Below are 118,861 nucleotides of genomic sequence, written 5' to 3'. Positions count from 1 at the left end.
CATTTTTCTGAGTTCTATGCCTCAGCCATCGTGTCTAGTTGACATGCGCTATTTGTGTGTGTATTTTTGGTTCACTACCATATGTAGAACAGGTGTCCATACGACTGGCTATAAAAGCCCATGGTACAGAAAGGGGGGGCTCTCTTGCTGTGCCCACCCCACAAGACACAGAATCTTCATGCTGAGAAGCAGATGACATGTAGGCCTGGACACATGCTGGACAAAGACATGATTTACCAGCCAGGATCCAAGGAAAGATGGGTGAATCTCAACAATTAAGCTAATTATGGACAAATGGACAATTACTTTATAACTAATTATTGTATGTACCTGCTGCAATCTGATTCTTTTTAATGGACAATCCAAGAATAAATAGATACATTTTTTTATAAGAATATCGTGATATTGATACTTTGAGAAGTCCTCAGTAGAAAAAAATAATACAGGAAGAGTATTTTTTTACAATGGTGAGCCAGCCAGTATTGTTTTTTTATTTTTTAAATTAAGTAAGTGAATTTCTTCCGTGAACAAGGGGGGAGTCCTGACGAGCTGAACAGCTGTTGTTCACGTGTCAGTAAATTCACTAGTTTGTCACGAGAAGCAGAAAGGACCTACAGACTGAGGAAAGACAGGAAGCAGAGGTACTAACAAGGAACAGAATCACACAGGAAAAGAATCAGACGAACTGAAGACAGGACGTGCTGATAAAGAGAAGCCAAGGAATCTTAAGGTAAGCAAAATATGGATATAATTTCTTCTTTTGCTAAACAAAGTAATATTAATTTCAAAGTTAATGTAGGAGATGACATAGAAGTTTTGTGGCTCAGTTTATACAAAGAATGTGAATTGCAGAATTTACAGTTAACTTCTAAATTGGTAAATAGAGACAAACAGAAATTGAGAAATATTCTACATTTGGTAGATTTTTTTTATAGTCTTGTGTTAGAGATTTCTAAGCAGGAAAATAGTGTAGAAGTGTCAGACGGTGATACTGATTCTGACTGTAATGTGGAAAATGAACAAGAAGTAAGACACGTGTCTGTAACTGAAGGTGACCTTGGGTCTGACCAAGAGACGGACATACAGAAACCTGACATGGGAGGAGACATGACTGACATACGAGAAACCGACATACTAGGTGATGTGGGAGGAGACGTGAGTGACGTAGGAGGAACGGACGTACAAGAGCCACTAAAAATATCAGAGAATTCTGGAATTACCCAGGCTCAACTCCAAATTAAAATGAGGAAAAATTTGCTGAAATTATACAAAATCATGCCAAAATATGATGTCAAAATCCATGCCTGTAGAAATTCAGAGACATTTGAGAGCTTCTCTGATAAGTTTGATTTATCCAATGAGGAGAGGAATCAATTATTTAAAATATGGATTCCTGTGACATTTTCCAGACGTTTACATTTAATGCCCTGTGAAAATGACTCTCCTAATGGATGGGAAAATGATTCGGACAGATTAAGATATTTGATTTATTGTGTCACAAAGGATTTTCCCAACATAGAAGATCTGCAGAAACTAAGGATTGGTAGGAAGGAATGTACATATACATTCATGTCCATATTTGAACGGTTGTACAAAACTCTCATCAAAAATGGAAAAGTACAACATATGATAACAACTTTTGTACAAAAATTCAAATTCCTAAATTCAGTTTCCCAAGTTATGGCATCACAAAAAAATTCATTATTTGAATGTGCGCAGATGCTGGATTTTGTTAGAAAACATGAGAATTGTGAAAAGAAAATAAATCAAGCTAAATTTATAAAACCAGGAAAGGTAAAATCTTACCAAAAGCCAATATCAAACTCTCCTAGACTGAGTCATCCCCATAGTGAACTCTATCAAATACGCAGAAGATTTCATATATGTTATAAGCCATATCAGCCAGTGCAAAGATCCATCTCTCCACAGAATGAGTTAATTCTCAGTCAGAACTGTGATTCTCTAAAAAGGAAAATGGCTGAAACTGATGGACAGAGACAGGTGAGACGACGAACTCACAGTGATGTCATGGAATGTGGACAGAAGAACAGGCAGTTCTCTGAGGTTTTGAAGGATAGAAAAATGTCTTTCCCAAATAGGGCGTTCCTGGAGATATTTGAGAGAGACAGAAGATTTGGTTTAGGGAGTGGCTAAGGAAAAACTGTAATTATAATGTTGTATCAAAATGTAATACAATGTCTCAATATTTATTGATAATCTTATACAGTAAAATTGTAGTTACATAGTTTCTAATAGTTCATATATATATATATATATATATATACACTTGTCTAAGTAGAGATTGCGTATAATTGTATTTATATATACGTTTATAAAATATATATATATATATATATATATTAATTAATAAATTAGAACTTCATATATATAATTTTAAGTAGCAATATTTTGAATTACATTAGAACCAACCAATATATGTATAAGATATTTAAATAATTCTGTTTCTGTATGAATTTGATATTTAATTTTATTTTCTTATATTTCCTTAGAGTTTTCATTCCAAAGCAGGATTTGATCAAAGAACTCTAAAATGGATTTGTTTCTTTATTCACACAGGAAGTGAAAAAATTGCATGATTTTATGTGTATAACATTTTAAAATAATAACAATATATCTAGTTGAACTATAATATATATGTAATACTTATTAATTCTTTTGTGTTGCTAATATTTTCTGTGCATGAAGTGTTCGTGCAAATTAAAGTAGCTTTACAGCATGACGTGTGACAGCTGCGGCCTTTGAACTTTGAGCTAATAGTATAGAATCCCATTCATTCTATTTTCAACTGATGTAACTTAAGACCGGGCAGCCAGTGAAAAAAGAATCTAAGACAAGAGTTTTTTCAAGTGTCTGAAATTCCAGTGACTTACTCTCATATTATATAATATGTACTTGGGGAATATTCAAAGAAATAGAATCATAGAATCATAGAATGGTAGAGTTGGAAGGGACCTCCTGGGTCATCTGGTCCAACCACCTGCTCAAAGCAGGATTCACTAGATCATCTCAGACAGATGTCTGTCCAGCCTCTGTTTGAAGACGTCCATTGAAGGGGAACTCACCACCTCTCGTGGCAGCCTGTTCCACTCATTAATCACCCTAACTGTCAAAAAGTTTTTTCTAATAACTAATCTGTGTCTCCTCCCATTTAGTTTCATCCCATTGCTTCTAGTCTTTCCTTGTGCAAATGAGAATAAAGATGATCCTTCTACAATGTGACAGCCCTTGACATATTTGTAGACAGCTATTAAGTCTCCTCTCAGTCTTCTTTTTTGCAAGCTAAACATTCCCAAATCCTGCAACCGTTCCTCATAGGACATGGTTTGCAGACCAGTCACCATTCTGGTCGCTCTTCTCTGAACTTGCTCCAGTTTGTCTTTGTCTTTTTTAAAATGTGGTGCCCAAAACTGTACACAGTATTCCAGATGAGGTCTGACCAAAGATGTCACGCTGTCTCTGTATACTGGAGGTAGGGGGCCTAAGCTGACCCTAAGCTGGGGCCCTGACTAATCCCTCAACCTTGAGGTACTGTTAAAGGTACAGAGGTCCAGGCCGCCAGTGTAACCCCTACCTCCTGAGGATCCCTGCACCTAAGTAATCTAGTCCTGAGAAGGACCCCGATCACAACAAAAGGGGACAAGTAATAATATGCCCACACACAGTACTTAGACGAACGAGACCGTACAAGGGAAAAACCAAAACCACCTTGCATACAAAAACTACACAACTACAACAGAGGGAACACCAACGGGAAAGGAGATAAATGATAAAGCGAGGAAGGGAAAAAACACTCCAAATACACTTATCTCTGAAACTCCAAATACCACGATCCGCTCTGTTAGTCTGCATGAAATGCTTTCACCGACACTTCCCAAACAGACCAGCAGGCATTTGAAGGAGTCTCACTACAGCAGCATTGATTGCAGCTGGGCGAGGCTGGACCTCGTCTAGCACAGAGAGAGAGAGAATTTACTCCCTCACTGCCGAAAAACACAAAGCACCAAAAAGTCAGCTGCGAGAAGTCAGGCTGTGTAATCGTGACGATCTTCGTGGCGACACACCCGTGACAGTACCCCCCCTTCTACGAGGGGCCTCCGGACCCTCAGGGCCAGGTTTATCCGGGTGAGTCGTGTGGAAGGCCCGAACTAATCGGTCTACGTTAATATCCGACGCAGGAACCCACATCCTCTCCTCAGGACCATACCCTTTCCAATGAACCAGGTACTGAAGGGACCGGCGATTAAAGCGTGAATCGATGACCCTCGATACCTGGAACTCCAAGTTACCATTGACCACCACTGGAGGGGGAGGTAAAGGTGACGGTACCACCGGCGCCACATACCTCTTAAGCAACGATCTGTGGAACACGTTGTGAATTTTAAACGTAGGGGGGAGGTCAAGACGGAATGCCACCGGATTAATAATAGAACTGATTCTGTACGGCCCGATGAACCTGGGACCCAGTTTCCAGGAGGGAACCTTAAGTTTTATATTCCTGGTAGACAACCATACCCGATCGTTCACACTTAGGTCCGGACCAGACACTCTCCTCCTATCAGCCATACGTTTGTATCGGTTCCCCATAGTATTCAGATTCTTCAGCACCCCTCTCCATACTGAAGCGAGTGATGAGGAAAATCGTTCCTCCTCAGGAACCCCCGAAGAGCCCCCCCTACTGAAAGTACAAAACTGGGGGTGAAAACCATATGCCCCAAAAAACGGGGACTTACCAGTGGACTCGCTCCGCCTATTATTAAGAGCAAACTCTGCCAGAGGTAAGAAAGAAGCCCAGTCCTCCTGGTTCTCTGACACAAAACACTGGAGATATGTCTCCAAGCTCTGGTTCATACGTTCCGTCTGACCATTGGTCTGGGGATGAAAAGCCGATGAGAATGACAAATGCATCCCCCGCCGTGCACAAAACGCCTTCCAGAACTTGGACACAAACTGAGACCCCCGATCAGACACCACCTCGGAGGGTACCCCGTGAAGCCTCACAATCTCCCCAATGAACACCTGCGCAAGAGTTTTAGCATTAGGGAGAGCCGGAAGAGCGATAAAATGTGCCATCTTGCTGAACCTGTCCACTACGAGTATGACCGTTTTACCCGAAGACGGAGGGAGGTCCGTAATAAAGTCCATAGACAGATGAGTCCAAGGACGCTGCGGGATCTTCAAAGGTAAGAGGGCCCCAGACAGACGGGTATGTGAGGTCTTAGAGCGCGCACAAACCCCACAGGACGCGACAAAAGTTACCACCTCCTTATGTAAGTTAGGCCACCAAAACCGACGCGAGAGGAGATCCACAGTTGCTTTACTCCCCCGGTGTCCTGCAAAAACTGAGTTATGGTGTGCCTCGATCACCTTTTGTCGCAACTGATCTGGAACAAACAGTCTCCCCGGAGGTCCAACAGGGGCGTCCCCCTGAGCCTCCAATACCTCCTCCTCCAGCTCAGAGCATACTGCCGAAACCACCACCCCCTCCTGAAGGATAGGAATCGGGTCGTCCGTATTCCCGGCCCCAGGGAAACTACGAGATAAGGCATCCGCCTTTACATTTTTTGACCCAGGACGATATGAAACGACAAAATTAAACCTGGTAAAAAACAATGACCACCTAGCTTGTCTGGGATTCAGACGTTTCGCGGACTCCAGATATAGCATGTTCTTGTGATCGGTGATGACGGTGACTGGATGGACTGCCCCCTCCAAAAAATGGCGCCACTCCTCAAAAGCTAACTTAATGGCCAAGAGTTCCCTATTGCCGACATCGTAATTCCTCTCAGCGGACGACAATTTTTTAGAGAAAAAGGCGCACGGATGCCACTTACCAGGGGACGAACCCTGTGACAATACTGCTCCCACCCCTACCTCGGAGGCGTCTACCTCTACAATGAATGGCTGTGACGCATCAGGTTGAATGAGTATGGGTGCCGAGGCAAAACATTTTTTCAAGGAGGAGAATGCTTGACAAGCCTTGTCAGACCACCTAGAAAAATCCGTCCCCTTTTTAGTCATGTCTGTGAGAGGCTTAACCATGGACGAGAAATTACGAATGAACTTCCGGTAATAATTAGCAAACCCCAGGAAACGTTGTAGTGCCTTAAGATTCTCTGGCCGATCCCACTCAAGAACTGCCCGCACTTTCCCAGGGTCCATACGAAAACCGGACGCTGAAACCAGGAAGCCTAAAAACTGGAGTTCCTGTACGGCAAACACACACTTTTCCCATTTGGCATACAGTTTATTATCCCGCAAGATCTGTAACACCTGCCTAACGTGCTCCTGATGAGACACCAGATCCGGCGAGTAAATTAAGATATCATCCAGATATATGACAACAAACTGTCCCACCAGGCGGCGAAAAATGTCATTAACAAAGTGTTGGAACACCGCCGGGGCATTAGTCAGACCGAATGGCATGACAAGGTTCTCATAATGCCCCTCCGGAGTGTTAACGCCGTCTTCCACTCATCCCCCTCCTTCATCCTAATCAGATTGTACGCCCCCCTGAGATCCAACTTAGAGAACCATTTGGCGCCCACGATCTGATTAAAGAGATCGGGAATAAGTGGGAGCGGATACGGATCTCGGACCGTAATCCGATTAAGTTCACGGAAATCCAGGCAAGGGCGTAGGCCTCCATCTTTCTTCTTAACAAAGAAGAACCCAGCAGCCACCGGTGAAGATGAAGGTCTAATATGCCCCTTAGCCAGACTTTCTGAAATATAATCCTTCATGGCCTGCCTCTCAGGACCAGAAAGGTTATACAACCTAGCTTTAGGTAACTTGGCCTCAGGGAGCAGTTTTACAGAACAGTCATACTCGCGATGAGGAGGTAGTTCCTGACACCCTTTCTCCGAGAATACATCCTCAAAGTCCGCCAGAAATGGAGGTAAGACCCAAGGAGTAACCGCACCGATGACCGTGTTCATGCAGTTTTTATTACAGAATTTACTCCATTGGCTTATCTCTCTGGTTTGCCAATTAATAACCGGGTTATGCTTAGTTAACCAAGGAAGGCCCAACACTATAGGAGTGGGAAGACCCTCCAACATGTAGCAAGACAACAGTTCTTTATGTATCGCCCCCACTTGAAGTTTTACGTCATGCACAGCTTGCAAAAAACTTCCCTGACCGAGAGGCCTGGCATCGATCGAGAATATGGGGATGGGTTTAGCCAACTCACTCAATCGCATACCTTGAACTCGGGCAAACCGAGCATCAACCAGATTAGCCCCGGCCCCACTATCCAGAAGAACAGATATCCTCTCAGTTCTCGTACCCACCACCACCTCCGCCGGTACGAGAAACTGAGACGAACCTAGGGACGAAATACCTACTCCCAGATTGCCGTCCACCACACAACCTGGGATCAACAGTTTTCCGACGACTCTTCACTCTGCAAGGGACGGGATGGACACCCCCCAATAAAATGTCCCTTTCTCCCGCAGAAGAAACACCTTCCTGTCTTATTGCGCACCACCGGTCCACTCCCCCGAAATGATGTCCCTCCTAATTGCATAGGCTCCTCTGGACTGACCAGGGGAACCACCATATGAGGGGACCTTGTAGGAGGTGGAGTCATCACAGGGGGTAGAGTTATCCCGCACCTCTCCCGAAGCCGTCTGTCAACGCGAATAGCAAGGGCCATAGCGGCTTCCAGTGACGCGGGAGAGTCATACTGTGCCAACACATCCTGTAATTTGTCGGATAAACCTTGACAAAACTGGCTCCTAAGAGCCGGGTCATTCCACTGGGTGTCCGTGGCCCACCTACGGAACTCCGAACAGAATTCCTCCGCCGGACGATCTCCCTGCTGGATCCTACGTAACTTAGACTCAGCAAGGGAGATCCGATCTGGGTCATCATATACGAGTCCCAGAGCAGCGAAAAACCTATCCACTGACTGGAGAGCCGGGGAGCCCGGGGGAAGAGAGAACGCCCAAGATTGTGGGTCCCCTTGTAGGAGCGAGATGACAATTCCCACCCTTTGTTCTTCACTCCCCGATGACCGAGGCCGCAGCCGAAAGTACAACTTGCATGCCTCCCGGAAAACAAAAAACTTGTCCCGCCCCCCAGTGAACCTGTCAGGGAGAGCTACTTTAGGTTCTGGTCCGGCTTGCTCCTGAGGATACAAAACCTTGGACCTAACGTCCGCCAGCTCCATGGACAAACTCTGCAACTGCCGAGCTAGACGGGCTACTGGATCCATGGTAGCTGGAGAAAAACTAAGTGGTCGGTGAAAATGTCACGCTGTCTCTGTATACTGGAGGTAGGGGGCCTAAGCTGACCCTAAGCTGGGGCCCTGACTAATCCCTCAACCTGGAGGTACTGTTAAAGGTACAGAGGTCCAGGCCGCCAGCGTAACCCCTACCTCCTGAGGATCCCTGCACCTAAGTAATCTAGTCCTGAGAAGGACCCCGATCACAACAAAAGGGGACAAGTAATAATATGCCCACACACAGTACTTAGACGAACGAGACCGTACAAGGGAAAAACCAAAACCACCTTGCATACAAAAACTACACAACTACAACAGAGGGAACACCAACAGGAAAGGAGATAAATGATAAAACGAGGAAGGGAAAAAACACTCCAAATATACTTATCTCTGAAACTCCAAATACCACGATCCGCTCTGTTAGTCTGCATGAAATGCTTTCACCGACACTTCCCAAACAGACCAGCAGGCATTTGAAGGAGTCTCACTACAGCAGCATTGATTGCAGCTGGGCGAGGCTGGACCTCGTCTAGCACAGAGAGAGAGAGAATTAACTCCCTCACTGCCGAAAAACACAAAGCACCAAAAAGTCAGCTGCGAGAAGTCAGGCTGTGTAATCGTGACGATCTTCGTGGCGACACACCCGTGACAAAAGAGGAGTAAAGACCGATAATGACTTCACGTGATCTAGACTGTATGCTTCTGTTAATACATCCCAGAATTGTATTTGCCTTTTTCGCTGGTGCATCACACTGTTGACTCATGTTCAGTCTATGATCTATTAGTATACCTAAGTCTTTTTCACATGTACTGTTGCTTAGCTCTATTCCTCCCATTCTGTATATGCTTTTTTCATTTTTATTGCCCAGATGTAGTACTTTGCATTTTTCCCTGTTAAAAACCATTCTGTTGGTTGCTGCCCACTGCTCCAGTTTATTTAGGTCTTTTTGAATCCTCTCTCTCTCTTCTCTAGTATTAGCTATCCCTCCTAGCTTTGTGTCATCAGCAAATTTAATCAGTTTACCCTCAATTCCTTCATCTAAATCATTGATAAAGATGTTGAACAATACAGGTCCCAGGACGGAGCCCTGTGGTACCCCACTTGAGACATTCATCCAGCTGGATGTGAAGCCATTTACAACCACCCTTTGAGTCCGATCACTAAGCCAGTTATGAATCCACCTTATAGTTGCCGGGTCCATTGCATACTTGGTCATTTTTTAAATAAGGATGGTGTGAGATACTTTGTCAAATGCTTTGCTGAAGTCAAGATATACTATATCTACAGCATTTCCCTGATCCACCCAGTCAGTGATTCTGTCATAGAAGGAAATTAAGTTAGTCTGACATGACTTGTTAGTTACAAACCCATGCTGACTCTAGTTAATCACTTCATTCTTATCCATGTACTTACATACATGTTGTTTAATAATTTGTTCAAAGATCTTTCCTGGTATAGAAGTCAGACTCACCGGCCTATAGTTCCCTGGGTCCACCTTCTTCCCCTTTTTGAAGATAGGAACAACATTTGCTCTTCTCCAGTCTTCTGGGACTTCTCCTGTTCTCCAAGAATTTTCAAAGATTATGGAGAGTGGTTCTAAAATTTCTTCTACGATCTCCTTCAGTACTCTGGGGTGTAATTCATCTGGACCTGGAGACCTGAACTGATTTATGTTAGCTAAATATTCCCTCACAATCTTTCTGTTTACAGATAACTTGGATTCCTCTATTCCTTTAAAAGGACAGTGGAGATCAGTTGATGTTACATTTTCTTTCTGAGAGAAAACAGATGCAAAATAAGAATTAAAACGTTCGGCCTTCTCAACATCCTCTCTTACCATTTCTCCATTTTCATCCTGTAAAAATCCTATAGCATCTTTGACTTTTCTTTTACTTTTGACATACCCCCAAAATCCTTTTTTATTGCTTTTGACATCTCTTGCAAGCCTTAATTCATTGTCAGCTTTAGCTAACCTGATACGTGCCCTGCAGGATCTGCAGACTGCATTATAATCTTCTTTAGATATGCCTCCCTCTTTCCATTTAATAAACATTTCTTTCTTTCTTTTTAGCATGTGTTTAAGTTCTGTGTTCATCCATCCTGGTTTCCTTAAATGCTTCCCATTCTTCCTACTTTTCGGGATTGTTAACGATTGTGCTTTGAGAATCTAATTTTTTAAAATTTCCCATCCTTCCTGGACATTTTTGTCCTTAAGGACATCCAGCCATTGGATCCCTCCTATTCTCTTTCTGAGTCTCTTAAAATCTGCCTTTCTAAAATCTAACCTTGAAGTTTGAGTCTTCACATGTCTTCCTCCTCTAGTTATCCAAAATTCTATAATAGCATGATCGCTGCCTCCTACGGTCCCAGCCACCTTTACCTCCTCAACCATTTCCTCCCTGTTTATAAGGATTAGATCCAAAGTAGCAGATCCCCTTGTTTTCTCCCCTACCTTTTGGAAGATAAAGTTGTCAGCAAGAGAGGATAAGAATTTGCTTGACCTGTTAGTTTTACTTGAGAGAGATTCCCAACAAATGTCTGGATAGTTGAAATCTCCCATGACCACTACGTCATATTTTTGGAGAACTTGGCCATTTGATACATAAAGAGTTCATCCATATCTTCAGCTTGCCCAGGTGGCCTGTAGTAAATGCCTACAATGGTGTCCTTTCCGTTGTTCTCTCCTTGTATTCTTACCCAAACAGTTTCCACAGAACTCCCAGTCTCTGAAGCTTCAATCTCTGTGCAGATATATGCTTTTCTAACATACAATGCAACACCTCCTCCTCGTTTATCAAGTCTGTTTCTTGCAAATAAGTTGTATCCTTTTAGCCTTTTATTCCAATCATGTGTATCGTCCCACCAAGTTTCAGTGATTCCAATGACATCATATTCCTTTTCCTGCGTTAGTAGTTCCAATTCTCCTTGTTTGTTGCCCATGCTTTGTGCATTTGTATAAAAACATTTTAGTTTGTGATTGGTTTCTCTTCCTCCCATATTTTTATTATTTAAATTGTTTTGTCTTTGTTCTTCCTTTCCACTTCCAGTAGCAGAGATCTCAATAGTATTTGTCAGCTGTATGGCTTTTTCTGGCCTTTTGCTTCCCTTCCCACATTGTTCTAGTTTAAAGCTCTTCTGATGAGTGTAGCAAGGCGACTTCCAAATACATGTTTTCCAGTCTTCGTAAGGTGCACCCCATCTCTAGCAAGTAGTCCATCGTATAGGTAATTCATTCCGTGATCCAGAAATCTAAATCCTTGTTGACGGCACTATCGACGTAGCCAGTTGTTCACCTGTAGAATCTTATTCCACCTCATTGTTCCATGGCCATCCACTGGGAGGATGGATGAGAAGACCACCTGCGCTCCCAATTCTTTCACTTTCTTGCCTAAGACTTCAAAGTCACTGCAGATGGTTTCGAGGTCCTTTCTTGCGGTGTCATTTGTCCCCACATGTATTAGCAGGAATGGGTAGTGATCTGTAGGTCTGAAGAGTCTTGATATCCTGTCAGACACATCTTTAATTTTTGCTCCTGGAAGACAGCACATTTCTCTTGAGGTTATGTCTGGTCTGCAGATAGCGGCCTCTGTTCCTCTTAACAGGGAATCCCCCATGACCACCACTCTCCGTTTTTTCTTCACAACATTCTTCTTTTTCCATCCAGGAGGATTCTGAGGGCTTACAAGGTTATTCATTGCTGGCAAATTCTTATTTTGCTGTATTTCTTCATGGTTCTCCTGCGTGAGAGCCTGGTACTGGTTCCTGAGCAGTATGGGTGCTGACTGCCTCTCGATCCTCCTGCTTCTGTGGGTCACATGCTTCCATTCCTCTGTTTCGTCAGGTGCAGTTCGAATTTCTTCTCTTTCTGAATCATGAAGAGATAATTCTGCTCTGTCTAAGAACTCTTCACCTTCCTTAATGATTTTCAAGGTAGTTAACCTCTCTTCTAGATTTCGCAACTTTTCCTCCAACAGGGACACAAGCTTGCATTTCTGGCATGTGAAGTTTGGCTTTTCCACTGGCAAGTCTGTGAATATGTAGCAGGATATGCAGCTCACCAAATGTCTCCTGGACTCTTCCATGTTCTTATTGTTAATGTTCTGAAAACAGTGAAAAAAGCTGCAAAAAAAAAGCTTCAAAATGCGGTTTACCGATGTCCTCTTTTCAGCTCCAACAGCCAAAATCCAGTGTTCTTTGAGCTCGCGAAGACTCTTCACTTACCCCAAAATGCAGAGAGAATATGCAAATTATCTCCTCTGGACTCCTCCCCTGGTTTACCGATGTCCTCTTTTCAGCTCCAACAGCCAAAATCCAGTGTTCTTTGAGCTCGCGGAGACTCTTCACTTACCCCAAAATGCAGTGGGAATATGCAAATTATCTCCTCAGGACTCCTCCCCTGGTTTACCGATGTCCTCTTTTCAGCTCCAACAGCCAAACTCCAGTGTTCTTTGAGCTCGCGGAGACTCTTCACTTACCCCAAAATGCAGTGGGAATATGCAAATTATCTCCTCAGGACTCCTCCCCTGGTCTACCGATGTCCTCTTTTCAGCTCCAACAGCCAAAATCCAGTGTTCTTTGAGCTCGCGGAGACTCTTCACTTACCCCAAAATGCAGTGGGAATATGCAAATTATCTCCTCAGGACTCCTCCCCTGGTTTACCGATGTCCTCTTTTCAGCTCCAACAGCCAAAATCCAGTGTTCTTTGAGCTCGCGTAGACTCTTCACTTACCCTAAAATGCAGTGGGAATATGCAAATTATCTCCTCAGGACTCCTCCCCTGGTTTACCGATGTCCTCTTTTCAGCTCCAACAGCCAAAATCCAATGTTCTTTGAGCTCGCGGAGACTCTTCACTTACCCCAAAATGCAGTGGGAATATGCAAATTATCTCCTCAGGACTCCTCCCCTGGTTTACCGATGTCATCTTTTAAGCTCCAACAGCCAAAATCCAGTGTTCTTTGAACTCGCGGAGACTCTTCACTTACCCCAAAATGCAGTGGGAATATGCAAATTATCTCTTCAGGACTCCTCCCCTGGTTTACCGATGTCCTCTTTTCAGCTCCAACAGCCAAAATCCAGTGTTCTTTGAGCTCGCGGAGACTCTTCACTTACCCCAAAATGCAGTGGGAACATGCAAATTATCTCCTCAGGACTCCTCCCCTGGTTTACCGATGTCCTCTTCTCAGCTCCAACAGCCAAAATCCAGTGTTCTTTGAGCTCGCAGAGACTCTTCACTTACCCCAAAATGCAGTGGGAATATGCAAATTATCTCCTCAGGACTCTTCCACTGGTTTACCGATGTCCTCTTTTCAGCTCCAACAGCCAAAACCCAGTGTTCTTTGAGCTCGCGGAGACTCTTCACTTACCCCAAAATGCAGTGGGAATATGCAAATTATCTCCTCAGGACTCCTCCCCTGGTTTACCGATGTCCTCTTTTCAGCTCCAACAGCCAAAATCCAGTGTTCTTTGAGCTCGCGGAGACTCTTTACTTACCCCAAAATACAGTGGGAATATGCAAATTATCTCCTCAGGACTCCTCCCCTGGTTTACCGATGTCCTCTTTTCAGCTCCAACAGCCAAAATCCAGTATATAAATATAAAGATATTCAATTGATATGGCAATGCGCATTAATAAATTGGGATACAACAATTTTGGGTTAAATATATATATATATATATATATATATAAAACTTCATATGTGGAATGTTTGAGTTGAACAGATTTGTGAATGTCAGAGTGAAGGTGACAGATGAGTAAATCAGCAGCTGCTAAGTGTGATTGATGTGACAGAGGCCTCGTATGTTTGTATGTTTGAAAAAAAAAAAATGTTTCTTTATGTGAAGGTACAAAAATATATTTAATTCTGAGGAAATTATAATACATAATTAGGTATTACTGTATCTACATATATATATTTCTATATTTCTTTAATAATTATTATTTCTTGATTTAACTAATAGTGGATAAGGGCAACCACACATCAAAATGGTTTACAAAGCAAATTTATATTTAGAATAATTTTCCACATGATAATATTCTTGAATAACTATAATATTATTTTTAATGGTTACCTAAATAGGTACACACCTCTCTTTAGTCAAATCTATGCTACTCATCGATATGAAATTTATGCACAATATTTCTAGAAGAATAATTATTTTTAATTTGGTTCTGATATATACATAAATTTTATAAAATAATATTTTTGGTATTAAGGGGGAAAATGTGTTTTTGATCCTGATTACATAATCACTTTTGATCAATACTTATTTTCCACACATTTTAATAAAGAAGAAATAATAATAAGGTACTATGGTATAATTAAGAAGGGTATTACATGCAAAGTTGCATAATTTAATATTTTTTGGTGGTACAAGGTTATGACAAATATGAAATCATCCAGATAATGGAGATATAAGGGTATTTTTTATGGAGAATATAATTACTCTGCATTTGTCATTAAAATTTAAAGGCCTTATTTTTATTTTTATTCTTATTTTTACTCTTAATTTTATTTTTCATTTTTAAAATTTTATTCTTACTTTATACTTCTTATTTTTCTATTTTTTCATTTTTTAATTCTCATTTGATTTTATTTGAGTTCAATATCTCAATTGAGAAAACACATTAATATTTAATAAAGTAATGTCTAATACAAGAGTATTGCTTCATTAAATATATATTGCTAAGGAAAAAAATGTTTACATTTTCTGAGTAAACACAACAATTCATTCATTCATTTATTCATTCATTCATTCATACATTCATATATTTATTCATTTTGGTTCAGGAGTATACATTCTTTGATATTATTGGTTTAATAAAGATATAAAAACTTGTTTTTTCAAAATACACTGACACCTATGGGTTGGAAAAGGTAATTACACCTATGACATAAAAATGTTCTATCATATGGAGAACTTGATTGATAATGAATTATTATCTATTATTGTTTATTATTCCAAACATAATTTATTTTAATATTTTGATAATAATTAGATGGATATTACTGATTGCTATGGTGCGCTGTGATATTATAGGTTAGGAAAAACTGCCAGATTTGGTATCAGATTAGGGAATGAAGACTTCAATCAAGACATCGCAATTATGAATTCTATCTTAATAAAGACTTTTAATTTTTATAAATCAAAGAGATTCTCAAAAGTTACAAGAAGAAGCAACTGATATCCGGACGTCTCAGAAGGTAACAGGTGTGAATGCTGAGTGTTATAATAGACTGTGTCCATTACATACAATACAATTCACACCACTGATCACCAGGACGGAAGAGGACGATGATCCTATATGTACTGTGTTGTGTTTAAGTTTCATCACGTTCCAGTGGTTTCTTATCACCTGCAACGCTTCAATGAAAGCTGGTGAACAGGTAATACCTGGCATATGTGTCCTGTATATAAAGGACTGAGTACTGGTTATGGTGCTATATAAAGCAGGAAAGTGTCAAGTTAACCCTTGCTTTACTGACCAAAGACGTCACATCTGTTCCAAAAGTGACACGAGACCAATGCGGACACACGGAAGATTCCAAACACGATCCAACGTAAGTCCAGGTGACACTGCACAGATATTAAAGCTAAATTTCATCCATGGACTTTGTTTTCTTATCAACTGACACACATGATCTTTCTAATAAAGAGTACAGTTTATGGACTGAACAATAATGAACACAATTATGGACTGTACAATATCTACATGCTGTAATTTATTTCAAAGGAGTTTTCATCTAAAGACTGTGTTATAAAAGAACCAAGAAGAAGACGAGACGACGACCCGATGACATCAGATGTTGACGATTGAACCCGCGATTGCTTCAATTTAGATATAGGGAAGTATAATTATACATATTAAATGAATATTAGTCACGGCTTACCATAACATGAATTCACATCATTATATAACAATAATCCGATATTGATACTATTATTACTATTATTATTATTATGGAAATTTAATGATATTGCCAAGGAAGAAGGAAAGAAAAAATGATTGATGAATGTATCTTCTTTTGAGATTTTTCAGTTAAAGTCCTTTTATTCTCAAAAAAGGGGGAAATGTTAAATGGTTAATTATGGAAATTCATTTGGAATGTTAATCGATAATCATTTTTCTGAGTTCTATGCCTCAGCCATCGTGTCTAGTTGACATGCGCTATTTGTGTGTGTATTTTTGGTTCACTACCATATGTAGAACAGGTGTCCATACGACTGGCTATAAAAGCCCATGGTACAGAAAGGGGGGGCTCTCTTGCTCTGCCCACCCCACAAGACACAGAATCTTCATGCTGAGAAGCAGATGACATGTAGGCCTGGACACATGCTGGACAAAGACATGATTTTCCAGCCAGGATCCAAGGAAAGATGGGTGAATCTCAACAATTAAGCTAATTATGGACAAATGGACAATTACTTTATAACTAATTATTGTATGTACCTGCTGCAATCTGATTCTTTTTAATGGACAATCCAAGAATAAATAGATACATTTTTTTATAAGAATATCGTGATATTGATACTTTGAGAAGTCCTCAGTAGAAAAAAATAATACAGGAAGAGTATTATTTTACAGTCTCCCATCCAAGTACTAACCAGGCCCAACCCTGCTTAGCTTCCAAGATCAGATGAGATCAGGCATGTTCAGGGTGATGTGGCCGTAGGCAAAGACAAGCCTCTCACTTGCTGCTTTTCTATTTTGACGTCTGGCTGCAGGCTGCCTTTTCCAGTGCTCAGCAAGACCAGGTCCTTTTGTGCTTTCCCTTCTCTTCAATTTTTTTGCTGGCTTCCTTAAAAGGTCTTGTAGACAGAACGCCCCACTCAGAGCTACTGAGCTCACTGATCGGCTGCAGCGCTGTCGACGGAACGTCGGCTTCACGGCCAATGCCACAGGCCGGGAGCAGAGGCGAGACTCACCGGTAGACCCGGGTAGGGTGAGTAGAGCGCGGTTAGTTGCTTTCTAATAGGCTGCAGCTGGGGATTAACTTTTAATGAAAGGGAACAATCCCTTTGACTGTCTGCAGCGCGCCACACCTAGGAAGCGCACTCTCACACATAAGCCAGCATGCACACGTGCTCGCCCGTGACAACACCCCCTATCTGCCCCTACAACCTCTCCGTCACCATGCGTCAGACTCTCCTGTCTGTTTTATGATTTCAGGGCCCTAGCAGGAATCACCACCCCCCCTCCCCAATTCCTTCCGCACCTTCCTTGCCTTCCTTGCACTGAGGTTAGCTCTTTGTCAGCCGTCTGGCTTGGTTACACAAGCTTCTTTGCAGAGAAACATGTTACTTCTGCTAGCCCTCGCTAGGCGGCCGGCATCCAAAACCTTCCCTGGGCACCTGCTGAAAGCCTGGACCCTTCACGGCCCCGGGTGCTTTTAACGCCATCATTTCCACACGGCGAGCTGCGGAGTCAATAAGCACTCCTAGCCGTGGCAAGGAGCTCGGTGTCAGGCGTGCGTGAAGGCGGCGGGGTAGCGTACTTAGCTTCCAACTGGCTCAGAGGCCTTGGGGCTTCCATCATCTAAGTTACTTAAGGTCGGTGTCCGGCAAGGCGCCGTTCCATGCAAGCCGAGCTGGGCAGTAGGGCAAACGTCATCAAAATGGTCTACAGCACCCGGTGTTCCCAGGAGGTATCCCATCCAAGTACTGTTCGAGCCCAGCCCTGCTTTGCTTCTGAGATCAGACGAGATCAGGCGCATCCAAGGTGGTATGGCCAGTAGACGCTGCTCGATCCATCGCCCGGCCAGCCTTTCTCAGGATCGCTTTGTTATGATCTGCTACAGAGACTAAGGAAAGAAAGGAGATCTATCCCTACAATAGAACTAAGCTAGATCCCTACGATGTAACGGGGAACCTGATCCTGCGATCAGACCCGCTAAAGTCCTCGGCTAGTCTGAATGCAGACCTATAGATGTGAGGGAGGGATCCCTACAAGATCTAGGGACTGGGAAAAGTTGGACACCTCCTAGCAGAAATAGTAGCAGTCAAAGACAAATACACAACAAAAAGGCATAGGGGTCAGAAGACCTAGCAAAATTAACAGAGAACGGCAACAGAGCAACAAGCTAGCTCAACAGTAGTAAATACAAATGAAGTCCAGCAAAGCCAGGTGGGCGGAGCCGGATTAAATAGGCAAAATGGTCATGTGACCAGCAAACTAAAAAAAAACTAACAGGAGAGTTGTAACAGTACCCCCTCTTCTAAGAGGATCCTCCGGATCCCCTAGGCCCAGGCTTACTAGGAAACCTCCTGTGAAACGCTCGGACAAGTCTGGGGGCAGAAACATAATCCGCTCTCACCCATGAGTTATCCTCAGGTCCGAAACCCTTCCAAGCGACGAGATACTGCAAACTCCCTCTATACCGTCTAGAATTTAGGATGCGGGAAATTTCATATTCCCCGTCCTCCACCACCGGAGGAACAGTGGCAGAAGCGTCACCATCCGACACATCAGCTTTTTTCAACAGAGAAACATGAAACACCGGATTAATCCTCCAGGACGTAGGAACCTCCAGCCTAACAGCAGATTGGTTAACTATCTGAAGTACCTTAAAGGGCCCTACGAACTTGGGACCCAATTTTTTAGAAGGAATCCTCAATCACAGATTCTTAGAGGACAACCAAACCATGTCACCAACCGCAAACAAAATCTCTTGCCGTTTCCTATCAAAGTACCTCTTAGATTTTTTGTTAGCCTCCTGAAGATTACCACGCACATCCGTCCAAACTCTCTCCAAATCACCGGAAAAACTCTCCTCCTCAGGCACAGCCGAAACCAATTTGGAAAATGACCCAAAAGACGGATGTCTCCCAGAACAACAAAAAAAAGGCGAACACCCAGCAGAAGAGAATGTATGGTTGCTAAGAGCAAATTCAGCAAGTGGCAGAAACTCAGACCACCCCTCTTGATTGTCTGCCACAAAACAACGCAAGAACTGCTCAACATCCTGGTTCTTCCTTTCTGTCTGGCCATTAGACTCAGGATGATATCCGGATGAAAACGACAAATGAACTCCCAACCTGTCACAAAAGGCACGCCAAAAACGAGCCACGAACTGAGGTCCCCTATCAGAAATAATGTCAGTAGGAATACCATGTAGTCTGACAATCTCCTTGACAAAGGCCTTAGCGAGTGTCTTATCGCAAGGCAGTTTGATGAAGGGAACCAAGTGACACATCTTGTTAAAACGGTCCACGACCACCCAGATGACCGTGAAACCTTCAGAGGGAGGAAGGTCAGTAATAAAGTCCATAGCCAGATGTGTCCAAGGTGCACTAGGAACCTCCAGAGGGCAAAGCAACCCCACAGCAGGAGCATGCGAAGACTTGGATCTTGCACACACAGTACATTGGCGCACCCACTTAATGACTTCCTTCTGCCATCCAGGCCACCAAAAACTGCGACCCACAAGTCTCTTGGTCTCAGAAATTCCTGGATGACCTGCCAACCGAGACTCATGACACTCAACAAACAAATCTCTCCTAAAGGTCCTAGGCACAAACAACCTCCCATGGGGAGTGTTAGATGGGGCATTCTCCTGTGCTTTAAGAATCTCATCCTCCAAAACGGAGTCCAAAGCAGCAATCACAACACCTTCTTGTAAAATGGTCTCCTCTTCCTCCTCAACACCGACCATGGGAGAAAAGCTGCGAGACAAAGCATCCGCTTTAACATTCTTGGTACCCGGGATGTAAGTAACGGAAAAATTAAACCGCGATAAAAAAAGTGCCCACCTAGCCTGACGGGCATTCAAGCGCTTGGCAGCATCAAGATAGATCAGATTTTTATGATCAGTGAAAACCTGAATGGGAAATTCAGCACCTTCCAAGAGATGACGCCAGTGTTCAAATGCGAGTTTAATCGCCAGCAATTCCCGATTATCAATATCGTAATTAAGTTCAGTCTCGGAAAATTTTTTTGAAAAAAAGGCACAGGGATGTACTCCATCCTTGTTTTCCTGAGACAACACCGCACCAACCCCCACCGAAGAAGCATCAACCTCAACCAAAAACGGCTTAGTCACATCAGGCTGCATAAGGATGGGAGCAGAGGTGAACCTCTCCTTTAGAAACACAAAAGCTTCAATGGCCTCAGAAGTCCACTGAACCGCATTAGCACCTTTCCTGGTGAGATCGGTCAGCGGTTTGACAATAATAGAAATTTTTTTTATGAATTTTCTGTAATAATTGGCGAAACCCAAAAACCTCTGTATCGATTTCAAACCAATAGGCCTAGGCCATTCCTGCACAGCTTGAACTTTAACCGGGTCCACCTCAAAACCTTCACTGGAGATAATGTAGCCCAAAAAACTAATTCTCTGTACAGCGAACTCACATTTCTCCAGCTTAGCAAAAAGCGAATTGTCCATTAATAACTGTAATACCTCACGTACGCTCCGCCAATGAGACTCCAGATCCGGCGAATAAATCAAAATGTCATCCAAATACACAACCACATTTTTGCCGATTAAAGGTCTAAGGATATCATTAATAAGATGCTGAAAAAATGCTGGAGCATTGGTGAGACCAAAAGGCATAACCAGATTCTCAAAATGACCCATAGGAGTGTTAAAAGCAGTCTTCCATTCATCACCCTCCTTCATGCGCAACAAATTGTATGCCCCCCGGAGATCAATTTTAGAGAACCACTTGGCCCCCACTAACTGGTTAAATAAATCAGGAATCAATGGCAGTGGGTAAGGATTGCGTACAGTAATTTTATTAATCTCACGAAAGTCCAGACAAGGACGTAAACCGCCATCTTTTTTTTTTACAAAAAAAAATCCAACAGCCACAGGAGACTTGGAAGGCCTAATGTGACCGGCGGCCAAGCTTGTCTGTATGTATTCTTCCAAAGCCTTTCTTTCAGGAATAGTAAGATTAAATAAACGACTCTTAGGAAGAGTCGCGCCAGGGACAAATTCAATGGTACAATCATAGTCTCTATGGGGAGGCTAAACCTGCGACTCCTCCTCAGAAAAACCTCTCCAAAAATCCTGAATAGGTACAGGCAATTCCCCTCTATCTACAGCAGCAATGCGCCCGTTACAACACTTGTCATAACACTTAGGGCTCCAGGACTTAATTTCATTGGTAGACCAATCCAGTACAGGATTGGGCAATTTTAACCAGGGTAACCCCAATATTACTGGAGAAGGCAAATTATCCAATACCACCAAATCCAAATTCTCTTGATGAATACCATTAATAGTGAGGGGAAATTCACAGACCTTGTGAGTAACACTCTTCAAGGGAGAGCCATCGACAGAAACCACAGCAATAGGGGATGACAAAGTTTTAGGTTCTAATCTAAGTTTTTCCAAGAATCCCCCATCAATCACATTCAGAGTAGATCCACAATCCACAAATACCCGAAATTCAATTAATTCATCCTGAGCAGCAGTAGTGGCAGATAGGAATACTCCCTTAGAATTTAAACAGGCAATACGAGCATGACTGACCATTTTTTTTTCTTTCTTCTTACGAAGCACACAGCTCTTAATAAAATGACCAGAATTTCCGCAATAGAAACACAAGCCTTAAGAAAGTCGGCGGTCTTTTTCCTGAGAGCTGGGTGCCATCGCCCCAATTTCCATCGGCCCTCCATTGTCAGCACAGAACCTCTCAGGACTCGAAGCTGACATAGCAGAGGATTTGCTCTCATTAACCCTTTCACGCAGTCTCCTGTCCACCCGCATAGCTAATTGTATTGCCTCCTGCAAGTTTCCATGTGTGGGATAAGCAATCAGTAAATCCTTTACCCTTTCACATAGCCCTGCAAGAACAGAGGCTTTTCAAAGCAGAATCGTTCCACCCCACCTGGGCAGACCACCGACGGAAGTGAGAACAATATTTTTCCACATTACCTGATCCCTGCCTCAAACGTCTTAATTCAGACTCAGCAGATGAGACACGATCAGGATCATCGTACAACAAACCCAAAGCAGAAAAAAAACTATCCACTGATCGAAAGCACGGATCAATAGGTTGGAGAGAGAAGGCCCATCCCTGAAGATCTTTGCGCAAAAGTGACATTATGATCCCTATGCGCTGTGATTCATCACCAGAGGATCCGGGTCTCAAACGAAAATATAATAGACAAGCATTTTTAAAAGAAAAAAAATCTTGTTGTTTGCCAAAAAATAGATCAGGCAGACGTACCTTAGGTTCCACAAAATGCGCTCCAGAACAGCTACTCACGTGTTGTTGGAGCTTGCTCATCTCCAGAGAGAGTCCCTGCAAGCGTTGAGCCAAATCTTGCACCGAGACCATGATGGAAAACTGGAGGTCTTTCCTTAGAGAAAATTTTTTTTTTTTTTTTTTTATGGCTGGAATTACTGTTATGTTCTGCTACAGAGAATAAGGAAAGAAAGGAGATCTATCCCTACAATAGAACTAAACTAGATCCCTACGATGTAACGGGGAACCTGATCCTGCGATCAGACCCGCTAAAGTCCTCGGCTAGTCTGAACGCAGACCTATAGATGTGAGGGAGGGATCCCTACAAGATCTAGGGACTGGGAAAAGTTGGACACCTCCTAGCAGAAATAGTAGCAGTCAAAGACAAACACACAACAAAAAGGCATAGGGGTCAGAAGACCTAGCAAAACTAACAGAGAACGGCAACAGAGCAACAAGCTAGCTCAACAGTAGTAAATACAAATGAAGTCCAGCAAGCCAGGAGGGCGGAGCCGGATTAAATAGGCAAAATGGTCATGTGACCAGCAAACTAAAAAAAACCTAACAGGAGAGTTGTAACACGCTTGGTTGCGAGCAATCTGGCCGTGACGGGGCGGGCTCCGAAGGGTCCATGCAAAGGCTGTGCCGTCCCTACAGGTGTGGTTTGTTTAGCAGTGATTCACCCGCCGCATCAGGTGTCTTCAAAAATGTCTCGGCGCAGGGTCTCCTGCAGGCTAAACCCTTCATTGCGGTAATGTGACAGAAAGAGCAAGCTGGACCCGTAACTTGGGGGCGGAGCAAGACGTCCAGGGGTGAATGAAGGAAGAGGGTGAGATGGTTGCCAGTGACTTTGAGCTGCTCTTCAGGGGGGAGGGTCGTGTTGCCTGCAAAGGTCTTCTGCTTGGGGTTACCGGTGGTTGCCTCCAGCCACCCGGGAGACACTGGTCCTGGTGAAAAGGAGCCTAGTATTAAAAGTAAATAAGCAACAATGCTGGAGGCCCACGATGATCAGAAGGATGCTGGTATTTTGCAGAGATGAAATAGCGCAAGAGAGAAAGCAAATGAAAAAAAGAAAAGAGAATGAATGTGTGCACTTGTGAAAGGGAATGGAAAAAAGGCATAGAAGAGAGTACCCGCTGCTGGTGGAAGGAAAGAAAAAGCAAAAGCCTACAGCACCAGGTATTCCCAGGTGGTCTCCCATCCAAGTACTAACCAGGCCTGACACTGCTTAGCTTCTGAGATCAGACGAGATTGGGCGTGTTCAGGGTGGTGTGGCCGTAAGCACAGACCAGCCTCTCACTTGCTGCTTTTCTACTTTGAAGGCTGGCTGCCGGATGCCCTTTCCAGCGTTCAGCAAGACCAGGTCCTTTTGTGCTTTCCCTTCTCTTCAATTTTTTTGCTGGCTTCCTTAAAAGGTCTTGAAGACAGAAGGCCCCACTCAGAGCCGCTGAGCTCAATGATTGGCTGCAGCGCTGTCGACGGAACGTCAGCTTCACGGCCAATGCCACAGGCCGGGAGCAGAGGCGAGACTCACCGGTAGACCCGGGTAGGGTGAGTAGAGCGTGGTTAGTTGCTTTCTAATAGCCTGCAGCCGGGGATTAACTTTTAATGAAAGGGAACAATCCCTTTGACTGTCTGCAGCGCGCCACACCTAGGAAGCGCACTCTCACACACAAGCCAGCATGCACACGTGCTCGCACGTGACAACACCCCCTATCTGCCCCTACAACCTCTCCGTCACCATGCGTCAGACTCTCCTGCCTGTTTTATGATTTTAGGGCCCTAGCAGGAATCACCCGTCCCCCTCCCCAATTCCTTCCGCACCTTCCTTGCCTTCCTTGCACTGAGGTTAGCTCTTTGGCAGCCGTCTGGCTTGGTTACACAAGCTTCTTTGCAGAGATACATGTTACTTCTGCTGGCCCTCGCTAGGCGGCCGGCATCCAAAACCTTCCCTGGGCACCTGCTGAAAGCCTGGCCCCTTCACGGCCCCGGGTGCTTTTAACGCCATCATTTCCACACGGCGAGCTGCGGAGTCAATAAGCACTCCTAGCCGTGACAAGGAGCTCGGTGTCAGGCCTGCGTGAAAGGCGGCGGGTTAGCGTACTTAGCTGCCAACTGGCTCAGAGGCCTTGGGGCTTCCATCATCTAAGTTACTTAAGGTCGGTGTCCGGCAAGACGCCGTTCCATGCTAGCCGAGCTGGGCAGTAGGGCAAAACGTTATCAAAATGGTCTACAGCACCCGGTGTTCCCAGGAGGTCTCCCATCCAAGTACTGTCTGAGCCCAGCCCTGCTTTGCTTCCGAGATCAGACGAGATCGGGCATATCCAAACTGGTATGGCCAGTATAAGTTGCTTGATCCATCGCCCGGCCAGCCTTTCTCAGGATCGCTTGATGGCGAGCAATCTGGCCGTGACGGTGCGGGCTCTGAAGGGTCCATGCAAAGTCTGTGCCGTCCCTACAGGTGTGGTCTATTTAGCTGTGATTCACCCGCCGCATCAGGTGTCTTCAAAAATGGCTCGGCGCAGGGTCTCCTGCAGGCTAAACCCTTCATCGCGGTAATGTGACAGAAAGAGCAAGCTGGACCCGTAACTTGGGGGCGGAGCGAGACGTCCAGGGGTGAATGAAGGAAGAGGGTGAGATGGTTGTCAGTGACTTTGAGCTGCTCTTCAGGGGGTAGGTTCGTGTTGCCTGCAAAGGTCTTCTGCTTGGGGTTACCGGTGGTTGCCTCCAGCCACCCGGGAGACGCTGGTCCTGGTGAAAAGGAGCCTAGTATTAAAAGTAAATAAGCAACAATGCTGGAGGCCCACGGTGATCAGAAGGATGCTGGTATTTTGCAGAGATGAAATAGCGCAAGAGAGAAAGCAAATGAAAAAAAGAAAAGAGAATGAATGTGTGCACTTGTGAAAGGGAATGGAAAAAAGGCATAGAAGAGAGTGCCCCCTGCTGGTGGAAGGAAGGAAAAAGCAAAAGCCTACAGCACCTGGCATTCCCAGGCGGTCTCTGTTAAATGGTTAATTATGGAAATTCATTTGGAATGTTAATCGATAATCATTTTTCTTAGTTCTATGCCTCAGCCATCGTGTCTAGTTGACATGCGCTATTTGTGTGTGTATTTTTGGTTCACTACCATATGTAGAACAGGTGTCCATACGACTGGCTATAAAAGCCCATGGTACAGAAAGGGGGGGCTCTCTTGCTCTGCCCACCCCACAAGACACAGAATCTTCATGCTGAGAAGCAGATGACATGTAGGCCTGGACACATGCTGGACAAAGACATGATTTACCAGCCAGGATCCAAGGAAAGATGGGTGAATCTCAACAATTAAGCTAATTATTGACAAATGGACAATTACTTTATATCTAATTATTGTATGTACCTTTTGCAATCTGATTCTTTTTAATGGACAATCCAAGAATAAATAGATACATTTTTTTATAAGAATATCGTGATATTGATACTTTGAGAAGTCCTCAGTAGAAAAAAATACTACAGGAAGAGTATTATTTTACAATGGTGAGCCAGCCAGTCCTGTTTTTTTGTTTTTTAAATTAAGTAAGTGAATTTCTTCCGTTAACAAGGGGGGAGTCCTGACGAGCTGAACAGCTGTTGTTCACGTGTCAGTAAATTCACTAGTTTGTCACGAGAAGCAGAAAGGACCTACAGACTGAGGAAAGACAGGAAGCAGAGGTACTAACAAGGAACAGAATCACACAGGAAAAGAATCAGACGAACTGAAGACAGGACGTGCTGATAAAGAGAAGCCAAGGAATCTTAAGGTAAGCAAAACATGGATATAATTTCTTGTTTTGCTAAACAAAGTAATATTAATTTCAAAGTTAATGTAGGACATGACATAGAAGTTTTGTGGCTCAGTTTATACAAAGAATGTGAATTGCAAAATTTACAGTTAACTTCTAAATTGGTAAAAAGAGACAAACAGAAATTGAGAAATATTCTACATTTGGTAGATTTTTTTCATAGTCTTGTGTTAGAGATTTCTAAGCAGGAAAATAGTGTAGAAGTGTCAGACGGTGATACTGATTCTGACTGTAATGTGGAAAATGAACAAGAAGTAAGACACGTGTCTGTAACTGAAGGTGACCTTGGGTCTGACCAAGAGATGGACATACAGAAACCTGACATGGGAGGAGACATGACTGACATACGAGAAACCGATATACTAGGTGATGTGGGAGGAGACGTGAGTGACGTAGGAGGAAAGGACGTACAAGAGCCACTAAAAATATCAGAGAATTCTGGAATAGAGATGAGCGTTGTTCTACTCGAACTGTTCGCCAATCTCAAATTCGAGCTGTTTTGGGCGGTGTTCGAGCCGTTCGGCGAACACGAACAATTTGAGAAAAATTCGGCTGTTCGAGGTTATGTTCGATAACTGTTCGTGCACCAAAATCATAACTGGATTTTTTCTCAGTAATGATGAAAATTAATGTTAATACGCAGTTTGAGTGTACATCGGGGTGGGGGGAGGGGCAGGGGATGGATCTCTGCAGGAACAATGAAGATCTCCATTTTTTTTTCTCTTTCCCGCATTTACAGTGGGGAGGTGCAATCTGTCAGCCTATCAGCAGCGCACACACGGAGCGAAGTGCTTTTTTTCACACAAGCAAGGGCATGTGTCATTGGCAGTGTATGTCACATGTCCTTGCCCTATAAGACCAAGCCATTTTCCCCGTCGCCACCATTTTCTCACTGCTGCAGCTGCGTGTTAGACGGCACCGCTCTTGCTGTGTGCGCTATACCTTGTTAATTTCAAGCCAATTTTCGCACAAATATACAGATAGCTTGGGAGTAGGGAATAGTTGTGATTGCAGTCCTTTTAAGGACTAGGTTACAGCATTTCCTACGACTTTTATCAGGGAGGTCTGTGCTCTTAAATAGATCGGTTGTGGGAGTAAAGACTAATTGTAATTGCAGTCCTTTTCAGGACTAGGTTACATGAGTTCCTATCAGTTTTTGCCAGGCAGGTCTGTGCCAGTGCTGTGCAAGTTTTTTTCACATCATTTGGCTGAATCTAGCAAAGCTAATCCTTTTTGGCCTATTGCAGAGTGTGTTAGTCAGTGGAGTAGCCTATCTGTGTTGCAAGATATACCACCTGTGTATAGAATACCAATTTTTTTACTGCACCTAGTGAAGTAAAATCTTTTGGGCATAGCATCATTCTATTAGTCCATCTATACTGACCTCCATCAGGTTGCAAATTAAAACTAATTTTTATCTGCATCTACAGTACCTCTGAAAAAAATATTTGGGCTTCTAGCAGTGTGTGGGACTTGTTCTATTAGTCCATCTATACTGACCTCCATCAGGTTGCAAACTGAATATATTTTTTTCTGCATCTACCTCTGAAAAAATATTGGACTTCTAGCTGTGTGTGGGTCTTGTTCTATTAATCCATCCATACTGACCTCCATCAGGTTGCAAACTGAATATAATTTTTTTCTGCATCTAGCTCTGAAAAAATATTTGGCCTTCTAGTAGTGTGTCGGACTTTCTCTATTAGTCCATCTATACTGACCTCCATCAGGTTGCAAATTAAAACTAATTTTTATCTGCATCTACAGTACCTCTGAAAAAATATTTGGGCTTCTGGCAGTGTGTGGGACTTGTTCTATTAGTCCATCTATACTGACCTCCATCAGGTTGCAAACTGAATATATTTTTTTCTGCATCTACCTCTGAAAAAATATTGGAATTCTAGCTGTGTGTGGGTCTTGTTCTATTAATCCATCTATACTGACCTCCATCAGGTTGCAAACTGAATATATTTTTTTCTGCATCTACCTCTGAAAAAATATTTGGCCTTCTAGTAGTGTGTCGGACTTTCTCTATTAGTCCATCTATACTGACCTCCATCAGGTTGCAAATTAAAACTAATTTTTATCTGCATCTACAGTACCTCTGAAAAAATATTTGGGCTTCTAGCAGTGTGTGGGACTTGTTCTATTAGTCCATCTATACTGACCTCCATCAGGTTGCAAACTGAATATATTTTTTTCTGCATCTACCTCTGAAAAAATATTGGGCTTCTAGCTGTGTGTGGGTCTTGTTCTATTAATCGATATATACTGACCTCCATCAGGTTGCAAACTGAATATATTTTTTTCTGCATCTACCTCTGAAAAAATATTTGGCCTTCTAGTAGTGTGTCGGACTTTCTCTATTAGTCCATCTATACTGACCTCCATCAGGTTGCAAATTAAAACTAATTTTTATCTGCATCTACAGTACCTCTGAAAAAATATTTGGGCTTCTAGCAGTGTGTGGGACTTGCTCTATTAGTCCATCTATACTGACCTCCATCAGGTTGCAAACTGAATATATTTTTTTCTGCATCTACCTCTGAAAAAATATTGGGCTTCTAGCTGTGTGTGGGTCTTGTTCTATTAATCCATCTATACTGACCTCCATCAGGTTGCAAACTGAATAAATTTTTTTCTGCATCTACCTCTGAAAAAATATTTGGCCTTCTAGTAGTGTGTCGGACTTTCTCTATTAGTCCATCTATACTGACCTCCATCAGGTTGCAAATTAAAACTAATTTTTATCTGCATCTACAGTACCTCTGAAAAAATATTTGGGCTTCTAGCAGTGTGTGGGACTTGTTCTATTAGTCCATCTATACTGACCTCCATCAGGTTGCAAACTGAATATAGTTTTTTCTGCATCTACCTCTGAAAAAATATTGGGCTTCTAGCTGTGTGTGGGTCTTGTTCTATTAATCCATCTATACTGACCTCCATCAGGTTGCAAACTGAATATATTTTTTTCTGCATCTACCTCTGAAAAAATATTTGGCCTTCTAGTAGTGTGTCGGACTTTCTCTATTAGTCCATCTATACTGACCTCCATCAGGTTGCAAACTGAATATAATTTTTTTCTGCATCTAGCTCTGAAAAAATATTGGGCTTCTAGCTGTGTGTGGGTCTTGTTCTATTAATCCATCTATACTGACCTCCATCAGGTTGCAAATTCAAAATAATTTTTTTCTGCATCTAACCCAGCCAATAGTTTTGGCCTAATACCACAGTTTGGCCACTCAGCTCTGCTCGGTTACCATCCATTGTTTTTTTGTGCAAACAACTCCAGAGTTGTGAATTAGTTAACCACCAAAATGAGTGGAAAAAGGCCTGCTGCTGGTGGAAAGGGGAATAGGCGTGTTGGGAAGGGGAAAAAAGGTTGTGTCCGTGGGGTAGGTGTTAAAGCATCAGTAACATCTGCAGAAGAAAGACCATCTTCCAGCCAAACTAAAATGTCTACTTCTTTTAGCGGACAATGTGATAAGATCCCTTTCTTATGGCCACGCCAATCGCTACAAATTCCAGATGAGGCACAAAAACAGCAGGTGCTTCAACGGATATCAAGTGCTCCTTTAAGTGGGCTCTCCTCCACATCAACTTCAACATCACAAATACTCCAGTCCTCAAAGGTGTCACCCAAATCGCACTTGCTTCCTCACAGCTCCCAAATCTCCAGCTGCCCGTCTGAGTATGAGGTAGAACAGATGGTTGAGTCTGCAGAGCTGTTTACTCATACTATAGCCTGGGAATCAGAGGTCGACTCCAGCGCTTCTGTGAATCCAGACGAGGAAATGATCTGCACTGATGCCCAGAATCTTTATGAGTCGGATCCAGGACCAGACGCAGAAGGTTCTGACCATAATGTAGACCCTCATTCCCAAACTGTAACTCCTGTTGGTGGAGACAATGAGGAAGACGATGATAAGACTCAAATACCTGATTGGAGCGACAACTTTAGTTTTTTGTCAGGGCAGGAACAGGTTGGCTCTGAGGACGACGAGTGTGATAACGCACAGGGTGATGATGATGAGGTCGGAGATCCCACTTACTGTCAACCCACAGTCAGCCAAGAGATGAGGTCAGCAGAGGAGGTGGAGGAAGATGCTAGTGACGACGAGGTCAGGTTGCGCCTTCCTGGACAGAGACGTAGTACTGGAAGCACGTCAACAACTGCATCCTCAAACACAACTCTGCCTCTCACCACAAGTCGTGGTGGCTCTTCAGGTCGCATGGGTGCTAAGCCTTGCATAGCCTGGGCATTTTTTCAGATCGATAAAGATGACCCAACTCGTGTTATCTGTAACATTTGTCAGCAAAAGCTAAGTAGAGGCCAAAAAATACATAGTTTGAGTACTTCATGCATGAACCGGCACATGGACATGAAGCATAAGTTGCAGTGGGAAGCTCAGTGTGCTAAAATGCGGCCTAGCCGGCCGGGCCAACCACCGTCTGCCATATCTTGTGCATCCGCGGCCTCTTCATCCTCTGTGACTGGGGGGACAGCAGTCACACCTGTTTTGGGGCGCAGACCTGCCACCTCTTTACCCGCAACAGCCAGCGTGATTGGCAGGTCATCATTTTCTTTGGAGGTGGTAACACCAGCTGGTGTTGAGCGCTGTCCGACATCGATAGCACCACCTTTGGATGAAGGCAACCTAACATGTCCGCCTGCATCTTCCTCACAGACCGGCAGTTTGCCGGGGACACCCTTATCAACCCCGTCTAAGCACAATAGCCAGCCCTCGGTCCCTCAGATGTGGACAAGTAAAAGACCATTTCCTCCTAGCCATGAGAAAGCTAAGAGGTTGAATTTCACCATCTGCAAGCTCTTGGCTACAGAAATGCTGCCTTTCCGCCTGGTGGACACAGAGGATTTTCGAGACCTTATGTCCGTCGCAGTGCCCCAGTACCAGATGCCCAGTCGGCACTACTTCTCAAAGAAAGGTGTGCCTGCGCTCCACCAGCATGTCGCACACAACATCACCGCTTCTTTGAGAAACTCTGTGTGTGACAGGGTGCATTTCACCACAGACACTTGGACGAGTAGGCATGGACAGGGGCGTTACATGTCACTGACTGGGCACTGGGTAACTATGGTGACAGCAGGACAAGGGGCTGCTGTCCAAGTCTTGCCGTCCCCACGAGTTGTGCGTCAATCCTCTTTATGTCAAAGTTCCTCCACTGCTTCTGCCTCCTCAACTTCCTCTCGGTCTTCCACCTGCACCCAAAGCCTGTCTGGTCATGCCACAAGCTTTCTAACTGCGCAGAAGGGATCCTGCACACCTCCTTACTATGCTGGCAGTAGGGCTCAACGTCATCAGGCGGTTTTTACATTGAAATGTCTGGGAAATGTGAGTCACACAGCTGAGGAGTTGTGGTCAGCTCTGGAGAGCCAATTTCATGAATGGTTGTCTCCACTGGACCTGAAACCAGGGAAGGCCGTGTGCGACAATGCTGCAAACCTGGGTGCGGCCCTTCGCCGGGGCAATGTCACACACGTGCCTTGTATGGCTCACGTGTTGAACCTGGTTGTCCAGCAATTTTTAGCCCACTATCCCAGACTAGATGGCCTTCTGCAGAGGGCACGGTCGCTGTGTGCTCACTTCCGCCGTTCGCATCCCGCAGCTCAGCGACTTACATCTCTACAGAAGTCGTTGGGCCTGCCACTTCACCGGCTAAAATGCGATGTGCCTACCCGGTGGAATTCAACTCTGCACATGTTGCAGCGACTGTGGCAGCACCGACAAGCCCTGGTGCAATACGTTCTGACGTATAGCCTGGGCCAACGAGATTCAGAGGTGGGGCAAATCAAGCTGGAGGAGTGGTCTCAGATCAGGGACCTATGCACCCTTCTGCACAGTTTTGAAATGGCGACGAAGATGTTTAGTGCTGACGATGCCATTATCAGCATGACTATTCCGGTGATTTACATGCTGGAGCACATGTTAAACAGAATTCGGAGTCAGGTGGTGGCACAAGAGGAGGTGGAGGAAGTAGAAGAGGAGGAGTTGTATGCGGAAGGGCTAACATCTGCAAGGTCCAGAAGGTCGGCAGCACCAAGGCGGCAGGCATGTGAGGGTGGGGGAGATGGTTTTACCAGGGCGCATGGTAGCAGCCAAACTAGTGAGGAAGGTGCAGGAGCCCAGGAAGAAGTGGAGGACGAACTGATGCAAGACTCATCAGATGAGGGAGACCTTGATCACATTTCTGTTGTGCGAGGTTGGGGGGAGAGGACAGAGGAAGGAAGCATGATTGTTACCTCGCCACCAACACAACAGGGACTTGGTGCTCCTGGATGCGCAACACACATGAGTGCCTTCTTGCTGCACTACCTGCAACATGACCCTCGAATTGTGAGAATTAGAAATAATCCTGACTACTGGGTTGTCACACTGTTAGATCCCCGGTACAAAAGTAAATTTGCAGAAATTATTCCTGCCATAGAAAGGGATGCACGCATGCAGGAGTATCAGCAGAGACTGTTGCAGAATCTTACATGTGCTTTTCCACAAAATACCAGTGGTGCACGTAGTGAATCTCACAGTTCCAACTTGCCAACCGTGGGACCGTCAAGTGTTCAGCACTCAAACCGTAACAGAACCACAGTATCTGCTGGTAACATCAAATTTGCAGAATCATTTCACCACTTTTTTAGCCCATCCTTTGCAAGGCCACAGGAGACAAGAAGTCTGACACATAGTCAACGCCTAGAGACGATGGTACAGGAGTATCTCCAAGTAAACATTGAAGCCACGACTGTGTCACTGGACCCTTGCTCTTTTTGGGCTTCCAATCTGGATAAATGGCCGGAGCTAGCCACTTACGCCTTGGAGATCTTGTCATGCCCCGCAGCCAGCGTTCTGTCTGAACGTGTGTTCAGCGCTGCTGGTGGTGTGCTGACAGATAAGCGCACGCGGCTCTCCACTGATAATGTAGACACCCTACCAAACGTTTTAAGCTTTCAAATTACTAATCATGTTTATCTGTATCTTGACTGGAAAATAATTTGGGCTTTGTAGCAGTGTGCAGCACTGATCCTATTAGGCCATGTATAATAAGCTCCACCAGATTTAAAATTAAAAATAATTTTTAGCTGCATCTAGCCCGGAAAATAATTTTGGGGCTCCGAGATGCGCAAGACACATAAGTGCCTTCTTGCTGCACTACCTGCAGCATGACCCTCATATTGTCAGAATTCGAAGTAATCATGACTACTGGGTTGCCACACTCTTAGATCCCCCAAACTTTTCGATCAACCTTTTCATTTTAATAAAGACCAAAAAAATGGTCATTTTTGAAATTATAAGCATTAGCAGGTTGTTAGAAACTGAAATCAAACAGTTTTCAACTCAAAACTTTATTCTAGGTGATGTTACATTTTCACATAGGACCCCTTGTTCGAAAGGAGCTTCTGAACTCTCTCGTCCATTGAATTTGTCAGGTTTTGGATGGTTTCTGCTTCAATTGTTTTGCATGAGGACAGAATACCCTCCCAGAGCTGTTGCTTAGATGTGAACTGCCTCCCGCCATCATAGACACTCCTTTTAATGATGCTCCAAAGGTTCTGAATGGGGTAGAGGTCAGGGAGCATGGGGGTCACACCATAAGTTTGTCCCCTTTTATGCCCATATCAGCCAGAGATGCAGATGTTTTATGTGCAGCATGAGATGGTGCATTATCATGCAGAAAAATGATCTTGCTGTGAAATACACGGCTCTTCTTCTTGAACCATGGCAGGAAGTGCTGTTTGAGAAAATCCACATACATTATGGAGTTCATCTTTAGCGTCTTCAGGGATCCTAAAGGGGCCGACAATCTCTCTCCCCATGATTCCAGCCCAAAACATTACTCCACCTCCTTCTTGTTGGCGCTGTAGCCGTGTTTGCGTGGGGTGTCCATCAACCAGCCATCCTCCACTCCATCCATCTGGACCATCGAGCGCTGCACGGCACTCATCCGTGAACAAAACAGTTTTGAAATCAGTCTTCATGTAATATTTGGCCCACTGGAGCCGTTTCTGCTTGTGTGAAGTGGATAGAGGAGGTCGACAGGATGGCGTATGCACAGCTGCAAACCTCTGAAGGACCCTGCATCTTGTTGTTCGGGGGACGTTGGAGGCACAAGCAGCTTCAAAAACTTGTTTGCTGCTATGACAAGGCTTTTTTGCCGCTGCTCTTTCAACCTGACGTAATTGCCTGTAGGAAAGAGTCCTCAATTTGCCCTTATCAGCACGCACACGTGTGTACTGTGAATCAGCTACATACTTCTTGATTGCCAAGACACTTCATCCTGATCATCGCACAATGTTGATTGTAGTCATGCCTTGACCTAAACACTCCACAATTTGTTGCTTCTCAGCAGCCGACACATCCTTTTTCTTTCCCATTTTGGCAGAAAATGTAGGCTGCTTAATAATGTGAGAGAGCCTTCTTAAGTAGTCTTGCCTTTCATTGGACACACCTGCCAAACTAATTAGCACAGGTGTCTGCAATTGCTTACAGTGATATAAAGAGCCCTGACACACATCACCATCAATGAGTTTAACTGACAAACAAACAAATTCTTCCCTTATCACTCCTAAACACTTTTTGCATAATAATTTGGAACGCGGTGTACATGTGCTTTTCCACAAAACACCAGCTGTTCACGTAGTGAATCTTACAGTTCTAACTTGCCAACCGTGGTCTGTATGGAATTGTTCAATAAAGGGCCCAAAATTAAGATAACATAGATGGGAGAGGTCTCTATGAATAGGAATTCCTAAGTATTTGATACCCTGTGAGGGCCAGGCATAGGGAAAGTTGGACTGGATGGAATCCTTTATGGATTTGGGGAGGGAGACATCGAGGGCCTCAGACTTCGCTGCATTGATTTTAAAATTTTACCATGTAACAAAGTGATCTATTTCAGCCATAACAGCATGGATGGATATATGTGATTGAGTGATATATACTAGGACATCATCAGCAAATAGAGAGCACTTGTACTCGGTGCCTCCCACCTCAATCCACCTAATATTGGGGTTATGGCGAATTGATGAGAGCAGGTGCTCCGTCACTAGGATGTATAAGAGAGGGGACAGAGGACATCCCTGCCTTGTCCCATTGGTGATTGTGAAAGGTGATGAAAATGTTCTGACGCACCCCCTGGGCCTTGGGACACCCGGAGCCGGACCCTTTTTGGTGGATGCTGGTGGTTGTAGTCTTCGTGGCGGCGACCCGGTTCCGTGGCTCAGGGCGGTCAAACCAGTGGCGGAACTATTTATGTGGTTTTGATGTTTAAATGTCCGACTACGCCACCCGTGGATTGCGGTCAGAGTGAACCGCCGCTACAGGGCAGACCGCTGAGGCTGGTGTTGTGGGTGCAGCAGAGCGTAGCATAACTCCCCACGGGAGGAGTATAGCCTCAGGGCAGTGTATGCGGAGGATGGGGGTGATGGTGCAGGGCAGCAGCAGTAACGACACGGAGTCAGTGATGCAGTCCAGGGCCTTTACTCACAGTTCTTATTATCCAGACCACGTCTGCAGGTAACGGCTGCCCACGTCGTACTGTGCTCACCAGGTGAGGGGCTCAGACAACTCCCAGATAACTTTGGAGCACTTCACAGGACCCCCTTTGTGTGTCCTTTGTCTGGCCTTTCTTACCAACACTTCTGTCCGGCTGCCTCGGGCCTCCTCTTGGTAAACTTGGCGCCAGTTTCCCTGACCCTATGTGGTGCCTTCCTAGTGGGTGTAGCGAGGGGCTGCGCCACATAAAATGTCAGAGCCTCCGGTTTCTAGCTGAGGGTCGTTTCCTGCCTCCACTAGTTCGGGGACCGGTCTCCCCCTTTGGCCTGACCCCTCCACGCAGGTGGATTCGGGCGTGCGGTGGCGACTCGCCCGTCCGCACCCTTGGGATCCCTTCATTCCTCGTTCCTGGAGCCTTCTCCGCTCCTCTTCCTTCCTTCTCCCTCTTCCAGGCCTGGGCCTCTGTTACTAGGCCCGCCTCCAGAGCAGAGCTCATGCAGAGCCCCTGCTCCCTGCCACTTCTGCTCAGACTTCTCTGCACTGAACTAAGATGGTGCCCACCTTTTATACTCCCTTCTCAATGCACCCAGGAACTGCTTCCTCCCTGCTCCTGCACTACAGGGTTCCCCTTCCTCAGTGTTCCCTCCCCCCACTCCAGCCAGGGACAGGGACTGTCGTGCCCATCTCAGGGGCATATTGGTCGCCCTGCCCCACGGCAATGTGGTGTAATGCATGCAGGTGCCGGGTCTTGATCCACACTCCATCCTTACCTGAGAGTGAGATATCACACCTCTGGGTGAGGTGCAATACGTCTGTAGCAACCGAGCCCTCAGGGTGCTACAGTTCCATTTATCTTCAGCCTAGGTGACGTATTGCAATACAGGGCCGTGATTTTGGCTATAAAAGGGTCCCCTAGACCCCTACCCCAAGCTTTTTAAGAGAATCATATATGGCGTGCCAGGAGACTCTATGGAATGCTTTCTCAGCATCCAACGAGAGTATCTAATTACAAATTTTTAACTGCATCTAGCCCAGGAAATACTTTGTGCCTAGTAGCAGTGTCTGCTAGTCAGCGGATTATCCCGGCTGTTAAGCAAGCTACACCACCTGTAGTTTAGACACTTAATTTTTTCAAAGGAAATGCTTCGGGACCATGGGATACTCAGTGAAGAGCATCAGGAGGCACCCCAAGGCATAGGGGCTGGGACTGGCAGTAGGATGCCTTGCGGTGGACAGCCGAGCTCGATCCTTATAAAAGCTTTTTAACTGCAGCAGCTTTAGTGGACGCTACTGGAGCTGGAATTACGCGGCTGCTGGCATGAGACTTGCCCTCCAATAGATCCTTGTAAATGGATTTAAAGTGTATTCATTCAAATTAGAGAGACAATTTAAATTAAAAAGCTTAGAGCTGCCTCCACCACAGGGGGGCTCGCTCGACCCACCAGCGGACAGGCACCAGTATTGGGAGAGGGGGGCTGGCCATCAGGGTTCACCGCGGCTCTGGCACAAACCCGGCGACACGGAGGTGGCACGGGCAGGAGCGGACTGGCCGTGTCGGCTTCTCACTTTTTGGATTTTAGAAGGGCATGACATGCCTATATCTGTGTCTCCCCCTCCTTTTACTCCTCCACCTCTTTTATTTTCGCATGACTATATGTACTTGTCACTTTTCCATGTGTTAGTTGTGTCTTCTGAGCAGTTTGTCAGCTTTTGGACACCTTTGAAGGTGTTTTCTATGTGTTTCTATGTGTTTTTGTTTGCCTGCCATTGGTTTTAACGGTGTTCGAAGGTGTTCGACGAACAGTTCGACGAACAGTTCGGCGAACACACGGGTGTTCGACGAACCGAACCGAACTCGAACACTACGGGGGTGGCTCAACACTATTCTGGAATTACCCAGGCGCAACTCCAAATTAAAATGAGGAAAAATTTGCTGAAATTATACAAAATCATGCCAAAATATGCTGTCAAAATCCATGCCTGTAGAAATTCAGAGACATTTGAGAGCTTCTCTGATAAGTTTGATTTATCCAATGAGGAGAGGAATCAATTATTTAAAATATGGATTCCTGTGACATTGTCCAGACGTTTACATTTAATGCCCTGTGAAAATTACTCTCCTAATGGATGGGAAAATGATTCGGACAGATTAAGATATTTGATTTATTGTGTCACAAAGGATTTTCCCAACATAGAAGATCTGCAGAAACTAAGGATTGGTAGGAAGGAATGTACATATACATTCATGTCCATATTTGAGCGGTTGTACAAAGCTCTCATCAAAAATGGAAAAGTACAACATATGATAACAACTTTTGTACAAAAATTCAAATTCCTAAATTCAGTTTCCCAAGTTATGGCATCACAAAAAAATTCATTATTTGAATGTGCGCAGATGCTGGATTTTGTTAGAAAACATGAGAATCGTGAAAAGAAAATAAATCAAGCTAAATTTATAAAACCAGGAAAGGTAAAATCTTACCAAAAGCCAATATCAAACTCTCCTAGACTGAGTCATCCCCACAGTGAACTCTATCAAATACGCAGAAGATTTCATATATGTTATAAGCCATATTAGCCAGTGCAAAGATCCATCTCTCCACAGAATGAGTTAATTCTCAGTCAGAACTGTGATTCTCTAAAAAGGAAAATGGCTGAAACTGATGGACAGAGACAGGTGAGACGACCAACTCACAGTGACGTCATGGAATGTGGACAGAAGAACAGGCAGTTCTCTGAGGTTTTGAAGGATAGAAAAATGTCTTCCCTAAATAGGGCGTTCCTGGAGATATTTGAGAGAGACAGAAGATTTGGTTTAGGGAGTGGCTAAGGAAAAACTGCAATTATAATGTTGTATCAAAATGTAATACAATGTCTCAATATTTATTTATAATCTTATACAGTAAAATTGTAGTTACATAGTTTCTAATAGTTCATATATATATATATATATATATATATATATATATACACTTGTCTAAGTAGAGATTCCGTATAATTGTATTTATATATACGTTTATAAGATATATATATATTAATTAATAAATTAGAACTTCATATATATAAATTTAAGTAGCAATATTTTGAATTACATTAGAACCAACCAATATATGTATAAGATATTTAAATAATTCTGCTTCTGTATGAATTTGATATTTAATTTTATTTTCTTATATTTCCTTAGAGATTTCATTCCAAAGCAGGATTTGATCAAAGAACTCTAAAATGGATTTATTTCTTTATTCACACAGGAAGTGAAAAAATTGCATGACTTTATGTGTATAACATTTTAAAATAATAACAATATATCTAGTTGAACTATAATATATATGTAATACTTATTAATTCTTTTGTGTTGCTAATATTTTCTGTGCATGAAGTGTTCGTGCAAATTAAAGTAGCTTTACAGCATGACGTGTGACAGCTGCGGCCTTTGAACTTTGAGCTAATAGTATAGGATCCCATTCATTCTATTTTCAACTGATGTAACTTAAGACCGGGCAGCCAGTGAAAAAAGAATCTAAGACAAGAGTTTTTTCAAGTGTCTGAAATTCCAGTGACTTACTCTCATATTATATAATATGTACTTGGGGAATATTCAAAGAAATATAAAGATATTCAATTGATATGGCAATGCTCATTAATAAATTGGGATACAACAATTTTGGGTTAAATATATATATATATATATATATATAAAACTTCATATGTGGAATGTTTGAGTTGAACAGATCTGTGAATGTCAGAGTGAAGGTGACAGATGAGTAAATCAGCAGCTGCTAAGTGTGATTGATGTGACAGAGGCCTCGTATGTTTGTATGTTTGAAAAAAAAAAACGTTTCTTTATGTGAAGGTACAAAAATATATTTAATTCTGAGGAAATTATAATACATAATTAGGTATTATCAACATATATATTTCTATATTTCTTTAATAATTATTATTTCTTGATTTAACTAATAGTGGATAAGGGCAACCACACATCAAAATGGTTTACAAAGCAAATTTATATTTAGAATAATTTTCCACATGATAATATTCTTGAATAACTATAATATTATTTTTAATGGTTACCTAAATAGGTACACACCTCTCTTTAGTCAAATTTATGCTACTCATCGATATGAAATTTATGCACAATATTTCTAGAAGAATAATTATTTTTAATTTGGTTCTGATATATACATAAATTTTATAAAATAATATTTTTGGTATTAAGGGGGAAAATGTGTTTTTGATCCTGATTACATAATCACTTTTGATCAATACTTATTTTCCACACATTTTAATAAAGAAGAAATAATAATAAGGTACTATGGTATAATTAAGAAGGGTATTACATGCAAAGTTGCATAATTTAATATTTTTTGGTGGTACAAGGTTAGGACAAATATGAAATCATCCAGATAATGGAGCTATAAGGGTATTATTTATGGAGAATATAATTACTCTGCATTTGTCATTAAAATTTAAAGGCCTTATTTTTATTTTTATTCTTATTTTTACTCTTAATTTTATTTTTCATTTTTAAAATTTTATTCTTACTTTATACTTCTTATTTTTCTATTTTTTCATTTTTTAATTCTCATTTGATTTTATTTGAGTTCAATATCTCAATTGAGAAAACACATTAATATTTAATAAAGTAATGTCTAATACAAGAGTATTGCTTCATTAAATATATATTGCTAAGGAAAAAAATGTTTACATTTTCTGAGTAAACACAACAATTCATTCATTCATTTATTCATTCATTCATTCATACATTCATATATTTATTCATTTTCGTTCAGGAGTATACATTCTTTGATATTATTGGTTTAATAAAGATATAAAAACTTGTTTTTTCAAAATACACTGACACCTATGGGTTGGAAAAGGTAATTACACCTATGACATAAAAATGTTCTATCATATGGAGAACTTGATTGATAATGAATTATTATCTATTATTGTTTATTATTCCAAACATAATTTATTTTAATATTTTGATAATAATTAGATGGATATTACTGATTGCTATGGTACGCTGTGATATTATAGGTTAGGAAAAACTGCCAGATTTGGTATCAGATTAGGGAATGAAGACTTCAATCAAGACGTCGCAATTATGAATTCTATCTTAATAAAGACTTTTCATTTTTATAAATCAAAGAGATTCTCAAAAGTTACAAGAAGAAGCAACTGATATCCGGACGTCTCAGAAGGTAACAGGTGTGAATGCTGAGTGTTATAATAGACTGTGTCCATTACATACAATACAATTCACACCACTGATCACCAGGACGGCAGAGGATGATGATCCTATATGTACTGTGTTGTGTTCAAGTTTCATCATGTTCCAGTGGTTTCTTATCACCTGCAACGCTTCAATGAAAGCTGGTGAACAGGTAATAGCTGGCATATGTGTTCTGTATATAAAGGACTGAGTACTGGTTATGGTGCTATATAAAGCAGGAAAGTGTCAAGTTAACCCTTGCTTTACTGACCAAAGACGTCACATCTGTTCCAAAAGTGACACGAGACCAGTGCGGACACACGGAAGATTCCAAAGACGATCCAATGTAAGTCCAGGTGACACTGCACAGATATTAAAGCTACATTTCATCCATGGACTTTGTTTTCTTATCAACTGACACACATGATCTTTCTAATAAAGAGTACAGTTTATGGACTGAACAATAATGAGCACAATTATGGACTGTACAATATCTACATGCTGTAATTTATTTCAAAGTAGTTTTCATCTAAAGACTGTGTTATAAAAGAACCAAGAGGAAGATGAGACGACGACAGTATGACATCAGATGATGACGATTGAACCCGCGATTGCTTCAATTTAGATATAGGGAAGTATAATTATACATATTAAATGAATATTAGTCACGGCTTACCATAACATGAATTCACATCATTATATAACAATAATCCGATATTGATACTATTATTACTATTATTATTATTATGGAAATTTAATGATATTGCCAAGGAAGAAGGAAAGAAAAAATGATTGATGAATGTATCTTCTTTTGAGAAATTTCAGTTAAAGTCCTTTTATTCTCAAAAAAGGGGGAAATGTTAAATGGTTAATTATGGAAATTCATTTGGAATGTTAATCGATAATCATTTTTCTGAGTTCTATGCCTCAGCCATCGTGTCTAGTTGACATGCGCTATTTGTGTGTGTATTTTTGGTTCACTACCATATGTAGAACAGGTGTCCATACGACTGGCTATAAAAGCCCATGGTACAGAAAGGGGGGGCTCTCTTGCTCTGCCCACCCCACAAGACACAGAATCTTCATGCTGAGAAGCAGATGACATGTAGGCCTGGACACATGCTGGACAAAGACATGATTTACCAGCCAGGATCCAAGGAAAGATGGGTGAATCTCAACAATTAAGCTAATTATGGACAAATGGACAATTACTTTATAACTAATTATTGTATGTACCTGCTGAAATCTGATTCTTTTTAATGGACAATCCAAGAATAAATGGATACATTTTTTTATAAGAATATAGTGATATTGATACTTTGAGAAGTCCTCAGTAGAAAAAAAATAATATAGGAAGAGTATTATTTTACAGTCTCCCATCCAAGTACTAACCAGGCCCAACCCTGTTTAGCTTCCGAGATCAGATGAGATCAGGCGTATCCAAGGTGGTATGGCCAGTAGACGGTGCTCGATCCATCGCCCGGCCAGCCTTTCTCAGGATCGCTTGATGGCGAGCAATCTGGCCGTGACGGGGCGGGCTCCGAAGGGTCCATGCAAAGTCTGTGCCGTCCCTACAGGTGTGGTTTGTTTAGCAGTGATTCACCCACCGCATCAGGTGTCTTCAAAAACGTCTCGGCGCAGGGCCTCCTGCAGGCTAAACCCTTCATCGCGGTAATGTGACAGAAAGAGCAAGCTGGACCCGTAAATTGGGGGTGGAGCGAGACGTCCAGGGGTGAATGAAGGAAGAGGGTGAGATGGTTGCCAGTGATTTTGAGCTGCTCTTCAGGGGGGAGGGTCGTGTTGCCTGCAAAAGTCTTCTGCTTGGGGTTACCGGTTGTTGCCTCCAGCCACCCGGGAGACGCTGGTCCTGGTGAAAAGGAGCCTAGTATTAAAAGTAAATAAGCAACAATGCTGGAGGCCCACTGTGATCAGAAGGATGCTGGTATTTTGCATTGATGAAATAGCGCAAGAGAGAAAGCAAATGAAAAAAAGAAAAGAGAATGAATGTGTGCACTTGTGAAAGGGAATGGAAAAAAGGCATAGAAGAGAGTGCCCCCTGCTGGTGGAAGGAAGGAAAAAGCAAAAGCCTACAGCACATGGTATTCCCAAGCAGTCTCCCATCCAAGTACTAACCAGGCCAAACCCTTCTTAGCTTCCAAGATCAGACAAGATCAGGCGTGTTTAGGGTTGTGTGGCCGTAGGCAGAGACACGCCTCTCACTTGCTGCTTTTCTACTTTGAAGTCTGGCTGCCGGATGCCCTTTCCAGTGTTCAGCAAGACCAGGTCCTTTTGTGCTTTCCCTTCTCTTCAATTTTTTTGCTGGCTTCCTTAAAAGGTCTTGTAGACAGAAGGCCCCACTCAGAGCCGCTGAGCTCACTGATCGGCTGCAGCGCTGTCGACGGAACGTCAGCTTCACGGCCAATGCCACAGGCCGGGAGAAGAGGCGAGACTCACTGGTAGACCCGGGTAAGGTGATTAGAGCGCGGTTAGTTGCTTTCTAATAGCCTGCAGCCGGGGATAACTTTTAATGAAAGGGAACAATCCCTTTGACTGTCTGCAGCGCGCCACACCTAGGAAGCGCACTCTCACACACAAGCCAGCATGCACACGTGCTCACACGTGATAACAACCCCTATCTGCCCCTACAACCTCTCCGTCACCATGCGTCAGACTCTCCTGCCTGTTTTATGATTTCAGGGCCCTAGCAGGAATCACCACCCCCTCCCCAATTCCTTCCGCACCTTCCCTGCCTTCCTTGCACTGAGGTTAGCTCTTTGTCAGCCATCTAGCTTGGCTACACAAGCTTCTTTGCAGAGAAACATGTTACTTCTGCTGGCCCTCGCTAGGCGGCCGGCATCCAAAACCTTCCCTGGGCACCTGCTGAAAGCCTGGCCCCTTCAGGGCCCCGGGTGCTTTTAACGCCATCATTTCCACACGGCGAGCTGCGGAGTCAATAAGCACTCCTAGCCGTGGCAAGGAGCTCGGCGTCAGGCCTGCGTGAAGGCGGCGGGGTAGCGTACTTAGCTGCCAACTGGCTCAGAGGCCTTGGGGCTTTCATCATCTAAGTTACTTAAGGTCGGTGTCCGGCAAGGCGCCGTTCCATGCTAGCCGAGCTGGGCAGTAGGGAAAAACGTTATCAAAATGGTCTACAGCACCCGGTGTCCCCAGGAGGTCTCCTATCCAAGTACTGTCTGAGCCCAGCCCTGCTTTGCTTCCGAGATCAGACGAGATCGGGCGTATCCAAGGTGGTATGGCCAGTAGACGCTGCTCGATCCATTGCCCGGCCAGCCTTTCTCAGGATCGCTTGGTGGCGAGCAATCTGGCCGTGACGGGGCGGGCTCCGAAGGGTCCATGCAAAGTCTGTGCCGTCCCTACAGATGTGGTTTGTTTAGCAGTGATTCACCCGCCGCATCAGGTGTCTTCAAAAATGTCTCGGCGCAGGGTCTCCTGCAGGCAAAACCCTTCATCACGGTAATGTGACAGAAAGAGCAAGCTGGACCCGTAACTTCGGGGCGGAGCGAGACGTCCAGGGGTGAATGAAGGAAGAGGGTGAGATGGTTGCCAGTGACTTTGAGCTGCTCTTCAGGGGGGAGGGTTGTGTTGCCTGCAAAGGTCTTCTGCTTGGGTTTACCGGTGGTTTCCTCCAGCCACGCGGGAGACGCTGGTCCTGGTGAAAAGGAGCCTAGTATTAAAAGTAAAGAAGCAACAATGCTGGAGGCCCACGGTGATCAGAAGGATGTTGGTATTTTGCAGAGATGAAATAGCGCAAGAGAGAAAGCAAATGAAAAAAAGAAAAGAGAATGAATGTGTGCACTTGTGAAAGGGAATGGAAAAAAGGCATAGAAGAGAGTGCCCCCTGCTGGTGGAAGGAAGGAAAAAGCCTACAGCACATGGTATTCCCAGGTGGTCTCCCATCAAAGTACTAACCAGGTGCAACCCTGCTCAGCTTCCGAGATCAGATGAGATCAGGCGTGTTCAGGGTGGTGTGGCCGTAAGCAGAGACAAGCCTCTCACTTGCTGCTATTCTACTGTGACGTCTGGCTGCCGGCTGCCCCTTCCAGTGCTCAGCAAGACCAGGTCCTTTTGTGCTTTCCCTTCTCTTCAATTTTTTTGCTGGCTTCCTTAAAAGGTCTTGTAGACACAACGTCCCACTCAGAGCCCCTGAGCTCACTGATCGGCTGCAGCGCTGTCGACGGAACGTCAGCTTCACGGCCAATACCACAGGCCGGGAGCAGAGGCGAGACTCACCGGTAGACCCGGGTAGGGTGAGTAGAGCGCGGTTAGTTGCTTTCTAATAGCCTGCAGCCGGGGATTAACTTTTAATGAAAGGGAACAATCCCTTTGACTGTCTGCAGCACGCCACACCTAGGAATCGCACTCTCACACACAAGCCAGCATGCACACGTGCTCGCACGTGACAACACCCCCTATCTGCCCCTACAACCTCTCCGTCACCATGCGTCAGACTCTCCTGCCTCTTTTCTGATTTCAGGGCCCTAGCAGGAATCACCCCCCCCTCCCCAATTCCTTCCTTGCCTTTCTTGTCTTCCTTGCACTGAGGTTAGCTCTTTGTCAGCCGTCTGGCTTGGTTACACAAGCTTCTTTGCAGAGAAACATGTTACTTCTGCTGGCCCTCGCTAGGCGGCCGGCATCCAAAACCTTACTTGGGCACCTGCTGAAAGCCTGGCCCCTTCACGGCCCCGGGTGCTTTTAACGCCATCATTTCCACACAGCGAGCTGCGGAGTCAATAAGCACTCCTAGCCGTGGCAAGGAGCTCGGTGTCAGGCCTGCATGAAGGCGGCGGGGTAGCGTACTTAGCTGCCAACTGGCTCAGAGGCCTTGGGGCTTCCATCATCTAAGTTACTTAAGGTCGGTGTCCGGCAAGGCGCCGTTCCATGCTAGCCGAGCTGGGCAGTAGGGCAAAACGTCATCAAAATGATCTACAGCACCCGGTGTTCCCAGGAGGTCTCCCATCCAAGTACTGTCTGAGCCCAGCCCTGCTTTGTTTCCGAGATCAGGCGAGATCAGGCGTATCCAAGGTTGTATGGCCAGTAGACGCTGCTCGATCCATCGCCCGGCCAGCCTTTCTCAGGATGGCTTGGTGGCGAGCAATCTGGACGTGACGGGGCGGGCTCCGAAGGGTCCATGCAAAGGCTGTGCCGTCCCTACAGGTGTGGTTTATTTAGCAGTGATTCACCTGCCACATCAGGTGTCTTCAAAAATGTCTCGGCGCAGGGTCTCCTGCAGGCTAAACCCTTCATCGCGGTAATGTGGCAGAAAGAGCAAGCTGGATCCGTAACCTGGGGGCGGAGCGAGACGTCCAGGGGTGAATGAAGGAAGAGGGTGAGATGGTTGCCAGTGACTTTGAGCTGCTCTTCAGGGGGGAGGGTCGTGTTGCCTGCAAAGGTCTTCTGCTTGGGGTTACCGGTGGTTGCCTCCATCCACGCGGGAGACGCTGGTCCTGGTGAAAAGGAGCCTAGTATTAAAAGTAAAGAAGCAACAATGCTGGAGGCCCACGGTGATCAGAAGGATGCTGGTATTTTGCAGAGATGAAATAGCGCAAGAGAGAAAGCAAATGAAAAAAAGAAAAGAGAATGAATGTGTGCACTTGTGAAAGGGAATGGAAAAAAGGCATAGAAGAGAGTGCCCCCTGCTGGTGGAAGGAAGGAAAAAGCAAAAGCCTACAGCACCTGGTATTCCCAGGTGGTCTCCCATCCAAGTGCTAACCAGGCCCAACCCTGCTTAGTTTCCAAGATCAGATGTGTTCAGGGTAGTGTGGCCGTAGGCTCAGACAAGCCTCTCACTTGCTGCTTTTCTACTCTGACGTCTGGCTGCCGGCTGCCCTTTCCAGTGCTCAGCAAGACCAGGTCCTTTTGTGCTTTCCCTTGTCTTCAATTTTTTGCTGGCTTCCTTAAAAGTTCTTGTAGACACAACGCCCCACTCAGAGCCGCTGAGCTCACTGATCGGCTGCAGCGCTGTCGACGGAACGTCAGCTTCACGGCCAATGCCACAGGCCGGGAGCAGAGGCGAGACTCACCGGTAGACCCGGGTAGGGTTAGCAGAGCGCGGTTAGTTGCTTTCTAATAGCCTGCAGCCGGGGATTAACTTTTAATGAAAGGGAACAATCCCTTTGACTGTCTGCAGCGCGCCACACCTAGGAAGAGCACTCTCACACACAAGCCAGCATGCACACGTACTCGCACGTGACAACACCCCCTATCTGCCCCTACAACCTCTCCGTCACCATGCGTCAGACTCTCCTGCCTGTTTTATGATTTCAGGGCCCTAGCAGGAATCACCTCCCCCCTCCCCAATTCCTTCCGCACCTTCCTTGCCTTCCTTGCACTGAGGTTAGCTCTTTGTCAGCCGTCTGGCTTGGTTACACAAGCTTCTTTGCAGAGAAACATGTTACTTCTGCTGGCCCTCGCTAGGTGTCCAGCATCCAAAACCTTCCCTGGGCACCTGCTGAAAGCCTGGCCCCTTCACGACCCCGGGTGCTTTTAACGCCATCATTTCCACACGGCGAGCTGCAGAGTCAATAAGCACTCCTAGCCGTGGCAAGGAGCTCGGTGTCAGGCGTGCGTGAAGGCGGCGGGGTAGCGTACTTAGCTGCCAACTGGCTCAGAGGCCTTGGGGCTTCCATCATCTAAGTTACTTAAGGTCGGTGTCCGGCAAGGCGCCGTTCCATGCTAGCCGAGCTGGGCAGTAGGGCAAAACGTCATCAAAATGGTCTACAGCACCTGGTGTCCCCAGGAGGTCTGCCATCCAAGTACTATCCGAGCCCAGCCCTGCTTTGCTTTCGAGATCAGACGAGATCGGGCGTATCCAAGGTGGTATGGCCAGTAGACGCTGCTCGATTCATCGCCCGGCCAGCCTTTCTCAGGATCGCTTTGTTATGATCTGCTACAGAGACTAAGGAAAGAAAGGAGATCTATCCCTACAATAGAACTAAGCTAGATCCCTACGATGTAACGGGGAACCTGATCCTGCGATCAGACCCGCTAAAGTCCTCGGCTAGTCTGAACGCAGACCTATAGATGTGAGGGAGGGATCCCTACAAGATCTAGGGACTGGGAAAAGTTGGACACCTCCTAGCAGAAATAGTAGCAGTCAAAGACAAACACACAACAAAAAGGCATAGGGGTCAGAAGACCTAGCAAAACTAACAGAGAACGGCAACAGAGTAACAAGCTAGCTCAACAGTAGTAAATACAAATGAAGTCCAGCAAAGCCAGGAGGGCAGAGCCGGATTAAATAGGCAAAATGGTCATGTGACCAGCAAACTAAAAAAAACCTAACAGGAGAGTTGTAACAGTACCCCCTCTTCTAAGAGGATCCTCCGGATCCCCTAGGCCCAGGCTTACCAGGAAACCTCCTGTGAAACGCTCGGACAAGTCTGGGGGCAGAAACATAATATGCTCTCACCCATGAGTTATCCTCAGGTCCGAAACCCTTCCAAGCGACGAGATACTGCAAACTCCCTCTATACCGTCTAGAATTTAGGATGCAGGAAATTTCATATTCCCCATCCTCCACCACCGGAGGAACAGTGGCAGAGGCGTCACCATCCGACACATCAGCTTTTTTCAACAGAGAAACATGAAACACCGGATTAATCCTCCAGGACGTAGGAACCTCCAGCCTAACAGCAGATTGGTTAACTATCTGAAGTTCCTTAAAGGGCCCTACGAACTTGGGACCCAATTTTTTAGAAGGAATCCTCAATCGCAGATTCTTAGAGGACAACCAAACCATGTCACCAACCGCAAACAAAACCTCTTGCCGTTTCCTATCAAAGTACCTCATAGATTTTTTGTTAGCCTCCTGAAGATTACCACGCACATTCGTCCAAACTCTCTCCAAATCACCGGAAAAACTCTCCTCCTCAGGCACAGCCGAAACCAATTTGGAAAATGACCCAAAAGACGGATGTCTCCCAGAACAACAAAAAAAAGGCGAACACCCAGCAGAAGAGGATGTATGGTTGTTAAGAGCAAATTCAGCAAGTGGCAGAAACTCAGACCACCCCTCTTGATTGTCTGCCACAAAACAACACAAGAACTGCTCAACATCCTGGTTCTTCCTTTCTGTCTGGCCATTAGACTCAGGATGATATCCGGATGAAAACGACAAATGAACTCCCAACCTGTCACAAAAGGCACGCCAAAAATGAGCCACGAACTGAGGTCCCCTATCAGAAATAATGTCAGTAGGAACACCATGTAGTCTGACAATCTCCTTGACAAAGGCCTTAGCGAGTGTCTTAGCGCAAGGCAGTTTGATGAAGGGAACCAAGTGACACATCTTGCTAAAACGGTCCACGACCACCCAGATGACCGTGAAACATTCAGAGGGAGGAAGGTCAGTAATAAAGTCCATAGCCAGATGTGTCCAAGGTGCACTAGGAACCTCCAGAGGGCAAAGCAACCCCGCAGCAGGAGCATGCGAAGACTTGGATCTTGCACACACAGTACATTGGCGCACCCACTTAATGACTTCCTTCTGCCATCCAGGCCACCAAAAACTGCGACCCACAAGTCTCTTGGTCTCATAAATTCCTGGATGACCTGCCAACCGAGACTCATGACACTCAACAAACAAATCTCTCCTAAAGGTCCTAGGCACAAACAACCTCCCATGGGGAGTGTTAGATGGGGCATTCTCCTGTGCTTTAAGAATCTCATCCTCCAAAACGGAGTCCAAAGCAGCAATCACAACACCTTCTTGTAAAATGGTCTCCTCTTCCTCCTCAACACCGACCATGGGTGAAAAGCTGCGAGACAAAGCATCCGCTTTAACATTCTTGGTACCCGGGATGTAAGTAACGGAAAATTTAAACCACGAGAAAAAAAGTGCCCACCTAGCCTGACGGGCATTCAAGCGCTTGGCAGCATCAAGATAGATCAGATTTTTATGATCAGTGAAAACCTGAATGGGAAATTCAGCACCTTCCAAGAGATGACGCCAGTGTTCAAATGCGAGTTTAATCGCCAGCAATTCCCGATTATCAATATCGTAATTAAGTTCAGTCTCGGAAAATTTTTTTGAAAAAAAGGCACAGGGATGTACTCCATCCTTGTTTTCCTGAGACAACAACGCACCAACCCCCACCGAAGAAGCATCAACCTCAACCAAAAACGGCTTAGTCACATCAGGCTGCATAAGGATGGGAGCAGAGGTGAACCTCTCCTTTAGAAACACAAAAGCTTCAATGGCCTCAGAAGTCCACTGAACCGCATTAGCACCTTTCCTGGTGAGATCGGTCAGCGGTTTGACAATAATAGAAAAATTTTTTATGAATTTTCTGTAATAATTGGCGAAACCCAAAAACCTCTGTATCGATTTCAAACCAATAGGCCTAGGCCATTCCTGCACAGCTTGAACTTTAACCGGGTCCATCTCAAAACCTTCACTGGAGATAATGTAGCCCAAAAAACTAATTCTCTGTACAGCGAACTCACATTTCTCCAGCTTAGCAAAAAGCGAATTGTCCATTAATAACTGTAATACCTCACGTACGCTCCGCCAATGAGACTCCAGATCCGGCGAATAAATCAAAATGTCATCCAAATACACAATCACATTTTTGCCGATTAAAGGTCTAAGGATATCATTAATAAGATTCTGAAAAAATGCTGGAGCATTGGTGAGGCCAAAAGGCATAACCAGATTCTCAAAATGACCCACAGGAGTGTTAAAAGCAGTCTTCCATTCATCACCCTCCTTCATGCGCAACAAATTGTATGCCCCCTGGAGATCAATTTTAGAGAACCACTTGGCCCCCACTAACTGGTTAAATAAATCAGGAATCAATGGCAGTGGGTAAGGATTGCGTACAGTAATTTTATTAATCTCACGAAAGTCCAGACAAGGACGTAAACCGCCATCTTTTTTTTTTACAAAAAAAAATCCAACAGCCACAGGAGACTTGGAAGGCCTAATGTGACCGGCGGCCAAGCTTGTCTGTATGTATTCTTCCAAAGCCTTTCTTTCAGGAATAGTAAGATTAAATAAACGACTCTTAGGAAGAGTCGCGCCAGGGACAAATTCAATGGTACAATCATAGTCTCTATGGGGAGGCAAAACCTGCGACTCCTCCTCAGAAAAAACTCTCCAAAAATCCTGAATAGGTACAGGCAATTCCCCTCTATCCACAGCAGCAATGTGCCCGGTACAACACTTGTCATAACACTTAGGGCTCCAGGACTTAATTTCATTGGTAGACCAATCCAGTACAGGATTGTGCAATTTTAACCAGGGTAACCCCAATATTACTGGAGAAGGCAAATTATCCAATACCACCAAATCCAAATTCTCTTGATGAATACCATTAATAGTGAGGGGAAATTCACAGACCTTGTGAGTAACACTCTTCAAGGGAGAGCCATCGACAGAAACCACAGCAATAGGGGATGACAAAGTTTTAGGTTCTAATCTAAGTTTTTCCAAGAATCCCCCATCAATCACATTCAGAGTAGATCCACAATCCACAAATACCCGAAATTCAATTAATTCATCCTGAGCAGCAGTAGTGGCAGATAGGAATACTCCCTTAGAATTTAAACAGGCAATACGAGCATGACTGACCATTTTTTTTTCTTTCTTCTTACGAAGCACACAGCTCTTAATAAAATGACCAGAATTTCCGCAATAGAAACACAAGCCTTCAGAAAGTCGGCGGTCTGTTTCCTGAGAGCGGGGTGCCATCGCCCCAATTTCCATCGGCTCTCCATTGTCAGCACAGAACCTCTCAGGACTCGAAGCTGACATAGCAGAGGATTTGCTCTCATTAACCCTTTCACGCAGTCTCCTGTCCACCCGTATAGCTAATTGCATTGCCTCCTGCAAGTTTCCAGGTGTGGGATAAGCAATCAGTAAATCCTTTACCCTTTCACATAGCCCTGCAAGAAACAAGCTTTTCAAAGCAGAATTGTTCCACCCCACCTGGGCAGACCACCGACGGAAGTGAGAACAATATTTTTCCACATTACCTGATCCCTGCCTCAAACGTCTTAATTCAGACTCAGCAGATGAGACACGATCAGGATCATCGTACAACAAACCCAAAGCAGAAAAAAAACTATCCACTGATCTAAAGCACGGATCACTAGGTTGGAGAGAGAAGGCCCATCCCTGAGGATCTTTGCGCAAAAGTGACATTATGATCCCTATGCGCTGTGATTCATCACCAGAGGATCCGGGTCTCAAATGAAAATATAATAGACAAGCATTTTTAAAAGAAAAAAAATCTTGTTGTTCGCCAAAAAATAGATCAGGCAGACGTACCTTAGGTTCCACAAAATGCGCTCCAGAACAGCTACTCACGTGTTGTTGGAGCTTGGTCACCTCCAGAGAGAGTCCCTGCAAGCGTTGAGCCAAATCTTGCACCGAGACCATGATGGAAAACTGGAGGTCTTTCCTTAGAGAAAATTTTTTTTTTTTTTTTTATGGCTGGAATTACTGTTATGATCTGCTACAGAGACTAAGGAAAGAAAGGAGATCTATCCCTACAATAGAACTAAACTAGATCCCTACGATGTAACGGGGAACCTGATCCTGCGATCAGACCCGCTAAAGTCCTCGGCTAGTCTGAACGCAGACCTATAGATGTGAGGGAGGGATCCCTACAAGATCTAGGGACTGGGAAAAGTTGGACACCTCCTAGCAGAAATAGTAGCAGTCAAAGACAAAAACACAACAAAAAGGCATAGGGGTCAGAAGACCTAGCAAAACTAACAGAGAACGGCAACAGAGCAACAAGCTAGCTCAACAGTAGTAAATACAAATGAAGTCCAGCAAAGCCAGGAGGGTGGAGCCGGATTAAATAGGCAAAATGGTCATGTGACCAGCAAACTAAAAAAAGCCTAAAAGGAGAGTTGTAACACGCTTGGTGGCGAGCAATCTGGCCGTGACGGGGCGGGCTCCGAAGGGTCCATGCAAAGGCTGTGCCGTCCCTACAGGTGTGGTTTGTTTAGCAGTAATTCTATGAGCACTCCTAGCCGTGGCAAGGAGCTCGGTGTCAGGCCTGCGTGAATGCGGCGGGGTAGCGTACTTAGCTGCCAACTGGCTCAGAGGCCTTGGGGCTTCCATCATCTAAGTTACTTAAGGTCGGTGTCCGGCAAGGCGCCGTTCAATGCTAGCCGAGCTGGGCAGTAGGGCAAAACGTCATCAAAATGATCTACAGCACCCGGTGTTCCCAGGAGGTCTCCCATCCAAGTACTGTCTGAGCCCAGCCCTGCTTTGTTTCCGAGATCAGGCGAGATCAGGCGTATCCAAGGTTGTATGGCCAGTAGACGCTGCTTGATCCATCGCCCGGCCAGCCTTTCTCAGGATGGCTTGGTGGCGAGCAATCTGGACGTGACGGGGCGGGCTCCGAAGGGTCCATGCAAAGGCTGTGCCGTCCCTACAGGTGTGGTTTATTTAGCAGTGATTCACCTGCCACATCAGGTGTCTTCAAAAATGTCTCGGCGCAGGGTCTCCTGCAGGCTAAACCCTTCATCGCGGTAATGTGGCAGAAAGAGCAAGCTGGATCCGTAACCTGGGGGCGGAGCGAGACGTCCAGGGGTGAATGAAGGAAGAGGGTGAGATGGTTGCCAGTGACTTTGAGCTGCTCTTCAGGGGGGAGGGTCGTGTTGCCTGCAAAGGTCTTCTGCTTGGGGTTACCGGTGGTTGCCTCCAGCCACGCGGGAGACGCTGGTTCTGGTGAAAAGGAGCCTAGTATTAAAAGTAAAGAAGCAACAATGCTGGAGGCCCACGGTGATCAGAAGGATGCTGGTATTTTGCAGAGATGAAATAGCGCAAGAGAGAAAGCAAATGAAAAAAAGAAAAGAGAATGAATGTGTGCACTTGTGAAAGGGAATGGAAAAAAGGCATAGAAGAGAGTGCCCCCTGCTGGTGGAAGGAAGGAAAAAGCAAAAGCCTACAGCACCTGGTATTCCCAGGCAGTCTCCCATCCAAGTGCTAACCAGGCCCAACGCTGCTTAGTTTCCAAGATCAGATGAGATCAGGCGTGTTCAGGGTGGTGTGGCCGTAGGCTCAGACAAGCCTCTCACTTGCTGCTTTTCTAATCTGACGTCTGGCTGCCGGCTGCCCTTTCCAGTGCTCAGCAAGACCAGGTCCTTTTGTGCTTTCCCTTGTCTTCAATTTTTTGCTGGCTTCCTTAAAAGTTCTTGTAGACACAACGCCCCACTCAGAGCCGCTGAGCTCACTGATCGGCTGCAGCGCTGTCAACGGAACGTCAGCTTCACGGCCAATGCCACAGGCCGGGAGCAGAGGCGAGACTCACCGGTAGACCCGGGTAGGGCTAGCAGAGCGCGGTTAGTTGCTTTCTAATAGCCTGCAGCCGGGGATTAACTTTTAATGAAAGGGAACAATCCCTTTGACTGTCTGCAGCGCGCCACACCTAGGAAGAGCACTCTCACACACAAACCAGCATGCACACGTACTCGCACGTGACAACACCCCCTATCTGCCCCTACAACCTCTCCGTCACCATGCGTCAGACTCTCATGCCTGTTTTATGATTTCAGGGCCCTAGCAGGAATCACCCCCCCCTCCCCAATTCCTTCCGCACCTTCCTTGCCTTCCTTGCACTGAGGTTAGCTCTTTGTCAGCCGTCTGGCTTGGTTACACAAGCTTCTTTGCAGAGAAACATGTTACTTCTGCTGGCCCTCGCTAGGTGTCCAGCATCCAAAACCTTCCCTGAGCACCTGCTGAAAGCCTGGCCCCTTCACGACCCCGGGTGCTTTTAACGCCATCATTTCCACACGGCGAGCTGCAGAGTCAATAAGCACTCCTAGCCGTGGCAAGGAGCTCGGTGTCAGGCGTGCGTGAAGGCGGCGGGGTAGCGTACTTAGCTGCCAACTGGCTCAGAGGCCTTGGGGCTTCCATCATCTAAGTTACTTAAGGTCGGTGTCCGGCAAGGCGCCGTTCCATGCTAGCCGAGCTGGGCAGTAGGGCAAAACGTCATCAAAATGGTCTACAGCACCCAGTGTTCCCAGGAGGTCTCCCATTCAATTACTGTCCGAGCCCAGCCCTGCTTTGCTTCCGAGATCAGACGAGATCAGGCGTATCCAATGTGGTATGGCCAGTAGACGCTGCTCGATCCATCACCCGGCCAGCCTTTCTCAGGATCGCTTGATGGCGATCAATCTGGCAGTGACGGGGCGGGCACCAAAGGGTCCATGCAAAGGCTGTGCCGTCCCTACAGGTGTGGTTTGTTTAGCAGTGATTCACCCGCCGCATCAGGTGTCTTCAAAAATGGCTCGGCACAGGGTCTCCTGCAGGCTAAACCCTTCATCGCGGTAATGTGACAGAAAGAGCAAGCTGGACCCGTAACTTGGGGGAGGAGCGAGACGTCCAGGGGTGAATGAAGGAAGAGGGTGAGATGCTTGCCAGTGACTTTGAGCTTCTCTTCAGGGGGGAGGGTCGTGTTGCCTGCAAAGGTCTTCTGCTTGGGGTTGCCGGTGGTTGCCTCCAGCCACCCGGGAGACGCTGGTCCTGGTGAAAAGGAGCCTAGTATTAAAAGTAAATAAGCAACAATGCTGGAGGCCCACGGTGATCAGAAGGATGCTGGTATTTTGCAGAGATGAAATAGCCCAAGAGAGAAAGCAAATGAAAAAAAGAAAAGAGAATGAATGTGTGCACTTGTGAAAGGGAATGGAAAAAAGGCATAGAAGAGAGTGCCCCCTGCTGGTGGAAGGAAGGAAAAAGCAAAAGCCTACAGCACCTGGCATTCCCAGGCGGTCTCTGTTAAATGGTTAATTATGGAAATTCATTTGGAATGTTAATCGATAATCATTTTTCTGAGTTCTATGCCTCAGCCATCGTGTCTAGTTGACATGTGCTATTTGTGTGTGTATTTTTGGTTCACTACCATATGTAGAACAGGTGTCCATACGACAGGCTATAAAAGCCCATGGTACAGAAAGGGGGGCTCTCTTGCTCTGCCCACCCCACAAGACACAGAATCTTCATGCTGAGAAGCAGATGACATGTAGGCCTGGACACATGCTGGACAAAGACATGATTTACCAGCCAGGATCCAAGGAAAGATGGGTGAATCTCAACAATTAAGCTAATTATGGACAAATGGACAATTACTTTCTAACTAATTATTGTATGTACCTGCTGCAATCTGATTCTTTTTAATGGACAATCCTAGAATAAATAGATACATTTTTTTATAAGAATATCGTGATATTCATACTTTGAGAAGTCCTCAGTAGAAAAAAATAATACAGGAAGAGTATTATTTTACAATGGTGAGCCAGCCAGTCCTGTTTTTTTATTTTTTAAATTAAGTAAGTGAATTTCTTCCGTGAACAAGCGGGGAGTCCTGACGAGCTGAACAGCTGTTGTTCACGTGTCAGTAAATTCACTAGTTTGTCACGAGAAGCAGAAAGGACCTACAGACTGAGGAAAGACAGGAAGCAGAGGTACTAACAAGGAACAGAATCACACAGGAAAAGAATCAGACGAACTGAAGACACGACGTGCTGATAAAGAGAAGCCAAGGAATCTTAAGGTAAGCAAAATATGGATATAATTTCTTCTTTTGCTAAACAAAGTAATATTACTTTCAAAGTTAATGTAGGAGATGACATAGAAGTTTTGTGGCTCAGTTTATACAAAGAATGTGAATTGCAGAATTTACAGTTAACTTCTAAATTGGTAAATAGAGACAAACAGAAATTGAGAAATATTCTACATTTGGTAGATTTTTTTCATAGTCTTGTGTTAGAGATTTCTAAGCAGGAAAATAGTGTAGAAGTGTCAGACGGTGATACTGATTCTGACTGTAATGTGGAAAATGAACAAGAAGTAAGACACGTGTCTGTAACTGAAGGTGACCTTGGGTCTGACCAAGAGACGGACATACAGAAACCTGACATGGGAGGAGACATGACTGACATACGAGAAACCGACATACTAGGTGATGTGGGAGGAGACGTGAGTGACGTAGGAGGAACGGACGTACAAGAGCCACTAAAAATATCAGAGAATTCTGGAATTACCCAGGCTCAACTCCAAATTAAAATGAGGAAAAATTTGCTGAAATTATACAAAATCATGCCAAAATATGATGTCAAAATCCATGCCTGTAGAAATTCAGAGACATTTGAGAGCTTCTCTGATAAGTTTGATTTATCCAATGAGGAGAGGAATCAATTATTTAAAATATGGATTCCTGTGACATTGTCCAGACGTTTACATTTAATGCCCTGTGAAAATTACTCTCCTAATGGATGGGAAAATGATTCGGACAGATTAAGATATTTGATTTATTGTGTCACAAAGGATTTTCCCAACATAGAAGATCTGCAGAAACTAAGGATTGGTAGGAAGGAATGTACATATACATTCATGTCCATATTTGAACGGTTGTACAAAGCTCTCATCAAAAATGGAAAAGTACAACATATGATAACAACTTTTGTACAAAAATTCAAATTCCTAAATTCAGTTTCCCAAGTTATGGCATCACAAAAAAATTCATTATTTGAATGTGCGCAGATGCTGGATTTTGTTAGAAAACATGAGAATCGTGAAAAGAAAATAAATCAAGCTAAATTTATAAAACCAGGAAAGGTAAAATCTTACCAAAAGCCAATATCAAACTCTCCTAGACTGAGTCATCCCCATAGTGAACTCTATCAAATACGCAGAAGATTTCATATATGTTATAAGCCATATCAGCCAGTGCAAAGATCCATCTCTCCACAGAATGAGTTAATTCTCAGTCAGAACTGTGATTCTCTAAAAAGGAAAATGGCTGAAACTGATGGACAGAGACAGGTGAGACGACCAACTCACAGTGACGTCATGGAATGTGGACAGAAGAACAGGCAGTTCTCTGAGGTTTTGAAGGATAGAAAAATGTCTTTCCTAAATAGGGCGTTCCTGGAGATATTTGAGAGAGACAGAAGATTTGGTTTAGGGAGTGGCTAAGGAAAAACTGTAATTATAATATTGTATCAAAATGTAATACAATGTCTCAATATTTATTTATAATCTTATACAGTAAAATTGTAGTTACATAGTTTCTAATAGTTCATATATATATATATATATATATATATATACACTTGTCTAAGTAGAGATTGCGTATAATTGTATTTATATATACGTTTATAAAATATATATATATATATATATATATTAATTAATAAATTAGAACTTCATATATATAAATTTAAGTAGCAATATTTTGAATTACATTAGAACCAACCAATATGTATAAGATATTTAAATAATTCTGTTTCTGTATGAATTTGATATTTAATTTTATTTTCTTATATTTCCTTAGAATTTTCATTCCAAAGCAGGATTTGATCAAAGAACTCTAAAATGGATTTATTTCTTTATTCACACAGGAAGTGAAAAAATTGCATGATTTTATGTGTATAACATTTTAAAATAATAACAATATATCTAGTTGAACTATAATATATATGTAATACTTATTAATTCTTTTGTGTTGCTAATATTTTCTGTGCATGAAGTGTTCGTGCAAATTAAAGTAGCTTTACAGCATGACGTGTGACAGCTGCGGCCTTTGAACTTTGAGCTAATAGTATAGGATCCCATTCATTCTATTTTCAACTGATGTAACTTAAGACCGGGCAGCCAGTGAAAAAAGAATCTAAGACAAGAGTTTTTTCAAGTGTCTGAAATTCCAGTGACTTACTCTCATATTATATAATATGTACTTGGGGAATATTCAAAGAAATAGAATCATAGAATGGTAGAGTTGGAAGGGACCTCCTGGGTCATCTGGTCCAACCCCCTGCTCAAAGCAGGATTCACTAGATCATCTCAGACAGATGTCTGTCCAGCCTCTGTTTGAAGACGTCCATTGAAGGGGAACTCACCACCTCTCGTGGCAGCCTGTTCCACTCATTAATCACCCTAACTGTCAAAAAGTTTTTTCTAATATCTAATCTGTGTCTCCTCCCATTTAGTTTCATCCCATTGCTTCTAGTCTTTCCTTGTGCAAATGAGAATAAAGATGATCCTTCTACAATGTGACAGCCCTTGACATATTTGTAGACAGCTATTAAGTCTCCTCTCAGTCTTCTTTTTTGCAAGCTAAACATTCCCAAATCCTGCAACCGTTCCTCATAGGACATGGTTTGCAGACCAGTCACCATTCTGGTCGCTCTTCTCTGAACTTGCTCCAGTTTGTCTATGTCTTTTTTAAAATGTGGTGCCCAAAACTGTACACAGTATTCCAGATGAGGTCTGACCAAAGAGGAGTAAAGACCGATAATGACTTCACGTGATCTAGACTGTATGCTTCTGTTAATACATCCCAGAATTGTATTTGCCTTTTTCGCTGCTGCATCACACTGTTGACTCATGTTCAGTCTATGATCTATTAGTATACCTAAGTCTTTTTCACATGTACTGTTGCTTAGCTCTATTCCTCCCATTCTGTATATGCTTTTTTCATTTTTATTGCCCAGATGTAGTACTTTGCATTTTTCCCTGTTAAAAACCATTCTGTTGGTTGCTGCCCACTGCTCCAGTTTATTTAGGTCTTTTTGAATCCTCTCTCTCTCTTCTCTAGTATTAGCTATCCCTCCTAGCTTTGTGTCATCAGCAAATTTAATCAGTTTACCCTCAATTCCTTCATCTAAATCATTGATAAAGATGTTGAACAATACAGGTCCCAGGACGGAGCCCTGTGGTACCCCACTTGAGACATTCATCCAGCTGGATGTGAAGCCATTTACAACCACCCTTTGAGTCCGATCACTAAGCCAGTTATGAATCCACCTTATAGTTGCCTGGTCCATTGCATACTTGGTCATTTTTTAAATAAGGATGGTGTGAGATACTTTGTCAAATGCTTTGCTGAAGTCAAGATATACTATATCTACAGCATTTCCCTGATCCACCCAGTCAGTGATTTTGTCATAGAAGGAAATTAAGTTAGTCTGACATGACTTGTTAGTTACAAACCCATGCTGACTCTGGTTAATCACTTCATTCTTATCCATGTACTTACATACATGTTGTTTAATAATTTGTTCAAAGATCTTTCCTGGTATAGAAGTCAGACTCACCGGCCTATAGTTCCCTGGGTCCACCTTCTTCCCCTTTTTGAAGATTGGAACAACATTTGCTCTTCTCCAGTCTTCTGGGACTTCTCCTGTTCTCCAAGAATTTTCAAAGATTATGGAGAGTGGTTCTAAAATTTCTTCTACGATCTCCTTCAGTACTCTGGGGTGTAATTCATCTGGACCTGGAGACTTGAACTCATTTATGTTAGCTAAATATTCCCTCACAATCTTTCTGTTTACAGATAACTTGGATTCCTCTATTCCTTTAAAAGGACAGTGGAGATCAGTTGATGTTACATTTTCTTTCTGAGAGAAAACAGATGCAAAATAAGAATTAAAACGTTCGGCCTTCTCAACATCCTCTCTTACCATTTCTCCATTTTCATCCTGTAAAAATCCTATAGCATCTTTGACTTTTCTTTTACTTTTGACATACCCCCAAAATCCTTTTTTATTGCTTTTGACATCTCTTGCAAGCCTTAATTCATTGTCAGCTTTAGCTAACCTGATACGTGCCCTGCAGGATCTGCAGACTGCATTATAATCTTCTTTAGATATGCCTCCCTCTTTCCATTTAATAAACATTTCTTTCTTTCTTTTTAGCATGTGTTTAAGTTCTGTGTTCATCCATCCTGGTTTCCTTAAATGCTTCCCATTCTTCCTACTTTTCGGGATTGTTAACGATTGTGCTTTGAGAATCTCATTTTTAAAAATTTCCCATCCTTCCTGGACATTTTTGTCCTTAAGGACATCCAGCCAGTGGATCCCTCCTATTCTCTTTCTGAGTCTCTTAAAATCTGCCTTTCTAAAATCTAACCTTGAAGTTTGAGTCTTCACATGTCTTCCTCCTCTAGTTATCCAAAATTCTATAATAGCATGATCGCTGCCTCCTAGGGACCCAGCCACCTTTACCTCCTCAACCATTTCCTCCCTGTTTATAAGGATTAGATCCAAAGTAGCAGATCCCCTTGTTTTCTCCCCTACCTTTTGGAAGATAAAGTTGTCAGCAAGAGGGGATAAGAATTTGCTTGACCTGTTAGTTTTACTTGAGAGAGATTCCCAACAAATGTCTGGATAGTTGAAATCTCCCATGACCACTACGTCATATTTTTTGGAGAACTTGGTCATTTGATACATAAAGAGTTCATCCATATCTTCAGCTTGCCCAGGTGGCCTGTAGTAAATGCCTACAATGGTGTCCTTTCCGTTGTTCTCTCCTTGCATTCTTACCCAAACAGTTTCCACAGAACTCCCAGTCTCTGAAGCTTCAATCTCTGTGCAGATATACGCTTTTCTAACATACAATGCAACACCTCCTCCTCGTTTATCAAGTCTGTTTCTTGCAAATAAGTTGTATCCTTTTAGCCTTTTATTCCAATCATGTGTATCGTCCCACCAAGTTTCAGTGATTCCAATGACATCATATTCCTTTTCCTGCGTTAGTAGTTCCAATTCTCCTTGTTTGTTGCCCATGCTTTGTGCATTTGTATAAAAACATTTTAGTTTGTGATTGGTTTCTCTTCCTCCCATATTTTTATTATTTAAATTGTTTTGTCTTTGTTCTTCCTTTCCACTTCCAGTAGCAGAGATCTCAATAGTATTTGTCAGCTGTATGGCTTTTTCTGGCCTTTTGCTTCCCTTCCCACATTGTTCTAGTTTAAAGCTCTTCTGATGAGTGTAGCAAGGCGACTTCCAAATACATGTTTTCCAGTCTTCGTAAGGTGCACCCCATCTCTAGCAAGTAGTCCATCGTATAGGTAATTCATTCCGTGATCCAGAAATCCAAATCCTTGTTGACGGCACCATCGACGTAGCCAGTTGTTCACCTGTAGAATCTTATTCCACCTCATTGTTCCATGGCCATCCACTGGGAGGATGGATGAGAAGACCACCTGCGCTCCCAATTCTTTCACTTTCTTGCCTAAGTCTTCAAAGTCACTGCAGATGGTTTCCAGGTCCTTTCTTGCGGTGTCATTTGTCCCCACATGTATTAGCAGGAATGGGTAGTGATCTGTAGGTCTGAAGAGTCTTGATATCCTGTCAGACACATCTTTAATTTTTGCTCCTGGAAGACAGCACATTTCTCTTGAGGTTATGTCTGGTCTGCAGATAGCGGCCTCTGTTCCTCTTAACAGGGAATCCCCCATGACCACCACTCTCTGTTTTTTCTTCACAACATTCTTCTTTTTCCATCCAGGAGGATTCTGAGGGCTTACAAGGTTATTCATTGCTGGCAAAGTCTTATTTTGCTGTATTTCTTCATGGTTCTCCTGCGTGAGAGCCTGGTACTGGTTCCTGAGCAGTATGGGTGCTGACTGCCTCTCGATCCTCCTGCTTCTGTGGGTCACATGCTTCCATTCCTCTGTTTCGTCAGGTGCAGTTCGAATTTCTTCTCTTTCTGAATTATGAAGAGATAATTCTGCTCTGTCTAAGAACTCTTCACCTTCCTTAATGATTTTTAAGGTAGTTAACCTCTCTTCTAGATTTCGCAAATTTTCCTCCAACAGGGACACAAGCTTGCATTTCTGGCATGTGAAGTTTGGCTTTTCCAATGGCAAGTCTGTGAACATGTAGCAGGATATGCAGCTCACCAAATGGCTCCTGGACTCTTCCATGTTCTTATTGTTAATGTTCTGAAAACAGTGAAAAAAGCTGCAAAAAAAAGCTTCAAAATGCACGCGCCAGTAGGCGCGCGGTTTAGCGATGTCCTCTTTTCAGCTCCAACAGCCAAAATCCAGTGTTCTTTGAGCTCGCGGAGACTCTTCACTTACCCCAAAATGCAGTGGGAATATGCAAATTATCTCCTCAGGACTCCTCCCCTGGTTTACCGATGTCCTCTTTTCAGCTCCAACAGCCAAAATCCAGTGTTCTTTGAGCTCGCGGAGACTCTTCACTTACCCCAAAATGCAGTGGGAATATGCAAATTATCTCCTCAGGACTCCTCCCGTGGTTTAGTGATGTCCTCTTTTCAGCTCCAACAGCCAAAATCCAGTGTTCTTTGAGCTCGCGGAGACTCTTCACTTACCCCAAAATGCAGTGGGAATATGCAAATTATCTCCTCAGGACTCCTCCCCTGATTTACCGATGTCCTCTTTTCAGCTCCAACAGCCAAAATCCAGTGTTCTTTGAGCTCGCGGAGACTCTTCACTTACCCCAAAATGCAGTGGGAATATGCAAATTATCTCCTCAGGACTCCTCCCCTGGTTTACCGATGTCCTCTTTTCAGCTCCAACAGCCAAAATCCAGTGTTCTTTGAGCTCGCGGAGACTCTTCACTTACCCCAAAATGCAGTGAGAATATGCAAATTATCTCCTCAGAACTCCTCCCCTGGTTTACCGATGTCCTCTTTTCAGCTCCAACAGCCAAAATCCAGTATATAAATATAAAGATATTCAATTGATATGGCAATGCGCATTAATAAATTGGGATACAACAATTTTGGGTTAAATATATATATATATATATATATATATATATATATATATATATAAAACTTCATATGTGGAATGTTTGAGTTGAACAGATCTGTGAATGTCAGAGTGAAGGTGACAGATGAGTAAATCAGCAGCTGTTAAGTGTGATTGATGTGACAGAGGCCTCGTATGTTTGTATGTTTGAAAAAAAAAAATGTTTCTTTATGTGAAGGTACAAAAATATATTTAATTCTGAGGAAATTATAATACATAATTAGGTATTACGGTATCTACATATATATATTTCTATATTTCTTTAATAATTATTATTTCTTGATTTAACTAATAGTGGATAAGGGCAACCACACATCAAAATGGTTTACAAAGCAAATTTATATTTAGAATAATTTTCCACATGATAATATTCTTGAATAACTATAATATTATTTTTAATGGTTACCTAAATAGGTACACACCTCTCTTTAGTCAAATCTATGCTACTCATCGATATGAAATTTATGCGCAATATTTCTAGAAGAATAATTATTTTTAATTTGGTTCTGATATATACATAAATTTTATAAAATAATATTTTTGGTATTAAGGGGGAAAATGTGTTTTTGATCCTGATTACATAATCACTTTTGATCAATACTTATTTTCCACACATTTTAATAAAGAAGAAAAAATAATAAGGTACTATGTTATAATTAAGAAGGGTATTACATGCAAAGTTGCATAATTTAATATTTTTTGGTGGTACAAGGTTATGACAAATATGAAATCATCCAGATAATGGAGATATAAGGGTATTTTTTATGGAGAATATAATTACTCTGCATTTGTCATTAAAATTTAAAGGCCTTATTTTTATTTTTATTCTTATTTTTACTCTTAATTTTATTTTTCATTTTTAAAATTTTATTCTTACTTTATACTTCTTATTTTTCTATTTTTTAATTTTTTAATTCTCATTTGATTTTATTTGAGTTCAATATCTCAATTGAGAAAACACATTAATATTTAATAAAGTAATGTCTAATACAAGAGTATTGCTTCATTAAATATATATTGCTAAGGAAAAAAATGTTTACATTTTCTGAGTAAACACAACAATTAATTCATTCATTTATTCATTCATTCATTCATTCATACATTCATATATTTATTCATTTTGGTTCAGAAGTATACATTCTTTGATATTATTGGTTTAATAAAGATATAAAAACTTGTTTTTTCAAAATACACTGACACCTATGGGTTGGAAAAGGTAATTACACCTATGACATAAAAATGTTCTATCATATGGAGAACTTGATTGATAATGAATTATTATCTATTATTGTTTATTATTCCAAACATAATTTATTTAAATATTTTGATAATAATTAGATGGATATTACTGATTGCTATGGTACGCTGTGATATTATAGGTTAGGAAAAACTGCCAGATTTGGTATCAGATTAGGGAATGAAGACTTCAATCAAGACATCGCAATTATGAATTCTATCTTAATAAAGACTTTTAATTTTTATAAATCAAAGAGATTCTCAAAAGTTACAAGAAGAAGCAACTGATATCCGGACGTCTCAGAAGGTAACAGGTGTGAATGCTGAGTGTTATAACAGACTGTGTCCATTACATACAATACAATTCACACCACTGATCACCAGGACGGCAGAGGATGATGATCCTATATGTACTGTGTTGTGTTTAAGTTTCTTCACGTTCCAGTGGTTTCTTATCACCTGCAACGCTTCAATGAAAGCTGGTGAACAGGTAATACCTGGCATATGTGTACTGTATATAAAGGACTGAGTACTGGTTATGGTGCTATATAAAGCAGGAAAGTGTCAAGTTAACCCTTGCTTTACTGACCAAAGACGTCACATCTGTTCCAAAAGTGACACGAGACCAGTGCGGACACACGGAAGATTCCAAAGACGATCCAACGTAAGTCCAGGTGACACTGCACAGATATTAAAGCTACATTTCATCCATGGACTTTGTTTTCTTATCAACTGACACACATGATCTTTCTAATAAAGAGTACAGTTTATGGACTGAACAATAATGAACACAATTATGGACTGTACAATATCTACATGCTGTAATTTATTTCAAAGGAGTTTTCATCTAAAGACTGTGTTATAAAAGAACCAAGAAGAAGACGAGACGACGACCCGATGACATCAGATGATGACGATTGAACCCGCGATTGCTTCAATTTAGATATAGGGAAGTATAATTATACATATTAAATGAATATTAGTCACGGCTTACCATAACATGAATTCACATCATTATATAACAATAATCCGATATTGATACTATTATTACTATTATTATTATTATGGAAATTTAATGATATTGCCAAGGAAGAAGGAAAGAAAAAATGATTGATGAATGTATCTTCTTTTGAGAAATTTCAGTTAAAGTCCTTTAATTCTCAAAAAAGGGGGAAATGTTAAATGGTTAATTATGGAAATTCATTTGGAATGTTAATCGATAATCATTTTTCTGAGTTCTATGCCTCAGCCATCGTGTCTAGTTGACATGCGCTATTTGTGTGTGTATTTTTGGTTCACTACCATATGTAGAACAGGTGTCCATACGACTGGCCATAAAAGCCCATGGTACAGAAAGGGGGGGCTCTCTTTCTCTGCCCACCCCACAAGACACAGAATCTTCATGCTGAGAAGCAGATGACATGTAGGCCTGGACACATGCTGGACAAAGACATGATTTACCAGCCAGGATCCAAGGAAAGATGGGTGAATCTCAACAATTAAGCTAATTATGGACAAATGGACAATTACTTTATAACTAATTATTGTATGTACCTGCTGCAATCTGATTCTTTTTAATGGACAATCCAAGAATAAATAGATACATTTTTTTATAAGAATATCGTGATATTGATACTTTGAGAAGTCCTCAGTAGAAAAAAATAATACAGGAAAAGTATTATTTTACAGTCTCCCATCCAAGTACTAACCAAGCCTGACCCTGCTTAACTTCTGAGATCAGATGAGAGCAGGCGTGTTCAGGGTGGTGTGGCCGTAGGCAGAGACAAGCCTCTCACTTGCTGCTTTTCTACTTTGACGTCTGGCTGCCGGCTGCCCTTTCCAGTGCTCAGCAAGACCAGGTCCTTTTGTGCTTTCCCTTCTCTTCAATTTTTTTTGCTGGCTTCCTTAAAAGGTCTTATAGACACAACACCCCACTCAGAGCCGCTGAGCTCACTGATCGGCTGCAGCGCTGTCGACGGAACGTCAACTTCACGGCCAATGCCACAGGCCGGGAGCAGAGGCGAGACTCACCGGTAGACCCGGGTAGGGTGAGTAGAGCGCGGTTAGTTGCTTTCTAATAGCCTGCAGCCGGGGATTAACTTTTAATGAAAGGGAACAATCCCTTTGACTGTCTGCAGCGAGCCACACCTAAGAAGCGCACTCTCACACACAAGCCAGCATGCACACGTGCTCGCACGTGACAACACCCCCTATCAGCCTCTACAACCTCTCCGTCACTATGCGTCAGACTCTCCTGCCTGTATTATGATTTCAGGGCCCTAGCAGGAATCACCCCCCCCCCTCCCCAATTCCTTCCGCACCTTCCTTGCCTTCCTTGCACTGAGGTTAGCTCTTTGTCAGCCGTCTGGCTTGGTTACACAAGCTTCTTTGCAGAGAAACATGTTACTTCTGCAGGCCCTCGCTAGGCGGCCGGCATCCAAAACCATCCCTGGGCTCCTGCTGAAAGCTTGGCTCCTTCACGGCCCCGGGTGCTTTTTACGCCATCATTTCCACACGGCGAGCTGCGTAGTCAATAAGCACTCCTAGCCGTGGCAAGGAGCTCGGTGTCAGGCCTGCGTGAAGGCAGCGGGGTAGCGTACTTAGCTGCCAACTGGCTCAGAGGCCTTGGGGCTTCCATCATCTAAGTTACTTAAGGTCGGTGTCTAGCAAAGCGCCGTTCCATTCTAGCCGAGCTGGGCAGTAGGGCAAAACGTCATCAAAATGGTCTACAGCACCCGGTGTTCCCAGGAGGTCTCCCATCCAAATACTGTCCGAGCCCAGCCCTGCTTTGCTTCTGAGATCAGACGAGATCAGGCGTATCCAAGGTGGTATGGCCAGTAGACACTGCTTGATTCATCGCCCGGCCAGCCTTTCTCAGGATCGCTTGGTGGCGAGCAATCTGGCCGTGACGGGGCGGGCTCCGAAGGGTCCATGCAAAGGCTGTGCCGTCCCTACAGGTGTGGTTTGTTTAGCAGGGATTCACCCGCCGCATCAGGTGTCTTCAAAAATGTCTCGGCGCAGGGTCTCCTGCAGGCTAAACCCTTCATCGCGGTAATGTGACAGAAAGAGCAAGCTGGACCCGTAACTTGGGGGCGGAGCGAGACGTCCAGGGGTGAATGAAGGAAGAGGGTGAGATGGTTGCCAGTGACTTTGAGCTGCTCTTCAGGGGGGAGGGTCGTGTAGCCTGCAAAGGTCTTCTGCTTGGGGTTACCGGTGGTTGCCTCCAGCCACGCGGGAGACGCTGGTCCTGGTGAAAAGGAGCCTAGTACTAAAAGTAAAGAAGCAACAATGCTGGAGGCCCACGGTGATCAGAAGGATGCTGGTATTTTGCAGAGATGAAATAGCGCAAGAGAGAAAGCAAATGAAAAAAAGAAAAGAGAATGAATGTGTGCACTTGTGAAAGGGAATGGAAAAAAGGCATAGAAGAGAGTACCCCCTGCTTGTGGAAGGAAAGAAAAAGCAAAAGCTTACAGCACCTGGTAGTCCCAGGCAGTCTCCCACCCAAGTACTAACCAGGCCCAACCCTGCTTATCTTCCTAGTTCAGAGGATATCAGGCGTGTTCAGGGTGGTGTGGCCGTAAGCAGAGGCAAGCCTCTCACTTGCTGCTTTTCTACTTTGAAGGCACAGACAAGTCTCTCACTTGCTGCTTTTCTACTTTGAAGTCTGGCTGCCGGATGCCCTTTCCAGTGCTCAGCAAGACCAGGTCCTTTTGTGCTTTCCCTTCACTTCAATTTTTTTGCTGGCTTCCTTAAAAGGTCTTGTAGACACAACGCCCCACTCAGAGCCGCTGAGCTCACTGATCGGCTGCAGCGCTGTCGACGGAACGTCAGCTTCACGGCCAATGCCACAGGCCGGGAGCAGAGGCGAGACTCACCGGTAGATCTGGGTAGGGTGAGTAGAGCGCGGTTAGTTGCTTTCTAATAGCCTGCAGCCGGGGATTAATTTTTAATGAAAGGGAACAATCCCTTTGACTGTCTGCAGCGCGCAACACCTAGGAAGCGCACTCTCACACACAAGCCAGCATGCACACGTGCTCGCACGTGACAACACCTCCTATCTGCCCCTACATCCTCTCCGTCACCATGCGTCAGACTCTCCTGCCTGTTTTATGATTTCAGGGCCCTAGCAGGAATCACCCCCCCCTCCCCAATTCCTTCCGCACCTTCCTTGCCTTCCTTGCACTGAGGTTAGCTCTTTGTCAGCCGTCTGGCTTGGTTACACAAGCTTCTTTGCAGAGAAACATGTTACTTCTGCTGGCCCTCGCTAGCCGGCCGGCATCCAAAACCTTCCCTGGGCACCTGCTGAAAACCTGGCCCCTTCACGGCCCCGGGTGCTTTTAATGCCATCATTTCCACACGGCGAGCTGCGGAGTCAATAAGCACTCCTAGCCGTGGCAAGGAGCTCGGTGTCAGGCCTGCGTGAAGGCGGCGGGGTAGCGTACTTAGCTGCCAACTGGCTCAGAGGCCTTGGGGCTTCCATCATCTAAGTTACTTAAGGTCGGTGTCCGGCAAGGCGCCGTTCCATGCTAGCCGAGCTGGGCAGTAGGGCAAAAAGTCATCAAAATGGTCTACAGCACCCGATGCTTCCAGGAGTTCTCCCATCCAAGTACTGTCCGTGCCCAGCCCTGCTTTGCTTCCGAGATCGGACGAGATCGGGCATATCCAAGGTGGTAAAGCCAGTAGACGCTGCTCGATCCATCGCCCGGCCAGCCTTTCTCAGGATCGCTTGGTGGCGAGCAATCTGGCCGTGACGGGGCGGGCTCCGAAGGGTCCATGCAAAGGCTGTGCCGTCCCTACAGGTGTGGTGTGTTTAGCAGTGATTCACCCGCCGCATCAGGTGTCTTCAAAAATGTCTCGGCGCAGGGTCTCCTGCAGGCTAAACCCTTCATCGCGGTAATGTGACAGAAAGAGCAAGCTGGACCCGTAACTTGGGGGCTGAGCGAGACCTCCAGGGGTGAATGAAGGAAGAGGGTGAGATGGTTGCCAGTGACTTTGAGCTGCTCTTCAGGGGGGAGGGTCGTGTTGCCTACAAAGGTCTTCTGCTTGGGGTTACCGGTGGTTGCCTCCAGCCACCCGGGAGACGCTGGTCCTGGTGAAAAGGAGCCTAGTATTAAAAGTAAATAAGCAACAATGCTGGAGGCCCACGGTGATCAGAAGGATGCTGGTATTTTGCAGAGATGAAATAGCACAAGAGAGAAAGCAAATGAAAAAAAGAAAAGAGAATGAATGTGTGCACTTGTGAAAGGGAATGGAAAAAAGGCATAGAAGAGAGTGCCCCCTGCTGGTGGAAGGAAGGAAAAAGCAAAAGCCTACAGCACCTGGCATTCCCAGGCGGTCTCTGTTAAATGGTTAATTATGGAAATTCATTTGGAATGTTAATCGATAATCATTTTTCTGAGTTCTATGCCTCAGCCATCGTGTCTAGTTGACATGCGCTATTTGTGTGTGTATTTTTGGTTCACTACCATATGTAGAACAGGTGTCCATACGACTGGCTATAAAAGGCCATGGTACAGAAAGGGGGGCTCTCTTGCTCTGCCCACCCCACAAGACACAGAATCTTCATGCTGAGAAGCAGATGACATGTAGGCCTGGACACATGCTGGACAAAGACATGATTTACCAGCCAGGATCCAAGGAAAGATGGGTGAATCTCAACAATTAAGCTAATTATGGACAAATGGACAATTACTTTCTAACTAATTATTGTATGTACCTGCTGCAATCTGATTCTTTTTAATGGACAATCCAAGAATAAATAGATACATTTTTTTATAAGAATATCGTGATATTGATACTTTTAGAAGTCCTCAGTAGAAAAAAATAATACAGGAAGAGTATTATTTTACAATGGTGAGCCAGCCAGTCCTGTTTTTTTGTTTTTTAAATTAAGTAAGTGAATTTCTTCCGTGAACAAGGGGGGAGTCCTGACGAGCTGAACAGCTGTTGTTCACGTGTCAGTAAATTCACTAGTTTGTCACGAGAAGCAGAAAGGACCTACAGACTGAGGAAAGACAGGAAGCAGAGGTACTAACAAGGAACAGAATCACACAGGAAAAGAATCAGACGAACTGAAGACAGGACGTTCTGATAAAGAGAAGCCAAGGAATCTTAAGGTAAGCAAAATATGGATATAATTTCTTCTTTTGCTAAACAAAGTAATATTAATTTCAAAGTTAATGTAGGAGATGACATAGAAGTTTTGTGGCTCAGTTTATACAAAGAATGTGAATTGCAGAATTAACAGTTAACTTCTAAATTGGTAAAAAGAGACAAACAGAAATTGAGAAATATTCTACATTTGGTAGATTTTTTTCATAGTCTTGTGTTAGAGATTTCTAAGCAGGAAAATAGTGTAGAAGTGTCAGACGGTGATACTGATTCTGACTGTAATGTGGAAAATGAACAAGAAGTAAGACCCGTGTCTGTAACTGAAGGTGACCTTGGGTCTGACCAAGAGACGGACATACAGAAACCTGACATGGGAGGAGACATGACTGACATACGAGAAACCGACATACTAGGTGATGTGGGAGGAGACGTGAGTGACGTAGGTGGAACGGACGTACAAGAGCCACTAAAAATATCAGAGAATTCTGGAATTATCCAGGCTCAACTCCAAATTAAAATGAGGAAAAATTTGCTGAAATTACACAAAATCATGCCAAAATATGATGTCAAAATCCATGCCTGTAGAAATTCAGAGACATTTGAGAGCTTCTCTGATAAGTTTGATTTATCCAATGAGGAGAGGAATCAATTATTTAAAATATGGATTCCTGTGACATTGTCCAGACGTTTACATTTAATGCCCTGTGAAAATGACTCTCCTAATGGATGGGAAAATGATTCGGACAGATTAAGATATTTGATTTATTGTGTCACAAAGGATTTTCCCAACATAGAAGATCTGCAGAAACTAAGGATTGGTAGGAAGGAATGTACATATACATTCATTTCCATATTTGAACGGTTGTACAAAGCTCTCATCAAAAATGGAAAAGTACAACATATGATAACAACTTTTGTACAAAAATTCAAATTCCTAAATTCAGTTTCCCAAGTTATGGCATCACAAAAAAATTCATTATTTGAATGTCCGCAGATGCTGGATTTTGTTAGAAAACATGAGAATCGTGAAAAGAAAATAAATCAAGCTAAATTTATAAAACCAGGAAAGGTAAAATCTTACCAAAAGCCAATATCAAACTCTCCTAGACTGAGTCATCCCCATAGTGAACTCTATCAAATACGCAGAAGATTTCATATATGTTATAAGCCATATCAGCCAGTGCAAAGATCCATCTCTCCACAGAATGAGTTAATTCTCAGTCAGAACTGTGATTCTCTAAAAAGGAAAATGGCTGAAACTGATGGACAGAGACAGGTGAGACGACCAACTCACAGTGACGTCAAGGAATGTGGACAGAAGAACAGGCAGTTCTCTGAGGTTTTGAAGGATAGAAAAATGTCTTTCCTAAATAGGGCGTTCCTGGAGATATTTGAGAGAGACAGAAGATTTGGTTTAGGGAGTGGCTAAGGAAAAACTGTAATTATAATGTTGTATCAAAATTTAATACAATGTCTCAATATTTATTTATAATCTTATACAGTAAAATTGTAGTTACATAGTTTCTAATAGTTCATATATATATATATATATATATATATATATATATATATACACTTGTCTAAGTAGAGATTGCGTATAATTGTATTTATATATACGTTTATAAAATATATATATATATTAATTAATAAATTAGAACTTCATATATATAAATTTAAGTAGCAATATTTTGAATTACATTAGAACCAACCAATATATGTATAAGATATTTAAATAATTCTGTTTCTGTATGAATTTGATATTTAATTTTATTTTCTTATATTTCCTTAGAGTTTTCATTCCAAAGCAGGATTTGATCAAAGAACTCTAAAAATGGATTTATTTCTTTATTCACACAGGAAGTGAAAAAATTGCATGATTTTATGTGTATAACATTTTAAAATAATAAGAATATATCTAGTTGAACTATAATATATATGTAATACTTATTAATTCTTTTGTGTTGCTAATATTTTCTGTGCATGAAGTGTTCGTGCAAATTAAAGTAGCTTTACAGCATGACGTGTGACAGCTGCGGCCTTTGAACTTTGAGCTAATAGTATAGGATCCCATTCATTCTATTTTCAACTGATGTAACTTAAGACCAGGCAGCTAGTGAAAAAAGAATCTAAGACAAGAGTTTTTTCAAGTGTCTGAAATTCCAGTGACTTACTCTCATATTATATAATATGTACTTGGGGAATATTCAAAGAAATATAGAGATATTCAATTGATATGGCAATGCGCATTAATAAATTGGGATACAACAATTTTGGGTTAAATATATATATATATATCTAAAACTTCATATGTGGAATGTTTGAGTTGAACAGATCTGTGAATGTCAGAGTGAAGGTGACAGATGAGTAAATCAGCAGCTGCTAAGTGTGATTGATGTGACAGAGGCCTCGTATGTTTGTATGTTTGAAAAAAAAAAAATTTTCTTTATGTGAAGGTACAAAAATATATTTAATTCTGAGGAAATTATAATACATAATTAGGTATTATCTACATATATATATTTCTATATTTCTTTAATAATTATTATTTCTTGATTTAACTAATAGTGGATAAGGGCAACCACACATCAAAATGGTTTACAAAGCCAACTTATATTTAGAATAATTTTCCACATGATAATATTCTTGAATAACTATAATATTATTTTTAATGGTTACCTAAATAGGTACACACCTCTCTTTAGTCAAATCTATGCTACTCATCGATATGAAATTTATGCACAATATTTCTAGAAGAATAATTATTTTTAATTTGGTTCTGATATATACATAAATTTTATAAAATAATATTTTTGGTATTAAGGGGGAAAATGTGTTTTTGATCCTGATTACATAATCACTTTTGATCAATACTTATTTTCCACACATTTTAATAAAGAAGAAATAATAATAAGGTACTATGGTATAATTAAGAAGGGTATTACATGCAAAGTTGCATAATTTAATATTTTTTGGTGGTACAAGGTTAGGACAAATATGAAATCATCCAGATAATGGAGATATAAGGGTATTTTTTATGGAGAATATAATTACTCTGCATTTGTCATTAAAATTTAAAGGCCTTATTTTTATTTTTATTCTTATTTTTACTCTTAATTTTATTTTTCATTTTTAAAATTTTATTCTTACTTTATACTTCTTATTTTTCTATTTTTTCATTTTTTAATTCTCATTTGATTTTATTTGAGTTCAATATCTCAATTGAGAAAACACATTAATATTTAATAAAGTAATGTCTAATACAAGAGTATAGCTTCATTAAATATATATTGCTAAGGAAAAAAATGTTTACATTTTCTGAGTAAACACAACAATTCATTCATTCATTTATTCATTCATTCATTCATTCATACATTCATATATTTATTCATTTTGGTTCAGGAGTATACATTCTTTGATATTATTGGTTTAATAAAGATATAAAAACTTGTTTTTTCAAAATACACTGACACCTATGGGTTGGAAAAGGTAATTACACCTATGACATAAAAATGTTCTATCATATGGAGAACATGATTGATAATGAATTATTATCTATTATTGTTTATTATTCCAAACATAATTTATTTTAATATTTTGATAATAATTAGATGGATATTACTGATTGCTATGGTACGCTGTGATATTATAGGTTAGGAAAAACTGCCAGATTTGGTATCAGATTAGGGAATGAAGACTTCAATCAAGACATCGCAATTATGAATTCTATCTTAATAAAGACTTTTAATTTTTATAAATCAAAGAGATTCTCAAAAGTTACAAGAAGAAGCAACTGATATCCGGACGTCTCAGAAGGTAACAGGTGTGAATGCTGAGTGTTATAATAGACTGTGTCCATTACATACAATACAATTCACACCACTGATCACCAGGACGGCAGAGGACAATGATCCTATATGTACTGTGTTGTGTTCAAGTTTCATCACGTTCCAGTGGTTTCTTATCACCTGCAACGCTTCAATGAAAGCTGGTGAACAGGTAATACCAGGCATTTGTGTCCTGTATATAAAGGACTGAGTACTGGTTATGGTGCTATATAAAGCAGGAAAGTGTCAAGTTAACCCTTGCTTTACTGACCAAAGATGTCACATCTATTCCAAAAGTGACACGAGACCAGTGCGGACACACGGAAGATTCCAAAGACGATCCAACGTAAGTCCAGGTGACACTGCACAGATATTAAAGCTACATTTCATCCATGGACTTTGTTTTCTTATCAACTGACACACATGATCTTTCTAATAAAGAGTACAGTTTATGGACTGAACAATAATGAACACAATTATGGACTGTACAATATCTAGATGCTGTAATTTATTTCAAAGGAGTTTTCATCTAAAGACTGTGTTATAAAAGAACCAAGAAGAAGACGAGACGACGACCCGATGACATCAGATGATGACGATTGAACCCGCGATTGCTTCAATTTAGATATAGGGAAGTATAATTATACATATTAAATGAATATTAGTCACGGCTTACCATAACATGAATTCACATCATTATATAACAATAATCCGATATTGATACTATTATTACTATTATTTTTATTATGGAAATTTTATGATATTGCCAAGGAAGAAGGAAAGAAAAAATGATTGATGAATGTATCTTCTTTTGAGAAATTTCAGTTAAAGTCCTTTTATTCTCAAAAAAGGGGGAAATGTTAAATGGTTAATTATGGAAATTCATTTGGAATGTTAATCAATAATCATTTTTCTGAGTTCTATGCCTCAGCCATCGTGTCTAGTTGACATGCGCTATTTGTGTGTGTATTTTTGGTTCACTACCATATGTAGAACAGGTGTGCCATACGACTGGCTATAAAAGCCCATGGTACAGAAAGGGGGGGCTCTCTTGCTCTGCCCACCCCACAAGACACAGAATCTTTATGCTGAGAAGGAGATGACATGTAGGCCTGGACACATGCTGGACAAAGACATGATTTACCAGCCAGGATCCAAGGAAAGATGGGTGAATCTCAACAATTAAGCTAATTATGGACAAATGGACAATTACTTTATAACTAATTATTGTATGTAACTGCTGCAATCTGATTCTTTTTAATGGACAATCCAAGAATAAATAGATACATTTTTTTATAAGAGTATCGTGATATTGATACTTTGAGAAGTCCTCAGTAGAACAAAATAATACAAAAAGATTATTATTTTACAGTCTCCCATCCAAGTACTAACCAAGCCCGACTCTGCTTAGCTTCCGACATCAGATGACATCGGGCGTGTTCAGGGTGGTGTGGCCGTAGACGGAGACTAGCCTCTCAATTGCTGCTTTTCTACTTTGACGTCTGGCTGCCGGCTGCCCTTTCCAGTGCTCAGCAAGACCAGGTCCTTTTGTGCTTTCCCTTCTCTTCAATTTTTTTGCTGGCTTCCTTAAAAGGTCTTGTAGACACAACGCCCCACTCAGAGCCACTGAGCTCACTGATCGACTGCAGCGCTGTCGACGGAACGTCAGCTTCACGACCAATGCCACAGGCCGGGAGCAGAGGCGGGACTCACCGGTAGACCCGGGTAGGGTGAGTAGAGCGCGGTTAGTTGCTTTCTAATAGCCTGCAGCCGGGGATTAACTTTTAATGAAAGGGAACAATCCCTTTGACTGTCTGCAGCGCGCCACACCTAGGAAGCGCACTCTCACACACAAGCCAGCATGCACACGTGTTCGCACGTGACAACACCCCCTATCTGCCCCTACAACCTCTCCGTCACCATGCGTCAAACTCTCCTGCCTGTTTTATGATTTCAGGGCCCTATCAGGAATCACCCACCCCCCCCTCCCCAATTCCTTCCGCACCTTCCTTGCCTTCCTTGCACTGAGGTTAGCTCTTTGGCAGCCGTCTGGCTTGGTTACACAAGCTTCTTTGCAGAGATACATGTTAATTCTGCTGGCCCTCGCTAGGCGGCCGGCATCCAAAACCTTCCCTGGGCACCTGCTGAAAGCCTGGCCCCTTCACGGCCCCGGGTGCTTTTAACGCCATCATTTCCACACGGCGAGCTGCGGAGTCAATAAGCACTCCTAGCCGTGACAAGGAGCTCGGTGTCAGGCCTGCGTGAAGGCGGTGGGGTAGCGTACTTAGCTGCCAACTGGCTCAGAGGCCTTGGGGCTTCCATCATCTAAGTTACTTAAGGTCGGTGTCCGGCAAGGCGCCGTTCCATGCTAGCCGAGCTGGGCAGTAGGGCAAAACGTTATCAAAATGGTCTACAGCACCCAGTGTTCCCAGGAGGTCTCCCATCCAAGTACTGTCTGAGCCCAGCCCTGCTTTGTTTCCGAGATCAGACGAAATCGGGCGTATCCAAGGTGGTATGGCCAGTAGACGCTGCTCGATCCATCGCCCGGCCAGCCTTTCTCAGGATCACTTGGTGGCGAGCAATCTGGCCGTGACGGGGCGGGCTCCGAAGGGTCCATGCAAAGTCTGTGCCGTCCCTACAGGTGTGGTTTGTTTAGCAGTGATTCACCCGCCGCATCAGGTGTCTTCAAAAATGTCTCGGCGCAGGGTCTCCTGCAGGCTAAACCCTTCATCACGGTAATGTGACAGAAAGAGCAAGCTGGACCCGTAACTTGGGGGCGGAGCGAGACGTCCAGGGGTGAATGAAGGAAGAGGGTGAGATGGTTGCCAGTGACATTGAGCTGCTCTTCAGGGGGGAGGGTCGTGTTGCCTGCAAAGGTCTTCTGCTTGGGGTTACCGGTGGTTGCCTCCAGCCACGCGGGAGACGCTGGTCCTGGTGAAAAGGAGCCTAGTATTAAAAGTAAAGAAGCAAAAATGCTGAAGGCCCACGGTGATCAGAAGGATGCTGGTATTTTGCAGAGATGAAATAGCTCAAGAGAGAAAGCAAATGAAAAAAAGAAAAGAGAATGAATGTGTGCACTTGTGAAAGGGAATGGAAAAAGGGCATAGAAGAGAGTGCCCCCTGCTGGTGGAAGGAAGGAAAAAGCAAAAGCCTACAGCACCTGGCATTCCCAGGCGGTCTCTGTTAAATGGTTAATTATGGAAATTCATTTGGAATGTTAATCGATAATCATTTTTCTGAGTTCTATGCCTCAGCCATCGTGTCTAGTTGACATGCCGTATTTGTGTGTGTATTTTTGGTTCACTACCATATGTGGAACAGGTGTGCCATACGACTGGCTATAAAAGCCCATGGTACAGAAAGGGGGGGCTCTCTTGCTCTACCCACCCCACAGGACACATAATCTTCATGCTGAGAAGCAGATGACATGTAGGCCTGGACACATGCTGGACAAAGACATGATTTACCAGCCAGGATCCAAGGAAAGATGGGTGAATCTCAACAATTAAGCTAATTATGGACAAATGGACAATTACTTTCTAACTAATTATTGTATGTACCTGCTGCAATCTGATTCTTTTTAATGGACAATCCAAGAATAAATAGATACATATTTTTATAAGAATATCGTGATATTGATACTTTGAGAAGTCCTCAGTAGAAAAAAATAATACAGGAAGAGTATTATTTTACAATGGTGAGCCAGCCAGTCCTGTTTTTTTGTTTTTTAAATTAAGTAAGTGAATTTCTTCCGTGAACAAGGGGGTAGTCCTGACGAGCTGAACAGCTGTTGTTCACGTGTCAGTAAATTCACTAGTTTGTCACGAGAAGCAGAAAGGACCTACAGACTGAGGAAAGACAGGAAGCAGAGGTACTAACAAGGAACAGAATCACACAGGAAAAGAATCAGACGAACTGAAGACAGGACGTGCTGATAAAGAGAAGCCAAGGAATCTTAAGGTAAGCAAAATATGGATATAATTTCTTCTTTTGCTAAACAAAGTAATATTAATTTCAAAGTTAATGTAGGAGATGACATAGAAGTTTTGTGGCTCAGTTTATACAAAGAATGTGAATTGCAGAATTTACAGTTAACTTCTAAATTGGTAAAAAGAGACAAACAGAAATTGAGAAATATTCTACATTTGGTAGATTTTTTTCATAGTCTTGTGTTAGAGATTTCTAAGCAGGAAAATAGTGTAGAAGTGTCAGACGGTGATACTGATTCTGACTGTAATGTGGAAAATGAACAAGAAGTAAGACCCGTATCTGTAACTGAAGGTGACCTTGGGTCTGACCAAGAGACGGACATACAGAAACCTGACATGGGAGGAGACATGACTGACATACGAGAAACCGACATACTAGGTGATGTGGGAGGAGACGTGAGTGACGTAGGAGGAACGGACGTACAAGAGCCACTAAAAATATCAGAGAATTCTGGAATTACCCAGGCTCAACTCCAAATTAAAATGAGGAAAAATTTGCTGAAATTATACAAAATCATGCCAAAATATGATGTCAAAATCCATGCCTGTAGAAATTCAGAGACATTTGAGAGCTTCTCTGATAAGTTTGATTTATCCAATGAGGAGAGGAATCAATTATTTAAAATATGGATTCCTGTGACATTGTCCAGACGTTTACATTTAATGCCCTGTGAAAATGACTCTCCTAATGGATGGGAAAATGATTCGGACAGATTAAGATATTTGATTTATTGTGTCACAAAGGATTTTCCCAACATAGAAGATCTGCAGAAACTAAGGATTGGTAGGAAGGAATGTACATATACATTCATGTCCATATTTGAATGGTTGTACAAAGCTCTCATCAAAAATGGAAAAGTACAACATATGATAACAACTTTTGTACAAAAATTCAAATTCCTAAATTCAGTTTCCCAAGTTATGACATCACAAAAAAATTCATTATTTGAATGTGCGCAGATGCTGGATTTTGTTAGAAAACATGAGAATCGTGAAAAGAAAATAAATCAAGCTAAATTTATAAAACCAGGAAAGGTAAAATCTTTCCAAAAGCCAATATCAAACTCTCCTAGACTGAGTCATCCCCATAGTGAACTCTATCAAATACGCAGAAGATTTCAAATATGTTATAAGCCATATCAGCCAGTGCAAAGATCCATCTCTCCACAGAATGAGTTAATTCTCAGTCAGAACTGTGATTCTCTAAAAAGGAAAATGGCTGAAACTGATGGACAGAGACAGGTGAGACGACCAACTCACAGTGACGTCATGGAATGTGGACAGAAGAACAGGCAGTTCTCTGAGGTTTTGAAGGATAGAAAAATGTCTTTCCTAAATAGGGCGTTCCTGGAGATATTTGAGAGAGACAGAAGATTTGGTTTAGGGAGTGGCTAAGGAAAAACTGTAATTATAATGTTGTATCAAAATGTAATACAATGTCTCAATATTTATTTATAATCTTATACAGTAAAATTGTAGTTACATAGTTTCTAATAGTTCATATATATATATATATATATATATATATATATATATATATATATACACTTGTCTAAGTAGAGATTGCGTATAACTGTATTTATATATACGTTTATAAAATATATAAATATATATTAATTAATAAATTAGAACTTCATATATATAAATTTAAGTAGCAATATTTTGAATTACATTAGAACCAACCAATATATGTATAAGATATTTACATAATTCTGTTTCTGTATGAATTTGATATTTAATTTTATTTTCTTATATTTCCTTAGAGTTTTCATTCCAAAGCAGGATTTGATCAAAGAACTCTAAAATGGATTTATTTCTTTATTCACACAGGAAGTGAAAAAATTGCATGATTTTGTTATGCACACGCCCGGGCTAAGCGGCGTGTGCGTGTGATTGGTAGTGATTCCACTGGACCGTGCCGGAGAGTGAATGCCTGGAGGGGCGTGACTAGGTATTCACCCGATCCGACCAGGGTCGCACGACGGCATACGACGCCAGTGCACCAAGGAGGAACCGAGCAGAGGGACCAGGTGCTACTCCAGGACAGACCCCGGACACGGCTGTTGACCCACACAGGGGAATACAGGAACAGGCTGGTAGGCTGGCACACAGACTGGTGGGTATAGGCAGGCACGACTGGTATGCAGGCAGGCGGGTATGCAGGCAGGGGGGTAAAGGCAAGCACAGCTAGAGTGCAGACAGGGAGGCACTAGCAGGTAGGAACACAGGCGGGATAGGACCCAGTACACACCGGGACTCAGGAACAATACAGGCAGAGGGTTACAGGCAAGCACAGCTAGAGTGCAGACAAGGCTGAGCAGGGAGGACAGGGCTCTGTTCACACGGAACAGACAGGAAGGGAAAGACAGAGCCAGATACTCACACAGTACTTGCAGAGACAACAAGCAGGAGTTAGGTACGAGTTCAGACTCTGCAGAAAAAGGAAGGGAACGGACATAGAGGCAAAACAGGTAAAGGACAGGAGAGAGTTCAGACTGGAACTGAGTGTACGGAGGAGACCGACACTGCAGCGGGATACAGGAGCGGGTCTGGGAATACTGCCCCCAGAGAGGCGGGACGAACAGGCAAGGAGCGTGTTCAGACAGGACAGACAAGATACAGGAGCGGGTCTAGGTAATCGGCCCCTAGAAGGCGGGAGGAACAGGCTAGGAGCGAGTTCAGACAGGACAGACAAGATACAGGAGCGGGTCTAGGAAATCGGCCCCTAGAAGGCGGGAGGAACAGGCTAGGAGCGTGTTCAGACAGGACAGACAAGAGAACACAGAAAGGACTGAGTTCAGACACGGGAACTAATACCGCAAAGCAGGAGACATACAGGACTCAGTTCAGACACGGGAACTGATACCGAAAAGCAGGAGACATACAGGACTCAGTTCAGACACGGGAACTGATACAAAAAGCAGGAGACAAGAGACGGGACCTGGCACCTTCAGAGTGCAAGCACACACTGAAGGAAACACTATGCTCAGGCGGGGATAGAAGGGAGCTGCTGAGCTATATACCAAGTGACAGACAGCAATAGGCTGAGGACGCACAAGGGGTGTGACCCACAGCAGGTACAAAAGGCAGGAAGTGATCGGGCGCCGCCCTTAAGCAGCAGAAACAGACACAAACAGACAGCATGGAGGGAAGCCAGAGAGACATTCTGGACAGGAGATCAAGTGCGCCCTCTTGCACAGTGGGAGATGGACCACCATGCAAGGACGCCGCCAGGTATGTTACAGATTTTATGTGTATAACATTTTAAAATAATAACAATATATCTAGTTGAACTATAACATATATGTAATACTTATTAATTCTTTTGTGTTGCTAATATTTTCTGTGCATGAAGTGTTCGTGTAAATTAAAGTAGCTTTACAGCATGACGTGTGACAGCTGCGGCCTTTGAACTTTGAGCTAATAGTATAGGATCCCATTCATTCTATTTTCAACTGATGTAACTTAAGACCGGGCAGCCAGTGAAAAAAGAATCTAAGACAAGAGTTTTTTCAAGTGTCTGAAATTCCAGTGACTTACTCTCATATTATATAATATGTACTTGGGGTATATTCAAAGAAATATAAAGATATTCAATTGATATGGCAATGCGCATTAATAAATTGGGATACAACAATTTTGGGTTAAATATATATATATATATATCTAAAACTTCATATGTGGAATGTTTGAGTTGAACAGATCTGTGAATGTCAGAGTGAAGGTGACAGATGAGTAAATCAGCAGCTGCTAAGTGTGATTGAAGTGACAGAGGCCTCGTATGTTTGTATGTTTGAAAAAAAAAAATGTTTCTTTATGTGAAGGTACAAAAATATATTTAATTCTGAGGAAATTATAATACATAATTAGGTATTATCTACATATATATATTTCTATATTTCTTTAATAATTATTATTTCTTGATTTAACTAATAGTGGATAAGGGCAACCACACATCAAAATGGTTTACAAAGCCAACTTATATTTAGAATAATTTTCCACATGATAATATTCTTGAATAACTATAATATTATTTTTAATGGTTACCTAAATAGGTACACACCTCTCTTTAGTCAAATCTATGCTACTCATCGATATGAAATTTATGCACAATATTTCTAGAAGAATAATTATTTTTAATTTGGTTCTGATATATACATAAATTTTATAAAATAATATTTTTGGTATTAAGGGGGAAAATGTGTTTTTGATCCTGATTACATAATCACTTTTGATCAATACTTATTTTCCACACATTTTAATAAAGAAGAAATAATAATAAGGTACTATGGTATAATTAAGAAGGGTATTACATGCAAAGTTGCATAATTTAATATTTTTTGGTGGTACAAGGTTATGACAAATATGAAATCATCCAGATAATGGAGATATAAGGGTATTTTTTATGGAGAATATAATTACTCTGCATTTGTCATTAAAATTTAAAGGCCTTATTTTTATTTTTATTCTTATTTTTACTCTTAATTTTATTTTTCATTTTTAAAATTTTATTCTTACTTTATACTTCTTATTTTTCTATTTTTTCATTTTTTAATTCTCATTTGATTTTATTTGAGTTCAATATCTCAATTGAGAAAACACATTAATATTTAATAAAGTAATGTCTAATACAAGAGTATTGCTTCATTAAATATATATTGCTAAGGAAAAAAATGTTTACATTTTCTGAGTAAACACAACAATTCATTGATTCATTTATTCATTCATTCATACATTCATATATTTATTCATTTTGGTTCAGGAGTATACATTCTTTGATATTATTGGTTTAATAAAGATATAAAAACTTGTTTTTTCAAAATACACTGACACCTATGGGTTGGAAAAGGTAATTACACCTATGACATAAAAATGTTCTATCATATGGAGAACTTGATTGATAATGAATTATTATCTATTATTGTTTATTATTCCAAACATAATTTATTTTAATATTTTGATAATAATTAGATGGATATTACTGATTGCTATGGTACGCTGTGATATTATAGGTTAGGAAAAACTGCCAGATTTGGTATCAGATTAGGGAATGAAGACTTCAATCAAGACATCGCAATTATGAATTCTATCTTAATAAAGACTTTTAATTTTTATAAATCAAAGAGATTCTCAAAAGTTACAAGAAGAAGCAACTGATATCCGGACGTCTCAGAAGGTAACAGGTGTGAATGCTGAGTGTTATAATAGACTGTGTCCATTACATACAATACAATTCACACCACTGATCACCAGGACGGCAGAGGACAATGATCCTATATGCACTGTGTTGTGTTCAAGTTTCATCACGTTCCAGTGGTTTCTTATCACCTGCAACGCTTCAATGAAAGCTGGTGAACAGGAAATACCAGGCATATGTGTCCTGTATATAAAGGACTGAGTACTGGTTATGGTGCTATATAAAGCAGGAAAGTGTCAAGTTAACCCTTGCTTTACTGACCAAAGATGTCACATCTATTCCAAAAGTGACACGAGACCAGTGCGGACACACGGAAGATTCCAAAGACGATCCAACGTAAGTTCAGGTGACACTGCACAGATATTAAAGCTACATTTCATCCATGGACTTTGTTTTCTTATCAACTGACACACATGATCTTTCTAATAAAGAGTACAGTTTATGGACTGAACAATAATGAACACAATTATGGACTGTACAATATCTAGATGCTGTAATTTATTTCAAAGGAGTTTTCATCTAAAGACTGTGTTATAAAAGAACCAAGAAGAAGACGAGACGACGACCCGATGACATCAGATGATGACGATTGAACCCGCGATTGCTTCAATTTAGATATAGGGAAGTATAATTATACATATTAAATGAATATTAGTCACGGCTTACCATAACATGAATTCACATCATTATATAACAATAATCCGATATTGATAATATTATTACTATTATTATTATTATGGAAATTTAATGATATTGCCAAGGAAGAAGGAAAGAAAAAATGATTGATGAATGTATCTTCTTTTGAGAAATTTCAGTTAAAGTCCTTTTATTCTCAAAAAAGGGGGAAATGTTAAATGGTTAATTATGGAAATTCATTTGGAATGTTAATCGATAATCATTTTTCTGAGTTCTATGCCTCAGCCATCGTGTCTAGTTGACATGCGGTATTTGTGTGTGTATTTTTGGTTCACTACCATATGTAGAACAGGTGTGCCATACGACTGGCTATAAAAGCCCATGGTACAGAAAGGGGGGGCTCTCTTGCTCTGCCCACCCCACAAGACACAGAATCTTCATGCTGAGAAGCAGATGACATGTAGGCCTGGACACATGCTGGACAAAGACATGATTTACCAGCCAGGATCCAAGGAAAGATGGGTGAATCTCAACAATTAAGCTAATTATGGACAAATGGACAATTACTTTATAACTAATTATTGTATGTACCTGCTGCAATCTGATTCTTTTTAATGGACAATCCAAGAATAAATAGATACATTTTTTATAAGAATATCGTGATATTGATACTTTGAGAAGTCCTCAGTAGAAAAAAATAATACAGGAAGAGTATTATTTTACAATGGTGAGCCAGCCAGTCCTGTTTTTTTGTTTTTTAAATTAAGTAAGTAAATTTCTTCCGTGAACAAGGAGGGAGTCCTGTCGAGCTGAACAGCTGTTGTTCACGTGTCAGTAAATTCACTAGTTTGTCACGGGAAGCAGAAAGGACCTACAGACTGAGGAAAGACAGGAAGCAGAGGTACTAACAAGGAACAGAATCACACAGGAAAAGAATCAGACAAACTGAAGACAGGACGTGCTGATAAAGAGAAGCCAAGGAATCTTAAGGTAAGCAAAATATGGATATAATTTCTTCTTTTGCTAAACAAAGTAATATTAATTTCAAAGTTAATGTAGGAGATGATGTAGAAGTTTTGTGGCTCAGTTTATACAAAGAATGTGAATTGCAGAATTTACAGTTAACTTCTAAATTGGTAAATAGAGACAAACAGAAATTGAGAAATATTCTACATTTGGTAGATTTTTTTCATAGTCTTGTGTTAGAGATTTCTAAGCAGGAAAATAGTGTAGAAGTGTCAGACGGTGATACTGATTCTGACTGTAATGTGGAAAATGAACAAGAAGTAAGACACGTGTCTGTAACTGAAGGTGACCTTGGGTCTGACCAAGAGACGGACATACAGAAACCTGACATGGGAGGAGACATGACTGACATACGAGAAACCGACATACTCGGTGATGTGGGAGGAGACGTGAGTGACGTAGGAGGAAAGGACGTACAAGAGCCACTAAAAATATCAGAGAATTCTGGAATTACCCAGGCGCAACTCCAAATTAAAATGAGGAAAAATTTGCTGAAATTATACAAAATCATGCCAAAATATGATGTCAAAATCCATGCCTGTAGAAATTCAGAGACATTTGAGAGCTTCTCTGATAAGTTTGATTTATCCAATGAGGAGAGGAATCATTTATTTAAAATATGGATTCCTGTGACATTGTCCAGACGTTTACATTTAATGCCCTGTGAAAATGACTCTCCTAATGGATGGGAAAATGATTCGGACAGATTAAGGTATTTGATTTATTGTGTCACAAAGGATTTTCCCAACATAGAAGATCTGCAGAAACTAAGGATTGGTAGGAAGGAATGTACATATACATTCATGTCCATATTTGAACGGTTGTACAATGCTCTCATCAAAAATGGAAAAGTACAACATATGATAACAACTTTTGTACAAAAATTCAAATTCCTAAATTCAGTTTCCCAAGTTATGGCATCACAAAAAAATTAATTATTTGAATGTGCGCAGATGCTGGATTTTGTTAGAAAACATGAGAATCGTGAAAAGAAAATAAATCAAGCTAAATTTATAAAACCAGGAAAGGTAAAATCTTACCAAAAGCCAATATCAAACTCTCCTAGACTGAGTCATCCCCATAGTGAACTCTATCAAATACGCAGAAGATTTCATATATGTTATAAGCCATATCAGCCAGTGCAAAGATCCATCTCTCCACAGAATGAGTTAATTCTCAGTCAGAACTGTGATTCTCTAAAAAGGAGAATGGCTGAAACTGATGGACAGAGACAGGTGAGACGACCAACTCACAGTGACGTCATGGAATGTGGACAGAAGAACAGGCAGTTCTCTGAGGTTTTGAAGGATAGAAAAATGTCTTTCCTAAATAGGGCGTTCCTGGAGATTATTGAGAGAGACAGAAGATTTGGTTTAGGGAGTGGCTAAGGAAAAACTGTAATTATAATGTTGTATCAAAATGTAATACAATGTCTCAATATTTATTTATAATCTTATACAGTAAAATTGTAGTTACATAGTTTCTAATAGTTCATATATATATATATATATATATATATATATATATATACACTTGTCTAAGTAGAGATTGCGTATAACTGTATTTATATATACGTTTATAAAATATATAAATATATATTAATTAATAAATTAGAACTTCATATATATAAATTTAAGTAGCAATATTTTGAATTACATTAGAACCAACCAATATATGTATAAGATATTTACATAATTCTGTTTCTGTATGAATTTGATATTTAATTTTATTTTCTTATATTTCCTTAGAGTTTTCATTCCAAAGCAGGATTTGATCAAAGAACTCTAAAATGGATTTATTTCTTTATTCACACAGGAAGTGAAAAAATTGCATGATTTTATGTGTATAACATTTTAAAATAATAACAATATATCTAGTTGAACTATAACATATATGTAATACTTATTAATTCTTTTGTGTTGCTAATATTTTCTGTGCATGAAGTGTTCGTGTAAATTAAAGTAGCTTTACAGCATGACGTGTGACAGCTGCGGCCTTTGAACTTTGAGCTAATAGTATAGGATCCCATTCATTCTATTTTCAACTGATGTAACTTAAGACCGGGCAGCCAGTGAAAAAAGAATCTAAGACAAGAGTTTTTTCAAGTGTCTGAAATTCCAGTGACTTACTCTCATATTATATAATATGTACTTGGGGTATATTCAAAGAAATATAAAGATATTCAATTGATATGGCAATGCGCATTAATAAATTGGGATACAACAATTTTGGGTTAAATATATATATATATATATATCTAAAACTTCATATGTGGAATGTTTGAGTTGAACAGATCTGTGAATGTCAGAGTGAAGGTGACAGATGAGTAAATCAGCAGCTGCTAAGTGTGATTGAAGTGACAGAGGCCTCATATGTTTGTATGTTTGAAAAAAAAAATGTTTCTTTATGTGAAGGTACAAAAATATATTTAATTCTGAGGAAATTATAATACATAATTAGGTATTATCTACATATATATATTTCTATATTTCTTTAATAATTATTATTTCTTGATTTAACTAATAGTGGATAAGGGCAACCACACATCAAAATGGTTTACAAAGCCAACTTATATTTAGAATAATTTTCCACATGATAATATTCTTGAATAACTATAATATTATTTTTAATGGTTACCTAAATAGGTACACACCTCTCTTTAGTCAAATCTATGCTACTCATCGATATGAAATTTATGCACAATATTTCTAGAAGAATAATTATTTTTAATTTGGTTCTGATATATACATAAATTTTATAAAATAATATTTTTGGTATTAAGGGGGAAAATGTGTTTTTGATCCTGATTACATAATCACTTTTGATCAATACTTATTTTCCACACATTTTAATAAAGAAGAAATAATAATAATGTACTATGGTATAATTAAGAAGGGTATTACATGCAAAGTTGCATAATTTAATATTTTTTGGTGGTACAAGGTTATGACAAATATGAAATCATCCAGATAATGGAGATATAAGGGTATTTTTTATGGAGAATATAATTACTCTGCATTTGTCATTAAAATTTAAAGGCCTTATTTTTATTTTTATTCTTATTTTTACTCTTAATTTTATTTTTCATTTTTAAAATTTTATGTTTACTTTATACTTCTTATTTTTCTATTTTTTCATTTTTTAATTCTCATTTGATTTTATTTCAGTTAAATATCTCAATTGAGAAAACACATTAATATTTAATAAAGTACTGTCTAAAACAAGAGTATTGCTTCATTAAATATATATTGCTAAGGAAAAAAATGTTTACATTTTCTGAGTAAACACATCAATTCATTCATTCATTTATTCATTCATTCATTCATTCATTCATACATTCATATATTTATTCATTTTGGTTCAGGAGTATACATTCTTTGATATTATTGGTTTAATAAAGATATGAAAACTTGTTTTTTCAAAATACACTGACACCTATGGGTTGGAAAAGGTAATTACACCTATGACATAAAAATGTTCTATCATATGGAGAACTTGATTGATAATGAATTATTATCTATTATTGCTTATTATTCCAAACATAATTTATTTTAATATTTTGATAATAATTAGATGGATATTACTGATTGCTATGGTACGCTGTGATATTATCAGATGAGATCGGGCGTATCCAAGGTGGTATGGCCAGTAGAAGCTGCTCGATCCATCGCCCGGCCAGCCTTTCTCAGGATCGCTTGGTGGCGAGCAATCTGGCCGTGACGGGGCGGGCTCCGAAGGGTCCATGCAAAGGCTGTGCCGTCCCTACAGGTGTGGTTTGTTTAGCAGTGATTCACCCGCCGCATCAGGTGTCTTCAAAAATGTCTCGGCGCAGGGTCTCCTGCAGGCTAAACCCTTCATCGCGGTAATGTGACAGAAAGAGCAAGCTGGACCCGTAACCTGGGGGCGGAGCGAGACCTCCAGGGGTGAATGAAGGAAGAGGGTGAGATGGTTGCCAGTGACTTTGAGCTGCTCTTCAGGGGGGAGGGTCGTGTTGCCTGCAAAGGTCTTCTGCTTGGGGTTACCGGTGGTTGCCTCCAGCCACACGGGAGACGCTGGTCCTGGTGAAAAGGAGCCTAGTATTAAAAGTAAATAAGCAACAATGCTGGAGGCCCACGGTGATCAGAAGGATGCTGGTATTTTGCAGAGATGAAATAGCGCAAGAGAGAAAGCAAATGAAAAAAAAAAAAGAGAATGAATGTGTGCACTTGTAAAAGGGAATGGAAAAAAGGCATAGAATAGAGTGCCCGCTGCTGGTGGAATGAAGGAAAAAGCAAAAGCCTAAAGCACCTTGTATTCTCAGGCGGTCTCCCATCCAAGTACTAACCAGGCCTGACTCTGCTTAGCTTCCAATATAAGACAAGATCGGGTGTGTTCAGGGTGGTGTGACCATAGACAAAGTTGAGCCTCTCACTTGCTGCTTTTCTACTTTGAACTCTGGCTGCCGACTGCACTTTCCAGTGCTCAGCAAGACCAGGTCCTTTTGTGCTTTCCCTTCTCTTCAATTTTTTTGCTGGCTTCCTTAAAAGGTCTTGTAGACAGAAGGCCCCACTCAGAGCCGCTGAGCTCACTGATCGGCTGCAGCACTGTCGACGGAACGTCAGATTCACGGCCAATGCCACAGGCCGGGAGCAGAGGCGAGACTCACCGGTAGAACCGGGTAGGTTGAGTAGAGCACGGTTAGTTGCTTTCTAATAGCCTGCAGCCGGGGATTAACTTTTAATGAAAGGGAACAATCCCTTTGACTGTCTGCAGCGCGCCACACCTAGGAAGCGCACTCTCACACACAAGCCAGCATGCACACGTGCTCGCATTTGACAACACCCCCTATCTGCCCCTACAACCTCTCCGTCACATGCGTCAGACTCTCCTGCCTGTTTTATGATTTCAGGGCCCTAGCAGGAATCACCCCCCCTCCCCAATTCCTTCCGCACCTTCCTTGCACTGAGGTTAGCTCTTTGTCAGCCGTCTGGCTTGGTTACACAAGCTTCTTTGCAGAGAAACATGTTACTTCTGCTGGCCCTCGCTAGGCGGCCGGCATCCAAAACCTTCCCTGGGCACCTGCTGAAAGCCTGGCCCCTTCACGACCATGGGTGTTTTTAACGCCATCATTTCCACACGGCGAGCTGCGGAGTCAATAAGCACTCCTAGAAGTGGCAAGGAGCTTGGTGTCAGGCGTGCGTGAAGGCAGCGGGGAAGCGTACTTAGATGCCAACTGGCTCAGAGGCCTTGGGGCTTCCATCATCTAAGTTACTTAAGGTCGGTGTCCGGCAAGGCGCCGTTCCATGCTAGCCGAGCTGGGCAGTAGGGCAAAACGTCATCAAAATGGTCTACAGCACCCAGTGTTCCCAGGAGGTCTCCCATCCAAGTACTGTCCGAGCCCAGCCCTGCTTTACTTCCGAGATCAGACGAGATTGGGCGTATCCAAGGAGGTAAAGCCAGTAGACGCTGCTTGATCCATCGCCCGGCCAGCCTTTCTCAGGATCTCTTAGTGGCGAGCAATCTGGCCGTGACGGGGCGGGCTCCGAAGGGTCCATGCAAAGGCTGTGCCGTCCCTACAGGTTTGGTTTGTTTAGCAGTGATTCACCCGCCGCATCAGGTGTCTTCAAAAATGTCTCGGCGCAGGGTCTCCTGCAGGCTAAACCCTTCATCGCGGTAATGTGACAGAAAGAGCAAGCTGGACCCGTAACTTGGGGGCTGAGCGAGACGTCCAGGGGTGAATGAAGGAAGAGGGTGAGATGGTTGCCAATGACTTTGAGCTGCTCTTCAGGGGGGAGGGTCGTTTTGCCTGCAAAGGTCTTCTGCTTGGGGTTACCGGTGGTTGCCTCCAGCCACCCGGGAGACGCTGGTCCTGGTGAAAAGGAGCCTAGTATTAAAAGTAAATAAGCAACAATGCTGGAGGCCCACGGTGATCATAAGGATGCTGGTATTTTGCAGAGATGAAATAAAGCAAGAGAGAAAGCAAATGAAAAAAAGAAAAGAGAATGAATGTGTGCACTTGTGAAAGGGAATGGAAAAAAGGCATAGAAGAGAGTGCCCCCTGCTGGTGGAAGGAAGGAAAAAGCAAAAGCCTACGGCACCTGGCATTCCCAGGCGGTCTCTGTTAAATGGTTAATTATGGAAATTCATTTGGAATGTTAATCGATAATCATTTTTCTGAGTTCTATGCCTCAGCCATCGTGTCTAGTTGACATGCGCTATTTGTGTGTGTATTTTTGGTTCACTACCATATCTAGAACAGGTGTCCATACGACTGGCTATAAAAGCCCATGGTACAGAAAGGGGGGGCTCTCTTGCTCTGCCCACCCCACAAGACACAGAATCTTCATGCTGAGAAGCAGATGACATGTAGGCCTGGACACATGCTGGACAAAGACATGATTTACCAGCCAGGATCCAAGGAAAGATGGGTGAATCTCAACAATTAAGCTAATTATGGACAAATGGACAATTACTTTATAACTAATTATTGTATGTACCTGCTGCAATCTGATTCTTTTTAATGGACAATCCAAGAATAAATAGATACATTTTTTTATAAGAATATCGTGATATTGATACTTTGAGAAGTCCTCAGTAGAAAAAAATAATACAGGAAGAGTATTATTTTACAATGGTGAGCCAGCCAGTCCTGTTTTATTGTTTTTTAAATTAAGTAAGTGAATTTCTTCCGTGAACAAGGGGGGAGTCCTGACGAGCTGAACAGCTGTTGTTCACGTGTCAGTAAATTCACTAGTTTGTCACGAGAAGCAGAAAGGACCTACAGACTGAGGAAAGACAGGAAGCAGAGGTACTAACAAGGAACAGAATCACACAGGAAAAGAATCAGACGAACTGAAGACAGGACGTGCTGATAAAGAGAAGCCAAGGAATCTTAAGGTAAGCAAAATATGGATATAATTTCTTCTTTTGCTAAACAAAGTAATATTAATTTCAAAGTTAATGTAGGAGATGACATAGAAGTTTTGTGGCTCAGTTTATACAAAGAATGTGAATTGCAGAATTTACAGTTAACTTCTAAATTGGTAAATAGAGACAAACAGAAATTGAGAAATATTCTACATTTGGTAGATTTTTTTCATAGTCTTGTGTTAGAGATTTCTAAGCAGGAAAATAGTGTAGAAGTTTCAGACGGTGATACTGATTCTGACTGTAATATGGAAAATGAACAAGAAGTAAGACACGTGTCTGTAACTGAAGGTGACCTTGGGTCTGACCAAGAGACGGACATACAGAAACCTGACATGGGAGGAGACATGACTGACATACGAGAAACCGACATACTAGGTGATGTGGGAGGAGACGTGAGTGACGTAGGAGGAACGGACGTACAAGAGCCACTAAAAATATCAGAGAATTCTGGAATTACCCAGGCTCAACTCCAAATTAAAATGAGGAAAAATTTGCTGAAATTATACAAAATCATGCCAAAATATGATGTCAAAATCCATGCCTGTAGAAATTCAGAGACATTTGAGAGCTTCTCTGATAAGTTTGATTTATCCAATGAGGAGAGGAATCAATTATTTAAAATATGGATTCCTGTGACATTGTCCAGACGTTTACATTTAATGCCCTTTGAAAATTACTCTCCTAATGGATGGGAAAATGATTCGGACAGATTAAGATATTTGATTTATTGTGTCACAAAGGATTTTCCCAACATAGAAGATCTGCAGAAACTAAGGATTGGTAGGAAGGAATGTACATATACATTCATGTCCATATTTGAACGGTTGTACAAAGCTCTCATCAAAAATGGAAAAGTACAACATATGATAACAACTTTTGTACAAAAATTCAAATTCCTAAATTCAGTTTCCCAAGTTATGGCATCACAAAAAAATTCATTATTTGAATGTGCGCAGATGCTGGATTTTGTTAGAAAACATGAGAATCGTGAAAAGAAAATAAATCAAGCTAAATTTATAAAACCAGGAAAGGTAAAATCTTACCAAAGGCCAATATCAAACTCTCCTAGACTGAGTCATCCCCATAGTGAACTCTATCAAATACGCAGAAGATTTCAAATATGTTATAAGCCATATCAGCCAGTGCAAAGATCCATCTCTCCACAGAATGAGTTAATTCTCAGTCAGAACTGTGATTCTCTAAAAAGGAAAATGGCTGAAACTGATGGACAGAGACAGGTGAGACGACCAACTCACAGTGACGTCATGGAATGTGGACAGAAGAACAGGCAGTTCTCTGAGGTTTTGAAGGATAGAAAAATGTCTTTCCTAAATAGGGCGTTCCTGGAGATATTTGAGAGAGACAGAAGATTTGGTTTAGGGAGTGGCTAAGGAAAAGCTGTAATTATAATGTTGTATCAAAATGTAATACAATGTCTCAATATTTATTTATAATCTTATACAGTAAAATTGTAGTTACATAGTTTCTAATAGTTCATATACATATATATATATATATATATATATATACAGTGCCTACAAGTAGTATTCAACCCCCTGCAGATTTAGCTGGTTTGATAAGATGCAAATAAGTTAGAGCCTTCAAACTGCAAACGAGAGTAGGTTTTATGACTAGAAGCATAAATCTTACAGACCAAAAAGTTATGTTGCTCAGTTGAATTTTATTAAATTTTAAACATAAAAGTGTGGGTCAATTATTATACAACCCCTATGTTTAATATTTTGTGGAATAACCCTTGTTTGCAATTACAGCTAATAATCGTCTTTTATAAGACCTGATCAGGCCGGCACAGGTCTGTGGAGTTATCTTGGCCCACTCCTCCATGCAGATTTTCTCCAAGTTATCTAGGTTCTTTGCGTGTCTCATGTGGACTTTATTCTTGAGCTCCTTCCACAAGTTTTCAATTGGGTTAAGGTCAGGAGACTGACTAGGCCACTCCAACACCTTGACTTTTTCCCTATTGAACGAGGCCTTGATTTTCTTGGCTGTGTGCTTTGGGTCGTTGTCTTGTTGGAAGATGAAATTATGACCCGTCTTAAGATCCTTGATGGAGGAGCGGAGGTTCTTGGCCAAAATCTCCAGGTAGGCCGTGCTATCCATCTTCCCATGGATGCGGACCAGATGGCCAGGCCCCTTGGCAGAGAAACAGCCCCACAGCATGATGCTGCCAAAACCATGCTTGACTGTAGGGATGGTATTCTTGGGGTCGTATGCAGTGCCATCCAGTCTCCAAACGTCACGTGTGTGGTTGGCACCAAAGATCTCGATCTTGGTCTCATCAGACCATAGAACCTTGAACCAGTCTGTCTCAGAGTCCTCCAAGTGATCATGAGCAAACTGTAGACGAGCCTTGACATGACGCTTTGAAAGTAAAGGTACCTTACGGGCTCGTCTGGAACGGAGACCATTGCGGTGGAGTACGTTACTTATGGTATTGACTGAAACCAATGTCCCCACTGCCATGAGATCTTCCCGGAGCTCCTTCCTTGTTGTCCTTGGGTTAGCCTTGACTCTTCGGACAAGCCTGGCCTTGGCACGGGAGGACACTTTCAAAGGCTGTCCTGGCCGTGGAAGGCTAACAGTAGTTCCATAAGCCTTCCACTTACGGATGATGCTCCCAACAGTGGAGACAGGTAGGCCCAACTCCTTGGAAAGGGTTTTGTACCCCTTGCCAGCCTTGTGACCCTCCACGATCTTGTCTCTGATGGCCTTGGAATGCTCTTTTGTCTTTCCCATGTTGACCATGTCTGAGTGCTGTTCACAAGTTTGGGGAGGGTCTTAAATAGTCAGAAAAGGCTGGCAAAAGAGATCTTTAATCCACACATGTGAAGTTCATTATTCTTGGTGCCTGAACTACTTCTTAATACTTTAGGGGGACCAAACAGAATTCTTGTGGTTTGAGGGGTTGAATAATAAATGACACTCTGAATTTTTACGTTTAAAAAAAAAAAAAAAAAAAATTTGCTGCAGTGCATTTCCCACTTCCAGGCTGATCTACAGTACAAATGTCACAATGCCAAGTTAATTCCGCATGTGTCAACCAGCTAAATCTGCAGGGGGTTGAATACTACTTGTAGGCACTGTATATATATATATACACTTGTCTAAGTAGAGATTGCGTATAATTGTATTTATATATACGTTTATAAAATATATATATATATATATATATTAATTAATAAATTAGATTTTCATATATATAAATTTAAGTAGCAATATTTTGAATTACATTAGAACCAACCAATATATGTATAAGATATTTAAATAATTCTGTTTCTGTATGAATTTGATATTTAATTTTATTTTCTTATATTTCCTTAGAGTTTTCATTCCAAAGCAGGATTTGATCAAAGAGCTCTAAAATGGATTTATTTCTTTATTCACACAGGAAGTGAAAAAATTGCATGATTTTATGTGTATAACATTTTAAAATAATAACAATATATCTAGTTGAACTATAATATATATGTAATACTTATTAATTCTTTTGTGTTGCTAATATTTTCTGTGCATGAAGTGTTCGTGCAAATTAAAGTAGCTTTACAGCATGACGTGTGACAACTGCGGCCTTTGAACTTTGAGCTAATAGTATAGGATCCCATTCATTCTATTTTCAACTGATGTAACTTAAGACCGGGCAGCCAGTGAAAAAAGAATCTAAGACAAGAGTTTTTTCAAGTGTCTGAAATTCCAGTGACTTACTCTCATATTATATAATATGTACTTGGGGAATATTCAAAGAAATAGAATCATAGAATGGTAGAGTTGGAAGGGACCTCCTGGGTCATCTGGTCCAACCCCCTGCTCAAAGCAGGATTCACTAGATCATCTCAGACAGATGTCTGTCCAGCCTCTGTTTGAAGACGTCCATTGGAGGGGAACTCACCACCTCTCGTGGCAGCCTGTTCCACTCATTAATCACCCTAACTGTCAAAAAGATTTTTCTAATATCTAATCTGTGTCTCCTCCCATTTAGTTTCAACCCATTGCTTCTAGTCTTTCCTTGTGCAAATGAGAATAAAGATGATCCTTCTACAATGTGACAGCCCTTGACATATTTGTAGACAGCTATTAAGTCTCCTCTCAGTCTTCTTTGTTGCAAGCTAAACATTCCCAAATCCTGCAACCGTTCCTCATAGGACATGGTTTGCAGACCAGTCACCATTCTGGTCGCTCTTCTCTGAACTTGCTCCAGTTTGTCTATGTCTTTTTTAAAATGTGGTGCCCAAAACTGTACACAGTATTCCAGATGAGGTCTGACCAAAGAGGAGTAAAGACCGATAATGACTTCACGTGATCTAGACTGTATGCTTCTGTTAATACATCCCAGAATTGTATTTGCCTTTTTCGCTGCTGCATCACACTGTTGACTCATGTTCAGTCTATGATCTATTAGTATACCTAAGTCTTTTTCACATGTACTGTTGCCTAGCTCTATTCCTCCCATTCTGTATATGCTTTTTTCATTTTTATTGCCCAGATGTAGTACTTTGCATTTTTCCCTGTTAAAAACCATTCTGTTGGTTGCTGCCCACTGCTCCAGTTTATTTAGGTCTTTTTGAATCCTCTCTCTCTCTTCTCTAGTATTAGCTATCCCTCCTAGCTTTGTGTCATCAGCAAATTTAATCAGTTTACCCTCAATTCCTTCATCTAAATCATTGATAAAGATGTTGAACAATACAGGTCCCAGGACGGAGCCCTGTTGTACCCCACTTGAGACATTCATCCAGCTGGATGTGAAGCTATTTACAGCCACCCTTTGAGTCCGATCACTAAGCCAGTTATGAATCCACCTTATAGTTGCCTGGTCCATTGCATACTTGGTCATTTTTTAAATAAGGATGGTGTGAGATACTTTGTCAAATGCTTTGCTGAAGTCAAGATATACTATATCTACAGCATTTCCCTGATCCACCCAGTCAGTGATTATGTCATAGAAGGAAATTAAGTTAGTCTGACATGACTTGTTAGTTACAAACCCATGCTGACTCTGGTTAATCACTTCATTCTTATCCATGTACTTACATACATGTTGTTTAATAATTTGTTCAAAGATCTTTCCTGGTATAGAAGTCAGACTCACCGGCCTATAGTTCCCTGGGTCCACCTTCTTCCCCTTTTTGAAGATAGGAACAACATTTGCTCTTCTCCAGTCTTCTGGGACTTCTCCTGTTCTCCAAGAATTTTCAAATATTATGGAGAGTGGTTCTAAAATTTCTTCTACGATCTCCTTCAGTACTCTGGGGTGTAATTCATCTGGACCTGGAGACTTGAACTCATTTATGTTAGCTAAATATTCCCTCACAATCTTTCTGTTTACAGATAACTTGGATTCCTCTATTCCTTTAAAAGGACAGTGGAGATCAGTTGATGTTACATTTTCTTTCTGAGAGAAAACAGATGCAAAATAAGAATTAAAACATTCAGCCTTCTCAATATCCTCTCTTACCATTTCTCCATTTTCATCCTGTAAAAATCCTATAGCATTTTTGACTTTTCTTTTACTTTTGACATACCCCCAAAATCCTTTTTTATTGCTTTTGACATCTCTTGCAAGCCTTAATTCATTGTGAGCTTTAGCTAACCTGATACGTGCACTGCAGGATCTGCAGACTGCATTATAATCTTCTTTAGATATGCCTCCCTCTTTCCATTTAATAAACATTTCTTTCTTTCTTTTTAGCATGTGTTTAAGTTCTGTGTTCATCCATCCTGGTTTCCTTAAATGCTTCCCATTCTTCCTACTTTTCGGGATTGTTAACGATTGTGCTTTGAGAATCTCATTTTTAAAAATTTCCCATCCTTCCTGGACATTTTTGTCCTTAAGGACATCCAGCCATTGGATCCCTCCTATTCTCTTTCTGAGTCTCTTAAAATCTGCCTTTCTAAAATCTAACCTTGAAGTTTGAGTCTTCACATGTCTTCCTCCTCTAGTTATCCAAAATTCAATAATAGCATGATCGCTGCCTCCTAGGGTCCCAGCCACCTTTACCTCCTCAACCATTTCCTCCCTGTTTATAAGGATTAGATCCAAAGTAGCAGATCCCCTTGTTTTCTCCCCTAGCTTTTGGAAGATAAAGTTGTTAGCAAGAGAGGATAAGAATTTGCTTGACCTGTTAGTTTTACTTGAGAGAGATTCCCAACAAATGTCTGGATAGTTGAAATCTCCCATGACCACTACGTCATATTTTTTGGAGAACTTGGTCATTTGATACATAAAGAGTTCATCCATATCTTCAGCTTGCCCAGGTGGCCTGTAGTAAATGCCTACAATGGTGTCCTTTCCGTTGTTCTCTCCTTGTATTCTTACCCAAACAGTTTCCACAGAACTCCCAGTCTCTGAAGCTTCAATCTCTGTGCAGATATACGCTTTTCTAACATACAATGCAACACCTCCTCCTCGTTTATCAAGTCTGTTTCTTGCAAATAAGTTGTATCCTTTTAGCCTTTTATTCCAATCATGTGTATCGTCCCACCAAGTTTCAGTGATTCCAATGACATCATATTCCTTTTCCTGCTTTAGTAGTTCCAATTCTCCTTGTTTGTTGCCCATGCTTTGTGCATTTGTATAAAAACATTTTAGTTTGTGATTGGTTTCTCTTCCTCCCATATTTTTATTATTTAAATTGTTTTGTCTTTGTTCTTCCTTTCCACTTCCAGTAGCAGAGATCTCAATAGTATTTGTCATCTGTATGGCTTTTTCTGGCCTTTTGCTTCCCTTCCCACATTGTTCTAGTTTAAAGCTCTTCTGATGAGTGTAGCAAGGCGACTTCCAAATACATGTTTTCCAGTCTTCGTAAGGTGCACCCCATCTCTAGCAAGTAGTCCATCGTATAGGTAATTCATTCCGTGATCCAGAAATCCAAATCCTTGTTGACGGCACCATCGACGTAGCCAGTTGTTCACCTGTAGAATCTTATTCCACCTCATTGTTCCATGGCCATCCACTGGGAGGATGGATGAGAAGACCACCTGCGCTCCCAATTCTTTCACTTTCTTGCCTAAGTCTTCAAAGTCACTGCAGATGGTTTCGAGGTCCTTTCTTGCGGTGTCATTTGTCCCCACATGTATTAGCAGGAATGGGTAGTGATCTGTAGGTCTGAAGAGTCTTGATATCCTGTCAGACACATCTTTAATTTTTGCTCCTGGAAGACAGCACATTTCTCTTGAGGTTATGTCTGGTCTGCAGATAGCGGCCTCTGTTCCTCTTAACAGGGAATCCCCCATGACCACCACTCTCCGTTTTTTCTTCACAACATTCTTCTTTTTCCATCCATGAGGATTCCGAGGGCTTACAAGGTTATTCATTGCTGGCAAAGTCTTATTTTGCTGTATTTCTTCATGGTTCTCCTGCGTGAGAGCCTGGTACTGGTTCCTGAGCAGTATGGGTGCTGACTGCCTCTCGATCCTCCTGCTTCTGTGGGTCACATGCTTCCATTCCTCTTTCGTCAGGTGCAGTTCGAATTTCTTCTCTTTCTGAATCATGAAGAGATAATTCTGCTCTGTCTAAGAACTCTTCACCTTCCTTAATGATTTTCAAGGTAGTTAACCTCTCTTCTAGATTTCGCAACTTTTCCTCCAACAGGGACACAAGCTTGCATTTCTGGCATGTGAAGTTTGGCTTTTCCAATGGCAAGTCTGTGAACATGTAGCAGGATATGCAGCTCACCAAATGGCTCCTGGACTCTTCCATGTTCTTATTGTTAATGTTCTGAAAACAGTGAAAAAAGCTGCAAAAAAAAGCTTCAAAATGCGCGCGCCAGTAGGCGCGCGGTTTAGCGATGTCCTCTTTTCAGCTCCAACAGCCAAAATCCAGTGTTCTTTGAGCTCGCGGAGACTCTTTACTTACCCCAAAATGCAGTGAGAATATGCAAATTATCTCCTCATGACTCCTCCCCTGGTTTACCGATGTCCTCTTTTCAGCTCCAACAGCCAAAATCCAGTGTCCTTTGAACTCGCGGAGACTCTTCACTTACCCCAAAATGCAGTGGGAATATGCAAATTATCTCCTCATGACTCCTCCCCTGGTTTACCGATGTCCTCTTTTCAGCTCCAACAGCCAAAATCCAGTGTTCTTTGAACTCGCGGAGACTCTTCACTTACCCCAAAATGCAGTGGGAATATGCAAATTATCTCCTCAGGACTCCTCCCCTGGTTTAGCGATGTCCTCTTTTCAGCTCCAACAGCCAAAATCCAGTGTTCTTTGAGCTCGCGGAGACTCTTCACTTACCCCAAAATGCAGTGGGAATATGCAAATTATCTCCTCAGGACTCCTCCCCTGGTTTACCGATGTCCTCTTTTCAGCTCCAACAGCCAAAATCCAGTGTTCTTTGAGCTCGCGGAGACTCTTCACTTACCCCAAAATGCAGTGGGAATATGCAAATTATCTCCTCAGGATTCCTCCCCTGGTTTACCGATGTCCTCTTTTCAGCTCCAACAGCCAAAATCCAGTGTTCTTTGAGCTCGCGGAGACTCTTCACTTACCCCAAAATGCAGTGGGAATATGTAAATTATCTCGTCCCTTTTAATGTAAGGGAACAATCCCAATCCAGTGTTCTTTGAGCTCGCGGAGACTCTTCACTTACCCCAAAATGCAGTGGGAATATGCAAATTATCTCCTCCCTTTTAATGTAAGGGAACAATCCCAAATTATCACCTCCCTTTTAATGAAAGGGAACAATCCCTTTGACTGTCTGCAGCGCGCCACACCTAGGAAGCGCACTCTCACACACAAGCCAGCATGCACACGTGCTCGCACGTGACAACACCCCCTATCTGCCCCTACAACCTCTCCGTCACCATGCGTCAGACTCTCCAGCCTGTTTCATGATTTCAGGGCCCTAGCAGGAATCACCTACCCCCCCCTCCCCAATTCCTTCTGCACCTTCCTTGCCTTCCTTGCACTGAGGTTAGCTCTTTGGCAGCCGTCTGGCTTGGTTACACAACTTCTTTGCAGAGAACCATGTTACTTCTGCTGGCCCTCGCTAGGCGGCCGGCATCCAAAACCTTCCCTGGGCACCTGCTGAAAGCCTGGCCCTTTCACGGCCCCGGGTGCTTTTAACGCCATCATTTCCACACGGCGAGCTGTGGAGTCAATAAGCACTCCTAGCCGTGGTAAGGAGCTCGATGTCAGGCCTGCGTGAAGGGCGGCGGGGTAGCGTACTTAGCTGCCAACTGGCTCAGAGGCCTTGGGGCTTCCATCATCTAAGTTACTTAAGGTCGGTGTCCGGCAAGGCGCCGTTCCATGCTAGCTGAGCTGGGCAGTAGGGCAAAACATCATCAAAATGGTCTACAGCACCCAGTGTTCCCAGGAGGTCTCCCTTCCAAGTACTGTCCGAGCCCAGCCCTGCTTTGCTTCCGAGATCAGACGAGATTGGGCGTATCCAAGGTGGCATGGCCAGTAGACGCTGCTCAACCCATCGCCCGGCCAGCCTTTCTCAGGATCGCTTGATGGCGAGCAATCTGGTCGTGATGGGGCGGGCTCTGAAGGGTCCATGCTAAGGCTGTGCCGTCCCTACAGGTGTGGTTTGTTTAGCAGTGATTCACCTGCCGCATCAGGTCTCTTCAAAAATGTCTCGGCGCAGGGTCTCCTGCAGGCTAAACCCTTCATCGCGGTAATGTGACAGAAAGAGCAAGCTGGACCCGTAACTTGGGGGCGGAGCGAGACGTCCAGGGGTGAATGAAGGAAGAGGGTGAGATGGTTGCCAGTGACTTTGAGCTGCTCTTCAGGGGGGAGGGTCGTGTTGCCTGCAAAGGTCTTCTGCTTTTGGTTACCGGTTGTTGCCTCCAGCCACCCGGGAGACGCTGGTCCTGGTGAAAAGGAGCCTAGTATTAAAAGTAAATAAGCAACAATGCTGGAGGCCCACGGTGATCAGAAGGATGCTGGTATTTTGCAGAGATGAAATAGCGCAAAAGAGAAAGCAAATGAAATAAAGAAAAGAGAATGAATGTGTGCACTTGTGAAAGGGAATGGAAAAAAGGCATAGAAGAGAGTGCCCCCTGCTGGTGGAAGGAAGGAAAAAGCAAAAGCCTACAGCACCTGGCATTCCCAGGCGGTCTCTGTTAAATGGTTAATTATGGAAATTCATTTGGAATGTTAATCGATAATCATTTTTCTGAGTTCTATGCCTCAGCCATCGTGTCTAGTTGACATGCGCTATTTGTGTGTGTATTTTTGGTTCACTACCATATGTAGAACAGGTGTCCATACGACTGGCTATAAAAGCCCATGGTACAGAAAGGGGGGGCTCTCTTGCTCTGCCCACCCCACAAGACACAGAATCTTCATGCTGAGAAGCAGATGACATGTAGGCCTGGACACATGCTGGACAAAGACATGATTTACCAGCCAGGATCCAAGGAAAGATGGGTGAATCTCAACAATTAAGCTAATTATGGACAAATGGACAATTACTTTATAACTAATTATTGTATGTACCTGCTGCAATCTGATTCTTTTTAATGGACAATCCAAGAATAAATAGATACATTTTTTTATAAGAATATCGTGATATTGATACTTTGAGAAGTCCTCAGTAGAAAAAAATAATACAGGAAGAGTATTATTTTACAATGGTGAGCCAGCCAGTCCTGTTTTTTTGTTTTTTAAATTAAGTAAGTGAATTTCTTCCGTGAACAAGGGGGGAGTCCTGACGAGCTGAACAGCTGTTGTTCACGTGTCAGTAAATTCACTAGTTTGTCACGAGAAGCAGAAAGGACCTACAGACTGAGGAAAGACAGGAAGCAGAGGTACTAACAAGGAACAGAATCACACAGGAAAAGAATCAGACGAACTGAAGACAGGACGTGCTGATAAAGAGAAGCCAAGGAATCTTAAGGTAAGCAAAATATGGATATAATTTCTTCTTTTGCTAAACAAAGTAATATTAATTTCAAAGTTAATGTAGGAGATGACATAGAAGTTTTGTGACTCAGTTTATACAAAGAATGTGAATTGCAGAATTTACAGTTAACTTCTAAATTGGTAAATAGAGACAAACAGAAATTGAGAAATATTCTACATTTGGTAGATTTTTTTCATAGTCTTGTGTTAGAGATTTCTAAGCAGGAAAATAGTGTAGAAGTTTCAGACGGTGATACTGATTCTGACTGTAATGTGGAAAATGAACAAGAAGTAAGACACGTGTCTGTAACTGAAGGTGACCTTGGGTCTGACCAAGAGACGGACATACAGAAACCTGACATGGGAGGAGACATGACTGACATACGAGAAACCGATATACTAGGTGATGTGGGAGGAGACGTGAGTGACGTAGGAGGAACGGACGTACAAGAGCCACTAAAAATATCAGAGAATTCTGGAATTACCCAGGCTCAACTCCAAATTAAAATGAGGAAAAATTTGCTGAAATTATACAAAATCATGCCAAAATATGATGTCAAAATCCATGCCTGTAGAAATTCAGAGACATTTGAGAGCTTCTCTGATAAGTTTGATTTATCCAATGAGGAGAGGAATCAATTATTTAAAATATGGATTCCTGTGACATTGTCCAGACGTTTACATTTAATGTCCTGTGAAAATGACTATCCTAATGGATGGGAAAATGATTCGGACAGATTAAGATATTTAATTTATTGTGTCACAAAGGATTTTCCCAACATAGAAGATCTGCAGAAACTAAGGATTGGTAGGAAGGAATGCACATATACATTCATGTCCATATTTGAACGGTTGTACAAAGCTCTCATCAAAAATGGAAAAGTACAACATATGATAACAATAGAGATGAGCGTTGTTCTACTCGAACTGTTCGCCAATCTCAAATTCGAGCTGTTTTGGGCGGTGTTCGAGCCGTTCGGCGAACACGAACAATTTGAGAAAAATTCGGCTGTTCGAGGTTATGTTCGATAACTGTTCGTGCACCAAAATCATAACTGGATTTTTTCTCAGTAATGATGAAAATTAATGTTAATACGCAGTTTGAGTGTACAGCGGGGTGGGGGGAGGGGCAGGGGATGGATCTCTGCAGGAACAATGAAGATCTCCATTTTTTTTTCTCTTTCCCGCATTTGCAGTGGGGAGGTGCAATCTGTCAGCCTATCAGCAGCGCACACACGGAGCGAAGTGCTTTTTTTCACACAAGCAAGGGCATGTGTCATTGGCAGTGTATGTCACATGTCCTTGCCCTATAAGACCAAGCCATTTTCCCCGTCGCCACCATTTTCTCACTGCTGCAGCTGCGTGTTAGACGGCACCGCAGTTGCTGTGCGCGCTATACCTTGTTAATTTCAAGCCAATTTTCGCACAAATCTACAGATAGCTTGGGAGTAGGGAATAGTTGTGATTGCAGTCCTTTTAAGGACTAGGTTACAGCATTTCCTACGACTTTTATCAGGCAGGTCTGTGCTCTTAAATAGATAGATTGTGGGAGTAAAGACTAATTGTAATTGGAGTCCTTTTCAGGACTAGGTTACATCAGTTCCTATCAGTTTTTGCCAGGCAGGTCTGTGCCAGTGCTGTGCAAGTTTTTTTCACAGCATTTGGCTGAATCTAGCAAAGCTAATCCTTTTTGGCCTAATGCAGAGTGTGTTAGTCAGTGGAGTAGCCTATCTGTGTTGCAAGATATACCACCTGTGTATAGAATACCAATTTTTTTTACTGCACCTAGTGAAGTAAAATCTTTTGGGCATAGCATCATTCTATTAGTCCATCTATACTGACCTCCATCAGGTTGCAAATTGAATATAATTTTTTTCTGCATCTAGCTCTGAAGAAATATTGGGCTTCTAGCTGTGTGTGGGACTTGTTCTATTAATCCATCTATACAGACCTCCATCAGGTTGCAAACTGAATATATTTTTTTCTGCATCTACCTCTGAAAAAATATTGGGCTTCTAGCTGTGTGTGGGACTTGTTCTATTAATCCATCTATACAGACCTCCATCAGGTTGCAAACTGAATATATTTTTTTCTGCATCTACCTCTGAAAAAATATTGGGCTTCTAGCTGTGTGTGGGACTTGTTCTATTAATCCATCTATACTGACCTCCATCAGGTTGCAAACTGAATATATTTTTTTCTGCATCTACCTCTGTAAAAATATTGGGCTTCTAGCTGTGTGTGGGACTTGTTGTATTAGTCCATCTATACTGACCTCCATCAGGTTGCAAACTGAATATATTTTTTTCTGCATCTATCTCTGAAAAAATATTGGGCTTCTAGCTGTGTGTGGGACTTGTTCTATTAATCCATCTATACAGACCTCCATCAGGTTGCAAACTGAATATATTTTTTTCTGCATCTACCTCTGAAAAAATATTGGGCTTCTAGCTGTGTGTGGGACTTGTTCTATTAATCCATTTATACAGACCTCCATCAGGTTGCAAACTGAATATATTTTTTTCTGCATCTACCTCTGAAAAAATATTGGGCTTCTAGCTGTGTGTGGGACTTGTTGTATTAGTCCATCTATACTGACCTCCATCAGGTTGCAAACTGAATATATTTTTTTCTGCATCTACCTCTGAAAAAATATTGGGCTTCTAGCTGTGTGTGGGACTTGTTGTATTAGTCCATCTATACTGACCTCCATCAGGTTGCAAACTGAATATATTTTTTTCTGCATCTACCTCTGAAAAAATATTGGGCTTCTAGCTGTGTGTGGGACTTGTTCTATTAATCCATCTATACAGACTGTATCGCCGGCGTCCCTGCCCTCTGCTAGGCAGGGACGCTGTTCCCCTCACCTCTCTGCTCCGTGCCCGGCGTCCTCCTCCCGCTCTGCTGGCAGCGCGCGCTCCTTCCCGGCCACTGTGCTTAGGGCGTGCGCGCGCGCTCTCCCTCCCTCTTAAAGGGGCCGCGCGCGCCGTCCTAAGGAGTCCCCGGCCAATGGCCGGAGGACTTCACCATATATAAGGCACCTCCTCCAAAATGGAGGTGCCCGAGCAATGTTGTTGCACTGTTCACTACTCTGCTTCAGCCCTCAGGTCCCGTTGCCAGTTACCTGCCAGATACCTGCCAGATTCCTGCCAGCTTGCTGTCTTTTTCCTGCCTGATATTCTGCTACCTGCCTGCTAGCATGAGGTCCGACGGTCTGCCTTACTACTCCTGTCAGTCTGTCTAAGGACCAGCTTGCCCGCTCACCTGGGAGCGCACATCAACTACCTGCCTGCTTGCCTGAGGTCCGACGGTCTGCCTTCCAACTCTTGTCAGTCTGTCTATGGACCAGCTTGCCCGCTCACCTGGGAGCGCACATCTGCTACCTGCCTGCTAGCCTACCTGGAGGCTCTGCCGTCACGTGCTGTGACCACCTGCCTGTCCAGTGACTCCTGCCCGCTCACCTGGGAGCGCTCATCTGCTGCCTGTCTGCTAGCCTACCTGGAGGCTCTGCCGTCACGTCCTGTGACCACCCGCCTGTCCAGAGACTTCTGCCCGCTCACCTGGGAGCGCTCATCTGCCGCCTGTCTGTTGGTCTTCCTGGAGGCTACGCCATCACATGCTGTGACCACCCGTTTATCCAGAGACTCTCGCCTGCTCACCTGGGAGCTCACGTCTACCATCAGCCGCCACAGGTCATACCAACCCTTTACCCAGAGACTGCCCCGGTCACTTGCCGTGACCATCTGCCCGTTCACCCAGAGACTGCCCCGGTCACTTGCCGTGACCATCTGCCCGTTCACCCAGAGACTGCCCCGGTCACTTGCCGTGACCATCTGCCCGTTCATCCAGAGACTGCCCCGGTCACTTGCCGTGACCTCCTGCCCGTTCTTCTAGAGACTGTCCCGGTCACCTGCTGTGACTGCCTGCCTGGTCGCCACCCGCTCCCTTACAAGGACCGCCCCCTTGTATAGTAGCTCAGAGGTTCCGCCTCCCAGACCCGTTACACAGACCTCCATCAGGTTGCAAACTGAATATATTTTTCTCTGCATCTACCTCTGAAAAAATATTGGGCTTCTAGCTGTGTGTGGGACTTGTTCTATTAATCCATCTATACAGACCTCCATCAGGTTGCAAACTGAATATATTTTTTTCTGCATCTACCTCTGAAAAAATATTGGGCTTCTAGCTGTGTGTGGGACTTGTTCTATTAATCCATCTATACAGACCTCCATCAGGTTGCAAACTGAATATATTTTTTTCTGCATCTACCTCTGAAAAAATATTGGGCTTCTAGCTGTGTGTGGGACTTGTTGTATTAGTCCATCTATACTGACCTCCATCAGGTTGCAAACTGAATATATTTTTTTCTGCATCTACCTCTGAAAAAATATTGGGCTTCTAGCTGTGTGTGGGACTTGTTCTATTAATCCATCTATACAGACCTCCATCAGATTGCAAATTGAATATAATTTTTTTCTGCATCTAACCCAGCCAATAGTTTTGGCCTAATACCACAGTTTGGCCACTCAGCTCTGCTCGGTTCCCATCCATTGTTTTTTTGTGCAAACAACTCCAGAGTTGTGAATTAGTTAACCACCAAAATGAGTGGAAAAAGGCCTGCTGCTGGTGGAAAGGGGAATAGGCGTGTTGGGAAGGGGAAAAAAGGTTGTGTCCGTGGGGTAGGTGTTAAAGCAACAGTAACATCTGCAGAAGAAAGACCATCTTCCAGCCAAACTAAAATGTCTACTTCTTTTAGCGGACAATGTGATAAGATCCCTTTGTTACGGCCACGCCAATCGCTACAAATTCCAGATGAGGCACAAAAACAGCAGGTGCTTCAACGGATATCAAGTGCTCCTTTAAGTGGGCTCTCCTCCACATCAACTTCAACATCACAAATACTCCAGTCCTCAAAGGTGTCACCCCAATCGCACTTGCTTCCTCACAGCTCCCAAATCTCCAGCTGCCCGTCTGAGTATGAGGTAGAACAGATGGTTGAGTCTGCAGAGCTGTTTACTCATACTATAGCCTGGGAATCAGAGGTCGACTCCAGCGCTTCTGTGAATCCAGACGAGGAAATGATCTGCACTGATGCCCAGAATCTTTATGAGTCGGATCCAGGACCAGACACAGAAGGTTCTGACCATAATGTAGACCCTCATTCCCAAACTGTAACTCCTGTTGGTGGAGACAATGAGGAAGACGATGATAAGACTCAAATACCTGATTGGAGCGACAACTTTAGTTTTTTGTCAGGGCAGGAACAGGTTGGCTCTGAGGACGACGGGTGTGATAACGCACAGGGTGATGATGATGAGGTTGGAGATCCCACTTACTGTCAACCCACAGTCAGCCAAGAGATGAGGTCAGCAGAGGAGGTGGAGGAAGATGCTAGTGACGACGAGGTCAGGTTGCGCCTTCCTGGACAGAGACGTAGTACTGGAAGCACGTCAACAACTGCATCCTCAAACACAACTCTGCCTCTCACCACAAGTCGTGGTGGCTCTTCAGGTCGCATGGGTGCTAAGCCTTGCATAGCCTGGGCATTTTTTCAGATCGATAAAGATGACCCAACTCGTGTTATCTGTAACATTTGTCAGCAAAAGCTAAGTAGAGGCCAAAAAATACATAGTTTGAGTACTTCATGCATGAACCGGCACATGGACATGAAGCATAAGTTGCAGTGGGAAGCTCAGTGTGCTACAATGCGGCCTAGCCGGCCGGGCCAACCACCGTCTACCATATCTTGTGCATCCGCGGCCTCTTCATCCTCTGTGACTGGGGGGACAGCAGTCACACCTGGTTTGGGGCGCAGACCTGCCACCTCTTTACCCGCAACAGCCAGCGTGATTGGCAGGTCATCATTTTCTTTGGAGGTGGTAACACCAGCTGGTGTTGAGCGCTGTCTGACATCGATAGCACCACCTTTGGATCAAGGCAACCTAACATGTCCACCTGCATCTTCCTCACAGACCGGCAGTTTGCCGGGGACACCCTTATCAACCCCATCTAAGCACAATAGCCAGCCCTCGATCCCTCAGATGTGGACAAGTAAAAGACCATTTCCTCCTAGCCATGAGAAAGCTAAGAGGTTGAATTTCACCATCTGCAAGCTCTTGGTTACAGAAATGCTGCCTTTCCGCCTGGTGGACACAGAGGATTTTCGAGACCTTATGTCCGTCGCAGTGCCCCAGTACCAGATGCCCAGTCGGCACTACTTCTCAAAGAAAGGTGTGCCTGCGCTCCACCAGCATGTCGCACACAACATCACCGCTTCTTTGAGAAACTCTGTGTGTGACAGGGTGCATTTCACCACAGACACTTGGACGAGTAGGCATGGACAGGGGCGTTACATGTCGCTGACTGGGCACTGGGTAACTATCGTGACAGCAGGACAAGGGGCTGCTGTCCAAGTCTTGCCGTCCCCACGAGTTGTGCGTCAATCCTCTTTATGTCAAAGTTCCTCCACTGCTTCTGCCTCCTCAACCTCCTCTCGGTCTTCCACCTGCACCCAAAGCCTGTCTGGTCATGCCACAAGCTTTCTAACTGCGCAGAAGGGATCCTGCACACCTCCTTACTATGTTGGCAGTAGGGCTCAACGTCATCAGGCGGTTTTTACATTGAAATGTCTGGGAAATGTGAGTCACACAGCTGAGGAGTTGTGGTCAGCTCTGGAGAACCAATTTCATGAATGGTTGTCTCCACTGGACCTGAAACCAGGGAAGGCCGTGTGCGACAATGCTGCAAACCTGGGTGCGGCCCTTCGCCGGGGCAATGTCACACACGTGCCTTGTATGGCTCACGTGTTGAACCTGGTTGTCCAGCAATTTTTAGCCCACTATCCCAGACTAGATGGCCTTCTGCAGAGGGCACGGTCGCTGTGTGCTCACTTCCGCCGTTCGCATCCCGCAGCTCAGCGACTTACATCTCTACAGAAGTCGTTGGGCCTGCCACTTCACCGGCTAAAATGCGATGTGCCTACCAGGTGGAATTCAACTCTGCACATGTTGCAGCGACTGTGGCAGCACCGACAAGCCCTGGTGCAATACGTTCTGACGTATAGCCTGGGCCAACGAGATTCAGAGGTGGGGCAAATCACACTTGAGGAGTGGTCTCAGATCAGGGACCTATGCACCCTTCTGCACAGTTTTGAAATGGCGACGAAGATGTTTAGTGCTGATGATGCCATTATCAGCATGACTATTCCGGTGATTTACATGCTGGAGCACATGTTAAACAGAATTCGGAGTCAGGTGGTGGCACAAGAGGAGGTGGAGGAAGTAGAGGAGGAGGAGTTGTATGCGGAAGGGCTAACATCTGCAAGGTCCAGACGGTCGGCAGCACCAAGGCGGCAGGCATGTGAGGGTGGGGGAGATGGTTTTACCAGGGCGCATGGTAGCAGCCAAACTAGTGAGGAAGGTGCAGGAGCCCAGGAAGAAGTGGAGGACGAACTGATGGAAGACTCATCAGATGAGGGAGACCTTGATCACATTTCTGTTGTGCGAGGTTGGGGGGAGAGGACAGAGGAAGGAAGCATGATTGTTACCTCGCCACCAACACAACAGGGACTTGGTGCTCCTGGATGTGCAACACACATGAGTGCCTTCTTGCTGCACTACCTGCAACATGACCCTCGAATTGTGAGAATTAGAAATAATCCTGACTACTGGGTTGCCACACTGTTAGATCCCCGGTACAAAAGTAAATTTGCAGAAATTATTCCTGCCATAGAAAGGAATGCACGCATGCAGGAGTATCAGCAGAGACTGTTGCAGAATCTTACATGTGCTTTTCCACAAAATACCAGTGGTGCACGTAGTGAATCTCACAGTTCCAACTTGCCAACCGTGGGACCATCAAGTGTTCAGCACTCAAACCGTAACAGAACCACAGTATCTGCTGGTAACATCAATTTTGCGGAATCATTTCACCACTTTTTTAGCCCATCCTTTGCAAGGCCACAGGAGACAAGAAGTCTGACACATAGTCAACGCCTAGAGACGATGGTACAGGAGTATCTCCAAGTAAACATTGAAGCCACGACTGTGTCACTGGACCCTTGCTCTTTTTGGGCTTCCAATCTGGATAAATGGCCGGAGCTAGCCACTTACGCCTTGGAGATCTTGTCATGCCCCGCAGCCAGCGTTCTGTCTGAACGTGTGTTCAGCGCTGCTGGTGGTGTGCTGACAGATAAGCGCACGCGGCTCTCCACTGATAATGTAGACAGACTCACGTTCATAAAGATGAACAAATCATGGATCCGAAACGACTTTTCTACCCCTGTGTCATCCTGGGGAGAGTAAAAGCTTGATGATTGGTTAAAATCACCCTACCAACCGTTTTAAGCTTTCAAATTACTAATCATGTTTATCTGTATCTTGGCTGGAAAATAATTTGGGCTTTGTAGCAGTGTGCAGCACTGATCCTATTAGGCCATCTATACTAAAGCTTCACCAGATTTAAAATTAATAATAATTTTTAGCTGCATCTAGCCCGGAAAATAATTTTGGGGCTCCGAGATGCGCAAGACACATAAGTGCCTTCTTGCTGCACTACCTGCAGCATGACCCTCATATTGTCAGAATTCGAAGTAATCATGACTACTGGGTTGCCACACTCTTAGATCCCCCAAACTTTTCGATCAACCTTTTCATTTTAATAAAGACCAAAAAAATGGTCATTTTTGAAATTATAAGCATTAGCATGTTGTTAGAAACTGAAATCAAACAGTTTTCAACTCAAAACTTTATTCTAGGTGATGTTACATTTTCACATAGGACCCCTTGTTCGAAAGGAGCTTCTGAACTCTCTCGTCCATTGAATTTGTCAGGTTTTGGATGGTTTCTGCTTCAATTGTTTTGCATGAGGACAGAATACCCTCCCAGAGCTGTTGCTTAGATGTGAACTGCCTCCCGCCATCATAGACACTCCTTTTAATGAAGCTCCAAAGGTTCTGAATGAGGTACAGGTCAGCGGAGCATGGGGGTCACACCATAAGTTTGTCCCCTTTTATGCCCATATCAGCCAGAGATGCAGATGTTTTATGTGCAGCATGAGATGGTGCATTATCATGCAGAAAAATGATCTTGCTGTGAAATACACGGTTCTTCTTCTTGAACCATGGCAGGAAGTGCTGTTTGAGAAAATCCACATACATTATGGAGTTCATCTTTAGCGCCTTCAGGGATCCTAAAGGGGCCAACAATCTCTCTCCCCATGATTCCAGCCCAAAACATTACTCCACCTCCTCCTTGTTGGCGCTGTAGCCGTGTTTGCGTGGGGTGTCCATCAACCAGCCATCCTCCACTCCATCCATCTGGACCATCGAGCGCTGCACGGCACTCATCCGTGAACAAAACAGTTTTGAAATCAGTCTTCATGTAATGTTTGGCCCACTGGAGCCGTTTCTGCTTGTGTGAAGTGGATAGAGGAGGTCGACAGGATGGCGTATGCACAGCTGCAAACCTCTGAAGGACCCTGCATCTTGTTGTTTGGGGGACGTTGGAGGCACAAGCAGCTTCAAAAACTTGTCTGCTGCTATGACAAGGCTTTTTTGCCGCTGCTCTTTCAACCTGACGTAATTGCCTGTAGGAAAGAGTCCTCAATTTGCCCTTATCAGCACGCACACGTGTGTACTGTGAATCAGCTACATACTTCTTGATTGCCAAGACACTTCATCCTGATCATCGCACAATGTTGATTGTAGTCATGCCTTGACCTAAACACTCCACAATTTGTTGCTTCTCAGCAGCCGACACATCCTTTTTCTTTCCCATTTTGGCAGAAAATGTAGGCTGCTTAATAATGTGAGACAGCCTTCTTAAGTAGTCTTGCCTTTCATTGGACACACCTGCCAAACTAATTAGCACAGGTGTCTGCAATTGCTTACAGTGATATAAAGAGCCCTGACACACATCACCATCAATGAGTTTAACTGACAAACAAACAAATTCTTCCCTTATCACTCCTAAACACTTTTTGCATAATAATTTGGAACGCAGTGTACATGTGCTTTTCCACAAAACACCAGTGGTTCACGTAGTGAATCTTACAGTTCTAACTTGCCAACCGTGGTCTGTATGGAGTTGTTCAATAAAGGGCCCAAAATTAAGATAACATAGATGGGAGAGGTCTCTATGAATAGGAATTCCTAAGTATTTGATACCCTGTGAGGGCCAGGCAAAGGGAAAGTTGGACTGGATGGAATCCTATATGGATTTGGGAAGGGAGACATCGAGGGCCTCAGACTTCGCTGCATTGATTTTAAAATTTGACCATGTAACAAAGTGATCTATTTCAGCCATAACAGCATGGATGGATATATGTGATTGAGTGATATATACTAGGACATCATCAGCAAATAGAGAGCACTTGTACTCGGTGCCTCCCACCTCAATCCACCTAATATTGGGGTTATGGCGAATTGATGAGAGCAGGTGCTCCGTCACTAGGATGTATAAGAGAGGGGACAGAGGACATCCCTGCCTTGTCCCATTGGTGATTGTGAAAGGTGATGAAAATGTTCTGATGCACCCCCTGGGCCTTGGGACACCCGGAGCCGGACCCTTTTTGGTGGATGCTGGTGGTTGTAGTCTTCGTGTCGGCAACCCGGTTCCATGGCTCAGGGTGGTCAAACCAGTGGCGGAACTATTTATGTGGTTTTGATGTTTAAATGTCCGACTACGCCACCCGTGGATTGCGGTCAGAGTGAACCGCCGCTGCAGGGCAGACCGCTGAGGCTGGTGTTGTGGGTGCAGCAGAGCGTAGCATAATTCCCCACGGGAGGAGTATAGCCTCAGGGCAGTGTATGCGGAGGATGGGGGTGATGGTGCAGGGCAGCAGCAGTAACGACACGGAGTCAGTGATGCAGTCCAGGGCCTTTACTCACAGTTCTTATTATCCAGACCACGTCTGCAGGTAACGGCTGCCCACGTCGTACTGTGCTCACCAGGTGAGGGGCTCAGACAACTCCCAGATAACTTTGGAGCGCTTCACAGGACCCCCTTTGTGTGTCCTTTGTCTGGCCTTTCTTACCAACCCTTCTGTCCGGCTGCCTCGGGCCTCCTCTTGGTAAACTTGGCGCCAGTTTCCCTGACCCTATGTGGTGCCTTCCTAGCGGGTGTAGCGAGGGGCTGCGCCACATAAAATGTCACAGCCTCCGGTTTCTAGCTGAGGGTCATTTCCTGCCTCCACTAGTTTCGGGGACCGGTCTCCCCCTTTGGCCTGACCCCTCCACGCAGGTGGATCCGGGCGTGCGGTGGCGACTCGCCCGTCCGCACCCCTGGGATCCCTTCATTCCTCGTTCCTGGAGCCTTCTCCGCTCCTCTTCCTTCCTTCTCCCTCTTCCAGGCCTGGGCCTCTGTTACTAGGCCCGCCTCCGGAGCAGAGCTCATGCAGAGCCCCTGCTCCCTGCCACTTCTGCTCAGACTTCTCTGCACTGAACTAAGATGGTGCCCACCTTTTATACTCCCTTCTCAATGCACCCAGGAACTGCTTCCTCCCTGCTCCTGCACTACAGGGTTCCCCTTCCTCAGTGTTCCCTCCCCCCACTCCAGCCAGGGACAGGGACTGTCATGCCCATCTCAGAGGCATATTGGTCGCCCTGCCCCACGGCAATGTGGTGTAATGCATGCAGGTGTCGGGTCCTGATCCACACTCCATCCTTACCTGAGAGTGAGATATCACACCTCTGGGTGAGGTGCAATACCTCTGTAGCAACCGAGCCCTCAGGGTGCTACAGTTCCATTTATCTTCAGCCTAGGTGACGTATTGTGATACAGGGCCGTGATTTTGGCTATAAAAGGGTCCCCTAGACCCCTACCCCAAGCTTTTTAAGAGAATCATATATGCCGTGCCAGGAGACTCTATGGAATGCTTTCTCAGCATCCAATGAGAGTATCTAATTACAAATTTTTAACTGCATCTAGCCCAGGAAATACTTTGTGCCTAGTAGCAGTGTCTGCTAGTCAGCGGATTATCCCGGCTGTTAAGCAAGCTACACCACCTGTAGTTTAGACACTTAATTTTTTCAAAGGAAATGCTTCGGGACCATGGGATACTCAGTGAAGAGCATCAGGAGGCACCCCAAGGCATAGGGGCTGGGACTGGCAGTAGGATGCCTTGCGGTGGACAGCCGAGCTCGATCCTTATAAAAGCTTTTTAACTGCAGCAGCTTTAGTGGACGCTACTGGAGCTGGAATTACGCGGCTGCTGGCATGAGACTTGCCCTCCAATAGATCCTTGTAAATGTATTTAAAGTGTATTCATTCAAATTAGAGAGACAATTTAAATTAAAAAGCTTAGAGCTGCCTCCACCACAGGGGGGCTCGCTCGACCCACCAGCGGACAGGCACCAGTATTGGGAGAGGGGGGCTGGCCATCAGGGTTCACCGCGGCTCTGGCACAAACCCGGTGACACGGAGGTGGCACGGGCAGGAGCGGACTGGCCGTGTCGGCTTCTCACTTTTTGGATTTTAGAAGGGCATGACATGCCTATATCTGTGTCTCCCCCTCCTTTTACTCCTCCACCTCTTTTATTTTCGCATGACTATATGTACTTGTCACTTTTCCATGTGTTAGTTATGTCTTCTGAGCAGTTTGTCAGCTTTTGGACACCTTTGAAGGTGTTTTCTATGTGTTTCTATGTGTTTTTGTTTGCCTGCCATTGGTTTTAACGGTGTTCGAAGGTGTTCGACGAACAGTTCGACGAACAGTTCGGCGAACACACGGGTGTTCGACGAACCGAACCGAACTCGAACACTACGGGGGTGGCTCAACACTAGATAACAACTTTTGTACAAAAATTCAAATTCCTAAATTCAGTTTCCCAAGTTATGGCATCACAAAAAAATTCATTATTTGAATGTGCGCAGATGCTGGATTTTGTTAGAAAACATGAGAATCGTGAAAAGAAAATAAATCAAGCTAAATTTATAAAACCAGGAAAGGTAAAATCTTACCAAAAGCCAATATCAAACTCTCCTAGACTGAGTCATCCCCATAGCGAACTCTATCAAATACGCAGAAGATTTCATATATGTTATAAGCTATATCAGCCAGTGCAAAGATCCATCTCTCCACAGAATGAGTTAATTCTCAGTCAGAACTGTGATTCTCTAAAAAGGAAAATGGCTGAAACTGATGGACAGAGACAGGTGAGACGAGCAACTCACAGTGACGTCATGGAATGTGGACAGAAGAACAGGCAGTTCTCTGAGGTTTTGAAGGATAGAAAAATGTCTTTCCTAAATAGGACGTTCCTGGAGATATTTGAGAGAGACAGAAGATTTGGTATAGGGAGTGGCTAAGGAAAAACTGTAATTATAATGTTGTATCAAAATGTAATACAATGTCTCAATATTTATTTATAATCTTATACAGTAAAATTGTAGTTACATAGTTTCTAATAATTCATATATATATATATATATATATATATATATATATATATACACTTGTCTAAGTAGAGATTGCGTATAATTGTATTTATATATACGTTTATAAAATATATATATATGTATATTAATTAATAAATTAGAACTTCATATATATAAATTTAAGTAGCAATATTTTGAATTACATTAGAACCAACCAATATATGTATAAGATATTTAAATAATTCTGTTTCTGTATGAATTTGATATTTAATTTTATTTTCTTATATTTCCTTAGAGTTTTCATTCCAAAGCAGGATTTGATCAAAGAACTCTAAAATGGATTTATTTCTTTATTCACACAGGAAGTGAAAAAATTGCATGATTTTATGTGTATAACATTTTAAAATAATAGCAATATATCTAGTTGAACTATAATATATATGTAATACTTATTAATACTTTTGTGTTGCTAATATTTTCTGTGCATGAAGTGTTCGTGCAAATTAAAATAGCTTTACAGCATGACGTGTGACAGCTGCGGCCTTTGAACTTTGAGCTAATAGTATAGGATCCCATTCATTCTATTTTCAACTGATGTAACTTAAGACCAGGCAGCTAGTGAAAAATGAATCTAAGACAAGAGTTTTTTCAAGTGTCTGAAATTCCAGTGACTTACTCTCATATTATATAATATGTACTTGGGGAATATTCAAAGAAATATAAAGATATTCAATTGATATGGCAATGCGCATTAATAAATTGGGATACAACAATTTTGGGTTAAATATATATATATATCTATCTAAAACTTCATATGTGGAATGTTTGAGTTGAACAGATCTGTGAATATCAGAGTGAAGGTGACAGATGAGTAAATCAGCAGCTGCTAAGTGTGATTGATGTGACAGAGGCCTCGTATGTTTGTATGTTTGAAAAAAAAAATGTTTCTTTATGTGAAGGTACAAAAATATATTTAATTCTGAGGAAATTATAATACATAATTATTTATTATCTACATATATATATTTCTATATTTCTTTAATAATTATTATTTCTTGATTTAACTAATAGTGGATAAGGGCAACCATACATCAAAATGGTTTACAAAGCAAATTTATATTTAGAATAATTTTCCACATGATAATATTCTTGAATAACTATAATATTATTTTTAATGGATACCTAAATAGGTACACACCTCTCTTTAGTCAAATCTATGCTACTCATCGATATGAAATTTATGCACAATATTTCTAGAAGAATAATTATTTTTAATTTGGTTCTGATATATACATAAATTTTATAAAATAATATTTTTGGTATTAAGGGGGAAAATGTGTTTTTGATCCTGATTACATAATCACTTGTGATCAATACTTATTTTCCACACATTTTAATAAAGAAGAAATAATAATAAGGTACTATGGTATAATTAAGAAGGGTATTACATGCAAAGTTGCATAATTTAATATTTTTTGGTGGTACAAGGTTATGACAAATATGAAATCATCCAGATAATGGAGATATAAGGGTATTTTTTATGGAGAATATAATTACTCTGCATTTGTCATTAAAATTTAAAGGCCTTATTTTTATTTTTATTCTTATTTTTACTCTTAATTTTATTTTTCATTTTTAAAATTTTATTCTTACTTTATACTTCTTATTTTTCTATTTTTTCATTTTTTAATTCTCATTTGATTTTATTTGAGTTCAATATCTCAATTGAGAAAACACATTAATATTTAATAAAGTAATGTCTAATACAAGAGTATTGCTTCATTAAATATATATTGCTAAGGAAAAAAATGTTTACATTTTCTGAGTAAACACAACAATTCATTGATTCATTTATTCATTCATTCATTCATTCATACACTCATATATTTATTCATTTTGGTTCAGGAGTATACATTCTTTGATATTATTGGTTTAATAAAGATATAAAAACTTGTTTTTTCAAAATACACTGACACCTATGGGTTGGAAAAGGTAATTACACCTATGACATAAAAATGTTCTATCATATGGAGAACTTGATTGATAATGAATTATTATCTATTATTGTTTATTATTCCAAACATAATTTATTTTAATATTTTGATAATAATTAGATGGATATTACTGATTGCTATGGTACGCTGTGATATTATAGGTTAGGAAAAACTGCCAG

At 42.5% G+C, this 118,861-nt stretch overlaps 1 non-coding gene and 18 pseudogenes across 1 annotated transcript; all 19 read right to left on the bottom strand.

Annotated features, from left to right (window-relative positions):
• Positions 1–17,863: 17,863 nt before the first annotated feature.
• On the bottom strand, positions 17,864–17,983 carry LOC141267174 (5S ribosomal RNA). The gene has a single exon (XR_012321187.1). It is a non-coding gene; the product is annotated as a 5S ribosomal RNA (ribosomal RNA).
• Positions 17,984–23,604: 5,621 nt separating this feature from the next.
• On the bottom strand, positions 23,605–23,723 carry LOC141267712 (5S ribosomal RNA; annotated as a pseudogene).
• A 944-nt stretch (positions 23,724–24,667) lies between these two features.
• LOC141269793 (5S ribosomal RNA) lies at positions 24,668–24,787 on the bottom strand (annotated as a pseudogene).
• An 18,282-nt stretch (positions 24,788–43,069) lies between these two features.
• On the bottom strand, positions 43,070–43,188 carry LOC141268476 (5S ribosomal RNA; annotated as a pseudogene).
• Positions 43,189–44,128: 940 nt separating this feature from the next.
• On the bottom strand, positions 44,129–44,248 carry LOC141268762 (5S ribosomal RNA; annotated as a pseudogene).
• A 615-nt stretch (positions 44,249–44,863) lies between these two features.
• Positions 44,864–44,982, bottom strand: LOC141267876 (5S ribosomal RNA; annotated as a pseudogene).
• A 941-nt stretch (positions 44,983–45,923) lies between these two features.
• On the bottom strand, positions 45,924–46,043 carry LOC141270157 (5S ribosomal RNA; annotated as a pseudogene).
• Positions 46,044–46,664: 621 nt separating this feature from the next.
• LOC141270097 (5S ribosomal RNA) lies at positions 46,665–46,773 on the bottom strand (annotated as a pseudogene).
• Positions 46,774–47,714: 941 nt separating this feature from the next.
• On the bottom strand, positions 47,715–47,834 carry LOC141268052 (5S ribosomal RNA; annotated as a pseudogene).
• Positions 47,835–53,161: 5,327 nt separating this feature from the next.
• On the bottom strand, positions 53,162–53,281 carry LOC141270155 (5S ribosomal RNA; annotated as a pseudogene).
• Positions 53,282–53,902: 621 nt separating this feature from the next.
• Positions 53,903–54,021, bottom strand: LOC141268057 (5S ribosomal RNA; annotated as a pseudogene).
• Positions 54,022–54,961: 940 nt separating this feature from the next.
• On the bottom strand, positions 54,962–55,081 carry LOC141269404 (5S ribosomal RNA; annotated as a pseudogene).
• A 12,398-nt stretch (positions 55,082–67,479) lies between these two features.
• On the bottom strand, positions 67,480–67,599 carry LOC141267303 (5S ribosomal RNA; annotated as a pseudogene).
• A 621-nt stretch (positions 67,600–68,220) lies between these two features.
• On the bottom strand, positions 68,221–68,339 carry LOC141268724 (5S ribosomal RNA; annotated as a pseudogene).
• Positions 68,340–69,321: 982 nt separating this feature from the next.
• Positions 69,322–69,441, bottom strand: LOC141270087 (5S ribosomal RNA; annotated as a pseudogene).
• A 7,657-nt stretch (positions 69,442–77,098) lies between these two features.
• Positions 77,099–77,218, bottom strand: LOC141268001 (5S ribosomal RNA; annotated as a pseudogene).
• Positions 77,219–89,814: 12,596 nt separating this feature from the next.
• LOC141270321 (5S ribosomal RNA) lies at positions 89,815–89,933 on the bottom strand (annotated as a pseudogene).
• A 930-nt stretch (positions 89,934–90,863) lies between these two features.
• LOC141268719 (5S ribosomal RNA) lies at positions 90,864–90,983 on the bottom strand (annotated as a pseudogene).
• Positions 90,984–101,755: 10,772 nt separating this feature from the next.
• Positions 101,756–101,875, bottom strand: LOC141268993 (5S ribosomal RNA; annotated as a pseudogene).
• Positions 101,876–118,861: the final 16,986 nt, after the last annotated feature.

This window comes from Phyllobates terribilis, unplaced genomic scaffold (genome assembly GCF_046119375.1).
Source record: "Phyllobates terribilis strain yellow unplaced genomic scaffold, ASM4611937v1 Scaffold_4__5_contigs__length_816908805, whole genome shotgun sequence".
Classification (NCBI taxonomy): Eukaryota; Metazoa; Chordata; class Amphibia; order Anura; family Dendrobatidae; genus Phyllobates; species Phyllobates terribilis.
Note: the sequence above shows the minus strand (reverse complement) of the source record. Positions and strands in the feature narration are given on the sequence as shown.